Genomic DNA, 126672 nt, shown 5'->3' on the forward strand with positions numbered 1-126672 from the left:
ATCTCGTTTTGTTCACACCTAAAGCACTGGGTGGGGTTCCTGACCTCCCGCAGTGGGCAGGGAGGTACTTAATGTGTCTTCTATCCTCTTGCGTTCTGTCTTTGTCTTGGAATGAGATTATTTGGTTTTGTAATGGCCCTGGTCGGATACCCTGGCTGAGAGGGAAAAAGTCAAATGTATAGTTAGCTATGGAAGATGATATTTTTTTCCTTGTAAATCATCTCTCTGTTATGCACTGTATTATGTTTAAATATTATATATGATTTGTAAACATTTGAGTGTATTCCTCTCAATGGGGGACTGTGCTTGTCTGGATAAGACTTTTAGGTGATCTCAAACTAAGTACCTTGATAGTGTGCTCTTGGAAACTACATCTGTTTCCTATTTGAACCAATTCCCCTTTGTCTTACCTTTTCTTGGGTGCCTAATTGTACTTCTAGAACTGTTTACTATCCCATTTTCTTCCTTTTTACTGGCGCTGATATGACTTTAATGTGTTACAAGCCCGTAAAACCCTTATAAAACAAAACAAACACCTAAAATCAATCTTTAACATAACATAATCTTAAACGTGTTTGATTAACAGCACCAAAAATTGGCATATCCTTGAAAAAATAATGGTCAGTCAAAGATGCTCATACAGGCAGCACAATGAGGTCAATCCGGGGTCAGATAGTCGTCGAGGGTAGAGGTTAAATGAGTTTTGGGTTTTCAGCTAAATGTTCATTCGTTCGGTGCTGTGTGCCCAACCCTCATTCCTGAAAGGCCAGGATTGATCTAGGAAATTCACTCTTAGGCAAGTTACTCTACCAGTTAGTGAGTCCTGTCTACCCATGGTCTGGAAGCAAGAGTTCTCCTTCCATGGCTTATTAGCTTTATCAGTTGGGGAAGAGGAAATGGCGCTTCGATTCACCTTTTAGACACATCATTGAACATTAAGACATTTTCAAAAGACTGGCTTCCCACACCAGCCTCACTTTACCCTCTTTGTCTAGAGCCAGTTTGTCCACAACTGATTGCCAGCAAAGAGTTAAAATTTTAAAATGGTGAAGACTACAGCAATACAATTCTTGAAAGAAGGATATTGTCTAACTTATCTGTAATCTTTCTTAATAATGGATCTAAAGACTATAGACAGAAAAATTTAATTCTTCTATTTTAACATCTTACCAAAAGTAAGAAATGTTTTACACACAAAAGTGATCTAGAGCACAATAAACTGGAAGAGTAATACACTCCAAATTAGTTCCTTTTTCAAAATTCATTTCAGGGTTCGAAATAACAGGTAAGGTTGTTGAGATGGGCCCTGATGTCAAAGGTTTCCAAAAGGGAGATCGTGTGTTAACATTTTCAAAGACAAATCGTGGTGGTGCCACGGAAGTTTTTGTAACAGATAGCAAGGTATTTTTTAAATTGTTGATTTAGGACTTTTTTAATATAAAAAGATACACCTAATTTATATTGCTCTCACCAAACATCAAATTATACTAAAACTCATTTGTTTATTTTGTCATGGAATGCTTCGGGTGCGAGTGCCTAGCAGATATTAAATGTTATTAAAATTGGTAGCAAACCATCTGTTTAATTTATCAATTCATTCTTTTATATTTTTTTCTTTATTTTTAAAGATTTCTTTTGCTGGGGGAAAATTTCTTTGAACTAAATGTTTTTTTGTTTTTTTTAAATTGACAATGTAACTTATGTTTCCTTTATTTTATTCTCTCAAGATTTTCTATTATCTATTATTATTACTAATACTACTACTGCTACTACTACTACTACTACTACTACTACTACTACTACTACTACCACCACTACTGTCCCTCCAGGAAAATACCACCGCATCCGCATAATTTTACCTTGCGCATCTCTTTGCTGCATATTTTGTCTTTAAAAAAAATATATTTGGAAGAAAAAAAAAATTGAAGAAAAAAAGTCTTTGCCGCATATTGGAGCTTTGGTGATTATTTTTTAAACACCTGAGGTGAGGCATGGGCACAATGAATCATGTATGGTTGAAAACGATGGTGATGGACCGTCTCGAAAATGCAGCTGGCCTAATATTTTCCGGAGTGATGATCGGCGATTGGGGGCATGGTAATACAAATAAATGGACAATTTTTTCTCCTGATTTTTGCTGTTTTTACTTCAGATTCTTGATCAGCATCTAATTTACAACAGATTTGATACCAAGAGCTATGTGTCTACTCTCAAAATTTTTGAATTAGAAATCAATTTTTATTAATGTATTTTTAAAAAAAATTTGAGCCAGGGAGCGATTTCTTCATTGACATAGTCATATTATGTATATCTGTTGACTTGGCACATGACATGTGATTGGCAAATGCCAAAGCCTTGACAACTATTATTAACATAAAGTGGTCGAGTGATTAAGTATGACCCAGGAGGTCCCATATTTGTACCCCGTCTCAGGCAATTTCATTTTCTTTCCTTAGGCAAGATAATTAACCCCCAATTTGCTCAGTTTGGACAATGATTATTACTTTTGACGTCAGATGTTTGTTGATGGATTATATATATTCCTTCATAGAATGCCCCCATGTTGGTATCTAATGGAAGGGCGTAATTTTATTTTTATCATTATTATTATAAAATGATTTGTAAAAATGTAATAGTTGTTTTTTGGTCATAATTCCAATATAATATGTAGAATTTTAGCTTTGAACATACAATTGTATAATGTTCGACTACTTGTTATAGTTAAATTGAGATATTTCTTTTGCTCTGTTGCTTCTCCTATAGTATTAGTGAACGATAAAAGTCTGTTGATTTGAAAATCAACTTTTGTATTTATTGTTGTTGCTGTTGTTATGTTGTCATTTCTGAGTGTTGATACATGGCTATCAGATTAGGCTAGATTCTAACGTATTGAAGTTAACAATCATAAAATTAATTTTTAAAAAAACAAAACAACTAATAATTCTGCATAAACCAATATGAAAATCTCACAGGTGATTTCGCGCCAGTAGAAAAAAGGATAGTTGAAATCGGAATATTTAGTCGGAAAAAAAAAAACCACAAAGGAACCAGCACTCAGTACTGACCAATAGCCACTCCGCAATGGCGGGGCTATTGGTCAGTACTGTCCAACAGGCGCCAGCGATTGGGGGTCAGTTCTGACCAATACCCTTTTCGATCAGATTATAAGGGCTATTATGATAAGGATAAGATACAACAGAAATATCAAATAATCTAAGAAGAGTTTGTCAAGATAATTCATGAATTTGATCTAAGATTAGAAATGTGTTTGGAAATTACACAATGTTATGTTTTTCTCTTTTTTTTTTCAATTTTGTTACAAATAATAAGAAAATTATAACCGTGTCAACATTTTTTAATGGGTATAAAATTTCATTCCCCTTAATCAGTATTTACTGAAAAGTGTTTGGAAACAGTTTTTATTTTATTCTCTTTTTTTCTTTTGTCTTTATTAGTCCTTGATTCCATTGCCTGACAATATCAGCCTGGTAAATGCAGCAGCCACAATTGTATCTTATGGGACAGCTATGCTGGCACTCACTCGCAAGGCCAAACTAAAGAGAAAGTGAGTGCTTGAATAACAGTAAAACCATATTGTAATGATTTATCATGAATTTTATACAATTTGTGATCAACATTGAGTTGGCAATAGATGAGGTTGGTGACTTTGTGAGGTATAGGACAATAAGAAGTGGCTTAGCGGTTCAGTGTCTTGTCTTATCACAAAAGTTGAGCAATGTTGAGCTTGATCAGTTGCTGAATGTTTGACAGTGATCATGGATAATTTTGGTCCCAACGTTGTTTCCTAGGGTATGGCACTTAACACTCATTAGCCCACTTGACTCAAGTGTGAATGAGTACCTGGCAGTGACGGATATTGTAGGCGTGTTAGTACATGCCACTGGTACTGTATGAAATTGGAAACATGGACTGTTGGGAGAATAAATGAAACATTGTGAAGTGCATTGAACATTGCAAATTTTGGAAATGTTCTATATGAATGTTCATATTTATATAAGAGGAAATATTGCTTTAGACTCTATGTCATTAGAGTAAATGGCTTTTTTGGACATTCATTATGATTGTTGCCTACCTTTCTGAGGCCTACCTGTCTGAGATTCCTTATCTGGAACTTTTAGATTTTTAAAATAAGATCTGATTGTTGCTTTTGTAGGGATGATCAAAGAGCTTTTTGTTCGTTGTATACAAAGATAGCTTACAAAAAGAGTGGCTAATGGACTTGACAGCTTAAAAATGTAAGTATTTAATTTTATTTATAGGATTTGGATAAGAAACTAAAATTTATAGTAATACGCTGAAAAATTCCCTCGTGTGGTGTCTGGGGTCGCTCAACAGAGAGGGTAAGAGAATAACCCAATGTCAAGCCAGCATGTCGTAAAAGGCGACTAATGGTGTGTGAATCCCGCTTTATGAGTCCTGGTCTTCCAGGTTGGGGGTTGTCGAAGGGTTAACACCCCTTCCGTAAAACTCAAATTGTTACAGAAAGACAAATGGACAAATCAAATCATATTTTTAGTTTGGGCAACCGAAGAGTTTCAGCAATGACAATTTATGAAGGACAACAGACAAGTGCGAAAGGACTCTGTTTACCGGATGGCATCTTTGCCAAACAAGAAGCTTCGAATTGCGTCATGGAACATTTGCACCATGTATGAAGCAGGAAAAACCTCGCAAGTTGTGACAGAGATGAGAAAATAAAGGCTGCATATACTTGGAGTAAGCAAAACCGACTAGATACAATCCGGACAGAAACACCTCAAGTCTGGGGAGAAGATTTTATATGCATGGAGAGGGGACAGGATTCATACATAGGGAGTATGAATAATTCTAAGCAAGTTTGCCCAGAAGTTACTGAGAGGATGGAAACAACACAAAGAAAGGATTATCATGGTGTCCTTTACAACATGGACTAAGAATATCAAGCATGAACATTGTACATTGGGAGTATAATTGACAAAGATGGAGGCACAGAGCAGAGGTGAAAGCACGGATAGGAAAGGCACAAGCTGCATTCACATCTTTGAACAGAGTTTGGAGAACTAAAGATATCTCCCTTCGACTAAAGCTAAGAGTTTTCAAATCAAATGTGAAGTCAGTCATACTCTATGGATGTGAAACTTAGAATTCATCACAGGCATGTATAAGGAGGATACAGATTTTCGTAAACAGGTATGCGTAAGCTTCTCAGAATTAAATGTATGGACAGGATTAAGAATGAAGAAGTATGGAAAAGAACACAGCAGAAACCAGTGGGAGAGGTAATAGAAGATGTTAGAGGTGGATTGGACACACTCTTAGAAAGAATGACTCCACTATAACAAAGAAAGTATTGGACTGGAACCCTCCGGGCAGAAGATCAAGAGGAAGGCCAAAGTTAGATGAGTATATTAATCATATAATGATACACTTATTTTGATTTTTTTTAAATAACAGTTTGAGGATTAAATATTTTTCAGAGAAACTGTTTTGGTGACAGCTGCTGCTGGGGCAACAGGGCTTGCTACCACTGATATAGCCCGGAATATGTTTGACTGTGAGGTATTGTTTTTCTTTTTGTTGTTATTGTTTATGCTATCTTTGACTCGTTTGAAGTGTTGGAACATGTTTCACTCTGACCTGTTTAGACAGCAGAGATTAGATCCTGAGTGAGACCGATGATGAGTCTGAATACAGTCAGGTCTCTCCAGTCTGGAACTCCACAATCCGGATGTCTCCATTATCTTGATAGGTTGCATGGGGACGGACTTTTTTGTGTACACTGAAATCCGTAATTCATGTTTCTGGATCTGAACACTTATTTTGGTAACAACTGTAATAATATAGAGGATTTATGACTCTATAATTCAGACATGTACACTATCTGCCTACTCTAGTTCAATGCAATCAAAAACGATTCAAGTATAATCTGATTTAAAATGCTTTGTCACATCAAATTAAGATCAGTTAGGAAACTTACTGTCCATCCAGTACAAGCAAAGGCTGAATTCTTAATTTTTAAAATGGACTCAGTAATCAAGTTCCGTGGAAATTTAATGAAGAACAACAATCCAAACTAACATCACCTCCCTTTTCAAAAACAGTAAATACATGGGAATATTTCTTTTACATGAAACAAAAAAAAAAAAGAAATTAACAAAATCAATCAGGTTTTCAGATTATGGAGATATAACTGTACATTCCAACCAAGTCCTGGGGAAAATATTTACTAGGATTTTACTCAATGCACAATCCTTGTACTTTCAGAATTCACTTTCTTATTGTCTATTAATATATGTCATTTTCACATCCGATTGCTTGCACTTAGCAATCCATAAAAAAATTCTTCATTTTTTCCCTGTTTCAGTGTGTTATGGCCATGGCATCGGGCAGTCACTGTCATAACACTCACTTAGCACAGACAGTCTTTCAAATAGAAAAAAAAACTTTTGTCACCACTCATTAAGTGTGAGCAGTGAACAATTTGTGATGATTCTTTTTTTTTTTCAAGGCTGTTTTCAAATTCCTTTCAATGGTGATTTTATAAAATCTCTCCCGAATTATGTTAATAAAAACAATTTTCATGTTTTCATTGGAGGAGAGTTTCTACTTGATGTTTATTTGGTAAATCATAAGTTTAGATTAGTTTTTAGAGGACTTTATGTTATTATTGGGGGTCCTGATAGCTCAGTTGGTAGAGCACTATCGCTTCAAGCGCAAAGGGACTGAAATTGATCCTTCGTACACTCGATATATTTTCCGCCCCCCCCCCCCCCCCTATCCACCCAGCAAGGATTAGGTAGCTGGGTTTGTTAGATCTGATGGACAGTACTTGGTTCTAAAGGACCACTTTATATTAATATTATCATCCATTACAATTCATCATTTAAGAGTTATATAGTGTTAATATTTTATCAGCCCAATTACTGCAAAGAACTCCCATAAATTGATACACTCGAAATTTTCTTTGATGGGTCTTTACCAATTTTATCTTGGATCAGTTAATGAATGCAATATCACTATACACGATGGTTATTTTTATATAATGTTCCAGAATTCTATATTATGATGCGGCCCTATTTCATAACAAAATATAATCTGACTATAAGTAAAGGCATTAAAAAAAAATATTCAAAGAATTTATTTAGAAGAAACTTTATCACCATCATCTTCATATTGTTTTTTTTTATTTCAAACAAAACAAATAGATCATTGCAGTTTGTGGAGGACAGGAAAAATGCAACTTCATGAAAGAAAGAGGGGCAACCCACACCATTGACTACACACAACAGAATATCAAGGAAAGAGTCAAAGAGTTGACTGGTGGGAAAGGGGTTAATGTCGTCATGGACCAAGTTGGTGGGGATAATTTTCTGGATTGCATTAAAAGGTGAGAGGCATTTCTTTTACATTAGATAGAAATAGATTGATAAAAGGTAACCATATTGTGCACATGGGGTAAGTTCCTGAAATGGGAAGATGATTCATTTAGTTTTGAAATTTCCAGCTTTTGAAACAACTCTGTACTAAAAATCATTGTATTTGTTTTCATAAAGAATCATGCAAAGCAGCAATGCTACATTTTTAAAATGCCATTGAATGTCCCTTAAAATACATTTACAGTATATCACACATTTTGCTGATAGTCATGTATCATCACCAGCCTATAACTAAGTTATGACTAATTAACTAAATGTCGAAAAGACAAATCATGTAACTGTTCTTTGTGTGTAATCAGAATCAGTGTTGATTGTTTCATTGCATAATTGGTGTTTCAATCAAGCATTGAAATGGCTTAAATTGCAGTTCTTCAGAGAGGAAAAGTTTATAGAGAAAATAATGGTTTCAATACCATGCCCTAAGGTGTGTATCATAGTGTCAGGTAGAGCGGCTTGAGGTGGAGAATCTGAATCTGAATCTTCCTTTTATGTCCTTCACTCATGAAGATTTTGACATGAACATTAAGGTGAAAAATTCAGCAGTGATCTAGAGGCTTTGTAAATAAATCTAAAGTGGGTGCAGATGTAACTTCCCACGGTAATTTTTTCCAATCTGTGATGGTTCTGGGGTAAAATGAGAATTTTTTGAAGTCTTTGGTGGAAGTCAGGGGAATTACTGTCCATGTGGGAAATTCTGAATGTTCGTGGCGGTGTTTAGAGATCAGGATTTAAAATCTTATACATTATTAGACCTGCATGTGTGCCGACAATTGTCGGTTTTCCGACAATCACAGTCGTTGCGATCTCCCGGATCACTTATTTTTTTATTGCTAAAGTAATCTGATTGCGAGTGACGTCAATTGTCGGAGTTCCCCAACTCGACCGCAGCGGCATCAAGTGTCGACGAATGGCTCGATTGCCGACAATATTGTCGGCACTCTCAAGCGCTCGTTCGGCAATTATCGGGAAACTTCGCTAGTCTCCGATTTGACCGCAACTCTTCACTGTCTGAAAAACGAGAAGTGTGTTGATATAATCAAGCTTGCGCAGTTCGTTAACTTTCGTTTTCATACTTTCGGTATTCCATTCAAGTAACTTTTGTTTTTCAATTGAACGTTGCTACATTTCAATGTTATTCGCTCTATCAATCAACTTTCTGGATTTGTCGTATATTTTACATTATTTTTTTGTTATCATGCCTGAACAATTCTTTGACCGTTCGTCGGATCTGAAGTCAGTTGAGAATGGTGTTCGAAATCTATTCAAATGGGATCTGGAAGAGAAAGACTGCACCGATGATTTTCTCTCGGAGTATCTACGTGAGAAAGCCAGCACAGCCGGGTGCTGCATTTTATTTTTTTTAAATTTTTGCCAGTGGATTAAAGTCTAATGATTGGGATGGTTATTGCTCTTTAGAGATAAGATCAATTATTCCAGGTTAAAAACTACTGTGGGGGGTCCGACTACGGTGGCAAAGGAAAATCATTCATAAAGAGGCATTCTCAAAGTCAAAGTGAGTAACACAAGTACAAGAGAAAAAAACAGAAAAAAAAACAACTCAGTTGTTGCAGCTGTTTTCACTGCTGAGACAGAGACTCGTCCTCTCTCCAAGTTTCACAAGGAACTCACTCAACCCTAGCCCTAACTCTAACTGAAACTGATTCCAGTCTGTAGGTAGACAGGTGCCGATTAGCCATTGGACAAGTGAAGCTCAACTTTGGGTTAAAATTTGAATAACACAATTTCACATAATCACTGTTGCATTATTTTTCACAGTATATGAACGGCTCTGGTATCATTTTAAAGGGCAGAGATCAAGATTTCTTTTGATGTGATAGAAATCAATGTTGACATATTGTATCCAAAATTATAATTTGATAAAAATAACGTCATTTTAAAACTTTTAAAATCTTTTTCAAAATTGAGATAGCAAAAATATAAAAGTGAAGGCATCTAGATAATTCATTTGTCTATGTCTATATCAAATTTCATAAAGATTGAAGACAGTGCAGTATGTTTAATGTTGACCATAAGTGACCAACCCTCTTTTTTTCTATGCTAAAATCCCGTTTTAATCAGTAGTCACCTTATCGAGAGTCTGTCCAGTGGGGGAATTCTCAATCAATTTTGAGCTTTTTGTAAGAGTAAATTTAGAGTAGTAAAATCATCATAACTTTGGAACCGTTTATCCTAGATCCAAAAGTAAGGTATCTTATTAAATGGTTTTTAAAGGCCTATCTGTCTCTATGTAAAAAAATAATTATAAATTTTTATTTTTGAAAAAATATCAAACTACCACTCTACCTCCATGCTGTCCCTTCTCCCTATAAATTTTTGTTACTTTTTAACATTTTAAAATAAATATATTCTGTAGGACAATCCAAAAGAAAATGTATATGACTAAGTACTGAGTTACAAAATAAAAGATCCGGTAATGCGATATGTGTGAAAAAGTTCAGACAATTTGGTCAGGACTCACATGCAGGTCTACATTATGATCAGGTGTGCTACTTTCCTCCTAGTTTGGAGTGACTTCAATTCAAAAAGATCAATCATGCTGCTCACACTTGGATGTTTTCTCATAATTTCCAATAACAAAATGAGCGACTCATCTCTGTACTGTCTCCAGTTTATCAACAAGGTGTTTTGTGTGTGGCTCCCAAACAGTGCATGCTTATTCAAATTGTGGGTCGAACTAATGACTTGTAAGCTAATGATTTTAGGCTTGTTGCACAATATGTCATGGTCAACTTTATCAAAGGCCTTGGAGAAGTCCATAATAAGTACATCAGTTTGTTGGCCCTTCTCAAGAGACTTTATAGATAAAGCTGATCAATTGTGTTTCACATGAGCGCCTGGACCTAAAACCATGTTGGAGTTCATATAGGATATCTGTGTATTTCATTATCTGGCTGACAATGATGTGCTCAATAAGCTTGCTTGAGATACAAGTGAGAGACACTGGGCGGTAATCTGAAGAAATCGTTCCTTTAAAAAAATAATTCTTTCTATTTAAAATTTCCTTTTAATGTTTTAGTTTTCCACTCACAATCTGGGAAGTTAAAATCTCCTCCTATTATGAAGATGCCATTGGTGATGGTGTTTGTTTTCATCATGAAATTTTTTACCTTTGTAAAGCGCTTTGAGCACATTTAGTGGGTATTGCGTTTTATATAAGCTCTATTAAACTTTTTTTTTTAATAAATGGGAGCTACATTAGCTGTTCTCCAATCTTCTGGGACTTCACCAGTGTCGAGTGATCTCTGAAAAATCAGAGTCAGGGTGCTATGCAGTCTGCTAGCGCTTTCAAAACTCTTGCTTGGATGTTGTCTGGTTCACTATCCCTTGTAGGATCCAAGTTTTGAAGAAGTTTTGCAATGCCCTCTTCCGTAACATTTATGATATCTATCACAGCGCTGTTTTTCATTGACATAACTGCTTCTGTCTGCTATGTTGTTTTCTGCAATTTGTTTGAGGGTTAAATGTTGCTTTTTAGAATGGACAGACTGAAATTGGGCATCTAGGGCTGTTGCTTTGTCAAAGTGGCGTAGCAGTAAATTTGTTTCCATTATCATCAGGGCTAAACATGTCATCCAAGTAGTCCCAATATTTTTTATGTAACTTCTTTTGTACAAGATGTGTCAGAACAATGTATTTCTCTTTGTAACTGTGATCGTTCGTCTTTTTATACATTTTATAACTGGTCACACTGATTTATCATCTTTCTTATTGACTTAGTGATCCATGGTTGGCTGTTTTTGTTTTTACACGTTTTATGTGGTATATGTTTACTGATTGATTTCTCTAGAAAATGTTTGAATGTTTTGCCCAAGTTCCTCTGTGCTAAGTGTTGGCATGTTTAAAAGTTCCTTAGCTGTTTCAGTTATTTCATTTCTCAGACTTTCCCAGTCTGCTTTTCTGTAGCGAGGGATTTTTCTCTGTTTCTGTACATTAATTTTCGAGTTCATGTCATCTCAATTATAACTGCATCATGGTGTGACATGCCTGGGATGACACATTGATGGTTTATAAGACTGGGATTATTGGTGATCATTAAAGCTAAAGTGTTGCCCATGCGAGTTACCTCCTCTATGAGCTAAGCGAGCACATTGTCCTCTAAGATATTCAAAAAATCATTGTGTAGCTGTGCAAAAGGGGACTTTCCTTTTAATGTTTTAGTATTCCAGTCACGCAGAGGCAGAGATGGTGACATAATCGGACAACATGGACTCGGAGACAGAAATGAACGAGGAAACATCTGGGCACATTGGTGTAGAACAAATAAATTAATGATTTCAAACACCTGGTTTCAACAACACCCAAGAAGAACCTGGACATGGCAATCACCAGGGGACAGAGCAAGGAACCAGATAGACTTTATAGCAGTATCATCAAGATTCAGAAATGGCATATTAAATTGCAAAACCTACCCAGGCGCCGATGTAGACAGTGACCATGTCCCAGTTGTTTGTACAGTAAGGATAAAGTTTAAAGCTATTCAGAGAACAGCTGGTAGAATAAAGAGGGATTAGAGGTTATGCAAAGACAATGGCATACAAACAAAAATGAGAGAAGAATTTTAAAGTGCACTCATGATACAAAGCCAAAGTGAACCTGATAACGAAAAATGTGAAAAACAATTTGATATATTCCAAAAGTGTGTCAAAGCAACTGCAGAAAAGCATTTACCAATAGCTCAAATAAACAGCAAAAAGGAATGGATGACAAATGAAATTCTAAACCTATTTGAAGAAAGACGAAAATGCAACAGAGGGTCTGCAGAATACCAAACATTGAACAACCACATTAAATCCAAATGCATCGAGGCACACGAGAACTATCTAGACTGGAAATGCTGCGAAATCGAAAGAGAATACAAACCCAACCCCCAACAAGCTCACCAAAGAATAAAAGAACTATCAGGGAAAAGGAAAAGCAAAGCAGCAGGAAGTTGTATCCAGAACAAACAAGGGGAACTGCTATTTGAAGAACAACATATAGAAAGCCGATGGGTAGAATACATAGGCGAACTGTACAATGATCCAAATAGAAATGAACCACCACTGAAATTCAAAGAACCATTAAGCGGACCAAAAATCACCAAAAGTGAAATTGAACATGCCATGGAACGAATGAAGGATGGTAAAGCAACAGGCCCTGATGAAATATCTGTAGATGTATTAAAAAGCCTAGGAGATCTAGCAATTGATGAACTTCACATATTATTCAACAATACATACAACACTGGGAAAATTCCAGAAGATCTCTGTAACTCTATTTTCATAGCAATACCAAAGAAAGCAGGTGCAGTCAGATGCGAAAATTTTAGAACTATAAGTTTAATAAGCCACATCAACAAAATACTGTTGCGTATAATTATCAACAGGCTAAGGAATAAGATAAACCCCGAAATCGCAGAAGAACAATATGGATTCCAACCTGACAGAGGGACGAGGAACGCAATATACCTCCTCCGTGTTTTAAGTGAAAGAGCTATACAGGTTCAGACCCCACTATACCTCTGTTTTGTCGACTACAAAAAAGCTTTTGATAGAGTACGCCACGAAGAAATACTAAAACAACTGCACTCTATTGGCGCTGATGAGAAAGACCTCAGACTCATGCAAACATTATACTACACCCAGCAGGCATCTATCAAAATCGGAAACTCTACAGGAAATTCCATTCCTATTAAGAAAGGAGTCCGTCAAGGGTGTGTTGCCTCACCAGATCTGTTTAATCTATACCAAGAAACAATCATGAGGGGCATAACTAATATGGAGGGAATAAAAGTAGGAGGTCACAACATAAATAATATAAGATACGCAGACGATACGGTACTCGTTGCAACGTCAGAAATCCAACTTCAAAAGATTGTTGACAAAGTGGTAGTAGATAGTGAAGCCAAGGGAATGGAAGTGAATATCACCAAAACGGAATGCATGGTAATACAGAAAACCCCCGAAAACAACAACACCTGCAATATAACGATTCACGGCGAGCAACTTACCAATGTACAAAGTTTTAAATACCTGGGTTTAATAGTGACAACAGATGGAAGATGTAACCGAGACATACGAGCAAGAATAACTCAAGCCAAACAGGTCTTTATGGACCTCGGAAACATTTTGAAAAACAAACAGATGTCGTTCGGGATTAGATTCCGAGTCTTGAAGTGCTACGTGTGGCCAATTTTGTTATACGGATGCGAAAGCTGGACTACAAATGCAGAAACACAAAAGAACATTGAAGCTTTTGAAATGTGGTGTTTGAGAAGGATGCAGAGAATATCGTATACTGCACACAAAACGAACGAAGAAGTGCTAAAACAAACATACCAACAAAGGAAACTAATGCCCTTAATAGCGGATCGACAACTATCCTTTTTCGGACACATAGTAAGGAAAGATAAGAATGAATACCTGGCAAGTTGTGGAAAAATACCTGGTAAAAGCGCCCGGGGAGACAAAGAAAAACACTCATAGACCAACTGAAGGGCTTCACCAACCTAACAATCCAAGAGCTGTTGGAAAAAGCAAGAGACAGGGAGGAATGGAGAGAGATAATTCATGCAGTATCCGAAGCCTGGACCAGGCATGGAACCTAGAAGAAGAAGAATTCCAGTCACAACATGGGAAGTTAAAATCTCCTTCTATTATGAAGATGCCATTGGTGATGATGTTTATTTTTATCATGCAATTTTTGAATAGCTCCAAGCTTTCTTCATCACCCACATTTGGTCAATAGTAGGAGCATATGTAAAGTGTCCTAGAACCTTTAATTTCGATTTTGACCCATATCATCTCACACTTTTCCTCCAGTTATGGAACTAACGAACTTATGTAGACAATTGTATAACCAATAGTTATTTTATATGATGTGATTTATGTTTTCTTCCCAATCAGCTTGGCTTTTGAAGGAAGAGCTCTAACAATTGGATATGCTTCAGGTAAAATCCCTTCCATCCCAGTCAATCTGCTGCTTCTGAAATCAGCGTCCCTAATTGGTGTGTTCTGGGGCAATTATTCATTAAGACATCCTGTTGCATTCTTTGAATCCATCACCCAAGTGTTGGAAGGTGTGACTGAAGGAAAGCTTACACCATACTGTGGGACAACATTTCCTCTTGAGCAGGTAAGCCAATTTTTTTTCCCCAGATGCATCTTATTTTTTTACACTCTTCCTTTTCCATTTTCAAAATATTTTTGTCTTTTTTTTCATAATTTAAAGAAGGAAAAAAATCCAATTTGTAGTTTTTTTAGTTTTTTATTTTTACAATTCAAAATTTGTAGTTTAAACCGTGTATAATGTTTTTTTTTTATGGGGTTCCGATAGCTCAGTTGATAAAGCTCTCACTTCACACATGAGGGAACCAATATTACTATTGTTATTGTCCTATTAATGCAAAGTAAGACCAACCTCATCTTCATGGGCCTTATGGCTCTGACTGAATTGGAATAACAGGCAACTTGCTTAAAGTCAATTCTCACTTGAAGTCCTATATTTTCTCTCTTTATTAGTGTCGCTAAAATTCTGAAGTCATCAGATACAGCAGGAATTCTGATTTAAATCAACTCAAGGTAGCTTACTGACCACTGACATAGTGAAAGAGCAGGAAATAAGTCATAGCGTGAGAGAGTAGGAGAGGGGTTGTGGTGGGATTGTGCAACCACTATGCTTTAGGGTGTAAATTACCTACCACTACCACACTACCCACTCACACGAAGACGACAACTCGCCTGTGATTGTATCATTGACAATGTTGATTGAGACTTTACAAGGGGTAAATTGTTATCTTTTGACTAGCATATCCAATCCTGAATAAATGAATTTCCTATCTCATACAAACATCCAAATGTTTTGAAATCAAACTGTTTCTTATTTTGATTTCAAATCTATTCACCTAAAAAAATAAAACCAGTATATTCCTAGTGGAGTGATTAATCAGAGTGATATTTTACACTTTTAGATGACAATATTATAGTCTAGTTTGAAATAAGTCGATATGTGTAATTCATTTGTTTCCTTCATGATTTAAAAAATTGTTTGAGACACGTTTAAGTTATATAAGTTGAAATTATAAAATAATGATTTAATCTGTGAGAAAATAATTGAAACCCATTGACGGCACAGCCCATACAATTTGTTGACACCAACAATCTTTCCTCACTTGATATGTTTTTGATTTGTGTTTTCTTTTCTGACAGATCAATGAAGCATATCAACATATTTTGGACAAGAAAAACATTGGAAAAGTTGTGATCAAAATGAAGGAGGAGGATGCTCCAGCATCTGTTTAAAATCTGTGTCGTAAATTTTAGTCCCTCATGTATTCAGTGTAGTGTAGCAATTGGAAGTGGACCAGCTAAAGATAAAAATTGTAACAAAAATTGTTTCTTGTTGTTGTAAGACTGCTATGAGGCAGTCTGTGGATGGTTGCTGTTTATTGTGAAGGACTGTAAAAATATGACTATATCTACTTAATGCTGATTGCACCCCAATCTTCAGACTGAGATACCTAGGCAGCTTCACTTATTTGGTGAGTGAATTCTTACCAGTTATAACAACAGGGTTGCAAACTCAGGAGGCAAAAATTTATTGAACTTTTATGCAAACACATTGACCGACCTCTTTCTGAGCGCTGAACTTAAATGAAAAAACATACTGTACTTACTGTTTTCCATTTAGCAGGTGATTGGAAAAAGTACTGAGGGAGTACTGAGGGTTTATTACATACTGAATTCCGTATATAAACAGAAAATTGGCAACCTTGTAAGTCTTCCACTAGAGATCTTAGGGTGGAAAAGGCTCGTTCAATCCTCAATTCATGTAGACCTCCAAGGCACTTTAGTTCAGCACTGTGCATGTGGTTGTTAACTGTCTGACTGTGCTTGTTATGACTGCTAGACATAAAATATAGCAATATCACCTTTTTGCTGATATATCTTGATGTAAAATGTGCCCAAAAGTCTCCAGTTTGTTTCTAATAGCAGTACGCGCCTCTCTGAGCTGATGAAGAGTGTTCACAGCTAAAAACCAAGCACTTAAATGACATAATATAATAGTGTTGAAACACCTAAAAACAAAAAAAAACAAAGACTTGTTCCACTATAAACCCTTTCCTGTACTTTTAGAAACAAATATGGAGCTCTTAAATTTAAGATATATGGACAAAGGCAGAGAATGCGCTCCATTTGAAGAAGAAAAAAAAATTCATTAAAAAAAAATATATATGCAACATGGAGCATACTTATCTTGAAATGTTCAATGTTTGTTTGTTATAGTGTGATATAGAGTTTGTGCAGCAGGACATGCATGTTCTTTGTAAAAAGTGCAAGCAATAAGTTATCCCAAGTATTGATGCGATGGTACTAGTATTACATCTGATGTTTCTCATATGATATCTACTCTCACAAGGAGTTTTAGTTTTGATTTCCAGTCAAGGAAAGGTATGTAAAAGGTGTGAATGACTGAGACAATGTCAGAAAAAACCAGAATGAAACTGGGAATTAAACCTCAAACTTCCTGATGACCAGTGCGGTCAGACACGCTACCAATTCACCACATAGGCTGCCCAATAGTTGGGACGATTTAATGGTTACACTCTTCTGTAAACTTTATTTTTCTACAATTACTTGAACATTGAGAAGGCACGGATGCAATATAAAAAGCTGAAAAGAAAATTGTGTTAAACTGATTTTTTTTTTGGGGGGGGGGGGGGGGTGATATTTTTATGTATTTTGTTTCTGCTGCTGATTTTTGATGACTTGATAATGATAATGCATTATATCATTTAAATATTTTTTAGAAGTCTAATAGGAATAAAATATAATCAAGAACTTTATGGGTTATGTTGATTTCCATCATTAAAACTATTTGTAAAATATTTGAATAAAGATGAATATTTAAAGTAACTTTTAATTTCCTGTGTTTTTAATTGCCGGATATTCATTGACTGTATAAAAAATATGTAAACTGTGCATTTACCATGCTCTAAAAGTTTTGTCATGCCTAAAATTTTCTGTTTATTTTCGTTGAAATTTGGTATGGACCTAGCGAGATAACTTTATTCCTGGTGGAATTCCACGTCTCTCAAGTTTGATCAATGCGTGTGAACCCTCAAAAACTTAAATTACAGTTGCACATTGGCAGTTAATTGACCTAATACTAATATGGTACAGGATTGTTTTCTGGGGAATTTCTCTCCACTTTTGCTTGCAAGGCAACTCCCAAGTTCCTGTCATGTTCATAGTGGTTGTGGCATATTCCTTATATTGTATATCCCCCAATCAAGCTCAACCTAAAGATGCTCGATTGGGTTATGGTCTAGAGATCTTGAAGGCGATCTTACAGAGAATAGTATTCCTATTCCCCTGTTACCATATGTGATGTATCATTGTCTACATAGGCTAAAATCCTTCTGTTTAGCAAGTCTGTAGACAACAGACCAATTGGGCCTGCTAGATTTTTTCAGTGCAAAGTACCACCTTCTGTAAACAAAGTCTATTTTTTTTCTTTCCCTAACCAAGAGTTATTTTTCTTAACAAATCATCAATAAATGAAACTTAAAAAACCTATAACTTTTTAATTTATTTTCCGATGTTGATAAAGTGTTATTTTCCATGGTTTGGAAAGTCACTTGTGGCTTTGTAATTTAATTTTTGCTATTTATATAACGAAAATTTCAGTTTGGGATACCCATTACAGTAGACTCCGGATAAGACGATGCCCAGGGGAACAGGGGAAAAATCGACTTAACTGAAAATCAACTTAACCGGAGTGTAACCAAATGAGCAAAAATGTATGTGAACTAAGCAAGCCAATCTAGACTAAGTTTGACCGTTCATGTCGCACTTTTCGCTGACGTTGCTTGGTCGCGTTGATTGACCAGAGAAGTAGAGGCACCTGTAGTGGTCATCAGAGGCTCCTACCCCCAATTATTCCAAAGAGAAATCAGAATACATAAAAAGCGGAATTTGAGATAAAAAAAGAGGAATCAACGTACTTTGCAACAGAAAATGTAATAGACGAAAACACTCACTGGAGGATTTACCCCAAAATGACGACTGTGAGGGTCCAAACTGGGAAAATGCTCACGGTTACAGGAGATCAGCAAGAGATGGACGGAGCACTTTCAGGATATACTGAACAGACCCAATCCAGAGGATGAGGCAAGAGTAGAAGACGGGATTTTCCATTGAAATGAAACATAGTCGCATCACCTGCCAAGAAATAGAGACAGCCATCAAACAGACAAAAGGGCACAGGGCACCTGGCGAAGACAGAATTACTGTAGATATGTTGAAGGCATATCCAAGAAAGAGGGCCAAGGTCTTTGAAAAATCGTTCAATAAAGTAAGGGAAGAAGAGAGAGTTCCTGATGCATGGAAAAGGGGTGTCATTGTGAAACTACCCAAGAAAGGTGACCTTTCCGAATGCGTAAATTGGAGAGGGATCAACATATTCTCTGTCCCTGTAAAAATGTTTTGCAGAGTCCTTTTACAACGTCTGAAACACGACATTGACAGAATTCTCAAGGAGGAGCAAGCAGGTTTCAGAAGTGGCAGAGGATGCACTGACCAAATCTTTGACTTGAGAACAATTGTCGAACAATCAATAGAGTGGAATTCTTTCAAGTATGTGAATTACATAGAATTTCAGAAGTCTTTTGACAGCATTCATCATCCATCACTTTGGAAAATACTAACAGTGTATGGATTCCCAAAGAAAGTCAGCATACTGAAGAATATGTATGAAGACAATCAGTGCTCTGTACGCCATGGCGGACAACAAAGTGAATGGTTTCATATACAGACAGTGACAGGAGTCAGGCAAGAATGTGTAATCTCTCCCATAATCTTTCTTGTTGTTATGGATTGGGTGATGAAGACAGTGATCAACAGCCATGCAAGAGGAGTTGTTTGGGGATTGACGATGAGACTTGAAAATTGAGACTTCGCAGATGACATCACATTTCTTTTGCATACCCAGGACATCCAAGAAAAAACATTGGATGAGATATCAAAAAGTGTATGTCTTAAAATCCATCCATGCAAAACAAAAGTCATGAAAGTAAAACAAATAGCGAATAAATGGTCAAAATCCAAGGCACAGATCTGGAAGAGGTGGAACACTTCAAATATCTGGGCAGTTATATCTCGGCTGATAGAAACGTCAAAAAAGAAGTTATTACTAGAATCAGACTTGCAGCTTGCACTTTTAATGAGCTCAGGAATATTTGGAAATCAACATCCTAGCAATACCAACACCAAAATAATGATCTACCAATCCAACATCCACTGTTTTCCTAATATGCACCAGATACTTGGAGAATGAACAAGAAGAGTTGCCTCAGAGGGTTTGAATGAAGATGCCTCTGCAGAATTCTGAAACTTGGTTGGCAACAGCATATTACCAACAAAGAAATTTACAGGTACACAAGAATGAAAAACATTGTGGATGAAGTCTACCACAGACGATGGAAATGGCTGGGTAACATTCTTCGAATGAAAAAGTCCAGACTGTCTCACACAGTACTAAAATGGTTCCCTCTGGGAAAGAGAAAGAGGCAGACGATTGAGAATCTGGAGGAGGACAGTTGAAGGGGAGATGAAAGAGGCAGGAAAGACATGGATTGAGCTGAGCTGGCTGGCTTGGAGGAACTTTGTTGGTGCCTTAATGTTCCACCAAGGAACCAAGAGGATAAGTAAGAGGACACAAGTTTTATGTTTTTTGTTTTTAAGGGTTTTACGGCGCTTGCAACACATTAAGGTCATATCAGCGCCAGTAAAAAGGAAGAAAATGGGATAGTAAAAAGTTCTAGAATTACAATTAAAGCACAAAAGAAAAGGTGAGACAAAGGGGAATTGGTTCAAATAGGAAACGGATGTAGATTCCAAGAGCACACCATCAAAGTACTTAGTTTGAGATCACCTAAAAGTCTCATCCAGACACAAGCACAGGTCCCAACCAAGAGGAATACACTCAAATGTTTACAAATCAAATAATTTAATATGTTAACTAAACATAATACAATGCATAACAGAGAGATGATTTACAAGGAAAAAAATATCATCTCCCAAAACTCTAACTATACATTCGACTGTTTCCCTCCTAGCCAAGGAACTCCGGCCAGGGTCCGGACAAAACTAAGTGATCTCATTCCAAGACAATGACAGGAAACAATTGGAAAACGGGTAGAGGGGGATAGAAGACACAGCATGTACGTCCCCGCCCACTATGGGAGGTCAGGATCCCCACCCAGAGGACACAAGTGACTTCCTGCCCACCATGAGAGATCAAAAGACACCACCTAGAAGTAAGGATGGTGAATGTTCCCACAATCTGGTGGGAATTCAACGTACATTATTTTAAAAATTAAGACCAAAAAAAAAACAGTACTAAAAGAAACAATGTTTTTATTAAATCAACATACAAAATTTCTTCAATCACACATAACTCACTCAAGTCTAATCCTATATATGTATGGAATAGAGATTATCTGGTTTACCTTTCCATCCTTAGAGGATTGAAATTCAAATTTATACCTTTCCACAATTGTCATATTCATACATCAAGTAGCCAGTTTATTTTCCAGTTACGCAATATCCTACAAAATCATCCTTTCAGTTCAACAGTAAGAAGTAAATTAAAAGAAATGTTTAGACTTTTTAAAATTTGTTTTAAAAAACAGCAATTCAAATGATCATAAAAATAATCTATGAATTACTCTGGTATAGATCCTTGGGATCATTAGGTGGAAATAACTGACAGTACACCTAATTTCGAGGGGCAGAGGCAGAAGACGCTTGGCATTTGAATGAATTAGAAAATTTTGAATATAAAAAAAAAAATATATCTGTATGATAGCCTAAGCCAGACCTACCAACTTTTCAAAATCAAAAAGAGGGAAAATCTTCTGAGATCAAAGAGTAACAAAAATAAAGACAAATCGTCATGCACAAATTTCAACATTAAACAGGCAAACAGTTTTTAAAAGACAAAAAAAAAACAAAAAAAAACAAAAAGCAGTGTGAAACATTAAGGCCCACAATGACAAAGACAAATACAGAGGCAATGACAACACAAGTTTTATTATATACCAGAAAATGTGAATTTGCCATGAAACTACTATTTCAGTCAAAAAATAATTAGCAAATTCCGTGATTGAGAATCCAGGATAATTTGATCAAAACCGGGACGGCGAGAACGGGAGAGTGATTCCAGGAATTTCATGGGCAATCCGGAAGGTTGGCAGGTCTGCCTAAACCCTAACTTAACAGTTTTTATCATCTAAAAATTTCAACAAAACTAAATATCGACTTAAACAAAACAAGTGCGGTAATTTTTTAAAAGATGACATTAAAGACCAACACCTCAAGAGACTAACTACAATCCTGTTATTTGGTGGGAATAGTCATCTAATCATTTTCAAGTGTTATGCCAAATAAGCCACACTTAATTTTTTTTTTCTCAATATCATCTCTCTCGCACTAACAGGGTTAGAGTAAGATTCCCCAAATTTACATTTTTGTGACACTTTTCTCTGGTTTCATCATATCCATATAAGCTACTATTAAAAACTCCAGACAGCTTTAACTTTAAGGCAAACAATTGTATGCCTTGATTAAACTGCTGTACTTTGACAATTTGTGTTTCATTTAGATGATTTACTTCAAATTTGATTGATTACGATAAATATTTTGACAAGTTTGGTGGTCATCTTAATCAATCGCTTTTTGAAGCAAAAGTTTTCTGACCAAAATGAGAAATGGCTCAGGCCAGAGTACAGCTGAAATAATGCAGGCAACAACAAAAAAATTCTGTATAATTTCTCCAAAAATCCGAATTTCAAGTTTTAAAAATCTGTATCTACAAAAACATACACGTTTCTCACCCTTATATTATGAAAAGCCATGTTTAAATGTTTAAGATAAGGTTCAATTTCGTTACATATTCATTTCTGTGTAAAACAGCCATATGCTCACCAATTTCCCTCTCAAATTTTGATTTGAAAAAGATGAATCGGAATGAAAAAATCAGATTTTGCCCAATTTAGACCTTCCAATAATCAATATACTGAATAAATCTGTACAAGCGTAAATAGCAGATCTGATAATGTATAGTATTAGACTGTCAATTAAACTAAGATTACAAACATGAAGGTATTACATGATGCTAACATAACTGGTTTTCAAAACCTTTCATGGCTTATATGAAATTCATTATTGTTGTTCAAATACTTTTACGGATTACTGGATTGATTCAAAACATCTCAGACTGATAAAGTCGTGCTCAAGCATAAAATGTAAAACCTAAACAGGTCAGGCTCAAGTGAATTAAAAGCATCTATCAACCTCATATTGACCCTCTTTTGAACAATTGCGTTCTGCATGTTTTAATGAAAATGATCTCTATAATTACAATGACAATAATGGGGGGCTTGCAATTATAAAACAAGACAAACAAACAATTCTTAATCTAGTACAGTGGATTCTTGATAAAGCCAACACTGCAAGACCAGAAAGATTTGTTAACTTTAAGCTTTTGAAGAGAAAATTTTGGACCAACAAGAAAAGTTGACTTCAATGGTGTTGACTTTATGCATATTCCACTATTTTTATCGATGTAAAATCGAATACAATCAAACCTGCAGTCATGGCATCTAATTTCACAACAATTGTTCTTTTACTTTCTTTTCTCACAACAATTGTTCTTTCAAAGTCTTTTCTCCAAAAAGAGTTGGCCCTACTTTACAATAGCTGATGTCAAACCAAGATAAATGATTGATAATTAATATAAATAATAAAGTTGCCATATATAGGACATCTTATACTGGTTTGCAAAAAAACTTACTGACATGGTAAAACTGTAGTATGATACAACAAAGTAATCCATTTATATACAGTGGGTGTCAGATTGAACGAGATTGCATTCGACAAAAATCCCTATTTTTGGTCCTATATTTTCTTTATAAATAAAAATGTACTCAATGTGCATTTCAGCTCTTAACATTCAACCCCACCCTCCCTTTCCAAATTAAAAAAATAAAACAACGCACCCCCCCCCCCCCCCCCCCCCTAAAAAAACAAAAAAACAAACAGAAGATTTGCAGTGTTGTCAAGTGTGTCTGAAGGGAGGTAACTGGGTAATTAAATCAGAAACTAAACAATTTTCATAACGATTCTTTAGTTATCCTTGTTGCCAGACCAATAGCCTTCAACAGTCGTGACGTCACTTCCCTCGTAATGACGCATAGTAACTTAGCAACTGGTTCTAAACTATTGGAACAATTGCAGATGCCCTTATGAAATACTACTCCAATGAGCATAAAAGTGTGTCCAGAGGAGAAAAACATTATAAATCTGATCATGTTTTGACTTTTTTACATTCTGATCACATGACACGTAAAAATGGTCTAGCCAGCATGGAGAATAAAAAGTATTGATTTTCTTTGTTTAGAACCAAGCTGCTCATTGCTGGGCAACGTGACATCAGACTATTGAATCCAATTAGAGGTCGCATTCAAAAACGTTAGAGGCTCAGTCCCATATACGAGTACCTGATTGAATCCGACTTCCACTGTATATACTTTCATGAAAAATGCTTGTTAAAAATTCCCTATAAATTACAATCTATTTACTCATTTTTACCAGGCTCAACCTTAGCAGTTTGCTCACACACTGGTTCCTGCTGCCCATTTGTCGACTCCTGCTGCTCACTACTGGGTTTCTGCTGCTCAATAGTTGGTTTCTCTCCTCCTCCAATTTGGACAGGATCTGTAAGTGGTGTATCACCACCTCCCTTTTCCAATTTCTGATTCGATTCAACACGATCCAATTTCTGAACCACATTCTGCAATAATAACATGCTCTGACGCTGAAGTTGTAGCATCTCCTCCTGGATTTTAAGCCGCCTCTCTTCAAGGTCCAACTGCCTATTGGCTATGCTGTCATTATCTGCCTTTGAATTTGTCTTTTTAAAACTTTCTGTTGATGTCTCTTTTTCTTTCTTAGGCTGCTCTATGTCAGATCCTTCATCAGAAGTTCCTTCGCCTTTATCTTGTGTTACTAATTTGGCTTTTTTGGTGGACCCTTTGGGTCTGCCTCTTCGCGCAGTTTGAGGTTCTTTTTTAACAGCTGTATCTGGTGCAGAATCTGAGTCTTCCCATGAATTTTCACTTTCTGATGCCCGTCGTTTTAATACAGAGGATGATACTTTTAAAGAGGGATCCCTAAATCTAGTCGGTTCTCTTATTTCTCTCCTAGGTCTACCACTGGATCGAGTTTGTGTATTTGGAGCTGAGGTTTTTCCTTTTTTCTTTGGAGAGTTTGTTACTTTTTGGCTTTTGTCTTTTTTGTCAGGAGAGGAGCCCTAAAGAAAAATGGAAAGAAATATACTTTAGATAGATGTGTAGTAATTCATTTTATAAACAGATCACAACAGTAAATTATCAAAGCAAAGATATTTTCACCCTTTCCTCTGATTGCCTTTTAAACAAATTCTGAAATAAGCTTGTAAAAATTTCGAAAGCAAATGGTAAGACTTGGAAACAATTTCAACAAACTAGAACAGTTGTATTTCAAAGTTTTTGATCATAATTCAATTCTCTCTTGAAAAAAAAGAAAAAGAAAGAAGTTCCAACACTAATAAACACTAATCAAACACTGACAAATGGACATTAGAAAGATAGTCAACAGCACTGACGAACAAACGCTAAGGTCAAGGTGTGTGTGCCCTGACTAAGGTGCATTGTCAGTACTGACCAATAGGCACTAGTGCCCATTTGTCAGTACTGACCGATAGCCCTAGCCAAAAATCAATTTCCTTATATCACTCTTACCTCATCAGCATTTTCATTCTCCAGAGATTCATTCTCTTCCTTAACATCTTCATCTCTTTCCTGATCAGATAGCATACTGGCATCACTGTCCTCATCTTCTGTCCTGCCATTCCTAGTAAAGAGAGAAAAAAGGGGACATCTTGAATCCTGGTCAAAATTTATTAAACCCTACTTTTTATGGAACTGCCCCAAAGCAAGACAGTAGAACCTTTAGATAAAAAATCAAGGTACTATTTTGATTAGTTTTGAGAGTAGGTACTGGTATAAGAATATCAAGATAAATAGACTCAGGATTGTTTGTTTTTAAGGGCTTTACAGCGCTTGCAACACATTTAGGTTATATCAGCGCCAGTAAAAAGGAAGAAATTGGGATAGTAAAAAGTTATAGAATTATAATTAAAGCACCCAAGACCAGAGAAAGTAAGACAAAGGGGAATTGGGAACAAATAGGGATCGGAAGTAAATTCCAAGAGCATACCACCAATGTACTTAGTTTGAGATCACCTACAAGTCGGACACAAGCAAAAAATCCAACAACGAGGAATACACTCAAATGCTTACATTATACATTCAAAATAACAAATATAATAATACATAACAGAGAGATGATTTACAAGGAAAAAAATAGCTCCCAAAACAACAACTATGCATTATATTACTGCAATTTCCCTCCCAGCCAGGACTCCGGCCAGGGCCAGGACAAAACCAAGTAATGTCATTCCAAGACAAAGACAGAAAGCATGTTGGAAAACAGATATAGGTGGATAGAAGACAAAGTATGTACCTCCCTGTCCACTATGGGAGGTCAGGAACCCCACCCAGAGACTCAGGATTATTCAGGCAATATTATAATCAGCAATGATAACAGCAAAAGACGTCTGATCAGTAACATCACCTAGTTTTGCTTGACTGTTGAAAGGTCAAAGGTTCTAAGTCATACAAACAATTGTGTAGCTAGCAAAAGAATCCAAGTAGACAATACAACAAACAGAAAGAAATCAAAATTAATAAGACATACGAACGAACGAACGAATGAGGGAGGGAGGGAGGGAGGGAGAAAGATAGATAGATAGATAGATAGAGAGAGAGAGAGAGAGAGAGAGAGAGAGAGAGAGAGAGAGAGAGAAACAGAGAGAGAGAGAGAGAGAAAAATATAACCAAAAAATTATTTTTTTAAACTCAATATGCACCTATAACTCAGTACTATAATGAAGAGAAAAAAAAAGATCATCTGGACTCATCTGCCCCATCCCCTTCTCTTATGACCCTCTACCCACCTAAGACTATCACTGGTCTTGTGTCACTTTTGAAATTTGACGACAGTCTGTCTAAGCTGGCCTCATAAAAATGTGAGTGTCACCAAAATGCATACAACTACAACTGATCACAGGTGTCAAAATATGACACAAGACATAGGACTAAGTCTCAAGTTTGTAAAGACTGTCTTAAATAAAATGAGATAATTGCATAGCACTGGTTAGTTTTTTGTTTTTTTTTAATATGAAAAACCCTTCATTTTTCTATGAAGACTGAAAATTTATTTGGTTCTGCAATCTGAAAATTCAAACTGAATCTCGCTCAAAACAGATTGCTTTTTGCCATTGCTAAGATTTTAATTCTACTTCATTCAACACTTACCATTAGTCCATCATATAAATAACCAAAAAAAATTGAAATATTTACCTATCACCGTGTCCCCTCTTTTTACTCATCCTTTTCTCAATATTCTGAATGTCTTTATATGTAATATCTCGACCAGTTTCCTCTATCAACTTTTCTTTCACCAGCTTTCTGGCCAACTTCTTGTTTTCATGAGATTCAATTAAGATGTATATTTCTTGCTCTGTTTCCTCATCAAGAAGTCTTCCTCTTGGCAAAGCTTTGAAAGATTCCTGAAATGACAACATCAGCATCTAGTGACCACATTACAATTCTATCTCTAAATAAATATATAGAAATTTAAACAAAACAGTTCCACTGATTCATTATACTCAACACACTTCACAATGATTTATTCATTTGAAAATAACACTTACACAAACACACCTTATACTTGTAGTAATTATAAAATGACAACACTTTGAAAAAAGTTTTATTAGAACGCGATGCACAGTCTTACTCTTATAATGACTGATGGATAGTTACTTTGAGTGGTCAAGGAATGGGAAAAAATTTGTAAAAATACTGAAAGATTGTATTTTATTTATATTATTAGCTGCTTCCCTTTGTAATATAAAGACAAAAAGTCTTCTTAGATAAAATAATGGAGTTAACTTGAAAGATGTGTATCACATCATTCAATAGGGGGCAATTTATTTTCCTAGCCTAATCCAGGGTTTATATTATATTCATAGAATATGAATTTTTTGTTGATGTGTGTTGATGCTGTTAATCGTGTTGTAAGTGGTGACGGTACTGTGGTGGTAGTAATTGTGTTGGTGAGGTGGAGTTATGATGTTGTGGTAGTGATGGTAGAAGAAATGACGAGGATGATGATGATGATGATGGTGGTGGTGGTAGTTGAGGTAGTTGTAGTGAAGGGTTGAATTGATATACGAGTTATAAGTGTATTGATACAAGGGCAAATACAAGGTACATGCTGGCTTTTCATACAATACATTGCAGGCTTTATACTTTTTTCTCTCCTAAATATCTGACGACTACTTTATTTCTCCTATGGAAATCCAAATCTAATAAAAAACCTAACCAATATATGACTTCCTGTGAACACTAAAGATTTTGTGGTTGTAGTTGTTGCAGTAGTGGTGGCAATGCTGATGATGTAGTGGTTGTAATGTTGATGGTGTGGATGTGGTGATTGTAGGAGTGATGATAGAAAAGGTGATGAAGTGGTGGGTGTAGTTGTCATCGTTGTGATGATGAAGTCGTGGTGGTGATTGAAGTTGTAGTGTCCATGATGGTGATAATGATGATGAGGTAGTAGTAGTAGTAGTAGTAGTAGTAGTAGTAGTAGTAGTAGTAGTAGTAGTAGTAGTAGTAGTAGTAGTAGTAGTAGTAGTAGTAGTAGTAGTAGTGATGCTGATGCACAAGTTGGAGTGTACATAAAACATTTCCAGCTGTTAAAAGAAACCTAACCTCTGATGTGTCGTGATTATGACAATCCAGGGAACTCTGACGCACAACTAACTTCTGGCCGTCTGTTGAAGCGAAGCACTTTAACACAACAGGGCAATTACACTTGATGCGAGGTCTGATGAAAAAAGAAAAAGTTACATGTCAAATCCACCTAGCCAACTGGGCAAAAACAATTTTTTGTCTGTTTGTTTTGTTTGTTTGTTGCTTTAGGTCTCTTCCAACACAATTGAGGTTATATGAGAGACCGCTGAAACAAAAAAACAAGCAATCTAACAAAAATAGTACAAATGTAAATCAAAATCATAACCTAAAGATATCATAAGCTAAATTATAAATAACCAAGAACAAACAGGCAGAAGATTTACAGAAAAAAAATATCCCCTGTCAAAAATACAATCACAAACCAAAGAAGCAGGATAGGCTAGTAAAGAGAAGAAGAAACGACATCACTATCGGATCGTACACCCATGCGAAACATCATAGGTATATGATTCAAGGGTGATGTTCCCATCCAACCACCCGCTTTGTCTGTTTAATCGTGCTCAAAATTGAAAGTTGTTAATCTTAAAACATTCTGTAAAGTTATAAATTATAATACAAAATTTGCCACTATCTTTTTTAATGATATATAAAGAGCCTAGTTTTCTTGCACACTTATAAAGTTTTTCTGCATTTATTGAATTACAGTACAACCCCTGGATAATGACAATGCCTGGAACCAGAAAATTATGGCGTTATCCAGAGGTGTAGTTTTTCCATGGTTTTCAAGCTGGGGAGCGTTCACATATTACGTCATCAAAAATTTGCCCTTTTTAGACCCCCCCCCCCCCTCCCCAAGTCATCACTTGTCATCATTGACCTGACCCCCCCCCCTCCCCCAACAGATGATGACGTCATCTAATTTAATAAAAACTAAAAGATAACTTTAATTTCACAATATTTATTATTCATTTTTCAAACCATAAACATTGATTATCAACGTTTGATAAAACACATTCAGACATTTTATTAATTTCAGAAACTGTTGATAATTTATGTTTTACGATACAATGGGGACATAAAATTTAAATTTGCAAAGATAAAATCTAACAAACATTATTTAAATTAGGCTACTTGGTGCAGGTGCTATTAAAAAAATTTCAGAAAGTGTAATTTAAAATAGTATAGGAGGCAAATTATTATAGCATATTAGTCTTTTAGTGGAATGAATTTCTGTTTCAATTTCCAAACATAAAATTAATTGATTCAAAAATGTTTCTGCCTTGGAGCTCTGGCAATGTACTATAAATAGTATCATCAATTTCATCTTCATCGTCATCACTTTCTCCCATTTGCTGTTCTTCTTGTATGCCGCATTTTCGTGAATGGTCTTTCATTGCTGTGATCGAGGAGTGATACAATGAACATTTAGGGCAAGTTCGCCTTTTGAGAAGTGATACCCCTTTCCCATCTTGTTTCTTGAGAGATGGGCAATACTCATCATAGCAATTTATCTTTAGCTGTTTTGAAAGGAACAAACTTTGAAATAGGCTTCCAAATCTTCCATTATTGCCTATCTCCAAACCATCATCACATGAAGCAAGTGGCACAGGTGGTGGCATAGAGATGTGTATTACTAATACTATTACTCATTCTTCAGATGAAAACTCCAAAATATATTTAATAAACTAGACACAACCAAATCAAATGATTGATGAAGAAAACTTTTCAGAATCAAAACTGAATGGTAGCAAGCAGTTTGAGCAGTTCAATCGGTTTTGATGATTCCATCATTTAATTAATTTTTCACCTTTTTGCTAATTTATTTGGAATGCTTGCATTTAATAAAATAGGCCTAATTTGCCTGTTTTGATGACATCATCTTGGGTCTGACCCCCCCCCCCCTCCCCCATGTCAACACATGTCAACATTTGGTAGACCCCCCCTCCCCCCCTAGCTGATGACGTAATATGTGAACGCTCCCCTGGTGGAAACGGGGGTGTGGTGAGACCCATGAATTTAATGATGCAATATGTGGACGTCCCAACCACGTTAGAATGTGTATTTTTTCACTACTTTAAAGACAATACCATGCGGCTGTTTAAATCTATCATGCCAACCATTGCTCGCTTGGAAATCTGCCACTCCAAGCTTGCCCACAATGATTTTCGGCTGCTCACAGATGATGGGGCCAGAAGTCGGTACATTTATAGCTCTATTCTAATAAATTAAACCATGTCAGCAGTTTTGTTGATGACCGCAATCGTCGCAAGTTGAGGTTTCTTCCTTTAGGGTTCATGGCTGTTTGTCTCGATCTTATCCCAGTTCTTGACTATTGTTGACAAGCTGTTGTGAGGAAACCCATTCTTCGCAGCAATTTCCTTCTTTGTCATCATCCTTTTGTTGATGTCTTTTCTTGATCCTGATTGACATCTTCATTCTTGATCCGATCAGAAACAATATTGTCTGTTTGGCTAGATTTTTAAAATCAAATGTCGATGTCAAACTGCCAATTATTGCCATATAGATATCTCTAAACAGGTTTTTAAAACTAAATGTTTGTCTCTATGTTGGGTTTTTTATTACTAATAATATTAGCAAAAAAATCGGGACCAGAGGCCAATGTTGTATCTCAGGGTTGTCGATATTTAGGGATATCATGTCATTACCCAGAGGTTGCACTGTATAAAAATGGTCAAAATTCACCTTTTCTTTATTCTGACAGTGCCTAGTGATAAAAATAACCAAAGAAAGGACACACATTGTTATGTCCTGGCACTGGTTGCTTTTGATTTTGTAATGTTTAAGTAATGGTAAGAAAAATGAACATGGATGTGGAAGTCCTTTTAGTGAGCATGCTTAAAGGGGTAAATTTATAAAGTAAAAATTCTGTTTCACTTGTAGCCAGAGTGCTTCATGTCTTTATTTATTTAATCTGTACCTTTCTGTTGTCTTTGATTATTTGTTCTGTTTTCTTTCTGTTTTGTTGATTTTTTTTTGTTTGTTTTGTATTTGCCATGATTATATACTTGTTTTGTTGCTCAGTGAGATTTATCTATAAAAATTATTTGACAATTAAAAAGAGCAGAATGGTAGGGGTGTAAATAGAAGGCAAATAAAATTTTTTCAAAAGATTAAAATAAAATAAAAAGGGGTGGGACATTTAAATTGGCAACATCCTAAGAAAGAAAAATGGTGCAGGCAGGAATCGATCGCACATTGTTAACCTTCTCAGTGCAAGGTATTCTTTTTACCATTTGGCCACGCTATCCACATGAATGACGACACATATAATTTATACATAATCAATCCGTTAACGATTCTTATAACTTATATGTGCATTGCGAAGATGTATTCTCGAAAATTTTATAAATGTTATTAAAAAGAGTGAAATTTCAAAAGGCAGACCCGTCTGTCAATTATCAGGGGGTTATAATTATTTAGGTACTTAAATGAAAATTCAGTTTTCAAATGACAGTGTAAAACCTGGTTTACAATGATGCAGTATATCATCCAATTGATGAAACTGTTTGAATTTTGTCTCTAGTTTATAAAAAAAGCAAAGTTCTTCAATTTTTTATACCTTAAAAACACCCCAAATATTACTCTAGGAATCAGCCAGAAATTGGGCTCCAGCTGACTGAAAAAAACAAAAGGGGATTCCCCAGAAACAGTGACGTCACAAGGCCAGCAGCCAATAAACGACTCTGACTAAGGCAGTCCAAGCTGAAATGGCGTTACTTTGGTAGATTTTGAATGAGTGTGATTTTATGGAATGCTCAAAGGATATACTGGAAGCAGTTTTGATAGATGAAAATGAAACGGTATCATCGTGTAAAGGAAAATGGTTGAATTTTATGTGTCTATGTTTCAAGGGCGGTTTAAATTTTTTTTAAAATGAATAACAAAATACGGCTTAATTTTCTTGCCCACTAAAATTTAGCTATCTTCCCATTACAATATCTTCTACTTCTAGATTCTATGAATTTTACAGATGAAAATGGGAATTATACCAAATGATAGTAGTAGTACCATAGAGTTAGAGCGTTCATCAATGCCCTTTATTATGGTGTTTAATTTATCAAATTCTGTAATAAACGCCAGAGATGCCTAAAATCAACCAAGCCACGCTTTAAGCCTCCAGCTCACAAACTATAAGTAACTTCTATCCGATAGGAGTGAATAGAGGATATCTTGCTGAGGGATCTGTTACTGTATTAGTATAAGAGTCCACTCCGGATAATGGCAACACCTTGGGCTCAGCGAAAATGTGATTAACCGAGGTTGAGTTTCCTATCCACTATTGCAACATTTTACACAAATATGCACTCCAACCAGTTGTTGTAAACAAAGATTTTAGTCCACCACAGACTGAGGAATTTGATTAAAATAAAACCTATATGGTAGCCCTGTATAGATTTTGTCCAGTAAAAGCAGCTTTGATTGTATTAACTTCACTCTTTTGTTCTCAACATTTGTCCAAGAGATTAGCCGTGATGTGAGACAGTACGCTCTCACCATACTTGTTGGTCACAATGCACATTTGTCAATCCCAAAACAAAGGATATCGCCCAGTCTCTCTTTACAACTGTCATTGTCTGCCTGTTGTCAAGACTATGCCCAGTAGTGCGGAGCAGTCCCAAGCATGTTTAGGACCGCCGGTTCTATGGTCCCTGGGAAATGAGAACCGCAAGGACTGGTTCGAACCAGTTCTTTTTCGACATTGGCCAATCACAAGGCGTCCTTGGGACCGTCAAACGATAGGAACCGGTCCTGCAGTAGATGGCTGTTGAACCGCTAAGTGTAAGTGAGAGCGGAGAAGGCGCGTTGCATCAAAACATGAAAATAGTGCTATAACACTATCCATTAAGCATGTGTTTGTGTGTGTGTGTCTGCGAAGATTGATGGAGCGGGTCGGGTCAATGTTAGGGAGTGAAAGGAAAAGGGATTGTTAATATTTTGTGTCTGTGACATGCTGGACCAAAAGTGGGAAGAGTTTGTTTTGATTTTTTAATGCCCAGCCCCCTCGCCTCCTATTTCATGGTGACAGATGACATCACAAACCCATACTGCAAAGTCTCGCCCTCGTTTGTCTGTAATAGAGTGGTGACACACTACTGCAGCATTAAATCTGGCTAATTCTCGATTCTTCAACCTGTCATGATTTCATCCACGATAAAATTAAATCATATTTTATTGTTGGCTGTCATTATTCACAGACATCTGTCTGGGAATAACCAATTTTCGTTATTCCCAGACAGGTGTTGGCAGAAAGGTTTTATGAAAAATGCCAAACTAGGTGTGAAAAATACCAAATATTCTGAAAAAAATGCCAGTGGTTATTTGTGTCCCAAAACAGTCAATATCAAGTGATATTTAACACAAGATAAAAGTAAATAGTGATAAATGTCAAATCCAGCTTTAAAAAATAAAAAAAATAAATAAAAACCAGCAAGAAAGTTGTTAATCATCAAATCTGTTCATAGTCCACCAACCATTAAAATTTTCACTGTTAACTTTAGTGATCATCTTTTGTTTCTATAATTTGTTCATTCTGACCACAATTTTGGGGATATTGATGATGGCCGGGAATTTGTTTATTTTGCGGACGAATTCCTAGGCCAAGGTGTTGTTCGCCCCAAAGCCCAAAACCGAGAACACCTGTTTTTTCCCCTGTCTTCTTCATACAAGACAATACAATTTATTATCACACGTCCACAAAACTAGATTCAACAACATATTCTAATAAGAGATGTGAATTTTAAGATACATCGATACCGGTGTGGATAGACAGCTCAGTGGGTTAGACCACCTTTCAGCTGCACAGGTTCGAATCTGATCGCTTCCCCCCCCCCCCCCCCCCGCTTTTTTTTTTTTTGAGCAAGTCTATTCTTTTATCCTTTTTTGTTTGGCCGTCTTCTGTTTCTGAGCATGAATTTCTTTAAATTGTTTTTATTTTAAAATTTAAAAAATTATTGTTTTTCTCCTCTATCTGACCATTTGGTCGTTCTCTGAAAATTTCTGTTTGTTTGCTTTTTAATTATTTATTCTTTTTAGAATATACTTTTTGAGATCGGAGTGGGGACGAAAATGACAATTTGCTAGAAAGGAACTAAAGAGAGAGAAAAAGAGGTGGGGGTCGGGTGGATGGGACATTTATCATTTGCAATGCTCTGTATAAAAGAAGGAATAAAAAAATAAAATAAAAAAGTGGCGGAACCAGGATTCGAACCCACATCGTCGAATCTGACATGCCATGACACCCACATGAAGGTCGACGCATATTGTATATGTAGTAACAACTGATTTATTAATTGTTGGTTAATTTTATGTTTTTATTGATGTTTTATCAACTTTACGTATTTCTATTTGCATTTCGAAACATTCCATATTCTGGAATGTGGATAATTGTTTGAAAGAGCGGAGTTTCAAAAAAAGTGTCTGGGAATAACGAAATTTGGTTATTCCCAGACATCTGTCTGGGGATAACAAATTTTCGTTATTGGCAGAGCCTGTCTGGGAATAATCACAATCACAGGGTCGCTGTACTGTGATTATCCCCAGACACCTGTCTGGAATATTCTGGAATGTGGAGTGGATAATTGTTTAAAAGTAAAAGAGCGGAGTTTCAAATATGTGTCTGGGAATAACGAATTTTCGTTTTCTGGGAACAATGAATAATGACAGCTTTAGTAGACTTAGTCTAGATTACTATTACTGTCAGTGGTCAGTGGTCAGTATACTGTACTGTTGCTAGGCACTTAAATGAAAATTCAGTTTTCAAATGACAGTATAAAATCTGGTTTACTATGATGCAGTATACCATCCCGATGATAAAACCGTTTGAATTTTGTCTCTAGGTTATATAGAAGCAGAGTTATTCAATTTTTTATGCCTTAAAAACACCCAAAAATTACTATAGGAATCAGCCTGAAATTGGGCACCAGCTGAGTGAAAAAAACGAAAGGGGATTCCCCTGAAACACTGTGACGTCACAAGGCTAGGAGCCAATGACCGTCGCTGACCACGGCAGTCCAAGCTGAAATGGCGTTACTTTGGTAGATTTTGAAATGAGTGTGATTTTATGGAATGCTCAAAGGGTATCCTGGAAGCAGTTTTGAAAGTTGAAAATGGTATCATTGGAAAGGAAAATGAATGAATTTTATGATTATTTATGTTTTAAGGGGATTTTTTCATGAATGATGATAAACGGCTTGATTTTCTTGCCCACTACAATTAAGCTATCTTTCCATTACAATATCTTCTAAATTAATTTAAGGAGGGAAATGGTAATTGTACCAAATGATAGAGCGTTCAATGCCCTTTATTTTGGTATTTAATTTATCCAATTTTGTAAATAAATACCAGAGATATCTCAATTTAACCAAGCCATGGTTTTAGCCTGCAGCTCACAAACGATAACTAGCGGTCACACAGGTGAATGGGAGAACTGTGACACAGATTTAGCCATTCATTTAAGTGCCTACTGTTGCCTTTCCTTCATCAACTTCTCTCGTCTCTTTCTTGATGGAACACTTATTTCAATTTCAAGATTGTTTCAAACACAACACCTCTGTCTCTTCATTCGGTTTCCCTTTCTGATCAAAACAAAACAACTTAAGATAAGATTATTGATTGTTGACCATAGGAGTAGGAGAGAAAAAAAGACGCACCAATTTTTGATCCAAAATCAAAACAAGACGGTGTGCTCAACCATTTCAATACACAGAAATCATCTGCTAAATATGGACTCACATTTCTTATTGAACCCATCACTAACTGCACTATACCACTTACTTAGAATTTCGTATGCCAGTCGAACGGGAAATGTATGGTTTTCCTCCAAATGCACATGTAAAAGTAACGAAAGAGTATTTTATATCTGGGTTGAAAAGCTTAGAGCTTCTCCTTGACTCTTCGTTTTCAATCGTTCGCGAGTCAGTTCGTGATAACTGGGCGAAGCACGTTTGCTCGTACTGGTACACAGCATCCTGCAAGGCTTCAAATGATTTGAATTCTTTCCCAACAGCGAGAAGCTCGGCCATTTCTTAACAGATACACAATGATTTCGGAATTTTTCTATTTTGACAAATACTTCAAAACAAAAATAAATGAACGGCGGTTGATTGATTAGTTATTCATTCCACTAGCTATTTAATTGAAGCTGCTTCGCACCATGAGAATCGTTACGTACGTTAGATTTGTTATTCTATCCCGATACCGCTTCGAAACTTGTTTAGCTATTCCATTAACTAGCATTTTTTTGTTTATGACCTCCGCTAAACCATAACTCACTTGTAAATATGATCATGAAATATTTATGGCTTTTGAATGATCGCCATGGATTGAGCAAAATTGAACAAACAGAAAAGTCGTTATTCGATATTGTTTTAGATGAGTTCGATAACCGCGGGTTCAACTCGACTAGCTGTGAGAAAAATATCGGATAATCAAAATTTCGTTTAATTTACAAGTGAAAGCAGCCCAGTCCTGGTTTAATTACTGGTTTAAACCAGTAGATTTTTGACCAATCAAAACAATGAAATTTGTGACACACCTTTACACGTGCTCGAACAAACATAGATGTTTGATTATAAACTATAACGTGAATGAAATTGACCTCTCTCTGATCATTGTTATTGTTTTTATATCGCCAGGTTGACTAGTTATCGCACGATTTTCTCGATCATATTATAAACGTCCAAGTTTACACTTAATTATCTGTGTTGGTTCTATTGATCAGGTGGTAGAACAGTGGGTATTTTAATTAGACTCATATACCAATAGTAAAACATTTGTAGTTCGCTATGTTTACCAATCCCTGCCATTTTTTATAATTATAAGTAATATTGTGACGACTGTCCGAAAGGCGTGGTTATCTGAGAGTCTATTATAGTACATAACAAGCCATCTGAATGAATGCTGCTTAAAATCGCTATGCTATTAAATGCATGCATCAATCACACATCTGGCGGGATTTTTCATCTACAAAAATCATGTATAAATGCACGCTCATATTTTGGAGAAATGACAAAACGTACTTATCCGAAATTCAAGGATACAGGGGAAGAAGAAAGAAAGAAAGAAAAATAAATGGTAATAATACACAATGACAAGAAAAAGAAGAAGTGAAATTAAGTAGGTATTATTTTTGATGACAGAACGCTTTGTTATAATATAGGTCTGCCATTAAATTGCTATGAAACACACACACACACACACACACACACACACACAGAGAGAGAGAGAGAGAGAGAGAGAGAGAGAGAGAGAGAGAGAGAGAGAGAGAGAGAGAGATGTTTTGTTTTTGTTTTTAAGTGTTTCATGGCGCTTGCAACACTTTTAGGTTATATCAGCGCCAGTAAAAAGGGAGAATATAGAATAGTAAAAAGTTCTAGAATTACATTTAAAGCACCCAAGAAAAAGTAAGACATAGGGGAACTGGGAACAAATAGGGATCAGATGTAGATTCCAAGAGCATGCCACCAATGTATTTAGTTTGAGATCACTATAAGTCTCATCCGGACACAAACACAAAATCCAACAAAGAGGAATACACTCAAATGCCTATATTATACATTAAAAATAACAATAATACATTACAGAGAGATGATTTACAAGGAAAAAAATATCATCTCCCAAAACAATAACTATGTATTTGACTGTTTCCCTCCCAGCTAGGACTCCGGCCAGGGCCAGGGCAAAACCAAGTAATCTCATTCCAAGACAAAGACAGAAAACATGTTGGAAAACAGATATAAGGGGATAGAAGACACAGTATGTACCCCCTGCCCACTATGGGAGGTCAGGAACCCCACCCACCCACACACACACACAGAGAGAGAGAGAGAGAGAGAGAGAGAGAGAGAGAGAGAGAGAGAGAGAGAGAGAGAGAGAGAGAGAGAGGTGGGCAGCACCTCTGCGAGCGACACGCACAGCATCAATAAAATTATAAGAAGGACATTCGAAGTCGCCATTGACTGACTCCTTGTTCACGGGAAGTTGCCGTTTTAACAACGCAAAGGTAGGTGAGGATTCTTCTCACTTCTTACCCGTTATCTACACATATTAAGATCTGAGAGAAGCTGTTGAATGATGTCGGCGGTCTTTTCTCCACATTGGCAGCAGACTTTTAAAATTTTGAATTGTGATCTGTTGTCCTTCAACGCCAGCAATTTTCTTGTTAAAATGTATTTTATCGTCTTTCACTATTAAAAAATATGACATATTACAAAAACTTCATAATTTATTTCATTCCAATAAATGCCATTCCAGAGACTAGGATATAATATACACTTTTTACGCGTTTTCATAATATACTTGCATGGCGGTTTTTTGCATCACTGGCGGTCGTGTTTCGGCTTTTAAAAAAACGCACAAAAAAAATCCTTGGTTTTCATTGCGGCCGCAAAATCTGCCGGTTTTTTTTTGTTGCTATTTTTTGCAAATTTTCGAGATTTTAGAAGTGCATGGGAGTAGCTTCCGTAAGCTATGCAGGCTATTTGATTTTGGAAGGGATTTTTTTTTTTTGGGGGGGGGGGGGGGGGGGGGGGGGGAGAACTGTTTTATAATATGGGAGAAGCTGGTCCCCAACGAGGATGTTTAGTTTTTGTGTGTGCCAGCCACTGCATAGATGGAATGCTGTAGCCACGGTTTTTGAAGTATTCATCTTCAGGTACCGCTTGTCAAAATAGGATTTGAGTTTGGTAACATCCTTGCTTAGTACGCTCTCAAGACGGGTAACACCATACTTTGTGAGTTTTGCGAGAGGCAAGGCTTTTATTCACCACGAAATCACTGTTTGATGACGACAAGTTCCATTTATTCGTTTGTGTTGCGGCCGCAGATATTTGAAACCTCCGCGACCGTCCGTACTTCGGCAAACAATACTAAGACTCTGATATCCTTGTAAAAATCATCGGTGTTGATAATCACAAACATTCTAACGGACTAGGAAAAAATAAAAATAGATATAAATGTTAATTTTAAATTAATTATAGAAACATTATATCATTATTAAGCCGTCAAATTGCCATAAATTTATGCCTGTCCATTTCTGATGATGCCTAACCTACAATAGGCTCAGTATCAATGTCGTCGTATTTCCGGTGGACTGAAGAAAACACAGTTCCTTACTTTATTGCTATAATTAAGATTATTCGATGAGTATCCGTTTATCCGCAGATAATTTTGTCAGTAAATGTATGGATAAGATCAAGGTCGGTTCGTTTCTGGTGCCGTGAACACACGGGACAAAAAGACTATGGTTATGGGTCGTTTCCGTGCGTATGGAGTTGTTCGACAGCGCTGTATCTTTTTACCCTTCATCAGGCCCCTGAAGGAACTTGATATTATTGGTCGGTCAATCAAGCTTATTATTGGCTTATGATTACGGATCTCATCATATAATTGCCGATTTGGTTACCGCCCTATCCGCCCCCGTGACCACCGTATGATTTTCAGTCCAAAGAACATTCCTCTTATGCCTCGTAGTGTATCTGCATACACCGCAATTCCTGGTTTTTGTCATCTTCCTCAGCATGAGTTGTTTAGATATATAGAGAAACTGGGGCCCAGTGCTGTGAGAGAGTCCGATACTGGAATAATTGATCTGACTCTTTTCTGGAAGTCTGTGGCAGATCATGTTCCAGCTCTCGCTGCCTTGGAAAACTAGGCCTTTGACGAGTCTGAGAGAAAGTGTACGTTTGAGATAGTCTGTAGGTGTGAAAGTTTGATAAAACTGATACTGTTAATGAGAGGGAGTAGGCCCTATGTGTGACTGAGTTGAATGTTCGCTAGTGTTAGTGTTCTATTCCACAGTATGTGTCTGTGTGTATTTTATGTGTGTGAGTGTGATTGTCTGAAAGTTTGGGCGCATAAATCTCCTTTCAGTGCGGAAAAAAATAAATGCAGCCTCCCCTAAGTGTAATAAAATGTCTTTTATATTTTTATATTTATTTTTCCATAAAGCGTGTTAATTTTTACCGGGGGGGGGGGGGGGGGGGGGGGGGGCTTAGTTCTGCTCGGCAAATTTTTTGGCAAACTTTGGTCTTTTTAGCAAATTTCTTGGCAAATTTTGGCAATTTTTAGGCCCCAACTTGGCAAAAAATGCAGATGACAGACTAAATAGTTATTTCTGGCGGTAAAACGATTTGTAGGATTTATTGAGCATTGGAATTCTGTCATTTATTGCATAGTTGGGTAATTTAATCATATTTAGTTCTCTTTCATTTTCTGCCGCCTGATTTAACTCTGTTTTTTGTCCTTTTCAGATCTGTTTGCGAGATGACACGACAACACAAAAGAAAGCCAGGAAGTAGGCGTTATAAATTTTACAATAGGAAGTGCTCCTCAAAGCACTTAATAAATGATAAATGCAAATACGACAATGTGAATGTGAGAATGTTGCAAAACGACACTATATACAATTTAGAACATTGTACAACAAAGGGAAACACAAAAAAAGCCTTGTGGTCGACCCACCATAAGTTTTTCTTTTGATGAGTCAATGGCAAGGCTTGATGGAAGAGTATAAACACAAATGGTAACATCACTCAACAAGAGCATATTTCCAACTGCCGTCCAAGTTGATGGAGAAAGTCAACACAAAAGGTCTGACAAGTTGACTACAGGATTTGGTGTATTTGAATTTGAGATTCATCCTTAAGATCGAAATGTTGTTCTGAAAAAGTTCCAGATTTCACCTCTTCCCTTGAATCTGAAACTGACACACCAAGAAGCATTTCTCCTGCTCCATTGGAGTATTTACAGACCTTCAAATACAATCCAGGTAAAAAACAAACAACATGAAATGGGTTCCACATATTGTAGAAAGTGACTCAACGTTGAGACTGGCACTGGCAAGTCTATTTCTGCTAAAGAACTTTTGTCTGATTCTGCCGGCGCGTTCACCCCTTCCACTATCTAATAAGCTTCTAAAAACCATCAGATTCATAACCCTATTGAGCGTGAATAATAATAATAATAATAATAATAATAATAATAATAATAATAATAATAATAATAATAATAATAATAATAATAATAATAATAATAATAATAATAATAATAATAATAATAAATAAAAATTAAAGCCATAAGTTAAATTCTTCACTGGCAATCAATCAGTTATTTTATAATGTAGAAAATCAGCGTTTTAGTCACTCAGGAATGCAGCATTCGAACCAAGGTTGGTTTTTTTAAAAAGGATTTTACGGCATTTGCAACACATTTGGGTCATATCAGCGCCAGTAAAAAGAAAAAAATGGAATAGTCAAAATATTCTAGATTTACAATCAAGGCACCCAAGAAAGAGTAATAAAAAGGGGAATTGGTTCAACTTAGGAACAGATGTAGATTCCACGAGCATCCCATCAATGTACTTAGTTTGAGATCATCTTAAACTTAAACTTAAAGTCTCCTCCAGACACCGGCACAGGATCCAACTAAGAGGAACACACTCAAATGTTTACAGAATATATAACTAACAATACATAACAGAGAGATGAATGACATACTTTTAACCATTACCTTCCCAGTCAAGGACTCCAGTCTGGGCTGGGACACAACTAAGTAATCCCATTCTACGACAAAAACAGAAAGCAACTCGGAAAACAGATATAAGGGGATAGAAGGCATAGCGTGACCTCCTGCCCCCATGTGAGATCAAAGGACCCCACCCAGGACCAAGATTGCTATAGTAGGTCATACTAGTTTAAGTTTATCGCTAAGACAATAGAAATGGCCACTAACTTGTTAATTCTTTATTTTATTTGACTAAAAATTTAAACTCAACTTTGTATGTATTGGTTAATTTAAATGAATTAAAAAGCAACGAGAGAATAATATTATTATAATCAACAACCATAAAACAAAATAATATCACATTAATCATAAAGTTACCTACTTTTGAAAATTCGTATCAGTATTTGGACACTTCTTCATTTATTAATAGTTCAAATTTGAAGCAATAAGTATAAGATTATAGTAGAAACAGGACAAACGACAAACTTAAACTTGGTATGTATACCAATACCAACATGTTTAGGAACTTGCCATAACTCTGGCAAGATGAATTTGACACGTTTTGTCGAGGTCTTTATTTTTAAGGGTTTTACGACGCTTACAATACATTTAGATCATATCACGCCAGTAAAAAGGATGAAAATTGGATAGTAAAAACATTCTTGATGTACAAATAAAAGGACGAGGAAAGAGTAAGACAAAGGGGAATGGTTCAAATAGGGAACAGATGTAGATTCCAAGAGCACACTATCAGTGTATTTTTATTCTCTATTGTCTTCTGGCACTTTTCTATTCACTTCATATCTTGTTGTTACCAACATAAGTGCCTGCTCCACTCACTTTTCTGAATTAAAAAATTCACCCCATACACCGGAGCATACTCAATGTCTCAATCGTTTCTATGTTATATGTTTGTGTTGAGAATATTGGCTATTAAGCTTAACTGCTGGTCAAAATTATTCGCGATGGTGGTGTACGAACGAATCGGCGGTCTCAAGAAGTGGGTGAGAGAGGGATCTAGTAATGACTTTGAGTTTGAAACGAATATTGTTCGTGGATAGCTCACACGGTAGAGCCACGCTCTCACCTGCCAGGCGGAGTTGTCGTACCAATAAGGTCGCAGGTTCAAACCCCACCACCGCCGCAAAAAATTTTTATTCTCTATTGTCTTCTGGCACTTTTCTATTCACTTCATATCTTGTTGTTACTATCAGTGTACGTAGTTTGAGATTACCTACCTAAATGTTGAAAACGGTAAGGGCTGCCTGAAGCCGGTGATCGTAAAATACTAACGAAAGAGGGAAATGGAAAGGCTTCGTATGGGAACAAAACAGACAATGGACGTTTCGGGTACAAACCCTTTGTCAGCACAACAATACAAAAATAAACGTGAAAAACTAATAAAAAATAATGAAAATAACTTGTATCGTCTGTACTCAATGGTGGTTGCAGTATGAATGAAATGTTAGCTTGCCGTGGGTAGAGTATAGGGTGCCCCAGGGGGAAGATCCAATTGATAAGAAAAGGTCAGCGTCAGGGAACAGAACCTTCCAGAAAATAATGGAAGATAAAAGACGTATTAGTAGTAGTAGTAGTAGTAGTAGTAGTAGTAGTAGTAGTAGTAGTAGTAGTGGGGGGCGGTGGAAGGGGAGAGGTGAAAAAGTCACGGCGGAGGTGGGGTGGGGGGGGGGGGGGATGGGGGTTGTTGAACGAGCGAAGGTCGAATCTTCGCAAAGGAAATACGAACGGTCGGATGGCGATGTGATAGTAAAGTGGAATATACAGATAGATAGATAGATAGATAGATAGATAGAGAAGATTTTAAAAAAAAAAGGGGGGGGGGGGGGGTGAGGCGGACCGGTAGAGAGGGGGAATTGAGAGAGAGAGAGAGAGAGAGAGAGAGAGAGAGGGGGGGGGGGCGAGTAAACAGCCGGGTAATAGCTGGGTCTATGTATATACACATGGATAAATAAGTGGATGAGTGGATACAATGAGAGATAGCAAGGAAGGTAGATGACTACGAATTGGTAGATAATCAGTAGATAGATATAGATAGATAGATAGTGATAGGTAGAGTTGTAGTTGTAGTAGTATGAACAGTAGTAGTAGTAGCAGTGGTGGTAGAAGCAGTAGAAGTAGAAGAAGTATTAGTAGTAGTTGTTGCAGCAGTGGTTATGAATATGGGTGACGTTGACATCTTAAAGGCTCAAATATAGTATTGACTAAGAGGTTGTTGCATAGCGGGATACCAAGTGGAGGTTAGTGGTGGTCAATCCTGGTGTATGCGACCCCGATGCAAGACTTGTGGGCACCTGTGGGAGTACGACAGAGTCAGATTTCCAGACAAGATTTGGGACATCAGGCAGCCGTTTACTTACAATGACTGTAACCTGGTCTTTGCCATTACGTGCTCCCTGTGTGGGATTGCTAACGTTGGTGAGACCGGAAAGAGGCTGGGTGACAGATTCGTGCAGCACTTGCGTGACATATCGAACTGTACAGACACTTCAATCTGCCGGACCACTGCGATGTACAGTGTGTGCGTGTGTGTGTGCTTAGTTTTTGCCATTCGAACACTTGCCGACGACGTAGGGAAACTCACCTGATCAAGTCGTTGGGAACGCTGACTCCACATCAGGATTGACCACCACTAACCTCCACTTCGTATCCCGCTGTGCAACAACCTCTTTGTCAATACTATATTTGAGCCTTTAAGATGTCAACGTCACCCAAATTCATAACCACTGTTGCTCTTACTGCTGCCACTACAGCTACTGCTGCTTCTACTACAACTGTTCATACTACTACAACTACAACTCTACCTACCTATCTATCTACTGATTATCTAACAATTAATAGTCATCTACCTTCCTAACTATCTCACTGTCTCTCATTGTGTCCACTCATCCACTTATTTATCCATTTATATACATATAGACCCAGCTATCAACCGGCTGTTTACTCGCCCTCTCTCAACCCCCCTCCCCCCTTTCTCTCTCTCAATTCCCCCTCTACCGGTCCCCCACCCCCTCCCCTTTTTTATTTTCAGCTCTCCCCTCTTTACTATCTATCTATCTATAGGTCCGTCTAACTATCTATCTATTTAATTAATCTGTACAGTGCATATTCCACTTTACTATCACATCGCCATCCGACCGTTCGTATTTCCTTCGCGAAGATTCGACCATCGCTCATCCAACAACCCCCCCCCCCCCCCACCTCCGCCAAGGCTTTTTCACCTCTCCCACTCCACCGCCCCCTACTATTTCACTACAGCTTTCTACTACTACTACCACTACAACTACTACTATTACTACCACTTATATGTCTTTTATCTTCCATTATTTTCTGGAAGGTTCTGTTCCCTGACGCTGGCCTTTTCTTATCAATTGGATCACCCCCCTGGGGCACCCTATCCTCTACCCGCGGCACGCTAACATTTCATTCATACTGCAACCACTATTGTGTACAGACGAAACAAGTTATTTTTCATTATATTTTATTTGTTTTCCACTGTTATTTGTGTATTGTTGTGCTGACGAAGGGTTTGTACCCGAAACGTCCATTGTCTGTTTTGTTCCCATTCGAAGTCTTTCCATTTTCACTCTTTCGTTAGTATTAGTATTCTACCTAAATGTTTCACCCAGACACCAGCACAAAAATCATATGTTAAAAAGAACAGTACGTAACAGAGAGATGATTTACAAGGAAAAAAAAAAATAATCTCCCAAGACAATCACTACATTTGACTGTTTCCCTCCCAGGCAAGGACTCCGGCCAGGGTCAGGTCAAAACCAAGTAATCTCATTCCAAGACAAAGACAGAAAACAAATTGGAAAACAGCTATAATGGAATAGAAGACACAGTAAGTACCACCCTGCCCACCAAGGGAGGTCGGAACCCCACCCAGAAGAAGGTCTTCAATTCAGCTCAACACAAATATTAAGACAATATCGTTTGTTTGTTTTTATGGGATTTTAAGTGCTTTTGACACTTTTTGGTCGTTTCAGCGCCAGTAAAAATGAAGAAAATGGGATAGTAAAAAAAAAAATAAATTTAATTCTAGATTTACATTTGAAAGCATATGTACGAGAAAAAGTAAGACAAAGGGTAATGTTCATGTTTGTTGTTTTTAAGGGTTTCACGGCGCTTGCAACACATTAAGGTCATATCAGCGCCAGTAAAGAGGAAGAAAATGGGATAGTAAAGGGTTCTAGAATTACAATTAAAGCACAAAAGAAAAGGTGAGACAAATGGGAATTGGTCCAAATAGGGAACAGATGTAGATTCCAAGAGCACACCGTCAAAGTTCTTAGTTTGAGATCACCTAAAAGTCTCATCCAGACACAAGCACAGGTCCCAACTAAGAGGAATACACTCAAATGTTTACAAATCATATAATATAATATGTAAACTAAACATAATACAATGCATAACAGAGAGATGATTTACAAGGAAAAAAATATCATCTCCCAAAACTATAACTATACATTCGACTGTTTCCCTCCGACCAGGGTCAGGACAAAACTAAATAATCTCATTCCAAGACAACGACAGGAAACAATTGGAAAACGGGTATGGAGGGATAGAAGACACAGCATGTACCTCCCTGCCCACTATGGGAGGTCAGGAACTCCACCCAGAGTAATGGTTCAAATAGGATAGATTCCAAGAGCAAACTATAAGTGTTCTTAGTTTTAGATCACCTAAAAGTCTCATCCAGACACAAGTACAGGATCCCACTAAGAGGAATTCACTCGAATGTTTACAAATTATAGTATATTCAAAACAAAAAATGTAACAGTACTTAATAGAAAGATGATTTACAATGAAAAAATATAATATCCCAAAAAACATACATGTGACTGTTTCCCTCTCAGCCAAGGACTCTAAGAAGAGCCAGGACAAAACTAAGTAATCCCATCCCAAGACAAAGATAGAGTAACTCAGAAAACAGACAGGGGGATAGAGGACACTGCAAGAGACCCCACCTAGAGACAATGCCGTAATGGCAATAAAATCTACAGGAACAATAGAGGAGGGAAATCAATGACAGTGACAGTCTGTGAAATTACAAGGCAACTTCAATTAGGATTAGACAGGCCTCTCAATATAGCTAATGTTGACAAAGACGAGGGCAATCCTGGATTATAGTCATTGGACATATTGATTTTTTCACGGATCCACCATTTGACCTGAGCTTTTATCACAGGAAAATGTTTGAACGGCAAAATCATTGGAAAATTTCAAAGAAAATCACAAAATCACAGAATTCCGCAGAAGATTATCATCACTGAATAATAAGAATTAAACAAAACTGTTGTCAAGTGAGAAATTCAACAGCAATTTTATCAAAAGCCAACAATCAAATGGTGATCAGTGAGATAATGAGGCAAGCAGGACGCAAGAGCAAGGATAACAATCAATTTAATGATATGACAGATAGTTATCATCAAGATGTAATTTGACTTCGCAAGACATGCTAATTGCCTTTCCATCAACAAGGTAAGCGACAAGGAGTGGCAGCTTAGCAAATGTTCACTTGGTACATAATAAACAAAGAGAAAGAAAAAAAAAAATTACAGTCAGACTGCCAACTGTCCTCGAAACCCAGTTGTCCTCCATCCAAAGGTGCCTGTAAAAACAGACTTGAATGAATGTTAAATTATGAAAGAAGATTTTAACCTGATTTGCATACCAATGTTGGAAAAAAAAAATCCATGTAAAAGATAACACAAAGGCACATGCTTCAAGCAATGTACCTTTATAGAAATATTTGAATTTTATACTTAGAATGCCTAAGAAATTGTATAGAGTCACTCTGCCCCTTACCATCACCTTGGTCATACCGACACCTATGCGAGTTGCATCAAAAAATAAACAATTTCTCGAGTCACGTGTTAATTCTGACTATGACTGTCATCTGCATTTTTTGCGGCCGCAAATATCAGGGCGATCCGCAAATTTTGGCAAAATTCCCAAAATTGGCAAATCGTGGGAAAATTGGCAAATCGCGTGGCAAATTTTGGTGAAAAAAAGAAGCAAAAACAAAATAACGAAAAAAAGGTGCGAAACTTGAGAAATGTTGCAGGTTTGCCTGGGCCCAAACCAAGGGAAGCTACTCTCTACGGATAATGATCCTTTTTAAATCTTTGTAACAACGCTATTCACTTAATAAATGTAGCCTCCTTAAATGTCATAAATTGTCTTTTATATATATATTTTTTCTGTATCGCGTGTTAATTTTTACTGAAACGCTTAGTTCTCGTCGGCAAATTTTTTGGCAAATTTTGGTCTTTTTGGCAAATTTCTTTGCAAATTTTGGGGTATGTTTTGGCAAATTTTGGCAAATTTTAGGTCCCAATTTGGCAAAAAATGCAGATGACAGCTATGAGGCTTAGTCCATGCCAGTCCCCTTTGTTTTGTCTCCATCTCGATCAGTGCACAGCCAAGAAAAGCTTTTATTTTCTAAGATCTGACAACTTTTTTCACAAAAGTAAGTGAAATATACTTTCCTTATCGCGAATCGGATTATCACCTAATAAAAAAAGCCAGAAGGTGAGCTCTTTTCAGCGAAACAGTCATGACTAGTTTAGAGCCATAAGGTCTGACAAGTGTGTAGTAGTGGTTGTTTACACATTGGAACACACGAGGAGGTTTGATAGGGGATGTCATTAAGGGGCATACAGATCAGTCGCTTTTGCCACATACCTACCCCTTCATGAGTCTTTCAAAGCCATTTGGCCCATTGAGCTGGAGTTTATCCCAGTTTCTGTAGCGTGAAACGAACAATAGCAATTGCTTGCTATCGTTTGGATAGGACACTAGTCTATCGCAAAGAATTTTCTGCCAATTCTAACAGACTCTGCTACCCATTTACTGCTGGGTGGACAGGGGGATCGGAAAAAAATCTTGACTGCATCCGGGATCGATCTTGGTCCCTTTGCTGATGCAAGTGCTCTACCAACTGAGTAATCGGGACCCGCCCCCCCTTCACCAGACAGAAGCGTATAAAAATTAAAAGATTGAAAGGATGCTTGTATAAGCTACAAGTACTTTGACTGGTCGGTAGCACCAAAAACATTTATTAACAGTCACTCAAAAGGTGTTGGCATACCTGGTAGAGAGAAATTGATGTCAATTCAATATAAGAAACTTTTAGATTTTAGAAGCTGGCAAACTGGTCTCTTGTGAGCTTCATCTAGTTCAAATGATGTCATTATATTGCAACATTGGTTTTATTTTCTGCATAGGAGAGCATTTTTTGTGTTGACATCCATCATAAGCCTTAGGATGACGGCAAGGGGCAGAGTGACTCTAGTATTGTATATATCACATAATTCTCTGATTTCCAAAGTTAATTTGGCATTGTACAGAATGCTGAAACTTCATACATTACCAATAATAGCTATATTAACCTCATGTCCACATGGATCAGTGTTCAGGTAGCTTCAATAGAAATATCACATGGTCAAAGTGACGGCATGGGCATAAACAAAGAAAGGATAAAAAACCTTCAATGACAACAAATATTCTTGACTGCACATTTCAGGTTTGCTAGAGATAAGCAATAAACAAAGTGAAGTGAACAAAAATTTATATCCTTGTCACATAACGACGAAATAATTTCTTAAAATAACATTTGGAACATTCAGACATATGACATGTAATCAAACTGGTATTGTTGATTTTGGTGATGTGATCTAATCACAAAGCTGTAAGCTGAAGTTGAGTTTACACAGGTCTGTAAAGAGCGCATGACTTGCTTGGAAAATTGAGTGAAAGGATGCCCTTATGCTTGTCATTCTCTCCCATCTCAATCTAAAATTGGAATTCCAACATGAGTACCAAATAATGCCATGTCTTCCTTGATATCAATCACAATTTTCTTAAATGTTTTGAGTAAGCGAATTACATCATTTCATCTTGTGGACATTGTACATTTGATATAAAATTGCCAAACGTACCATTTTAAGGCACTTGTAATTTCTTACCAAAATCACAACAGATTTGCACCTGGGAGGCCGTAAAAAATACTATTTGTGCCCAACAGGATGTGACAACAGTGTGTATCCAAAGGGCTTACTATGGGAGTGATAAGACGCGTGGTTTGATTTGTGGTCAGAGTCTGATTGTTACCCATTCTACCACATTGACACAATGGTTCCACAAAATCAGAGTGATACTAGATTGCCTAAAACATGGAACAGGAATGGATCAGCCATATCAACATTAACATGGCATTAGGAGGTTGTGGGAGGAAAAGGAGTAAGAGATGAACTTCATAGTCATAGAGATAACAGTACATATGATGCAATATGCTTAAGATTTCTTGACTTTATCATAATTCAGTTATCAAGAGACCAATATATTGGACATCAAGAGAAATATACGGTGATATCCGGTTAAACCGAAAAGGGCTAGGGCAAAAATATCAGGAAAATAAAGAGAATTTGAGATAATATCAATATTTTCCTCTTTGAAATTTTAACAAACTACAGATTATCCACAAACATTAATCATCATAATGCTGCTTAACACAGAGCCATTGCATTTTACTGTTGACACATATTTTTCAATATTTTCCAAAGGTGATTCATATATCCTTGATTTAATACAATCTGCTGAGACTGGACTTTTTAATTACCTAATACTGTGATCATTATTGTTTGTCCTCGTTCTAGAGCAAAGTGTAATCTTTTCACTCTGCTATACGAGAATCAATGTGTGGCTTTGTGGTCTAATGTTATGATAGGCTGCAAGTCTCGTACCTAATAATAAATGTTGCTGTTGGAGATATTATTAATCTTTTCCTCCTTGCTATTGTTAACAAACTATAGATTATCTAAAAACATTAATAAACATAATAATGAACTGAATGTAAAATATTTATTGGATATTGCGCTAAAATAAAGCAACCAAATTTTTCTATCATATTTCAACTAAAATCGTAATTGTTTTCACTTTGGTAATGCCAGTCAGTTGTGCACTGTTAACTTTAGACTCAACTCTCACTACAACCTTTGACATGTTCAAAAATATATTTAAAAAAATAATGTCCAGAAAACAAAAGGAGACTGAGGTCAAATCTTTACCTCAAGCTAGAATTGACATATTGTGTATTGAATCTGCACTGTACTGTTTATATATATTTTTAAAAACCCCCCCAAAAAAACCAACAAAAAAAACCCAAAGAAAAACAAAACAAACAAAAAAGAAAACAAGCCCCCCCCCAAAAAAAAAAAGAAATTTATACGTTGAATGAGATGTCAATTTTGTATTCTTGCTCTGAACAACAATCCATGACTGGCTTAAAAATCAGGACCAACAACTGATTATGATCATGAGCTGAGGAGTGACAAGAATAGAAGCTAGAAATCTGATATAAAAATAAACAAATCCTCTGACCTTCCAAGCCTCCTCTATTCCTTATTTATTCTTTTTCTTCTTTTCCTTATCTTTTTTCTTTTTCTTCTTTTCCTTATCTTTTGTCACTAATTCATCAGCTGCAAGATTTAAACTATGATCTACATCTGAGTGAATTGTTCCATCGTGTATTGAATGTTTACTTCTCTTTTTATCGGATTTCATCACCCCAGGGTCATGAGTACCAGCGTCCTCAGAAAATGAACTAAATTCAGTCTTGATGTGTGTCACGTTTATCTCAGATGTATTTATATCTCCATTTATTTGACCTTCACTTTCAACATGATCATCATTGGCTTTATGTTTTTTTTTCTTGTGTTTTTTCACTTTGTTGATGGAAGGTGTGGAAGCTAATACACTTCCTGCATCACCAGAATTGCTAACTAAATAATTATGAGGCTCATTGCCATCTTCACAGTAAAGTCTTTGTCGCTTCACTACAAGAGATGGACCATTATCAGATGGTTGGTTTCTTTTTCTATCTTTGCGAGAGCTATGTTTTCTTTCTTGAGGTGTCCGACCATCTGAAAACAGAAAAGAAAATGGAAATCAAAAAGCCATTTAATTTATCATTTGGAAAGACACTATTTTAGCCACAGATTGCTTCATAATGCACCTGTCCTGATTTCTACCTTTGACTGAAATATGCTAGTCTAAGGAAAGGAAATGACAGTCCACCTTGGTTACAATAAAGTTGACAGGACTGGAGGTCAATGTTTGTTATAACCGAGTTTTGTTGAATCTGAGTTGATAGTTTGACAAGATAATTTATTATACAAGGGATATAACCTTGTAAGTACTTAAAGTTGGTAAAAATAAATGGAATAAATGCCGCATTGTCCCTAAAGCACCATGAATCTTGAGGGATAGGATTGACACTCAACCTCTCGTTTCCTTGAAAAATACCTTTAACAAAAACACTCAAAATCCTGTCTTGGCCTTCATCAAGCCGAAGTTAGTTTCATTGGTGTTTCTAATTAAATAACCTTTGAAAATATGACAATTTTTATGGCAATAGGAGTGTCCTGTTCAAACAGATATTGTAGATGGTAGGTAAAATTATGGAAGATTGAGATGTGCATATAAAGGAGAATGTTTTAATTAGGAATGAATCACCTTTATTCTACCTTACTGCTGTGCCTTATAGGTACAAGGTACCAATATTTTAGAATAATACAGGTCTATCTGTTTGTATGGCACCACTCAAAATATCCAGTGTTTATGCATCTTCAAATGACACAACATTAATGGAATGAAATAACGCTGTACTTAGGACTATCTCTTTTGCTTCATAAATGTCTTTGGTATCAAAAAAAAAAAAAAAAGAAACAAGAAAAGAGAAAAATTTATTAAAAAAAAAAAAATTAAATCGTTATTTGAATATAAGAGCACATGTTTTGCTGACTGGAGAGAGACACCCAAATAAATGCACAACTACACATCACAGAAGCATCTATAATGTTTTGACTTGCAATCCTTTACAAAGGATTGTTATATATTTTTCCATAACAAAGCCACGAGAAATTAATAAAGATAATTTGTCAGTGCATCTTATTGCACACTTTTATGTACAGATACAAAACTTTTACATTACATCAATACAACATGAGAGCCCATTCAGCTTATCACACAAGACATACATTCAGGCACACAAAACTTTATATCTTGCCTTTTCTGTCATCACAACTGGAGGGTCAAATCCATTATCATAATAAGAGAATAATAAACAAAACTTAGAGACACAAGAGCAGGATTATTTATAGAAGCAGAGCTTGTCATTAAGATATGGAACATATATTCAAGATGTTTCATTCATCCTAATTTCTGTCTCTCCAACATCATCAGGTTGTGCCATTGTTATAAAGATATTAGGGTGTGCCACAAAGGGTGTTTGAAGACATTGCCTTTAAAGTGATATATACTTTTTTATGACTGCTACTTAATAATAACAATAAAAATAAAGAAATAAAAGCAAACTCAATGAATTTATGATGTTGCATTTCTTTTGCCAATACAGTGCAGGCCACTTAATTGGAATAGCACCATTACACAGAAATCATTCCAATTAACCGATTCGTTTGTGGTCTCCATTGAAACAGCTATCAAGACTACATATATATCTTTGCAGTTGCTATATATTTATTTATAATAATACATAACATCCTTTTATGGATATGTCTAAAGTTTTATTTTCCTTTCTCCATTACAGTTAACATTTCATGTGTAGTCACAATCGTGGACTTATTATACAATCCCGTTTGTAAAGTTATTTAATATCATTGTTAATTAATAGAATTTTTGTTCATTTGAAGACACACGATGACTCCATTTTTGTTCCATTCAATAAGAATATTGTCTTTGGAAAGAAACATTTCTTTAACTGTTTGCTGAAGATCTGAAACCAGTATAAATTATATAGCAAAAATTTTGTCACAGACAAATCGTTCCAATTAAGTGGTGTTCCAAATACCACTTAGCCTGAAAATAAACAAAACGTAAAATATTTCTTACCCGATCCAAATGGAGTGAATCTTTCTCTCAGACCCACAGGAAGACTCACACTGCCACTGGGAGTACTCTGTAAATCCTTGACAGCAAAATGTGTTTCATTTGAATCAAGCCGGACAGTCTTTGTCACTGAAAGACTGTTTTTTATAGAAGGGCCTGGAATTAGGTAAAAGAATCATGAGAGTTTGCAATTGAAGCACGTCAGTTTTGGCAAGATCAAATATATATAAGAGAGAGAGAGAGAGAGAGAGAGAGAGAGGGGAGGAGAGGGAGAGAGAGAGAGAGAGAGAGAGAGAGAGAGAGAGAGAGAGAGAGAGAGAGACAGAAGAGAAGAGAAGAGAGAGAGAGAGAGAGAGAGACAGAAGAGAAGAGAAGAGAGAGAGAGAGTAAAAACACTCACCAACTTTAATCTTGTCATCGGATTTGACCAACACATTAAAGCCCATGTTCTGAAGAAAAAAATAAATGAACATCCCCTTGAAACACAGATAATATGGTACATTGTGTTTGATAAATTTTACTTTTCAATGCGATCTATTACCAAAACATAAAATATAAAGACTGCTGCAGATGGAGAATTCAAAATAATATAGCACCAATTCACCAGCAATGATGTCTCTCCAATCCTCTCTATCATCAGCCCTCTTCAAGTTCAAGAATTTATCATCTATATCATCGCTAAGATATCATTCATTTATTGAAGCCTCTTACCTATGCCATTGCTTGTCTTCCTTTACCTCTTCTTACTTCTATTCTTTAAGTTAACACCGCTTTTCCATATCATTCTTTAAGAAAATGTGAGCAAGACTTATTTCTGATCACTTTGATATAAGAAAAATCTTCAGGCAAGTTCAAATCTGGACATATTTGGGAAACCTGAAAATCTTTAGAATTTCTGTAATTAAGGAAATTATAGGAAAAGCGGCATTTCTATTCTGGTGCCTTTGAGTTTCTGCTCAGAACCATGAATTCTGTCCATTTTGTGTTAAACAAAACTCTTCACCTCTCTTAGTCACATGTCACTTTCATATTATTTATTTATTTATTTAAAATATAAATTAAAGTTGAAAAAGAATGGATAAGCAATGTTCATGATATACCACAGGTTTATTTACATTGTTTTTGTAGTTTCACCTCATATTTACCCTAATTTACATTTTTTAAAAATAATTCTGCATTCTCAACTTTTAAAGATGATAATATGATAGAGTAATTTTTGTTTTGTTTGTTTTTTAAAATAATACGTATTGCATTCCGTGTATATTGTACGCCTGTAACTATATTGTATGGAAGGCGCTATATAAATAAATTACTTTATCATTATTATTATCATCATTCAGCAATAGGGGTTTATAAATAGTGGCCTACTTTTCAAACAGCTAAAACACTCTAATAAGGGCTACCGTCATGACCTAAAGACCCAAAATGGCAGTACCTTTGGACTTCTACAAAAGATAATCTAGATTGAGATTGCTAGACATTAAAATAAAATAAATATGAACAATTTCATAGTGCATTTTCGTGGATATACCATGCTCCAGCAATGGCAAGCTACTGTAATAACAGATTTATGATATTTGCTGTAAAAATCACAAATGGGCTTGAAATATTGAAAACGTGTGGCAATGGTTGCCAGTTGTTAATGGGCCCTCGTTTTATCCATATTGATGTTGCCAAGTAGCTTCACACATATCATTTATTTCCCTTCATCAACACGACAAACTGTTATACTCTTCTGTTTTGCTAAATCAATAGGCATATAAGTACAAATCACATCTTTTTGCTTTTCTACACCAGATATGAAAACAGAATTGCTGACCTGTGAGCAGCTTAGCAGCTTATCACAGATCAGATTTTTTTCTTATTATACTTATAAGCATTCTTAGAAGCAGCTTTCTCAGGAGACTATGAGGCCTATCCTAACAAAGCTTCTAAGGATGGTCTGTATCACTGCAAAAGTTTTCAATGTAGTCTTGATTGGTTGTTCCATTTATGGACATTGCAAGAAGAATAAGGTAACTGGCATGCCACTTAATAGGATCAATTTCTATTTAACGATGCTGTTCCGATTATGTGTTTTGCACTAATTTCAGTATTGTTAGTGCCAACAATAAAATCTTAACACACAGAAAAGAGAGTCCTCAATCTACATTCATCCATATATACCAAGATGTACCGAAAATACTAACTATGGTGAAATATTTCCTCTTAACGACAGGGATTCACTCACCTAGTATATTACAATTAATCAGAAAATATAACTTGACCACAAACCTGACAAGAAATTGTTTCCATTTCATACACAGTGACCAAGCCACTTTTGCCTTTTTTCTCCTTGAGTGTTGAAAATATTAAAAAAAAAATCAATCAAAGTCTAAGACAATCCAATATGAATCAATAGAATGCATCAGATGTCTTCAGTCTACATATTTAATTTAATTAATGTCATCAATATTTTTTTTTATTTCAAAGGAAAGAAAAAGAGGAAAATACTTTTAACTCAATGACTTCTGAGGGAATTCGTTCATTTTATTAAGAATCTGTTTCATGATAATTTATTATAGATCATTATTACATTAGAAACAATCAGATGGCAATAAAAGACATCCGTTTGTAAAATAAATAAATAAATAAATAACAACAAAATAAAACAAGAGAAAATCTATTTTTACTATCGAAAACATCCTTCTTGTATCTCTGCTTATTTGACTCATCACAGCTATCAAATTTTTAAAAAAAGATTTAATTGTATTGTCTTGTAAAAGAAGCAATCTAAACCAAGGTTTGGCTCATTTGCATGAGTCTTAATGTTTACAAAAATATCCCATACCTTGCAAGATTACTTACAAAATTATAAAGACTACTCTATAGGAGACCTTTTCATACTGTCCACTGAGAGTGGCTTTCATTTGTTAGATTAATTGTCATTGAGTGGCAAATTTTGTGACTGCACTGTGTTGATTATTCCAGCTTACAAGAGAAAATTATTGAAAGCCCTTCTGTAGCATTTGCATGCAACCCAATGGATAGGGAGTCTATCACAAAGTATTTTCCACCAGATCTAGCAGACCCAGCTACCCAATCACTGCTGGTTGGACAAGAGGTCAGAAAAAATCTTGACTTCACCCGGGATAATTTGTCCGTTTGGGTATGAAGTGAGTGACCTATCAACTAAGCTATTGGGACCCCCCATATTAATGTAATGTCTTTGCAAGTTTCATAATTACAGGGTTATTTACTATGACATCAAATTGACATATATGGTCTTTTAGTTGGGAAAGTTCCCACTAGACAAGACAATGTTTTAATACAGGAGATGAGGCTAGATAGATCAGACTAGACTGCCTCGAAATCTTATTCAGAAATTAATGGGCAAAATGCATTACAACTTTCCTTCCCTTTCAATTTTTCTTTACCTAATAACATTCTTTGGCTGATAATTCGGTACTGTTGTAACCCTAAGGCAAGATTTAGGTAGTGACCACTGTATGTACTATTTAATAACAGAATAAAGCAAAATGTATACAAAACTAGACAATTTACCTCAATTTGAAGAATTTCATCAGGTTCATATGTGATGCCATTTAGATGTCTGATGTCAAACTAAGGAGTAAAAAGGCACGCACAACAGTTAAACTTAAATTACACAGTGGTGATAATGGCAATTTGTAAAAAAAGGAGGAAAATGTATCGGTCTTTTGGTCAAACTCAACCAAAATCATAACATAAAATATCAGTTTTGTATATCAAATTACTAATTCTCGTGTACATTTATTCTTGATGTAAATTTCTAACGAATTGTCCTTTCCTTAAAACGATTTTTATAAAAATACCTTCTTTTCAAGACATTTAAAATGAACTTTTGGTCAAATGGCCTGAAAGTATTTGATTTCACTTGTTTTACCTCTGTAATCGTAGGCCAGTGGTTACGGATCTTACAAATAAGACTCAAATATCTTTAATAAATTAAAATGGTAAAACATTGTAATAACAAAGGTAAAAAGAATAAACTAAGTTGAGCACCTTTTACAATACTAACAGATCATCTCTCTATAACCAGATGACCTTTACAAAATTAATAGAGAGAGAGAGAGAGAGAGAGAGAGAGAGAGAGAGAGAGAGAGAGAGAGAGAGAGAGAGAGAGAGAGAGAAAAAGAGAGAGTAGTTTAAAATAATTGATGGGGCTCTTTTATTTTAATTAGGGGGAATAATTATCTCTTTAAACGGACCAATAACTGTACTATCACTCTTGACCTACTTACAAATAAAATCTAGACTCACTTACCCCCTCCCCCACCCCCTTCCTTTTCGACAACCAATTGCCTTGTCTCACTTTTAACATCTAGCATCAGTTTGTTTAGACTGATGCCATAAAAATGGGAGTCTCATCTAAATTCATGCAACTGAGCACAGGTGTTAAAGTATGACACAAGACATGACTGATTTTTTCACGAATAGGTAAATGTTTGACACAGCAAAATCAATGGAAAATTTCAGAGAAAATCCCAAAATCCTGAAGAAGATTATAATCACAGATTACAGTGTGTAAGAAGCTACGAAGATGAAAGTTGGGGGTGCCATTTGAAATGGGTTGCGCGCATTTGCTATGCTAAAATATTACTACTGCACACAAATTTTCAGGCATTGGGCGCATCAAGAGACAATAAAAGTAATTCTTTGTTCAAACAACCTATTCCCCTTTTTGCTCAATTGTTCAGAAAATTAAATATGATTTGTTCATATCTATAGAAAAAATGTCAACAATGTAAATCTCTCTTGATTTTTTCACTCCATAATGTTTGTATGATGGCACAAAACAAGGCCCCTCATCACTTTCAAGTTTTAAGTTGCATCTGTTACTTTCACGTAAAAATTAAATGCAGTAGATTACTCTCATATCTAATTATGTAGCAAAGTCTGACTACTGTTACTAGCTACAGAAATCTGCATAAACTCCTAGTCCATCTGCAAAGGGATTAAATAAAAAAATAAAAATTGATATTTACATGACTGATCTTTTTGTGATAACTGTCAACAGCTTATCCTCTTTTCAAATGTAACCACAAGAAAATAGCCATCCAGTCTCCACTAGCTCATGTAAAAAGGGAAAATGGTAGACCAAACAAAACAAACAAACAAAAAAAAGCGATGTCAAGAATCTCCTCTTATATGTTGAGTTAGAAGATCAATATCTGTGTATATGACATGTGCATTGTCAGCAGTACAAACTCCACTGGATAGTCAGTGATGATAATAACAATTTGTCAAAAAGGAGGAAAATCTATCAGCCCATCCGTCAAGCCCAAATCAAGAGCAAAAATAACAGCTATTCAATGTTACTTAATATTGTGTAATATATTACTACTTCTAAAACACATCTATTCCGATCATTAGATACAAACTGAATTTTTGTAAATATAATTCAACGAATTGTCATTTCCAATTAAACATTTTAGAGCCCCTTAATGCCGCCCACCATATCAAGAGATTATGATAAACTTTTAGCCAAAAGGAGGTATTTGATTTTATATTACAAATCCCAAACCCGGCTAGTGTGTGCATTACTGCAACCTTGTGGTTATGCGGTTTATAAATAAGAATTTTTAATCAACTGCAAAACATACTCCATCAAAAGAGTGAATTTAAATTAAGCCTTTAAAAAAATTTAGATATAAGTTGTAATGAATTCAATTGAAATCAGAACAAACAAACAAACAGACAAAAAAAAAAAGAGTACACAGCTAAAGGGTACAAAAATATGAACAACCATTTCCTCCATCCCCTTCCCATTCAATCATCTTTCATATAAGGCCAACAGGGGTATTGTGCCACTTTTCACACTTGACGCCAATGTGTCTAGACTCAAGACTAATGTCATGGGCACGGGAGTGTCACCAGAAACCATGCAGCTGAGCAGAGGTGTCAAATAAATTACACAAGACATAACTGTCCCCGCGGAAAATTGCAAATGAAAACCCCAAAAATTGCACCCAAAATTGAAAAAAATTGAATGCAAAAATTGCAAATTTAAGACATTGTTTTCAATAAACAGCGCACAATAATTTATTCTTGCTTTAATTCTATGATAAGCACAGTCCACCAATTTTAGTTGGTATGTATTATACAGTATTGTGTCCATAAATTACATTAAATTACATTGATATTGACATTGCATACACAGAAAAGAAATAATATGCCAGGTATATACAGGGGATGCCACCAGGAGATTTTGAAAAAAAAACAAAACAACACTTTTACACAAATGCATGAATTCCTAACAATTATGTGGTAGAAAAGCTCATAAATTTTTAAAAATATTATTATTATTATTATTATTATTATTATTATTATATTTCCAAGTACATCTATACGTCATAATAATACAATGGAACTCGGGAGTAACGAGATCGAGGGGACGGCATAAAAACTTTCTATTTCAGAGTTACATGAATCTATGTTTATGATAGTATATTAAACACCCAAAATAAAAATAAAAAATATATATAATATTGATGTTAGCAATAAAACTATTATTAAATAGCATAATGTCATATGGAGGGTAACAAATGACATAAATTTTGTCCCTGCTTACAACTAACATGATTCCTTTCATTTTTTTGAAAATATATATATCTAAATCGTGACTTATTTTACAGATTCAAAAGACTGGAAACAATTAGAAGTTCTCGCTATTTCTGAGTTAGCCTGCTTTTATTGTCAAGTCAAATAAGGAGAATAAACAGGGATTTATGTTTTACTCGTTATGTCCAAGCTCGTTACTTTCGAAATCTTTAATAGTTTTGTGTGACGGTGGCAGTAGTATTTTCCTATGTTTAGAATTATATGATTATATGTGACTCCAGAACATGGAAAATTGCAAAAAATTGCGGTAATGGCGAAAAATCGCGGCCGCGATTTCCTGGAAGGACAGATTTACAGCTGAACTACCACTTAGTGGAAAATGTTTGACATGGCAAAAACAGCAGAAAATTTCTGAAAAAATCCTAAAATCCCAGAATTCCGAAGAAGATTATCATCAACAATAGTGAATACTTGTGTGGACTCAAAATCCTGTGACTCTTCTTACATGGTTTTTATGTCTTTTAATTAGTTAGCAGTGAATTGCTGTCAGGAATTCGGTGATTTCAAAGAATAGTCCACTCTGGATAATCGCAACATTCGGTTAAATGCAACAAATACTATATAAAAGTAACTAGTTAATTGCAACAAACTGTGGTTAATCGCAACAAATTTTCGACCTCAAAAAGAGGACAATTCATGAAATCAATCAAACAAAATCTCATGACTAAATTTAATCATGGGTGAAATCATGACAGGTTAAAGAATCGAGAGTGGGCAGGGTTTTAAAGCTACAGTAGTGTGTCACCACTCTTTTAGAGACAAAAGAGGGCAGGGCTTTGCAATACGGGATTGTAAGGTCATCTATGACTATAAGATACGAGGCAATTGGGGTGGGCATAGTCTACACAACAGGTAGAAAATGACTCTTGTAAGGAGAGACTGAGAAATGATATTCTTTGATTTGGGATTGACAACTGTGCATTCTGACCAACAAGTTTGGTGAGAGCTTATCGTCTCTCATCACGGCTAATCTCTTTGACTCTTACAATTGTTAAGAACAAAAGAATGACAGTGAATCCACTCTGAATAAGATGTAGGGTTGCATCAAAGCTGCTTTTGCTTGTCAAAATCTATACAAGGCTGCCATATGGTTTTTGTTTCAATCAAATTGCTCAGTTTGTGGTGGACTAAGAACAATGTTTACAACTACAGATTTAAGTTTACCATACATGTCTAAAATGCTGCAATAGTGGATAGGAAACTCAAATTCAGTTAATCGCAACATTATCGCTGATCCCAGGGTGTTGCGATTATCCAGAGTGGACTGTAATTTGAATAATGTAAGCTTAAACTCAATATTTTAAAACTTGTTTCCAAATCAATGTATGAAATAGATACTGCAGATTATTGAGAATATATGTGACTCACCGTCTCAAAACAGTATTATGTTGGGATGAATGGGACACACAAAAATTATTTTTGAGATAAAAAGATAAGAAATAGCAACTTTTAGATGGTTGTTATGTAAGAAATCATCTTTTTTCTCCATCAAAGCGAATAGAAATTATCCCTAAGTTTGATATTTATCGCTATACTATAAATTCAATTTCCAGTACCCGTCTCACCCCAACATAATACCACTTTGAGACGGAGGATCACAAATTAAAAATTTAAAAAAAAATTTTATGCTCTTCCACTCAGCATCAGTCAGCTGCTAGTATTCAATCCATAAGATGAAGAAGCAACTCCACCCCGCGCATGTGTACTGTCTTACACCAAACCCAAATCAAAATAAATGATCTTCATCATTTAAACACTCATTTGCAGCAATCTCAAGTGATTACAGAATTATCTGGTTTATGGAGACACCACGATAATTTATCACTTTAAATTACAATACCTAGGGTTATTGCAGTTCGAAACACCCCAAGAAGTGATCAAGAGACCCCAAGCATAGTACTTGTTTTGATGCTAGTGTTGGTGGTTGTAGCAGTGGTGACAACTACTACTACTATAACTTCTACTACTACTACTTCTACTACCACTACTACTACTACCACTACTACTACAACCACTACTACTACTATTTTTGATCAAAATATATGGGAAATACCCACCCATGTAACATACAAGTTGAATATACCCAATAAAATGATCTAATTGCATTTATTTAGAACCTAATTCCTCCCTTGTAAACATTTCATAGATTTCTAAGTTAAACATATTGAGGCATATGCCAGTCAACTTTCACCCATGGATATGACGATTGTAAGGTGACACTCGTATTACAATTTCTCCTGACAGACAATGCTGTTGACGACCAGGTACTCATTTTACACCTGAGTATGGTGAGAGAATGTGAGTAAAAAGCCTTCACCAGGGATCTCAACTATGCACCAAGCGAAGCTCGAACCTAGGACCTTCTGATCTGAAAGCGAGTGTCATATCACAAGACCACACATAAAGTGGGACTAGAACTCATTCCTCTTAGGTTACAGTGTAATGACTTATCCACAGGCCTAGAAGTGATTCGGGAAAATATTTTTCCCTGCTTTTTCCCGGTTTTTTCCAGGCTCTAGGGAAAATTTTAAGGTAGTAATTTTCAAGCATATTCATCAATTCTAGACCAGTTACCACTACCTATATATATATATATATATATATATATATATATATATATATATATATATATATATATATATATATATATACATATAGAGAGAGAGAGAGAGAGAGAGAGAGAGAGAGAATCAGAAAAGAGGGGGAAATTATTGACTCGTAGTACATATTACTATAACAAGCCATCCAGTATCTAAGCCTACACCATCCGTGGGGAAAAAAAAAGGAAAAAGAGAAGAGAGAGAGAGAGAGAGAGAGAGAGAGAGAGAGAGAGAGAGGAGAGAGAGAGAGAGAGAGAGAGAGAGAGAGAGAGAGAGAGAGAGAGAGAGAGAGAGAGAGAGGAGAGGAAGAAGAGATGTGAGTGAAAAAGGAGTGGCTGAGATGAGAGAAAGAATATATTGACTCTGGCTATTAACACTTGGACGTATTCCTGTAAAGTCTAGGCCTCCTACAACATGCAAAAAAAATATTAAAAAAAAGAGAGAGACAGATAGAGAGAGAGAGAGAGAGAGAGAGAGAGAGAGAGAGAGAGAGAGAGAGAGAGAGAGAGGAGAGAGAGAGAGAGAGAGAAATGGGGAGAAAAGAGACAAAGAGAAGAGAAATCAATAGAGAGAAAAAGACATTTGAATATTACTATGAGAGAGAAAGTAGCGTCCAAAGACTTGTGGCCTACTTATTGAATTGCACATGAATGAAATAAAGCTAGTTAATCTAGAGACAGACAAAACAAACTTAGTACAAATTACAATGAGCAAACGACCTTAATCTGCCATCTCCAAATAATTGAATAACAAGTCACGAAAATTAATTAAAGTAGCCCAAGGACGTCGACCGTCTTTCTTAGCTTAGCTAACAATCGCATTCATGACCAAGTCAAAAACACACAAAAAAAAAACAAAAAACACACACTCACACACACACACTACTAAGATGAGGGGAGGGATGTGTGTTTCTATCACTCTTGTCTTGTCGACAATGATGAGTCAACTGAGTGAATCAAGCGTCTTTAAGTCTTTGACCAATCACAGGCTATCTAAACCGAACCGGCTGGTCGAAACAAAGACGCTTCTCGCCGTCGATGTATTACGCTATTGTTGTGCAAGTGGCAAGGAATATAACACCTTTTTGAGTAGGCCTAAAAGCTAAAATCTAAAAGTAAAAAATATAATTCTGAGGAATTTGAAAGTCACATTGTTGAAATCGGCTTGAAAAAAGAACAACATTGGTCCTTGTTTCAGAAAAATCGGTTGAAAACCAACTGTTTTACGAATAAATTCGATTTTAAAAATTGCTTTTGTTTATTTTCGATTTTTTTAGCAACTTTTTTATTTATCGGCCGATTTTCTTGATTTTTATATCATTCTTTATATCTCAATGAGACGAGATCAGTGATATACTTTGTTTGTTTCAAATGTAACTACAACATAATTTGGTTTTTTTACTTATCAACCGTGCCTGGATAATTTATTCAACAACTGACGCAACTATCCCATTGCCGTCTTCCAGTGTTTCAGCGATGACTCTAAACCACTTTAATTACGTCATGCACAGGAAACATGGTAATAGTCTGTGTACTCTACGAATGCGGACCGGACTTTGCTGATTGGGTCGATCGTCATAACATAGGGCCTAGTACTAGTAGTGTGAGGAAACCATAAGAGGCTGCTGCCATGCTCTAAGCCGATCGTTCGCAGGAAGAATACATGTTGGGTTGTTGTTCACCTAAATTTTTCTTACGGCTTTTTCCCGGCCCCAGACAATTTTCACCGATTTTCCCGGCTTTTCCCGGTCGGGAAATTTCAAAATAAAGTTCCCGGCTTTTCCCGGTTTTCCCGGCCCACTTCGAGGCCTGACTTATCCAGTTACACACACACACGCACACAAATGTTATATGAAACTCACCCCCTTTGGTACACGAAGTAAATGAAATTTGTCTTTTCTGCTATGACGCTCAAGAGTGATATTGTCTGCCTCCATGTTCTGTTTTATAATAAAAATATAGTAGCAAGCATAACTAAATTCATCCAGTACAAAAAATATTTTTAAAAAAGAAAGAAAAGAAAATACAAAGTACAATTGATAACGCTGGATATTGAAACTTGAACATGAAGTATGAATATATGATTTTTTCCCCCTTTTCTAACAAAAAAACCCCCAGGTGCCCATATAAAAAGTTTGTAGAAAAGGGCAAGATCCAAGAGCCATCAATCTGTTTCTGGTTTGAGACTCCTTAAAATTCCCATTCTGAATTTATAATGTGAGCTTCAATTTAATAAACGTAAACAAATAATGTGGACCTGTCACCCACCACTTCAATGGGTCCAGTCATCGAGGATTTCATGACATCCAGATTGCCGTCCTTCAGTTCTGCCACACCACTAAACAACATAGGAAATACAGGGAGGCAGAACAGATACTTAAACTGAACACCCTGTCACCTCATGGCATGAACTGGAGACTGGAACTCATTCAAATATAAAACTACCTTTATCTCTTGCCCCTCTGACTCCCCCGGCCATCCATCATCTTTTCTTCAATTACATACTAGTATCATTATTACTGTGACTACTACTTCTACTTCTACGACTACAACTATTACTGCTACTAATACTACTAAAAGTACTGCTGTTGCTTCTGCTGCTGCTACTGCCACTTATGATTATACTTTTGTATTTATTTCCAATTCCATTGTATTTATTTTCTAACAACAGTCTACACTTTATTTTATTTCACTTTGTATACTGCACTACACAGCTCCTCCCCACCTCCCTTTCTTTGACTTAATTAATTGCGCACCCTTTATTAATATCTGTTGTTCTATTATAATTCGTGCTTCCTTACAAAGGAGCATACTATTTCCTGCCCCATCAATGTTCTTGTTAATTTACCTTAACACCACCACAACCACATTATCTCATTTGTCTGTAGTGTTTCATTCATCCCGTTTTGTTCATAAAGGGGAAACCTGTAACGTCCACATTATCTGTTTTCATCTATTAAATTGAAAGTTACATTCAATTTCACATTGTTATTTAGTTCTTTGAGCTTCGAGCAGCAACATCTACATAATGCAGCATAGAGTATTTATAATAATTTAGTGTTCATTAGCCAATTCCTGTACTATACGACACAAAAGTACTTTGTGTGGAATGGGATGTGCATCCTGTTTATATCAGATCATGTTTAATGTCCACTTCCCACGATTGCATACATAGGTAATACTTTAGTTGAGAAGTTCATACATTGATATGAGTGGAGGTCACAGGGTCAAGCTTGGCGCATGGTGAACGAGAAGCCTGATAGAGCAGGTAGATGCACCAAAGAGGCTGTCATAATAATTCATAATAAATTGGAATCATGATAAATGTTTTTGATGATTACATAGTTTGTTGATAAATATATTCCCATTATGGACATATAATTTGTATGTTGCTAAGATATCATTATAATACATGAGCATTATAATCATATGCTCTATATTTTTATTTTTTTTACAAATATATATACCCCCTTTAAACATATAAGTACAAGCAATCCTAACCTACAATCTCTATGAGATTTTGGCACATAACAGACACAACTATCAACATCTCATCCTGAGAATTTCATAATTCTGACCTTCCAAATAAGCTTAGTAACATCTGTATTTCATTAGCTCTTGGTCAGTTGAGTTGCTATCCGTCACTACCCCCTGTTGTGAGAATGATTTATCTAGACGATGATAGTAGTAGTACAATAATAACTTCCCAATGACCACTAGCACTGAGTCTTATATAAATAATCTAGTTTTATACTTGTAATGTTGAAAAGGTACCAATGATGAATAGTAAACTTGCACTAGGGGCTTTGCAGAGACGCCAACTTTAAATTTGGCTCACATGAGTTTCAGACACCACTCGTAGTAATTTCAATGCCGAAAGAGGAATTTACGCATATAAGAAGAAGGAATTGGAATGGTATTTGGCATTGTGTTTACACATTGTATAGTTCTAAATAGATAACTGATTAGAATTATATTATGAAACACATTGCCAAATACAATCCCAAAGTTTCCTTATTTCAAATGAAGTAAAGCGCCAAAACATAATGGTAGAGATTGTAGTACTGGTGGTAGTGAGGATGATGTGGTGTTGGTGGTTGTAGTAATGGTGGTAGTGATGATGAAGATGTGATAGTGGTTGTTGTTGTAGTAGTAGTGGTAGTGATGATGATGTGGTGGTGGTGGTTGTAGTAGTTGGTAGTGGTGATGATATGGTGGTGGTGGTGGTTGAAGTAGTGGCTGTAGTGATGATGATGTGGTGGTGATATAGTGGTTGTAGTAGTTGTGGTCGTGATGATAATGATGTGGTGGTGGTTGTTGTAGTGGTGGTAGTGATGTTGATGTGGTGGTGATGGTAGTAGTAGTACAAATGGTAGTGATGATGATGTGGTAGTGGTGGTTGTAGTAGTAGTAGTGGTAGTGATGATGATGTGGTGGTGGTGGTTGTAGTAGTGGTAGTGATGATGTGGTGGTGGTGGTTGTAGTAGTAGTGGTCGTGATGATGATGTGGTGATGGTGGTTGTAGTAGTAGTGTAGTGATGATGATGTTGTAGTGGTGGTTGTTGTTGTTGTAGTAGTAGTAATAGTAGTAATAGCAGTGGTAGTGATGATGAGGTGGCGGTAGTGGTTGTAGTAGTAGTGGTGGTGGTAGTGATGAAGATGTGTAGGTGGTGCTTGTAGTAGTAGTTGTGGTGATGATGATGTGGTGGTGATGGTGGTTGTAGTACAAATGGTAGTGATGATGATGTGGTGGTGGTGGTTGTAGTTGTATTGTTAATGATGATGTGGTGGTGGTGGTTGTAGTGGTATTGGTAGTGATGATGTGATGCTGGTGGTTGTAGTAGTAGTGGTAGTGATGACAATGTGGTAGTGGTGGTTGTAGTAGTAATGGTAGATGCAGTGATGATGATGTGGTGGTTGGAGGGGGGGGGGGGGGAAGTATCCTTGGAACAAATTGACCTCAAAGGAATTTGACGGAAGTTGCCCGGAGCCCGGAATGTAACATACTAAATCATGTTAATACGGGCAAGGAGGGGCGATGGCTAGGCTAACCCTACCTGTTGGTTAATAATAATAATAATAATAAATATAGCTGCGCAGTCTCTATGGACGCTTGCATGAATGTGTGTGTCACTTCAAGTTTGTCAGTCTGTTTCTACTATCCAGTTAGTAATCTGCCTCCATAAATCTCTGTCTAGTGCAAGTGTTCTCTTAGCTTTAGAATGTCATCATGTGTGTTAAGGTGCTCAGGCAGTTGGATGTTTCCTTATGTTGTTGAAATCAGTTCTTCGGTTGTTGTTTCTAAATGTATTTGATATTTTTTGAGATCTTGATTCAATGTTGTTGGAAGTGAAGTTGGTGTTCGCCCTCTGTATTTGGCTCCTTGTTTGAAGTAATCATCCATTGAGGTTTGTGCTGGAATGTTTTCATCTCGTCGGAGCACGTGTCCGAACTGTTTCCATCTTTGTTTCTTTATACGCCTACTGACTGGTTGTACTCTGCATCTGCCATATACATCCTCATTACTGATTTTGTCAGGCCAATATGCCCCAATAACTCATCTCAATTGTTTGAGGTGAAGGGAGTCCAGGGTGTCTAAATTCTTTTTTGTAAGACCCCAAGTACCACAGTTGTACATAAGGATTGGCAGCACTAGCGCTTCGTAAAGGCGTATTCTTTTATTTTCATTAATGATGTTCAACCTGTTCCAAATGTTGTGTAGTTCTCTGAATGCAGTTTGAGCTAGCATTTTTCTCTGTTTGATGCCCTCATTCTCATTTTAATCAAGTTTCCGAGTTTTCTAACACTTTTCCATTCCGCTTGTTTCATTGGTATATGAACTGTTGGTTAATACAGGGGTATAGCGAATAGCGAGAAGGTGCCGTTACCTCTATTCTCACCCAGGATGAAAATAGCCATGACCACTCCCTTCTCTTTTCTCTCTCTCTCAAAAAAAGGAAAGAGTAAATAAGAGAGACGGAGACACACACACACACAGAGAGAGAGAGAGAGAGAGAGAGAGAGAGAGAGAGAGAAGAGAGAGAAGAGAGAGAGAGACATAGGCACTTTGATAAAATTTTCAAACTCAAAATATCTTGATTTGACTCAGTCAGGGGGGTGGGACTTGAAAAAACATAAAATTTGAGACCTTATTTGTTTCTCTACGACCTACGGTTCCAGAGTTATTTATATTTTTCTATTGAATTTTTTTGTCAATTTTACAGAGAGAATCTGTGATCTCACTGCTGCCTCAAAACCAGCATCTCGCGGCGATCGGGAAATTTTGAGTTTTACAGTCAACATGGCCCACTTATTGTTTTCAGTAATTTTGTTTCAATTAAAAAATAATTGACAAGTGTTGGGTATCATTTTAATGGTCAGAAAATAAGCTTTATTTTCATAATAATCATTTTTATGGATGGAAAGTATGGAAAAAATTAAGGATAAATGAAAAGGGGGAAAAATATGAGGTTTTTGTCCTAAAAAGTGGGGTTGATGGCGGAAAAAATAAAATAATGAGCGAGTGTATCAATTTTGATGAAATTTGGCAGAGATATTCTTCAATTAATTGTCTATCGATGTATGAAGTATAATTAAAATGTATCCATAATTTAAAAAGTTCTTATAATTAAAAAAATTATAAATTTTTATTACATAAGCTTTCTGAGAAATACAATCAGGAATTAAGAATTAAATACACCGTTAGAAAGCTTGTTTTGTGCCCTTTATAATGATACCAAAGTTAGTCACATAGGTTCACAAATAACGCCACGGTGACCAAAACAGTAAAGGGTCAAAAATAAAGTTCCAAAAAACGAGTTTCACCATACAGTGAGCCTATCGGCGGCCACTGGACTGGAGTTATCAAAGTCAAAGTGCCTAAGAGAGAGAGAGAGAGAGAGAGAGAGAGAGAGGAGAGAGAGGAGAGAGAGAGAGAGAGAGAGAGAGAGAGAGAGAGAGAGAGAGAGAGAGAGAGAGAGAGAGAGAGAGAGAGAGAAGAGAGAGAAGAGAGAGAAAAATGAAAGTATCTGGTAGACTATTCATTAATATTAATTATCAATAACGGAGTCTCCTCCCTGGCATTTACTATACTATCACTATCTACTTAATAAAAATTTGTAAACTGTCAGAGTCCATGCCCCCCTCCCCCACGGTAAATGACGCTATTTATATTAATAAATTTATATTTAATTAAAAAGTGAAAGTGTTTACGGAGTTCATCAAAATCATAGTGAACAAAAAAAGTCAAAGTGATTCAAATTCAAAGTGGAGTGGGATTGGAAAATTATGTTAAATGTTAGCTACCTCGCCGCGGGGAACAACAGAACACCAGAAGTAAGTAGAGGTATTGTATTAGTTTGAAGTTTGATATTCTCCCGAGAAAAAAATTGGGGTTTCACATTATTATTTGCTGCTTGTGTAAGAGTAAGTAAAGTCGTAGCTATGTATTTTAAACGTTAGGATCTACTGCTGATTGTACCATCAGATAACAATGATGATTATATACTCCACATTGTAGTGATTGATTACTTTCGTTTTCGTTTTCCTTCAGGCCTACCTTTCAGGTTTCCAACCGTAAAGAGTAAAATAAAAAAACAAACAATTCCCCAAAAAAAGTCCAAAGTTATCTCCCTGAACACAAAAATGACTTCTTTCTAGTTAGCAACAAAATGGCGGTGTACTAGAATGTAAACAAGTTTATATTGTTAGACATAAACGGAAGTTTTTAGCACAGTGTATATATTTTTAAAACCCACAGAAATGATCCTTTCCGTGGCTCTATGACGACAATTATTGGAATAAATGAATTGAATTTTATATGGTAAAGATAGAGACTTGGAAATTCAAAGATACCGCGAAACATTTGGTGTATTTTGAGTTTGAGGAACGAAGTGGCAATTTGGACTCGAGTATGAATTGTCCCCTGTGGCTATTCGGACTCCAATGTGCGTGCACATACAGAGGGGAGGACGACACAATGTTGGCAGTAGGCAGATTTTTAAAAAATAGAAAAAGAGTTCAGAAGAAATTCTGTTTTGCTCATATATAACAAACACTGACTCAGTTCATACTACTTTGGACTGTAGAAGGATTGTTGCCTGTCTCACACTATCACAATGTTTTTTCTTTGTCCTGATTTTATTTGGACATCGTGTTATGTTGTTAGAAAAGCTTTTTGATTTATACCACAGTTACTTTAACTGACTTTTGTTACTTTTGAAGAGTTTTAACTCTTTCCTTTTTAATATCTATCTGGACCCAATTAATCTAAGATTTTGTTTTTATACCTGGATACCTGGATACCTCTGTATAGAGCTTTTAGACTTGGTGTAGTCTCCTTCGCTCCTCCTCATCTATTAATGATTGGACCAATTTTTATAATTGAACTTGTTTCCTAGGGTGTTGCTTATCTCCAACTCTGCTTTGAATTTATTCAAATTTTTTGCTGATACTGTGGTTTCTTGTAGTTTATTCCAGTTATTTACAATTCTAGATGAAAAAAAGTTCCTTCTTTCATTTGTTTTAAAACGTTCTTTTTTCAGTTTCTTGCTGTTTCCTCGTGTCTGAATGTTCTTGTTTGGTTTAAGGAATCCTGCCTCTACCCTGTCTATTCCCTTTACTATTTTATATGTTTGGATCATATCTCCCTTCTTCTCCTGTAATCTAAGGTCGGGAGATTTAATTCTTTCAATCTCTCACAGTATGTTTTGTCTTTCAGGTGTGTGATAAGTTTTGTTGCTCTCCTTTGCACTCTTTCCAAACAGTCTTTGTCTCCCTCAAACTTCGGATACCATATGTAGTTAGCATATTCCAGCTTTGATCTAACCATAGTCTTGTAGATGGTAGTCATGTGTTTTGTTTTCAGATTCTTGAAATTTCTTTTCACTATTCCGAGTGTTTTACTAGCCTTAGATTGAACATCTTTAATTTGCTTCTTGAAGTTTAGCTTCCTATCAATAAATACTCCTAGGTCTTTTTCCCCATTGGATTTCTGCAGGGGTTTTTCTTTCATTATATAGTTTGCTTCTCTGTTGTTTTTTCCTAGGTGAAGAACTGCACATTTATCTACATTGAACTCCATCTGCCATATTTCGGACCATTCTTCAAGCTTTTTCAAATCTTGTTGTAAGGTGTTTCTTTCTTCTTCTGTATTAGCTACTCCATAGAGCTTAGTATCATCGGCAAAGATTTTACATTTAGATGATAGATTGTCTGGCAAGTCATTGATATAAATCAGGAAGAGAACTGGTCCCAGTACACTTCCTTGTGGAACTCCACTTGTTACCAGTCTCTCTGTTGATGCTGTTCCATTCACTATCACTTTTTGTCTTCTATCTTTGAGGAAATCTCGGACCCATTTGACTGTCTGATCATTAATTTGATACTGTTCCAATTTCCTGATTAGGCGCCAGTGTGGAACTTTGTCAAATGCCTTTCTGAAGTCGAGGTATATGACATCTAAATTGTTGCCTAATTCCAGGTCTCTCGTCCAGTCATCCATTGTTTCAAGTAGGTTTGTTACTGTAGACCTTCCTGCCATGAAACCATGTTGATCTTTGCTGAATAGTTTGTTCTTGGTCATATGATCAACCATTTCTTCTCTAATCAGCTGTTCCATGAGCTTGCAGACGACAGATGTCAGGCTCACTGGTCTGTAGTTTTCTGGATTTTTTCTGTCTCCCTTCTTGAATATGGCTGTGACGTTAGCTTCTTTCCATTCCCTTGGTAGTCTTCCTTCTTTCATCGACTGGTTAAATATCTTGGTTAGGGGTTCTACTAGCTGCTCTGCTAAGTTTTTTAGGATGTAAGGATGAAGTTTGTCAGGTCCAGGTGATTTACTCTCCTTTAGGTTTTGTAGTCTCTTCATTACTCTCTCTTCAGTAATCGGCCATTGTGTAGTATCTATATTACTTCTTTTAGCAATATCTGGCAAGTTTTTCTGGTTCTCCACTGTAAAGACACTTGCAAAGAAGAGATTTAGCACCTCTGCCTTGTCTTCATCTTCAGATGCCCAAGTGCCATCTTCTTTTTTTATGTCACAGGTTCCCTGTCTTGTCTTCATTTTACTGTTTACATAACTCCAGAATACTTTAGGATTTTCTTTCGTTTCCTCTGCTATCTTGTTCTCATACTTTTGATGCGCTTGTCGGACTATTTTAGTAGTTGCGTTTCTCACTCTTTTGTATTTGTCCCAATCCTCTTCCTTTTTGCTTCTAGAGTATCTTCTATTTACTGCCTTCTTCTTCCGTAATGCCTCTCTCACTTCCTGCGTCATCCAAGGTTGATTTCTTCTCCCAACCCGGTTCCCTCTGCTTTTCGGGATGTTTTTCTCGAAGCATTGGTTAAGTACTCTGGTAAATCTACTCCAGTTGTTTCCTACGGTGTCCTCGATTAGTATTTCCTCCCATTTGATATGCCCCAGTTCCTCTTTCATACTCTCTAGATCAGCCTTCCTATATCTGAGTGTCAGTTTTTCATCTACAGTCTCTGATGTCGCCCTCAGTTTTAGGAATATGGTCGCATGGTCGCTTTTTCCCAGTGGGTGGCTCAGTCTTAGGTCGATTATGTCATTTTCTTCCTCCATCAATATCAAGTCCAATACGTTGGGCTTTTGGTTTTTTCTCTGTCTCGTGGGTTCTTTTATTATCTGTTGTAGGTAGCAATCTTCAATGGTTTCTATGAAACTTTCCTCCAGGCTTCCCTCTTTTGGTTCGTCCATCCCTTTCCACTCCAGTTCCGGCATTTTTCTCGTCAAATATAGCGGATTAGACTACCTGTTGACATTTACTAAAATTTTAATTTTGATTTGCATTAATTTTATGTAACTATCAATAATTAAAATATTAAGGTAGAGGCTAGGGAGACCAAGATTTTGGTCTCCAGGCTTAAGCGTAAAACTGTATTTTCGTTTATTTATAGAACTGTTTCTTTATGTTGAAAAGGCGAGTTTTTTCTTCTTTTATTTATTGCTTGCCTGTTTGTTTGTTTTTTGTTGCAGTTCTTGCTTTTTTTTTTTTTTTTTTTTTGGCTCTTTATAATCACGCCTCCTCCTAGTTAAGAGACCAAGATTTTGGTCTCCCTAGCCAAATTGGCCAATTTTGGCTGTGTTCTTATATTTCTTGGGTCAATTTTTAGCATAACACCAATCATTAGCACTATAACAGTGTTTTTGTAAAATTTCTTTGGATGTAGAGCCTAAGAACGATGGTGAATAGGTGCAAACCAGTTCTCAAATCTTTTAAGGTCCTTTTATTTCTTTTTTGGTCGTATTTTGTCACCTTGTTTACATTGAAGATCCATCATTTTGTTTTAACTTGCAGGGTGATTTTTCCCCTTAGCCTAAATCATATTTTTGTTCTTTTTACCTGATCTCCCCCCCCCCTCTTCCCCCCCCCCCTTTACGACTTCGACACTTTAAAATAGAATTTTAAAATATGTGTTCTTGAACAGCTATTTGGGAAAATACCTATCAATCTATTGTGGAAGGATATTATTCTGCGAGGGCAAGCAAAGAAGTTTGGCCAGAACTAAACAATTAAACACAAAAGTTTAGAAATCTCCCCAAAACTAATGACAAATTTGAAAGAACCCCTATTCCAACATGTCAGTTGCATAAATCACTAACAATGGTTAAAGTTTGTTTATGGTGATTCATGTGTTGACATTCGAACAGTTTAAAGTTGGAGAAGTGTTTTACTGGAACTGAATCTGTCTCTACCAACATAAATGACTATGGTTCGTAGTATTCCTCCAAAAAAATTGATGAACTTAATCGAGCCAATCGCAGATAATACAATCAGACGTTTTGCAAAGGTTTTTAATTTCAAATTAGGAAGAGTTGGCATGTATCTTTTGAGAAATCCTGGGTTACAGAACGGTATGAGCCCGTTAGATACCATGAATGCTCCCACAAGCTCGTGATCAAATTGAAAAAGGAAGTTTTCTTGAAGGTGACACCTCAAGGGGGCAAATTTTGGTAGTGATGGCGAGATGCAGCAGAGGTGACTCAAAGTTTGCTTTGTGAATTCCTCTTCAATGCGATTCAATAAGTGGCTTTGTGCGGATGGGAACAGTGACTATGCTGAAATTATTATGATAAACAAAGAGGACATAGACTAAGCTTTGATTTGATACCTTTGTCAATTTTGTTTCTATATTATAGTTTTGAAAGCACAAGTGTGGCATCAAGACTTTTCAATCTAATCTTGTATAATCATTAAAATAGATGCATTTAATTTTTGTGATTTGCCCACTTTATGTTTTCAATATTTTCAAGTTAAATCTACAGTTGCCAGATTCATTTGCACGGACCTACAGACTTTATTGGTGGACCGATTTTGATTGTTTATGCATGAATGGATTCGTCTCAATCTGTCTTGATTTCCATGATAATCATTAAAGTATATAAGTGCTTTTGCAGAATATGCCTTTATTTACCTGCAAATTGTGCAGGTTCTCCACTCGTATGAATAAAAAAGTTTGCTTTGGGTAAGCATTAATGGGTAAATCTAGTCCAAGGCTGATGCCTGAAATTGTTGATGAATCCAGACTCATGAGTAACCCAGATCTAAGACTCATGGGATAAAATAAATTCGTCTGATTATTTTGGGTCTTGTTGCTTATCTGTAATTACCAACATCCAGTATATAATATTCAGAAAAGTGAGTGGAGCAGGCACTTATGTTGGTAACAACAAGATATGAAGTGAATAGAAAAGTGCCAGAAGACAATAGAGAATAAAAAATTTTTTCGCGGCGGTGGTGGGGTTCGAACCTGCGACCTTATTGGTACGACAACTCCGCCTGGCAGGTGAGAGCGTGGCTCTACCGTGTGAGCTATCAACGAACACAAAAAATATTCGTTTCAAACTCAAAGTCATTACTAGATCCCTCTCTCACCCACTTCTTGAGACCGCCGATTCGTTCGTACACCACCATCGCGAATAATTTTGACCAGCAGTTAAGCTTAATAGCCAATATTCTCAACACAAACATATAACATAGAAACGATTGAGACATTGAGTATGCTCCGGTGTATGGGGTGAATTTTTAATTCAGAAAAGTGAGTGGAGCAGGCACTTATGTTGGTAACAACAAGATATGAAGTGAATAGAAAAGTGCCAGAAGACAATAGAGAATAAAAAATTTTTTATTCTCTATTGTCTTCTGGCACTTTTCTATTCACTTCATATCTTGTTGTTACCAACATAAGTGCCTGCTCCACTCACTTTTCTGAATTAAAAATTCACCCCATACACCGGAGCATACTCAATGTCTCAATCGTTTCTATGTTATATGTTTGTGTTGAGAATATTGGCTATTAAGCTTAACTGCTGGTCAAAATTATTCGCGATGGTGGTGTACGAACGAATCGGCGGTCTCAAGAAGTGGGTGAGAGAGGGATCTAGTAATGACTTTGAGTTTGAAACGAATATTTTTTGTGTTCGTTGATAGCTCACACGGTAGAGCCACGCTCTCACCTGCCAGGCGGAGTTGTCGTACCAATAAGGTCGCAGGTTCGAACCCCACCACCGCCGCGAAAAAATTTTTTATTCTCTATTGTCTTCTGGCACTTTTCTATTCACTTCATATCTTCCAGTATATAATATTGCAAGTATTCTGTGAATTTCTTAATTAATGTTACTTTCTTAACTTAGGATATTAACGATATCCCTATTCTGCACTGCACTATTTTACTTTTAGAGATGAAGTGAGTAGAAAAGTGCCAGAAGACAATAGAGAATAAAAAATTTACTCTACCGTATGAGCTATCCACGAACCCAAAAAAAATTGTATCAAACTCAGGTCATTCATTACTAGAGTATTCTCTCACCGACTACTGGAGGCAGCGGGTACACACACACACAACCAACGTGAAGTTAGTTGGCCAGCAGTTAAGCTTAATAGCCAATATTCTCAACACAAACATATAACATAGAAACAATTGAGACATTGAGTATGCTCTGGTATATGGGGTGAATTTTTAATTCAGAAAAGTAAGTGGAGCAGGCCCTTATGTTGGTAACAACAAGAGATGAAGTGAGTAGAAAAGTGCCAGAAGACAATAGAGAATAAAATTTTTTTTTGTTTTGGTTCGTGGATAGCTCATACGGTAGAGTCATGCTCTCACCGGCCAGGCGGAGTTGTCGTACCAATAAGGTCGTGGGTTCAAACCCCATCACCGCCGCGAAAAATTTTTTATTCTCTATTGTCTTCTGGCACTTTTCTACTCACGTCATCTCTTGTTGTTACCAACATAAGTGCCTGCTCCACTCACTTTTCTGAACTATTTTACTTTTGTACTGTTTCAGATCTAAATGCAGGTTTCTGGTCAAATGGAATACTCGTTGAAGACAATAGAATTCAAGTCTAAAACTAAAAACTGTTAATAAACCAAAAGGAGGAAATTCTTGTGCATCTGAAAGCATAATGTTTCAAAGTGGTTATCAGGTTAGTCACAAAATGTTTTTTTTTTGTTTATTTATATTTATTTATCTAATAATTAGAGTTGTATCACATTTTAAATTGAATTTGGATATGAGATTTGAGAAAGCCTAGGACATAATTTGCCTTCTTACTTTAAAATTTGTTTGGTTTTGTCATTACAGCTTGCTATAAATGATAACTTCCAAGTATTTTCATGGTTAGTTTCTTTTAGAACTTTGTAATCTGTAATGATGTAGATTTCATTGGCTTAATTTTATTTGGTGTTTTATAATAATAATAATAATAATAATAATAATAATAATAATAATAATAATAATATAATCATGATGATGATAATAATGATTAACGAAAAAAAAAAAATAAGTAGTGTATATCTCAAGCATTATGAGCTCCAGGCTCTCTACAAAAACATCATTAAACAATGCCAACAATGTGACACATCAAAACTTGCTCAAGGATACACAGAGTAGAGATGGATGATCGAACTCGGTACCTTTCGGGTATGAAGAACATACTGCACTGCTGAGCCATGCTGCCCCTAGTTATAGGGGTTTAATGTACTATACTCCTACTCACCCACTAAGATCAAGCAATCTTTACCTTCTAACCGTGTGTCCTAAGAAAGATCAATCAAAACTATTGCAGCGTTCCTTCTACCATACTGCCCTAGCACTTGGAATTCACTTCCAGTGGCCGTGAGATTCAGTTATAAGATGTCAATAGACATCTTCAAAAAATGCTTAAAAACATATTTGCAATGCCTTCATGACAATCTGTTGCTGGTCTCATTGGGTAGTCTTACATTAGACTCAGAAATAAATGAATAAACCATCTGGGGCAGCTCTATGTCATTTTAAGTTGAATCAACAGCATTTTTCTACGAAATTTATTGGATGAAATTGTATTTTTAACAATGAGCAGTATTTTATCCACCACTTAGAGCTGCCACTGAGTGGGAATGGGCACTATAGAAATAATTTACATTATTATAATTAAAGAAAAATGCTTTTGTTAAATGAATACCAGACGACGGTTGTTTAATTTGGGAATCACACACATAAACCAAATGAGCAATATTGAAACCTGTAGTGATGCACTACCAACCATCTGGGTGTACCATTAAAAAAATATGATTATAGACAGTAATATTTAGTCTGAGTCAATTGGTTTATATGAAGAAGAAGAAGAAGAAGAAGAAGAAGAAGAAGAAGAAGAAGAAGAAGAAGAAGAAGAAGAAGAAGAAGAAGAAGAAGAAGAAGAAGAAGAAGAAGAAGAAGAAGAAGAAGAAGGAGGAGAAGGAGGAAAATCCATAAATGATTGGTGTATTACAAGGACGGGTGCTTATGAGAACCCCTTTCAGATTCTTTTCTTTTTTCTATTTAATTTGTTTTTTTTTTTTACTCTTTCTGTTGCATTTGTTAATATAAATACAACTCTCTCCATACATTCCTTCAATTTTAATTCATTCTCTTTCTTATTTATGAACTTTTCTCTTTCACAGGGCGGACCTTCCTTTGAGATTTTTAGCACACAAGGAAGAGACTCAACATCAAAATGGAAACTTTCTTCTGGAATAAAAAAGGTAAGTAGAATTGTGATGTTATAGTTATAGGTTGTTTTTTGGGGGGTTTAATTTAGTTTTTGTTGTTGTTAGAATTTCTGTGAGCTTTATTTTTATCACTCACGTGATGTTATGTTGTTGTTTTTTTGTTGTTGATTATATCAAAATAATAAAGGTACTAATGATAATGATGACTTGTGTCACACTGTATAACCTTGTTGTGCACACGCATCTGGCACAATTAGCCGTTTAATGAACTTGACAAATTTTCTGAGGGATGCAACTGTTTAAGGTTTTCTTTAAATGCCTGTCTGGGGCCCAAATTCTTTAAAACTGATGCAACTCGGGTTACTTGGAAACCAATCAAATAACAATTATACGCCTTTGACTCTTTTTTAGCACGACGATGATAAGTATTTGTTTATGTCACTAATTTACTTTGCATCCAATTACTCAACACTCTTGTTTGATTACAATCCTTTAACATCATAAATTGGCCTGAAATAAGAAAAACAGTTCATCTTTGTAATCTGACTTTGTCAAAACATAACTTTAATGGCAACAACAATATCAGAACTTTAAAAAAAATAGAAAACTTAGCACACATACTGGTATATCCAGTTGTGATGGTTAAGTTAAGCATAAAAGTTGTATTTAATTTGGTAAAATGTTGCAATGCTTGATATTAGTTTTAGAGATGGTATTAATGGAGAGGATATTATTCAATAATCATGAATATAAAGTTTTCCACAATGAAACTTTACAAAGTGGCGTATCACAAACTGTGTGTAATGCTAATAATAACATGGAATGAAGTGAATAGATAAGTTCCAGATGATAATAGAGGATAAAAACTTCTTGCAGTGCCAATGGGATGCTTGTCAATTAATCCCAGAAAAAAAATTGTTTCAAACAAGAGCTTGTCCTCACTAACAACTAATGGGGGTCAAAATGTGACCAGTTACCAATCTGCTAAAGTTAAGCCCAGCAATAAAGCTATTATCTCTCTTTTCCATATTATAATATAGAGACGAAATGAATAAGCTCTGATGTATTGAGTGAATATAAGTGCAGAGGAAGACTTTAGAAGCTGGGTTGACGAAATAAATTTGGAGGTGTAGCCATACGCTACTACTACTACTAGTGCAGAAAATTGAATGGAGCAGGCACCTATGTTAATGATAACTTGAAATGAAGTGAGTAGAGAAATTCCAGAAGACACTAGAGGATAAAAACTTTTTGCAATGATGATAATCGAACCTGATGCATCTGGCCAGATTGTGACATATCAGTTTGGACTGGAGTTCGATTCTCATCCATGGGTGAAAGTTTGCTGAAACATGCCAGCAGTATTTTGGTTATGATAAAAATTGACTGCTGGCATTTTGACTCTTATCGTTAGGTCTTTTAAAGTTTAAGATGGTGGGTACTTGTTTTAAATTAGCATGTCTTTCAGGTAAACTGGCTTTGTTGGTCTGTCTTTCAGGCAAATTGATCCCTGAAAAATTCTCACCCATGTTTCCATCACGGCAAAAAGTTTTTATCCTCCATTGTCTTTTGGCACTTCATTTCATGTTATTATTAAGTGTAATGTTACTGATCTATAATAGTTATGAGCTTCTTGTTCACTATTTATTCCAGTATGATCTTTCCAAAACGGTTTGATTTATTTTCAGAGTGTTTCACTGTAATGAAAATATGCAATAGTGGTGTACATAACTCTTAAGAGATCAGATAATAAGAGAGGTGTAGTGTTGTGTTGTTCTTATTGTCACTTTGTGTGTGTTTCAGTTGTCGGGCTCTTATCGATGCCCGGGGCTTTGAATCATGTCCAGTCCTCTAATCCATGTCCAATTTTTAAAGAAAATCATTTCATGTCTCATTTTAGGTTGTGTTACATTTTCATTCATTCCAACTCTCCAATTCGTGACTATTGAGACTTATTTATTCATTAAAACATTTCTGTTTTTTGTTGCATTATCAGAATGCAAGCAGTTCTAAATGGAGACTTTGTTCATTATGGAGACTATTCATGTAATTGAGAAAGAAAATAAATGGTCAAGGACCCAAACCCCAAATTATTTTGGACATCATCTGATAAGAAAAAGAATAGATACAAAAAAAACAAAACAAAACAAAACAAAACAAAACAAACAAGAACTAAGTACTACGAAGCAGGCCTGCAAGAACGTTTACCATCTTTTTAATACAATAGGATAGATAAAGCAATGAAATCAATAATCAACAAGTTCATATGGTCATCTTTTATATTTACCCTGTGGACACGTTTTGAAATATACATGCATAGATTTGTTTGCAAGTATTTTCCCTTGTCTTTTCTTAGAACATGGCTGAGTCATTATCTGGCCTGTAAAATGTGAAGACAAAGAGGTTTTTCATAGCACTTTTTGTAGAGTGCTCTATTGCTAATAATTGTTGGGTATTGGATGTAAAGGACTTTTTACAGTCTTTTCCGGTGAAACCTAAAATAATGATAAATCTTTTTATCCTTTTCAAGCAATTAACATAATGTTACAAATAATCATGTCTCATTACACACAAACTAAATACATTACAGCAAATTCAAGTTTTTGCTCTTCGCTTTGTGTTAAAGGCCAGGTACCACAGTTGTAAATAAGTATGGACTTCACAAGTGCTTTATTTAATTTGATTGTTATATTGATTTTTACTTTTGCATCTCTGATCCAAACATTGATCAATTTATTGAGGGTGACTGTTTAGATATTTTTTTCTTCTTTCGACATCCTCTTTGTCTTTGATCATCAGTGATCCTACTTTTTTTTTGGTAGTAATGTGACAGTATACTGTTATACGAGTTCCATTTTTCAATTCACTGCACAGATATATGAAAAAGATGTCAAAGGATATGTTCTCACGTTGGAAGGGACTCCTGCTACAACTAAACTACAAGCACCAAAAGATCCCAAACAAAGTTGTAAGTTACTATTCCAGATTGACGATTCATGAGAATCCTGAAAGAATTAATGATTATTATATTGATAAATGAATTTCTATTATGAAATAGTTTGTTATAAATAGTTAAGTGGGTGTAAATGTGTGATATAACTACAAACTGTTTAGTGGTTGTAAATGTGATATAACTTATATGATTGTGAAATTTGTATCAGGCTGTCATTAAAGTATCTAGTTTAATAACACTTAAATTTTGTGTGCTCTTGCGATTTGACACTCACCATTGACAAAATGAAATGAAAACAATGTGAATGATAACACCTATTTAACTTTACAGAATCTTAATCTCATTCAACCCTTCTACACCTTGTCGAGGTTAACATTAAAAGAACTGAAACAATAAAGTTTTTCTACATAAAATAGAGAAAGATATTGACAGAAAAACCTCTCGTGAGGTTATGTGTGTCACTGTGATGTAAATGTAAAGCCTTAGACTCACAACTGAGGATTCAATCCAGCAATTAGGCACCTTGACACTATGCCCTGATGAAAGGCATTTTGCTCACGTTTTCTTTGTTCTATCAGAAATGGACATTAATTTCAGATGTCCCACTGATGCTAAGTAATGTTGACTTGGAAAATTGCACCAATAACAGCTGCATATCTTGTTAAATTTACTCTGATCCATCATCAACAGATTCAAAAAGATATGAGTATGGTATTTAGCGTGGGTAAGAGATATATAGATACAATCTTCTTTTTTTCTTTGCGAGCACAGGGCGAGACAGTGAGTCGAGTCAAAGGTAAAATTAACATTTTATTTACTTATTATTTTAAAAACAGTGACCTTGGTTCAGCGTTATCTTGTTGTCCAGTTGTATGTTCCGAGGGGAGCTGACTTCTCTATGGAAATTGGGTAAATTAAATTTTGTTGTCATTATTATCTTTTTTTTTAATATGAAAAATGAAGCAAAAATTTAAGGAGTCCAAATGACAACCTTTTGAATCTATTCTTTAATACATTTGATCTCAGTAGGAGAGAATTTGGTTCTATGTAGAATCGTCTATTCCTACTGAAAGTATCCAAGTGCTAATCAATCAGATCTAATGATAAACGCATATTGACTGATTTCCTTGTAACATCCTAATTCTGTGATATTGAATCAAATGTCTAATGTATATAAGCCATAGTTCATAAATCCAGTTGTAAATCTTAAACTTTTAGATTTTTGGTGCAAAAGACTTTACGGTGGTTCATCAGTAAGCCATCAAAGATAGTGAACAAAAATTAATTTAACAGCTTGATATTTGTTTATTAAAGTTTTGGTCCATAACTCTAGACATCATGGTATTTAAGAGCAGTATTGCTTGTATTAATCACATTGTACTTTGAAAAAGCATTTCCTACAAAATTTATGTGATTGCTATGTGTGAGATTTTGCTTATTTTGACTCCTTATTCTGTCTTAGCCATTTCTTTCTTTCTTTTTTTTTTATTTGACAGTATAAAGAAGCAATTGTTAGAGTCAATAGTTAATATACAGTATTTACTTTGACATCAAAGATGGCATGTGTTACTGTGTGTTTGTTTTATCAGTCATGGCATTACTATTTTAATCCTCCAGGGTGACAGATTTGGCCAACAACAAGAGACGTCTCTTGTTATCAAGTGCTCAGAAAGAGACACAAGTGACTCCACTTCACGCCAAAATACCATTGACTGTTTTAAGGAGGGCGGTGGTAAGTTACACATTTTATTTAATTTTGTGGTTGAATATCGTGGTTAAATATGTTATTGGGTGCTGGTTTTGAAATAGAGGATAAGGATGGATTAACTTTAGAACAAGAAATCAATGGGGATTTTTAAAAATGCAGTCTGAATTTAGTTTTCAAAGATTAAGTCATGCCATGATCAGGTCCAGTTTAAGATCTGGACATTGCATGCCACTTTTTTAAGGCGTAAAGCAAGGAATTATGAATGATGAATAATTCCACTCCATGGACATGCACAATCAACAGATCAAACACAACATTTTGGCAACAGGTATTTTTTCCAAGAACCACAAAGGTTGGGCAAAATTTCAGACGAAATAGTGACACCACCAAGTCATGAACAATTTCTGGTTGTCCTGAGCGCATACAACATGGCGCAGTACTTGTCAAAAGCTTGATGGCATTTGATGCTTCAAGAAGAAGAAGAAGATTTCTGATCAGGCAGATGTTTGGTTGTAGAATATTTAGGCACCTCGAGAAGAGTTTGAGTACAAATTGTGTATTTTTATGTATTTTGTTGTTTATTAAAACAAATAAATTCGTGTTTTGTTCAATTCATGATACAATCTTCACCACTCTTCTTGTGTTTTGCTTTGTTTTTCATCAGTTATTTTCTTTTTATTGCGGTCTATTTCTATATTAGCATCATTACCAACAATATATAGACAATTAAATAACCTCCTTCAATCTGCACCAACTGAACATATAAACTAAAATTCCACCTAAATTAAAAGGAAATACAATCGTATTGTCCTAAAGAAATTAGCACCTGATAGAAATATTTGGGCAAAATCACCTCATGGATACAGCAGGCTGTCAAGTTGCTAAATGATATACAATTTGTGGCAAGTCTCTTCAAGACTATGTAACCTTATTTAATTCATTCATTTTTAAGATACAAGAAATTTTAGATTTGCTTTTTGGATGGAATGAAAATTAAGTTTTACTAAATTTTTTTAAAGATTAAAAATCATTGACCTTATCTCTCCACAGTGGATGAATCTGGCCTTAGATATGGTGTCACTGGTTGGAGAAACTTGGACAAGTCAAACATTTCGGTCCATTGACCAACTGACCATATCAGCAAACTGTAAAGTCAGGCGCATATTTACCATGAAGTCACAACCGCCTGACACAACTGATGATGATGGTGAGGGCCTCTTATTTAAAGGATTTCATTCTCTTTTTTTTTTTTTTTTGATGTTTGAATATGTTTTAATACTAGTAAATTTGAAAGCTTATGGACAAGTTGTGGAGCATAAAATATTGCCCTCAATATTGTGCTCAAATGATAAAAAGCTGATCTGTTGTTGAAAATATGCAAGAAAACTGAAAATATATACATGTATATATAGAGTATTATATTTTATGTTAAGCTGTGATTTGAAACAATGGAACATTTTTTCCCCAGAATTTTGTGTTAATGACTTACCTTGCTTTTTTAAAGAAGCTCAATTGATTTTATCCTAGATAATTCTATAATGTGCCAAGAGATGAATGAAAGGGTTGCCATTTTATGGTCTTGCGGTGTGTCCTTTGCTGGTGACCTGAAGGTCCCTGTTTGAATCTAGCTGTGTACAGTGCATAGTTGAGTCCTTGGGAATGGCTCTTTACTCACATTCACCACAGTCAAGTTAAAAATAAATACCAGGCTGGCAACAGCATTTTTCTTTTCGAGAAAAATTAATAACACCTGTTATTGGTTGTTTTGTCCAAAATGTCCAATGTTGCATTTAGCTTTGGACCTCTTATACAGCTTTTTGAGCACACTTGGTGGATATGGGCCAAATTAAAGCTCACTTTTGATTTGAAATAAAATCGATCGTCGTGTTTCAAATCCCAAACACTTATGGTCTGAGGAACTTATTATCAATTTAGAATTATCAATATTATGAAATCAACAACAATATTTTCAAACAAACAAATTATGTAAATATTTGAATAAGTAATCTGTCCCTGAAGTTACACTCATGCTTTTAATTATGACAAGGGATAAAAAAAATTGATTTATCAAAGCAACAACAGCAAATTCCTGAGCCAAATTAACCATTGATCTTAGTTCACAAAACATTTCATGCAAATATCATTCAGGTCTGTAAATCTTCCGACAATTGTCAGATTTCTGACAGTATGATTTTGCTCGATATATTCTGTTAAGTGCTGATACCAAAAAAAAAAAGTAAAAAGAAACTTCGTAACGTCAAAGAACAGAACCAACAAAAAAAGAAAATAAAAGAGTTTTATTTCGTTCCTTGAAAAAATAAGTTTTTATTCTATTTCGAACACCGACTTAAGAAAGAAAAATAAACTTTTTATTTGTCGTGTCAAAGACAAAACAAAACTAGACTGTCCAGTCAGCTAGGTATATTATCATTCCACCAACTCACTGCGCTAGACATGGATGTATTCACTGCCTGCCTACTGTGCCACACAGACGAAAAAGAGGGTCGCGAGTCGTCTAACACACGCCTAGTCAGTAAATAACTAGCATGCACAGCGTGTGTCGGACCGGCCTTTTCTCTCTATTTTGCTACCGACACACACGCATTTCTCTGACTCGCTTTTTTCTTCCCATGGTTTCTTTGTTTCAGTCTAGAAGACAATCGGAAAAAAATAATGCGAAATAAATATTTTTCTTCAATGATGATTGACTGCTCTCTAACCTCCTTCTCCTCCTCCTCCTCTTCTTCTTTTTCTTTTTCTTCTTCTTCTTCTTCTTCTTCTTCTTCTTCTTCTTCTTCTTCTTCTTCTTCTTCTTCTTCTTCTTCTTCTTTCTTCTTCTTCTTTTTCTTCTTCTTTTTTCTTTCTTCTTTTTTCTTCTTCTTCTTCTTCTTCTTCTTTCTTCTTCTTCTTCTCTTCTTCTTCTTCTTCTTCTTCTTCTTCTTCTTCTTCTTCTTCTTCTTCTTCTTCTTCTTCTTCTTCTTCTTCTTCTTCTTCTTCTTCTTCTTCTTTTCTTCTTCTTCTTCCTCTTCTTCTTCTTCTTCTTCTTCTTTTTCTTCTTCTTCTTCTAAGAATTAATCCAAATAAACGAAAGAATAAGCTTAAAAATTTAACACAAACAAATAGGAGTGAAGATAAAGCAGCTTCTCGTGTCCAGCACAAGTTACACATCCTTCAACTTCAAAAAGGTAGGAATTGGGTTTTCTTTTTTTGAACCATTAAATAAGGACCTACTTATTTTGTATTATAGATGAGTTGGGGAAAGTGACAGGATTTGACTAGTCAATTGACGTGTCATATATGTGTTGTGTTGATTAATTAATCCATATTTTTGTCCTGTTGGTCTATTTTTGCGTGTTCAAAAAGTTCAGACAATTTTTTCACCAACCAATTACAGGCCTGATCATCGCTTTCTAAAGATAATATAATATAAACATTAGGCAATCCGTAAATGCATTGGGTGGAATCCACTCCCAACCTGGTCTAGTGTGACTAACTGATGTGAATTAAATCCCTGTCAAGATGAAAGCTTTAAACTGGTCACTTCATTATCATTATCCCTTATTGATTTATTACTTTATAGAACTATATGGATGTTCCTCTACAAATAACGGAGATATCGACAACATCCCAAAGCAATGTCAGATGGCACAGGATGTCCATCACATCACACAGGTAGAGTGCTCTCCAACGTGTGAACTATAAAATATGCATTATGTATTAATTTGCCTGTTGGCCATTAAAAAAAAATTTGTTTTTCAAATTTAGCAACTTTCACCAAGAGCAATTTTTATTTTTAGCAGAAGATATTTCATAAAATATTAATTATTGAAATTGCAACTTTATTGTTATTTGTCTTTCAGATCAATGAATATCTTAAACACAAATTAATAAATGGAAAAGTCATGGTGTATTTTAACATAACATTCCAGATGATTGTTTTTGCCATGCCTTGTCAATCACATATTGCTTTAAAATTGTTTTATTAGTTAGTAAACCTTTCAATTCCCTCAGAATAAATATAATTGAGTGCCTGCAAGGGTTAACTGTTAGCCAATTAAAAATGAATAGCTTGTTCATAGCCCAGAATTTGTGCAAAGTTGACAATTTATATTTTAAAAATCATTTTGACTCTGCCTGAGAACAGTATCCTTATTTTTATTTCCACCAAAGCTTAAAAAGAAAGTCTTTAAAATTAAAATCTGAAACTCTCGACCGACTCTATAACCAGCAAATATCAGCCAATAGTTCCTTACATTTAGACCCAAGCAATGAAATTAAATGATCAGACCAATATTTTAATAAATTAAAGGATATAAACATCATCATCCACCGTGGCTTGTACTTTTGAGCACGTTGCCGGGCAGCTCTGTCCACCTATCATGATCCTCTGTCATGCGCATGAAGTTTGCTTTACTTTTAAAATCACTTTTGGTCATTCTTATGTTATTTAAATATGTCATTCTCTGTCTTCCTCTAGTTATAGTTATAAACATAACATCTATTTAATAGTTCAGATCAGAAAATGATATGTGTGATATTGTTCACCAAATTTTTAGGTGATAACTTTGAATAAAATCAAATGTGCTGAGAGACTGAAGACATGGAAAGGGTCTGGCCTAGCGGATCAGGTACGTCCAGGCTCCATGCTAGAGCTTGACCTCAATTCTAGTGGTCGTAAGATGCAGACTTCAGATGGCAAGATTGCATTTGGCTCAAAGGCACCAAAGGCACCCCCAGATACAGGGAGAAAAACATCAAGACAGGTGGGACGTGTTTTAAAGATGCTTTTCATTTTCTTTTTTTTTTTCAACATTCTTTTTATATTCATACTGACAATAATAAAAATGGATTATTTGGTTATTTTACTTTTGGAAAGACAGAGAGGGTACGAGTTGTTCCTGTTGTATTTTGATTTTAACTTTTCTTTTCTACTGATAATTTATGTATTTTGGTGTAAAAGACTGAAAATGTGTGATTACACATCCGTAGGAAAATGAGAACATTTCAAGTAGGGAAGAAAACAATGTTACAAGTTTATAAGTCACTGATTAGAAGTGTAGTTGCGTTTGGCTGAACTATATGATTTGGCAGATGCAGACTTAGAGATAAATCGAAAATTTCGAAATCTATCAAAGAGGCAGCAAAAATAATAAACCATCCTCTTGATGGCGTAGAAAGAATTAATGAAAAAGCAATTATCAACAATAAAAAAAAACACATCTTATACCATGAATTCAGTCTTTTACCATTTGGAAGAAAGGTTTTGTCAGAATAAATATAGAACTAATAAGTACAAATCAACATAAAAATGTTGAATATTTCATATAATACAGATAAACCAAAAATGACTGGTTGATTGATTGACTGATTGGTTTATTTATTGGTAGATTGATTTGCCATTTGATTATGATGATTCTATTTAATGTCAGACTACCACAAATTTAACAAATTGAAAACGAATTGCATCTGTTTATGTTGTGTTTGTATGTGCACGCGTGCGTTAGAGGAAGAGAGATTGAGAAAGAGAGTAGGAAGAAGTGAAATATCTGTTTAATATTGTAGTTTTCATATAAGTTTATAACAAGCATAAATTAATGACCAATTGCCATATATATGGACAATAAAGATAGATTATTATTATTATTATTATTATTATTATTATTATTATTATTAATAATAATAATAATATTGGTGTCATTACTATTTTTTGACAAATAGGATTGGGTCAGTTTTGAATGACCTTGCTTTTTAAGAAAAGATGCTATCCTTTCTTTGTTCAAGGAACACTGTTATGTGTTTTAGCTTTTTCCTATTTGTATTCAGTATTTTTTTATTTTTTGTTTTATTTGTTTTATTCTTCTTTGAGTATGATGAGAGTGAAAATCATGTTAGTTACGGAATGTTTTTTTAAAGTAATGTTTTTCATATTTATATCCAAACAGGGGAGCCTGACAAATCGCAGTCTGAGATCTCAAACATCGAGGATAGGGATAGATGGTGAGCAACTTTAAAACAATTCTATGTGCAAGAAGTTACACAATAGGAAATTGGCTAGAAGGAGGGGTAATCATGAAACAAAGCCAACCGTATGTAATGCAGAATATGAATCATTGGCATAATTTTTGTTATGTATTATCTCTATTATTATTATTATTATTATTATTATTATTATTATTATTATTATTATTATTATATTATTATTATTATATTATTATTATTATTATTATTATTATTATTATTATATATTGTTATTATTATTATTATTATTATTTTTATTTTTATTATTATTATTATTTTATTATTATTACTATTATTTATTATTATTATTATTGTTATTATTATTATTATTATTATTATTATTATTATTATTATTAATGCTCATGCTTCGTTGCAGAATAACTTAAAAGTTAATGAAAGAAATGTTGAAAGAAATATATGTTTTGGAGACTTGCTTCCAACATTAACAAATTTTTGCTCAAACTGGAATGAATTGAGCATACGTATCTTACTACATACATTTCGATCATGTAAATTGGAAATTAGTGATGGCAGTGTTACATAACCATTTGAACAGCAATTTCCATAAATATGCACCGCGATGTGGACAAACAATCTGTATTCAGGTATTTGCTCAACTGTCATTAATCCCAAGATTTATTGATGTCCAATGATTGGATATTTCTTAGTAAGTAAACACGCTGCTTTGTTTATTAAAGTTGTAAATATACCCACAGTCCAAGCTAAATAATAAATTAAACGACCTATTATGAGATTGGATATTTCGAAAACTGAACACTTTTTATTATGAAGATCATTCATTGTGAGCACATTTTGCAATTGACCAATGACTCAAGCACATGGAAAATAATATAGCTTGTTCCCATTGACATTGGTCTCAGGTTGTGTACTGTTGTCACAGTAACAGCAGGCATGATTGTGTTACATACCTTACATATAGTCTGTGTTCTAGACGGCATGATTTAGAGCACATTCTAATTATGGTTATCTTGGAAAAAATGTATACTTAACTAATGACTACAATAAGAGTGCTGACCATAGCTAGGTTAAGTACTTGTCTGTCACCAGATATGATCAACCTGACAGATTCTGATCATCATTCACAATTTTGATATGGGCAATTGAAAAAAAAACATGAGGTTGTGATGTGTTCCAATGCAATTCCATTATTATTGTGCACTTCACAGTTACAAGAATGGCGATCTAGAATATCGCTAACATGGGGACAAACACACAAACACAATCAGACACACTCTCAGTTTAAAAAAACACAAAAACATTTATATTAAATAAATGTGAAACATCGACAGAGACTTAGAAATATGTTTTTGTAAAAAATGTAATGTTTAAGCTTTGATTTTAAAATATCGACACTTGATGCTTCACAAATAGCCCTGGGAAGATCATTCGATATTTGAGCACAAAGTGGTGAGAATGATCTCCCACCATAAAATAATTTGATTTGTTGTTTACTTGAAGTTTTGTGTGGTCAGATGAAGAACGTTGCATTCTAGATGGAGAATAGACATTTATGAATTCATACGATACCTAGGTGCTAAACCATTAAGGCATTTAAAGGGCGATCTTGTTTTCAACCCTTTCATTCACTGGGCAGTGAATGTTTGTATATCTTTTGTTTTGTAATCAATTTTGCAGCACTATTTTGAAAGAAATAAAACAAAAGCAGTGCCTGTTAAATTAGTATAATGTTCAATATTTAAAGGATCATAGTATGCAATGAAACTTATTTCTATGCAAAATTTGATGTCAATCTGATACTGTTATTATTATATTCTTATTAATAATACTAGTAATAATAATAATAATAATAATAATAATAATAATAATAATAATAATAATAATAATAATTCTTCTTCTTCTTCTTCTTCTTCTTCTTCTTCTTCTTCTTCTTCTTCTTCTTCTTCTTCTTCTTCTTCTTCTTCCTTCTTCTCTCTTCTTCTTCTTCTTCTTTTCCTCTTCATCTTCTTTATTTATTATTATTATTATTATTATTATTATTATTATTTATTATTATTATTATTATTATATTATTATTATTATTATTATTATTATTATTATTATATTATTATTATTATTATTATTATTATTATTATTATATTATTATTATTATTATTATTATTATTATTATTATTATTATTATTATTATTATTATTATCATCAGGTCAGAGTACCAACAGTCTCGCTGGTAGCACCCAAAACATTAGCAATGTGTCAGACAGCATCACCATCAGCACAGATAACATCTTACACCAAGGGATGGGAGGACATGGTGACAGCAATCTAGATGTCCCAGGCATCAAACCTCAGGCCCCTAGTAGCGCTGGATCGGTCCATACAGCCCACTCAGGAAGTAGCTCTGGAGTTCTATCATATTCAAGACAACAGTCAGAACCTGTCACGATGGAAGATTATAGCAGTGTCAATTTAAATGGTAGCTATGTAAAGAAACAGATGCTTTGTTATATAGTTTTAACAGGGAATATTAGACTCACATTACACTGACCCTGCCTAATTTTGAATTTGTTTATTTATCTGACCTTATACCAGGGTACATGAATATTTTTGCTGAAATATTTAAAATCAGCTTTTAGATAAAGCAGTTTGAGATGGGCCGACTTTGGTTGATATGAAATTGTTTCTTTAATCAATTTCACATTTATATAATGTCCGTTTTTTCACCAATACCATCCATACTGTTTTAAGGATTTGCATAAAGTTGTTCATTTAAGCATGAGATAAACTTTGAATGTTCTCAAATTTTATTCATTCTTTCAATATTTAATAAAGAGATTGTTTTTAGTGAAAACAAAATTGAATCAACATCTTTGATAAGGAGGCATTCAATCAGAAAATTAAATGCTTTTGAAGATAAACTGTACTGGTTACTTCCCTGTATTGCATATTGGTAGGAAAAAACCCTTGTTATGATAACTACAAAAACACAGTTTGTACTGGTTTACTATCTGTTGCGAATGCAGAAAAAGATAAAGATGCTGTGAGATTTTTGGTTGAGAATACAACTTTGATGTTCTTATCCATGACTGTATTAAGAGGGCAAACATGATGAATGGTATTATTCGAAGGAGTTTTATTAGATGAATGTTACCATGTTTCTTCAATTACGAGGATAGATTGAAATTTTTAGCCCTTCCATCTTTAAAATACAGAAGAAAGAGGGATGACCTTATACAGTCATACAAAATTGTTCATAGTTTTGACCAAATTGACCATAAAACACTCCTATGTAAAATTTACATGTGAAGACAAATGCACCATTTTTATCACACATTCTTATTGTAAAGACTTTTATTACATAAAACAGTTGAATTCATTTTTTTTTAATGTTAAAAGTATAAACCACTTCAAAAATGCCATTGACAGGGAACTCCATAACTTAAAATATATATTGATGAATCAATATTAATTATTATATTTTTGATTGCTCACGATGCAAATGATGATAATCTGTTATGATCATATCAGAATATGTTTGACCTCAACCTTTTTTTTTTCCATCACAAGGTATTAAAAGACCCTTTGACTTAAGCAACCCTAACTACGATATGTTATAAGTTATCATTATTATTTTTATTGTTTTTATTATTATTATTATTATTAGTAGTAGTATTAGTATTAGTTTTATTATATAGGTATTGGACAAACACATAGTAATCATCAAGGTTATGTTTGTCACTTTTGCTTGGTTATAAATTTTTTTCGATTTTATATTGAATCCATGACATTATCTGTTAAAAGGAATGAAAGACAGTCCAATAGTGGCCCCACATCCACCCAGACAGCCATCCAATGACAGAGTCAGACGAAGACCAAGAGTCAAAACTATTGGACAAAGAGGTAAGTTTTACCAGAATTAAAAAAAAAAAAATAAATAATATAAAACCCCAACAAAACAACACAAGTTAGTACCAGCCTGATGCTGTGACCCGTAAAATGTTTACTAGAAATAGCAAGATGTGGAGCTGTAGCAGAAAGTCTTCAAAGAGAAACCCACCTGGAGCAAGTGTGTCAGTCCTTACCTTCTTTCACTCTAAGGGGGTTGAATCACACCCAGGTCAGGACCCCTACTTACCTCTCTACTTTTTTATTTCAAGTGCTACCAGATAAGAAATATCAATCTCTTGAGTGCTACATGACACAGTTTTTGGTCCTCTCTTGTTTCTGTGTCATATATACAGGGTGTCCATTTATTATTCCTTGATAAAGATTGGAATGATTTGGTAGGGATAAAAACCTGGTTTGTTGCAAAGTTTTAGAGAATCAATAAACTAGATTTTAAAAAGTGTATTGATTTGTTAGGTTTTTTTTTAGTTTGTGCATCCAAAGTTAGGTTAGGTAATAACAGAAAGGATACATTTTAATGCAAGAATTGAAATTTGTAAAAAAAAATTTTAAAAGAACGCTTTTCATTTTTCTCACAAAACTTCATTCATAAACCACTGACAAAATAACATAAAGCAATCACGTCAGATTTGTATGGTGTGCACCTTCTCTTTTTAGTTCTAATCATTGTTTTGATTTTCTTCATGTGTTTTGCAACATTTGAGGAGGAACTCATGCCAAAACTTGCTGTATCTTAACTGAAAAGTTGGCAATGTCCGTCAAAGAGGTCGCATAAACCCTGTTTTTCACATATCCTCAAAGAAGTTAAGACGTGTCGTGTCAGGCTGTACATCTTTAACAGTGTGACATTATTTATAGATATAAATCCTGAAATTTAAGATCCTTTTGAAATGCCACCAATGGCAGATGTTAAATCTTCTAGGTAGTGTCGTCTTATGGTGTCTTGTAAATTAGCTACATCTGCATTCACTTCTAAAATGTTGTAATGATCAGTACTTTTCAAAATTACAGTAGGCAAGTACTGTTGCTTCTTTTCAAATAATATATTTTGATATTTTTTTCATCTTTAATGGTCAAAATCTTTTTTTTTTTTCATTTCTAACAAGGGGACTCCAGTTATCTATCTCCACCGACATCAGCTATTGTTGGTCAACACCAGCAAATTCAAGATACAAACCAAGGGGCAGAGGTTACAGTACAGTCATCAGTGACATCAATATCATCCTCACGTATGAAAGATTCGGGAGTGGGGCCTGATGTGCCAGAAATACAGTCTCCACGGAAAGGTATTTGTGAAATTGATTAAGAATTTGAAATAAAAAATCACCCTGTGAAGTTATTCAAAAGAAGGTATTATGTGATGAGGTATTTTGGTAATCTATATTTAAAATCCAGACCTAAAAGGCTTTAGCAGACAAATTTTGAAAGGTAGATGTTATTGATGTTTACCTTTTTTTTTGGTTATATCATTAGAAAAGTCTTATGTTTCAAACCTTAAAGTAACTCAAAAAGAAATGAATTTAATTTGATTTGCGTGACAATTACTGTTCCATTCTTTATAAACATTGTTCCATAAGTTAAACATTAAAACTATTTAGGCTTAAATACCTTGTTAAAAAGATAAATAAAATAACTCTATCGTTCAAAATTCAATAGTTTAATTTTAAAGGGAAACTACTCAAACTTGTTTCGAAAAGGAAGGGGAAGAGTGTTTTTTTTCTGTTCAAAGCAATGTATTTTCACAATGTTTGTTGACGAAATCATCACAGCAAAGGGAATCTGTGTCACCTGTTTTTCTCTCGCTGATCATCAATAATTGTTTAATTAGTTTTCTTATTTTTCAAGCGATGAGAGGGTATAGGGTTAAAATATGAGTCAATTTTTTTTGGTGTTCAATAATTCCATCTCTCAACCCAGCTGCTGCTACTACTAGATGTTCATAGAGAATTGTTCAGTTTTTACCTCCAATCTCTTTAATCACTTAGGTCAGTCAGACAACCAAGAAGAAAATGATGCAATCTGTATAAACGATTCAGTATCTGATGTGATATCATTGCTGCGAGGTCAGGAACAAATTGAAATGGTTAGGAACAATACCAGCAACGCATGGAGGCGTTCATTGGGAAGTGAGAAGAGAATCACAGAGGAAGTGGTTGACCACGTGAAGGGTAAAGGTCACAACAATGATGATGATGGCGATGGATCCTCTTCAGCCAGTGAAGGGAGTTCACATCCTGGAGAGTACGAGGAGAGTGATGAGTAAGTATCTATTTCTGTTATTCTAATATGAATAGGATAGAATTTTCATTGAATCAAAAGCCCAATTGAAATGAATTCTATCTAGATTTCTAGGGGCCAAGGGAATATGATTGAAAAAAACAAGCTCATATACAGACTCTAACTCATGAAAGCAGAATGAGATTGTGAAACAATTAATTTAGACATTGAGATTTTAATGCAGAGAGAAAGTGAGACACTGAATATAGATGTTAGAAAGGTAGAGGGAGAGAGAGGGAGACCCTGAATATAGACAGTGACTTATTAAAGTAGTTGGAGAGAGAGGGAGACCCTGAATATAGACAGTGACTTATTAAAGTAGTTGGAGAGAGAGGGAGACCCTGAATATAGACAGTGACTTCTTAAAGTAGTTGGAGAGAGAGGGAGACCCTAAATATATAAATACATTGGCATATAAAAGTAGAGGGAAAGAGCGGGAGACTCTAAATGTAGACTTTGACTTCTGAAAGCAGAGGGAGAGAGATAGCCTGTGAACAGTCAAAAACTCCCATTAAAAAAAATAAACTATTGGACAGATTAGATTTCCATATCCTTTACTCATTATCCTTCATTGAGCGATGCGCCGTCCCATGTGGGTTTAGGATAGAATCCCAATTACAAAGATCTTTCTGACTGGCACTGATTCTTGTAACTCATCATCTCTTCATAACTCTACACATCAATTAAATCCTGCTCTGTTTCAATGATGGTGATACTAAGCTGCTAGAAGCAGTGGACTGTTAAAAGTAAGAAACAAAAATAAATGTAATAGCTTCAAAAGAGTACAAAATACCAAACACAGAATGTTTCTGGCTCAAACCCGTCATCAGCCAACAACAAAAAACAATAAAAATATAAATACATTACTAAAAAAGCAGATTGACGACGGTATATAGCCAATAGATTTATCTATTTGAATGTTTCTTTGTAATAACTTGTCAGTCGTATGTTCACAATGACTCTCATTTTATTTGTGTTAGGAGTGAATCATGGTAAAATTTCAAGTTGATTAACTGTCAAATAAAAAAAAAATTATCTTTATAAAAATTTTAAAAATGTTAGATCCTAACTGAATTGGTATCATTTGAACCAATTGAATGAGTGCATGTTATTCCCTTTGTTAACAGAGAGGCATCAACAGAAACCAACAAGCTCCACTTTTTTATATCTCCGCCCAAGTCAGCACCGAGACGAAATATTTCACCAGCAACTGCCGAAGCAGAAAATAATCAAGTATTCAGTTTTTGCTTGCATATTTGTTATCAATTCTTAATTATTTTTTTTTGGATTATCTGAATTCATTTTTAGTAATTTTAAAAATAAATAAATAAATTTTAAGGTGAAAATAAAGATTGACATTTTCTGGGGTCCTTTTACATTGTTTAAATTGTAAATTTTTACATTTATTAAAGGTCATGAACAAAATCTTTTGTACAATTTTCTACAATTTTGCACATTCCAATTATTCATTTATTTTTCAAGCCAATTATTTATGTAAAATCTAAAATGCATCATAAGATATGTGCACATTCAGTTCATTGTTTGAGGTCCCATTTCTTTGTATTCCCTTCCATTGCATATCAGATGATCAGTAGTTGGACAACTTTTTAATCCATTTGAAATATTTGACCTTTAAGTATTCTATGGATTGAATTGATCTACTTTATTTGCTTTTGTGCATCTATATACGGGGATGGGCTAGGAAGTTTTGCAATTTTCCTTATAATTTTAAAGGTATTTGACTTAGAACCTTAATATGTGGTATAAATACCCTTTAACCAATTGGCTTTAATATGTTAACATTTCTAAGGTCTATGACATCACTACATGATGTAATAATTTTTGTTCTACTACGTGATCAACAATCTTGGTCAAAACAAAAAATGAAAATGACTGCACCAAATGATATTCGATTCAAGCAGTGTGCTGTTATTGAATTTCTGAATTCTGAAGGCTGTTCACCTATTAATGATGATGCTTGTGTTGATTATATCATCGTTTTGCTATGGGTAAGGATCATGGAAGGAGGAGACCCAATCGAAATAAAACTTCAAGATCAAACTCGTTGCGGGAGGCCCTGAGGTGCCTCAAGCATCAGTAATCAAGCTGAAGTCGAAAACATCATTCTGGTAAATCATCTTGTTAGATATACTGACATTACGAAAGAAGGAAAGGGTACACCACATCATAACATAGACCTGTAAATTCTCAGTCAATTAACTGAAATCAGTCAATTCGTCAAATTCAAATATTTTTAAAAAGGGAAGAAAGAAATGAATAAAGAAAGAATTCATGAATCGTAGTTGATAGACTGTAAAGTTAACTAGGAATGTTCCACAGCCCCACGCATAGCTCATGGGCCATTTATATTAATGATGGATATATATTGCCAAGGCTAAGCGACGCTTTTTAGAATTGCCGTGTCTGAACACACCCCAGTGTATTTTCACACAGCCTTCGTGAAATTATTTTTTCACTTTCGAAACCTGTCGTAGCCAATTTTAACTGAGCCGCCGAGCGATAAATTTCACTGTTTCGTCTAAGCCAAAATTTACCACATTTACTTGAAGGACAGGAAAAGTATGAGAAAGAAAAATTCGAAACACCGGAAGTTCCTTATGTAGACACCTTCAAATCGAAAGTTAAATGATTGCTACAAGCACATCTCGATTACCTCATGTTGTAAACAAACTGGTTGACCGTTTCTAAGTTTCTTCACTGATTGGGTACCTAATTACAAGGAACAATGGTAAGTAGCCTAATTAATTCCCTTGCAATTTAGTTTTCTGCCATTGCTTTGCTCAAGTGAGCTTGCTGTTTACCTTTCATTTTGATTCTTTGGATTTTACCGCTACGACGAATTACGAAGAGTTTCAGTTTCAGTCAATTTTTATAGAGCTCATTTACAGGTCTAATAACAGGGATCCTTGGATGCAGTAAAGTGTCTGCCAGGTGGGTCCCATGAATGTTGACAAGTGACATGAAAGAGCAATGAAAAAGAATTTGCTCCAAATATTGAAAAGGTACATAAAGATGAAGGCAATGCCTTTTTTCAGTAAATAGTCATTGGAGACGAGTCATGGAACCACCACTATGACCCAGAGAACAAATGCCAGTCAATGGAATACCGACACAAGAACTCTCCTTGTCCAAAAAAAAAGTTCAAAGTTGTGGTGTCGGCTAGAAAAATGCTGCTCACGATTTTCTAAGTCATTGAAGGTGTTGTTCATATCGAATTTTGAAACAGGGCAAAACAGTGAATTCTGATCAATATGTTGTTACTCTGGAAAAACGGAGAACCCGATTATGACCCCCAGAAAATTGTGATTTTGCAACACGATAACTCTCAAACCCACACGACTCAACAGACTCAAACAGCACTGAGGAAAATGGATTTCTCCATCTTGCCACAATCACCCTACAGTTCTGACCAAGCACCTTCAGAATTCTTCTTATTCCCTAAATTTATGGGGTATCTCAAAGGAAACCAATATGAAAGCGACGAAGACATGAAGGCTGCTGTCTGATCTTGGGGTAGAGAAAAAGGACATGTTTTTTCCCAACGGAATATGTCAAATGTACAGCATTGGCAACTATGTGTTGGTTTTGACAGTGACTGTCGAAAAATAAAATAAGCAATTTGTAGCTCAGATTCCAAGATTACTTTTGATGTATGTTTAAAAAAATTATTCCTAAAAGTGAGAGAGTTATTACAGAAATGGCAAAACTTTCCAGCCTACCCTCGTACATGATATTGTCATAAATATATTTCTGCCTTGATTTTTAAAAATGTTTTAAGATAAAGTGCTTTTAAAGTGACATTTATTATTATTATTATTATTATTATTATTATTATTATTATTATTATTATTATTATTATTATTATTATTATTATTATTATTACTATTATTATTATTATTATTAATATCCGCAAAACACTGTATGAAAGTGTAATAAAAGATCATTATTCAAATTCAGGAGGCAAGATGGCGACTTTTTGAGCATATCACAGAAGAGATGAAAATATACCAGATAATAAAGCCATGAATACTTTTTTTACCCCATCTTTTCCTTCTGTAATTATCCACATTTTTGTTTAATCATCTTTGAATAAAGAAAATAGCAAATGTAGAAGAAGGCTTATTTATTTGTTTTTTTATTTACAGACCAAGAAAAGTTTTGTCAAAGGTTTTAGATCAAATGTAAGAAGAACATCTGAATCATCATCACAGCGAGGGGCTAGACTGGAGGATGATTTTGTCAGCCATAGCAGTAGTGATGACGAGGGACAAGGAGATGTATTACACCACCATGGTTATAATCATCACCACCACCATCATCATCACCACCATCATCCTCACTCCCGCTTCAGACGGCCACAGGGCAATTCTGCTACATTGTCTGTCCGTAGTAGCAACAGCAATCATCACAATGGAGGTGGTAGTGGCACAACCAGCGGTTACAACAGCATCAACTACACAACAGCATCTCCTTCAGCCTCACATAATCGACATCCGACATCAGCAGCAATTAATGGCAAAATGGGGATGAGTAGAGTTGGGGGAATATCTCACTCTCAAGCTAGACCATCATCCTTTGTACCAGAAACATCTGCTAGTCCTGACCAAAGATCAACCTTCAATCCAAGTGTATACTCTGATTCCAGTAGAAAGTCTGTGTCAAGAATGAGTCGGAGGTCGCTTAGAGAGATAAACAATCCACATGGGGAAAGCAAAGTGTCAGTGACTGAAGGAAGTAATGTGAGTCTTTGTAGCTAACCAATTATCATCTCCATTTTTTATCTGTCCAAATCTGCTATTTTTCCAATTTTAAATTCCAAAAATTCTAAGACAAAATCAAAAGTACCATCACCACACTCATCATCGTCACTTTATCATCACTTTCACCACTGCCAACATAACACCACCACCACCACCATCCATCATCATCATCATCATTATCACCCCAACTACCATATCATCATCATCATCACCACCACCACAGCCATTACTACCACCTCAACCACTACCCCAAAATCATCTTCATCATCATCATTATCATCACCACCACCATCACTACTGCACCACTACCACCACTATCATCATCATCATTACTACCACTACTACAACATTATCACTTCCTCAGCTACTACAACATCATCATTATTGTCACAATCATCACTACCCAGCAACACCACCTCCACTACCACATTATTATCATCATCATCATCGCAGTCATCACGATCACCTCTAGCAAAAACTCCACTAACACAACAGCATCATCATGACTAACACCAGTATTACCACCAATGCGTAATGAATGGTTTCTACCACGACTATCACCATCACTTTTTGGGGACATACTAAATATTGCAATAATGATAACAGTGAAAACAGTGGTTTTTGTTGTGAATCATAAGTGTCACATGCTATAGAGGAAAAATATTGACTGTTAAATATGCTTTTAATGAGCCCAAATTATGCATAGAATACCTCATATTGAATGGTATTTCAATAACTTTCTTAGTTCGGGAGAGGGGAAGGGCATGTCCCCAGATTCTTTGGAAACTATGGTTTTCAATTCCCACCTCTTTATTTAGAAGTCTCAATTTTAAATAAAAATTAAAAAATTAAGCTCTTTATGTCAGTTATCCCCAACCCCTGGGTTATGGATCATTTGGCAATGAGAACATTTTTTAATTTTAATTGCTGTGTTTAACAATTAAAAAACTTTCCTTTATTTTGTTTTATATCCCCCTTTCACAAGAAAACTTTTTAATGATGCCTGTTTCGTAGTCATTAATTATATAATGAATATATACAAATTATTAAATCTGGACCCATTGGTGGTAATAAAATGTTTGGGGACAACTACTTTTTATTACACATTTTATAATAATGACAAAGGGGTGATGATTATCTACTTCTCTAGGTCATTTATCTTACTTGTCTCTTTGAACTTAGATGTGAATGGGTATTAATGTTTCTTGAATTTTTTTCATGATTTTAAAATTAGATTTCATATACATGGAAATCTATATCACTCTGGGACTAAAAGAGGACTCAACCTGAGCAGACTGATGGAAACATTTCAATATAAATGTCATGCTGAAGAGCTCATGATGAGTTTTGGCTCCAGCTATATTACTTTATGACTATTTTGGTATCATAGATTCGTCAATTGTATAATTTAAGAGATGTTGCGAGGGAAATAATAGCCTTATCTCATAAAGACCATGTTTCATTTACCGTTATTATTGTAAAGAATTACAAAATGTTATGACATTCCATAATAAATTAAGCCTATACATGGTTTGGAATCTATAGTAGTTCATCTCTTTTCCATGACGACTCATTATCCAAATAACTTTGTATAAGATTTATGATCAATGAAAGCTTTAAAGATTTTCAATATTTCAATGTATCTTTTTTTTTTTCTTTTATTTGTGATTGTAGAAACCATATGACCACTTGAAATACCAGGTGGATGATTTGACAGAATCGTTTGAGCAGAGAATGTTTGCCAGTATGAGGAGGCAAGGGGAAGAAGCATTGGAGGACATTTCTCCACCACCTGGTGCTAAGAACTACAATATGAATGCCTCACAGACTTTACGGAGCTCATCCCAATTCCTCAATCCTCAAGACTCCAAAATGATACATTTGTATAGCGAGTCTCCTGCTACTACCAGTGATGATGATACCAGCTTTAGCATGTGGAAGGCACCGGTGAGGAAAGAAGAAATAATTGAAGAATTTGTAGGACTTATTTTTACTGTGGAAAATTAATTGTCAGTGAGAGATATTAATATAATAAAATAATGTGATTGAATGTGAATTTCAGTCAAATCAACACAGAAATGACTTGGTCATTTTGGATTTCCCTTGTCTAAAAAGTGTAGACAATGGATGAATTCGACATTAAAAATCTGTTGAAGAATATTAAAAAGTAGTCCTTCAGAGACATTAGGCCCAAGGAGTCTATCCTGGTTTGTATGGCAAGGAAATGGACAATAGCAATTGCTTGCTACCCTTTGGATAGGACGCTAGTTTATTGCAAAGTACTCTCCACCAGATCTAACATACCCAATCACTGCTAGGTGGACATGGAGTCAGAAAAAAATCTCATCTTCACAGGCCTTGGTCCCTTTGAGTGCGAAGCAAATGCTCTACCAACTGAGCTATTGGGATCCACATTAAAGAATGTAAGATGATAGAAATGTCTGTCAGGACAAATAAACAAAACAACGAGGAGACATTAGATTAAAAACTTCGCTGTAAGGAAGCATAAATAGAAATATATGTTTTGAAAAGGAGGAAACCCTAAACATTTACATTCATTTTAATTTTTAAACCTTATGATTTTTTCATACTCGATTTGCTTAGTGCCTGGGTGGGACTTTTATGAATATGGTGACATGTTAAATTTTAATCATTCATATTACTCCATTAAAAAAAAAAAATATATATATATAATAATGTAAAAAATAAAAATATAATAAAGTTACAAATAAATAAGCTGTGAATTATATTTATAAAATAAATACAAAATTTCAGGAAAATCAAGTCCCTCACAATTACCAAGATGAAATGAAATCAAGAAGGAGCAGTGACACTCTCACCTCCTCCAATCCCAGGTAAAGCATCATCATCATCATCATAATCGTCGTCATCATCATCATCATTATCATTCGTTTTGAAGTCGACATAGTCTTATAAAGCAAATGTTAATGAAAAATAACTTAGAGAATAAAGATTTTTTTTAAACCTAAAAGTTCAAATCCTCACATGAAAAATGCCTTTGTTTTTTGTTTTTTTTTCAAGACAAACATCATGAGAGAATTGAAGGAATCGACTTGGCCATCGCAGAATTTTTTTGTCCCTTTATAAGGGAAAAATCGTGAGAATATCATACTGATAAAAAAGGAAAATTTATCGATAATATGAAGAAAAGTGGGCAAGAAAATAGTGTTAAAACACGACCTAACACAATATTTTTGGGGGGAAGAAGTAAAAAATGAATTGAGATAGCTCTGTCTGGCCTTTGTAAAATAGATTTGTTGATTAAGAAAAGGGAAACTGGTATGGAAGATGTTATTTTTTATTATTTTTTTGGTGGGGGGGGGGGGGGAGAGAGTTTGTTGATTTCAGCAACAGCAACAATGGGCACATATTTTAGCTTCTGTGAAAAGAAATAAGTACAGTCAAGTGGTGCACAAACATTAACAAAGAAAAGCCTTCTGCAATGCTATTCACCCTTTCGGCACAAAAAACAGGGGACCTGAAAATAGGAAATTAAAAACTTTCCTTAGTCGAGGAACAAACTTATCTTGGCATCACATATGACAAACGCTTGACATGGAAGAAACAAATAGAGAGAGCAGAGCCCAATGCCAGAAAGAAACTGAGCATGATGAGAAAGCTTGCTGGACCAAAGTGGGGACCTTCAGGAAGTATACTAAGACATGTTTATTGTGGAACAGTACGTCCGCATCTGGTTCTTCAGTGGATTCCAGCTCATTGCAGATATAAGGAAATGAGGAAGCTGATAGACTCTCAAAAAAATGCTGCCAAAAAGTAACAACAAAACATACCGCATAATTTCAGCGAGACAAAACGCATAATTAAGAACCTTCATACAACACCAATGTGTTCAGATGATTACCATATGCTGCCCTGACATGAACAATTAATCCTGTTTCACCTGAGGTCAGGCCACAATAGACTTAGATATGCAAATGCACAGACGCACAAAATTGACACAGTCACCGGTCTGCTCATGTGGTGAGGGGGGGGGGGGGGGGGGGGGGAATGCAGAGCATATACTGCAGCGACGCAGAAAATACACAATCCATAGGGAAGAGATATGGCCCTCTGCAACTTCTCTACTTAAAAACTTTTCAGCCCGCTAGAAGAACTCAAATAGACGAGTACCTTCATCTTTGAAACAAGACTCCAGATATAAAGGCATACGAGAAAAAAGAGACCTATTTAGCAGATTAGTATTATCAGACTTGTTTTTTAAAAACTTGTTTCATTGAGTGGTTGTGAATTAGTGATGATGGGAAAAGATTTGAAGATCTGACATGTAAGTTGATATTTTTCTGAGAATGTCAATTAATGACAATGAAACAAGAATTAAATTTATTGTAACGTTGGCCAATAATGAGACATACTATGTACTGATATCTATATCAATATAATAAGGCACGATAAGAATACATTTGTTATATCTATACATTTGGCTAGGAGGCTTGTCATGGGACTGTTAAGGACGTGCACATGTCAAAATGGTATAATTTTTTAAGGGGTATTACGGTATATCATATATACTGTCTTCAAAATAATCAACACATGTTAACAAGTTAACTAGAGTAAGGCCCTCATTACTCTTATCAAGAATATTGACTTTGGGTGCCAAAGAGTTTTATTGTTATCGGCTTATCTGAACATGTTAATGGATATTTAAAAGTTGTCACCATGTAAATTTGTTTGTTATTTTATAAATATTTCATTGAAATTCAGAGAAAGTGTGGAGCGGGCACTTTTATCTATAATGATCCTAATTATCTCAATTGTTTTATTTCTATCATTATTGTTTATCATTCCACACCAGAGACTGGAGTAGTGCCCTAAGCCCTCCTATAGACCCTCTGTCACATGTCCAGGATCTTCAAGGCACCATGGAAGGAATCTCGGATGAATTGTCTGATGAGTCACCCACCACAAATGGTATGCTTGAGTGAGACATCAGAGACTCCTTTAATCTTTATAACAATCAAATGAGAGTTGAATAAGAAATTCACAAGGGACAGAATCACAAACATCTACACTGATAAGATAATTTTCGCTCCAATGGTTGCACTGTAGTCATGGTAATACGAAAAAGGCGACGTTTTATTTACATTTGGATTATTTGTAATCAAATTCCAAGACTTTAGCATACAGTCTCAAATGGACAATATGGCATGGAAAAATTAACGATTCAATGCTAATGTTCTCACATAAGTCCCTTAACATTGACTGACATTTTTCAGATTGTTTATTATTAGAGATCTGCACCAATTTAAGACATGTGAAAGAATTTTTTACAGGTTTTGTACATGATGAAAAGATATCCTTTTAAAAAATTGTCACAGTGCAATGTTCAAAGCAGGCGCAAGCATAAGGTTGACCAGAGAGAATCTGGTTTTTTATCAAGATGGAAAGTCTCTACATGTTAAGTAAAATGCTAAAAAAACACTGTGGTTTTGGAGTTACTGCAGTGGTTATTGCAGTTATCGCCTTTAAAATGTTTTAAAATTCATGTTGTGACTGTGAAGCATTTAGTTTAGAATGGCAAGAGAACAATTGTTCATGTTCAGTTTTTGTCTTGTACTACAATAATAATTTCACGTCATTGTGTACTGAATTGTGAGTTGTGTCTTACTACAGCAAAGAGCTCTTTCAAGAACAATTCAAAACCTAGTTTGCTGTGTTTATTAGTTTTTGTATTGTTTTGTTTCGTTTTTGTTATTTTGTGTTACGATTAAAATTATTGTTCGGTTTGATTGTTTACAGAAAAAGCAAGAAAAGCCCTAAAAGATCAGTCAGAAGAGGAAAAACTTGACCTGTACTTTGACCCCAAGCTCAACTGTTATTATGATCCACAGACTAAGAAGTGGTATGAACTGCTCACATGATCAGTGTTTGTTGACAGTATTAGTAGTTATTTGTTTATATTTCTGTACCATTATTACAATTACATTGCCTATGTAATTTGCTTTTGTTATTTATACCATTCCTCTTTCAGCTTTTCAGTGCTGATCAGCTCAACAAATAAAATGGTTATTTTATTAAATGTAGATATACGCAGTGCATCTCATTCTTACCTCACAGTGACTAGAAGAAATGTCCCACAGTAAAACACTCTACCAAAATTGTCAATGAAATTGAAAAGTATGGTAAAGTTCCTTGTTACAAAAGTATCAAGACTTGTCTACATATTTATAATTGTTTAGAAATATTCCTTCCTACTTGGTGGAAAATAAATGAAGTTTTAGATTGAGCAGTGTGACTGTGACAGGGGTCCTGATAGCTCAGTTGGTAGAGCACTTGCTTCACATGCAAAGGGACCAAAATCGATCCCAGGTGCAGTCGAGATTTTTTTCTGACCCACCTGTCCACCTGGCAGGGAATGGGTGGCTGAGTCTGTTAGATTTGGTAGAAAGTACTTTGCAATAGACCAGTGTCCTATCCAAAGGATGGCAAGCAATTGCTATTGTCCGTTTCACGCTATAGGAAACCGGGATAAACTCCAGCTCTATGGGCCAATGGCTCTGAAGCACTACTTTTTTTTTAGATGGTGAGTGTGGTGGAAAACTTGGAATTAAACTTAATTGATTTGCTTATTTTTTTGTCTCATGTAAGAAGGTATCACAAGAAAAAATTTATATATGCTTAAAATGTGCCCCTCTCTTTGTATTCGGAAACCATTCTGATAACTATGAAAAAAACTTGTATGTTGAACGTTGATGAGAAAATTTATCTGAAATCATAACCTGTTGCTTTCTGCCATCTAAATAAGATTCAAACCACTGCAAGACAGTCCCAGACAAGCCAAAAGTTATATTAAGTCATTTAATGAGAATGCCGTGATCAAGAGTATCAAAAGTCGCTGAAAGGTCAAACAATGTCAGAAGAGAAACAGAACCTTTATCTTAAACAAATCACTTGCAACACAGCACAGAGCAGTTTCTGTGCTGTGGTGAGAACGATAAGCTGACTGAAATTTTTCCCATAGATTGTTTTCTTGGAGATGTTGTGAAAGGCGTCTGAGTAGAACTTTTTAAAGGATTTTAAAAAGTAATGGCAGATTTGAGATGGGACGGTAGTTACTAAGGTCATTTACATCAAGGTTTTGCTTTTTTATGAGAGGCTTTACAATTGCATGTTTATAGTTTACAAAATAAATCTGTCATTCCGATGTCCTGAACAAATTTTATTGAAATAAAGAAACAATGCCCTATTCCGCCCTGTGCTAGGCAGGCAGGTACAATGATGTGGTAAGGATAAGAAACAGTTGTGCTGCAAAGTGAAATGGGGACAGATTCACACGTCACGTCGCTGACTGGCTATAGTATGGTTGTCGAGGGAAGTGTGTAGGGCGTTGAAAGGATGCAAATCCTCGACTGTTTCCATGAAATAGATGGGGGTTATTGAAACAGGGCCTGTTGTAACATCGATTGTGTCTATTTGAAACTGAAGCAAGCTCTGCCGCGATGCGAATATTTTGAAGGGATGACTCTGTGAACGCTGCTGTATTATTTTCCAAGTTGGTAAAAAGCCTCGAAGTTTCGTCGACGAATGAACTTTTGACAACAATATTTGCATATTCGCTTTGAAGGAACGATAACAAAGCAGAGAGAGTGGTAAACAAAGCGTTCATACAATCCTCTGAAACAATGTACAAAGCGTCGGGATTTTTAGGCACCGTGGACAGTAGCTTTAATGCTGTCTCTGTATATCTGGCTGATTTTGACAGAGCAGGTTTATTTTCTTGTTTCACTCCCGCGGGAGAATTGTTTACTTTTAACCAGGGAGGCAGGATAACTTTCGACACAGAGTGACGAATTTCCTCGAACTCCTTTTGAACTAGTAGTGTTGGTGGCGCTACTACTGCTAACGGGACTGTTGTCAATGTCTTGATTAGATAGAGTTTTTCTATTAAGGACAGCCTTTTGTCAAAACTTTTGAGGAGGTTAATTATTGTCTCCAAATTGTGCTCTTCTTTCACATCTGGACGAGTTTCAACTTCTACCTTTTCTGCCATAACAGCAACGAAAATCAAATTTAATAATCAAGTCAAGTGTGTCACAACAGGATTTTAACTAGAGATGGGCATTTACATTTTGTCGAAATTAGGTCACAGGGATGTAAATTTAAGTATGACTCTGCCTAATGTAGTTGTATGTACAAATTCGAAACTACAGAAGTTAATATTATAAACACATTTCAATTTTATAACCTTAGAATACAACAATGAGGTTTGAAATCACTTTAAAGTTCAATTATCCGTCTCGTGCATGGAAATGCGACCTGCCTGCGAAATTGCACAAGGCAAGAACGATAACTCTACACACTCAACGTGTGTAGTTCAAATTAGTAATCGGACATCAGATGACTACAATTATCTGTGACTTGTCTTGAGATAAATGACTGATTTATAATATGAGTTATGCAAGGTAACAATTCAGGAAGACATAATTTCAAAATATTAGCTGGTAAAGGATCTAAATCACATGACTTCGAGGGAGATGAACAAATTATTTTAGAAATCTCTTCTTCAATTGTTTCTTTAAAACAAGAGAGTCCCTGTGAACCCGAAAAAGGGTGGAAATTTATATCTTCATTTTGCAAGAGGTCCAAATTCTTCTGAATTTTCGATATTTTTCCCGAAAAGAAATTTGAAAATTCATTCAGCTGTTTTTTCTACCGGGATATTAGTGGGTAAACACATGCCCTTTTCTTCCCCTAAAAGTTCCATTGAAGCAGAGAAAAATTCCTGAGTGTCCCTCACTGATGATAGTTTCGTGTTATAGTATTTTCATTTTGCTATTTTGCAGGTGCTTTTATATTTATTCTTTTTTTCTATATATATCAGTCGGTCAATCTCAAGGCCCGATTTTCTCCACAATGCCTCCGCATTCCTCTTTTCCCTTTTGGCAATTTTTTCACTCTGGTTAAACCACGGGGACGGTTTCCTGGAATTGATTACTGTCGTTGTCTTCGGCGCATGCCTGTCGATGACGTTGTGCAGTACGTCGTCTGTTTTCTGTGCTGTTGGTATATCCATTCTTCCTAGTTCCTCTGACAGATTATTTTTTAAGAAACTAATGTCTATTCTTTTAGTATGCCTTGACACTATTTTGACTTTCTTTGCATTCTCTTTGATGCATTTGAGAGTTGCCAGAATGTTTTTAATGTTTTTAATTGATTCAACAAGCGAGGGTGTATCAGTGATGAACCAGTCCAAGATGTGTCCTTATCTTTGAGTTGGAGAAGTCACTGAGTCAGACCATGTTCATTCATTATATTTTTTATAATTTTAACGATATGTTCTTTAATTATTGCTTCCATCACTTTGCACAGAACTGCCATCAGACTCACAGGTCGATAATTGCCAGGAGTGTTTCTATCACCTTTTTTAAATATCGGAGTAACCTGTCCAAGTTTCCATTGCTGTGGCAAGTTCCCATTACATAACGACGTTGAGAATATGGTTTGGAGCAGTGTGGCAATTTCATTCACAATTTCCCTTAGCACTCGAGGGTGGAGTCCATCAGGTCCTGCTGATTTGCTTGGGTTAAGCTTCATAATATGTTTTACTATGTCTTCTTTCTTTATATCTATACCGACAAGCGCTTCGCCACGATGTTTTGTCTCCAATGCTGGTACATGATTAGTATCCTCATTGGTAAATACGCTACAGAAGAAATTGTTCAATATATCTGCCTTTATACTGTCCTCATTTTGCAGGTCTCCATTACTGTCCGGCAGATCACCCACCCCGCTTCTCACTGTTGTTCTTGATTGTGTATATTTCCAAAAGGCTTTTGGGTTGTCTTTGATCTCATTCGAAATACTCTCTTCAAAATCGCTCTTAAGATTCCTTGTGTATCTTCTCAATGTATTTCTAGCATCACAATATAACTTCTAATCAAATATATCTCCGGTCTGAAGGTATCTTTGCCATAATCTGTCTTTAGTCTTGATTAGCCTAAACCCTTCTTTGTTCATATACAGATTTCTTTTTCTCTTTCTTTTAGTGTCGTTAGCCTTGTGCACAGGTATGTATTGCTTCATTGCAGATTCTAATATATTTTGGAAAATGTCTCAATCCTCTTGTTCACTGCATTCATTAAGTGTATGGGCCCAGTCTATGCCACCAATATATTGTCTCATTCCTCTGTAGTCCCCTTTGTCATATTTGTACTTCACGGTTTTACTTTCAATTGGCTGTGTCTGACATGCATAATCGAATATAATGGTACAATGGTCACTGCTGCCTTCTGGGGCCAGATACTGAGTGTTGTTCACAACATTCTCCTCGGTGTTAACACTAATCTAGATTGATGGTTGTTGCTCCCCTCTATATCGTGTTGGTCTTTCAATATGTTGTGTCAAGAAACAGTCCATGAGGCATTCTGTTTATAAATCACTGTCCCATCCTTCAACTGAAGATGCACATTCCTCCCAGTTTATATGGGGATAAGTAAAGTCCCCAACAATTACTAGGCACTCTGGGTTCATATCTACTATGGCACATAACATATTTTCCATTTTTCTATTGTTTTCATAGGTGCTTGACGGACTACGATATATACATCCAAACAGAAGTTTATGATTGTTTCCAAGAGAAATGTTAGCCCAAACACATTCAGCAAAGTCTTGTGTACTTGTACATTTGAATTCCACCATTCTAAGTTTAGTGGAAAAATATATACAGATTCCTCTCCCATCTTTCTCTAAATTATGAATTGGGGTGTGATAACCCTCAATAAATATCTCTGCCTCTGTGAGGGTGGTTTTACTATACTTCGGCTTTCCTTCTGTCAAGGCAACAATGTCAGGTTCATGATCTTCAATAAGTTGCAGCAAATCGGGCATCTTTGTGGTTATTACGTCAACATTTGCTGATTAAATCCTTAGCCCACTTCGATCAAAACTTTGGTTAATACTAACACTATTTACAGGTGAATTACAATTTAAGTTAGGTTTATGTACAATTTGCCTGCTCTCCAGTGGTTTCCGAGCTATAGATGATCCCGAGGCTTCCCTTGGACAACTCTGTTGTTGCGGATGACCCAGTTTTCCTCTTTGTCTTCTGCTCTTTATTCTTGGTTTTGCTCTTTCCGCTCTACTTGTAGTTTCTTCCATTCCTCTTGTTCTAAATGGGTCCTGTCCTTGTTCACGTAGATTGTATTGAGAGAAAAATCTTAAATTATTCACATCAGCAGCCGAGTCAGACCAATTCCTCGATCTGAACGTTTCAATAAGGAATTCCAATGACCCAAAATGATGAATAAGGCACGAATTTGTTGTAAAAAGTTCGAAAAACAATGAAATAGATGAAGAGACAAAACAGAAGCAACTCCCCCCCCCCCCCCCTCCCCCTTCCCCACGCATGCATACCGATTGAAAAATATTGTGCTCATTCTTCGTGGTTTTCAATATGCTTAAAAGTCTCATATAAAACTCTAAGAGACCCAGTGGTGCAAATTGGCTCTCCAAATATAACTTTTCTCGCTCTGATTTGGTATTTTATATTCCTTAATTTCTGTTTTCCTTTCATTAACTCATCCAATTCAGCCTTGCTTTTGCACACACTACCAGTTGAAATAACCCAATTAATAATGACTCTCTTGTTCTCTGCCATTTAAATGTCCTTTCCAACCTTCCATTTGCTTTCATTCTCCTCTTGTTGATTTCCATCACTTCTCGAATTTTTTCTTTGGACTTCATTCTCCATTCTGGTCCCATCTTAATGACGCTAGCAATGGTCTTCTGTCTTCTCTTATTATTCTGCTTCATTAGCCACCAATAACTCTTGCTTCTTTTCCACATTATCTTGGAAGAATTTGAAAATAAAGAGGCATTTCGACGTGAAATTATTCTCTTTTCTTTCAAGCTCATCAATACTTTTTAATTAAAGATTATTATTCGATGAATAGCCATCTAAAAATGTCGTAATGTGTTGTTGGAGTAGCGTTATGAAAAACATTATTAAAGCGGTTGCTGCTGAACTTCGACTGAATACCCAGTTTAGAGCAAAAAGCCAGCCCTCAAGATGGCTTCCACTTTTTTCATCACCCCGGGGTCCAAACATACTTGAAGCCATTTGAATCATTTGAAGAGCAGCAGTTTCAGAATCATCTGGGCTGTATATATATATATATATATATAGCAAAATACACCAACATCACAGAAGAGGAAAAACACATCATCAAACACACCAAGCACAGCACACTATACTACGACAACACACCGTGGACAAAGCGACACAATGATTTCGACGTAACAATGGGTTCGTTCGACGGTGCTGAAACATGCGAACTGGTCGGACTCTACATCCTGTCACAACTACAACATACACACACATACATCGGCCTCTATAGAGATGACGGACTCGCTATAACCAACAGACGACCAAGAGCGAACGAAAACATCAAAAAACAAATCTGTAAAATATTCCAAAACAACAATTTAAAAATCACGATAGAAGCAAACAAAAAAACAGTTGACTTCCTCGACATCACATTCGACATAAAATCCAATTCATTCCAACCGTTCAGAAAACCAAACAACACCATTAGCTACATTAATAAAAACAGCAACCACCCCCGTCCCGTCATTGAAAACATACCAAAAAACATTGCACTGAGGGTGAGCAAACTTTCAGAAAACAGAGAGATATTCAACGTCGCAGCCACCCCTACAAAGAAGCACTCACAAAAAGTGGATACAACACACCATTTGTATACACAGACGCCTCCCTCTCATGCAAACCCCAACACACAAGTGAAGAACATAAAACAAGAAAACGACACATAACTTGGTTCAACCCACCTTTCGACATAAACGTCAGCACAAACATAGGACAGCAGTTCCTGAAACTAATTGATACACACTTTCCAAAAAACCACAAGCTACATAAAATTATCAACAGGAATACCATAAAAATAAGTTACTCGTGTATGCGCAACATAGAACAAATAATTTCAAGCCACAACAAAAAAATATTAATAAACCACCGACAAGAGCAAAACCCACCCACTAGAAAATGCAACTGCAGAAATAAAGAACATTGCCCGCTAAACAAACAATGCTTAGAATCAAGTTTAATTTACCAAGCCACAGTCACAGAAACTAAAACAAACAAGCAAGAAAAATATGTAGGACTAACAGAAAATAATTTCAAAACAAGATACAACCTCCACACCTCAACATTTAGAAACACTAACAAAAAAACATCCACAAAACTCAGCGAACATATTTGGAAATTAAAAGACAACAAAATAGACCACAACATTTCATGGAAAATTTTATCTAAAGCAACAGGATACACACCAACATCAAAACAATGTAGCTTATGCCTGGAAGAAAAATATACCATAATCAAACAACCTCATGAAGCCACACTCAACATAAAAATGAGATCTACGGAAAGTGTCCCCATCGGCGCAAATTCCTCTTAATTAACTTCAAACCGGAACCACTTCAAGAAACAACAACAGTCAACAAAACAACTCAGTCCTGAAGATGGCAAATTAAGCCTGAAACATCGATGTAGACTGCCCCAAACATTGTGGTAAATATTTTAAATAATAATTCGCTCCATTACTACATGTCGAGCACTTTTCGTACCATATTTGTATCAAACACGATTCAATATATATATATATATATATATATATATATATATATATATACATTGTTGCCATAAATTCTTAACTTTATATGTATACATTTTTATGCATGCCACGTCTGTAAACGAATTTCCATATATTATTATTAAAATCGGGAGCCTCTCCAATCAGGAAGCTCGGCAAATCAAGCCTAAATTCAAGGGAAAGGAATTTTTACGATATAATTTCCCATCGATTTGGAAAATGTCCCTATCTGATCGGCATGTATTTGTTTGAGCCTGAAATTTCATTTTAACGATATTTTTCAATTTTATTTCCCAATATTTCACCTCAAAATATTTTCATATGAACATTGAAAATGAGCAGGGACACCCAAATCGAAAGTTGTCACTACACAGACAGCCACACTAACAAAAAGTGCACTCAACATGTGTACTAAGGGTCTGTTATTCGTGATCAGTCTGACATTGGTCTCTTAAGTAAATGGTATGAGGCAAGGCAAATGTTTTTCTGTGAACAAATAATAAATATGACATCACTGTGGTTTTCATTGGCCAATTGGCTTGATTGGATAAATGGTGTATTAACTCCATTTGCTCTCGTCATAAAACGAAAACTGTAATTCAAAAACAGTCCATTACTATTGTATGTAATGCATGAAAAATACGGAAAGGGTGAGTTGTGTCTGCATTAAACATTATATCTATTTTTTTAAAGTCTCAGCTCTGCCCCGTAAGAAAAAAAATGATTTAAAAAAAAGATATTCTTAAGAAAAGACAAAGAATGAACCAGTCTATTGTTGGAATACCAGCTCTTTCGAAATCTACTCTTTGTAACCAGTCTGTTTCACAGCTATATATCTAGATACATTGCCTTGATGTGACAGCAAGTTAGTACTCCAAGGCTTTTGGGACAATTGAATTCTTCACTTACATGGTAAATAGGAAACTTGACTAATTGGGACGGTTTTGGTTCGGGGGGGGGGGGGGGGGGGGGGGGGGGGGGGAGGAGGAGGAAAAGGATCTCCCTTGTCAATGATTTCCTCAACCCATTCGGAGCATATTTTATTTATTATTCAAGTTACTGTGATCTTGTCAATGCTGATTTTTCATACAGAATGTAAGGAATGCCTTTGAATTATTGTAATTATATTTTATAAATAGACTTGGATCAAATAAAAGAATTAAATCAAGAATGTTCTCATTGTTATTTTGTATTTCAAAAGTCATAAGCTTGTTGTCATATTTTCTTTAACTTTAAATGTCCTTTTGAAAACCAATTTAGGCAGATTTTACAGTTTGCAAACCTTACGCATATTAGCATGTATTTGGATTCAAAGGCAAGCAGCATTGAGTGGTCATGAAATAGTGTCGGGCACCCCACTGAACTTGGAGTCGATTCCAACCGGTTCACGCTCTTGGTTGAACACTGAGTAGATTCCATTTAGAACAGCCAATCTGACCCAAAGTCTAACTGATCAAAATGATAGAATATTAGCCATGGAGTCGACACTAATACGATTCAATAGTCTGATGTCGCCTAGCAACGAGCAGCTTGGCTCTAAATAAAGAAAATCGGTACTTTTTATTCTTCATGCTGGCTTTTTCACATGTCATGTGATCAGAATGTATAAAATTCAAAACATGATCAGATTTATGTTTTTCTCCTCTGGATACACTTTTATGCTCGTCGGAGAAGGATTTTATAAGGGCATCCACCATTGTTCCGATAGTTCAGAGCCAGTTACTAAGTATCTCTGCGTCATTACGGGGGAAGTAACGTCATGACTGTTGAAGCGAATTATGTAGAATGACTAGCTATTGCATCATTGAGTAATTGATGTTCTGAAAATTCTGCAAGCTATTTTTAGAGGAGGTACTCTCCAATGCAAGATGTCTCAAACAACCGACATCCACCCCAACTCGATACAAATATAGTTTGTGGATGTATCCCACGCAGTTTTGTCTGTTTTTTTAAAATTTAGTTTTGTAACCAATCACTTGCTTTGTGGACAGAGGTAGGAGAGCAGGGGAGGAGTGTAGATGATAAAAATTCCAATTCTTTGCCTATTTGAACTAGCTCCAATCGCTAGGATATAGACTAAAATAAAAGATAAATATGTAGATAGATGAATAAATAAATGATAATGATGATGATTTGTGGCTAAGTGATCTTGTGGTATGACACTCGCCTTCTGACTGGTTGGTCCCTGGTTTGAGTCCTGCTCTGGGTGGTGCAAAGTTGAGTCCTTTGAGAAGGCTCTTTACTCACATTCTCTCACTGCACTCCGGTATAAAATAGGCACCTGGCCATTAACAGTGTTGTCTGTGTTGAAAAAAAAGTTGTTATATCGCCTTATGTCTCATCCTACATGTTAAGTTTTGCTGTTGGTTTGGGACTTTTGTAAAGCTAAAGTTTAAATAAGCTGACGTTTATGAATGTGATGATATGTATTTATTTATTTAATATCAACATTAGCATTGGAAGAGCATTGGCCATCGATAACTCCTCTCCAGAGCACTCTGTACTGGGCTGCATTTGTTGCCCCCGCCCTGCCAGCTTATTCCCATCTCTTCTAGCTCTGCCTCAGAGAGATTTTATATAGCACAATAAATAACATTCCCTTTATTCGTCCTCTGGTCAATTAAAAAAATAATTTTTGTTGACTATCTACAGAATGGGTAAACCATTATTTTATCTCTTATCTACAATACAGCCAGCAATAATCATGCATCATCTACAGTGCAGCATTGCAAAAGGGTGTTGTTTGTTACTTAAGGGGGGAAAATGATAATAAACAACAGGGTAGCTCAAAACCATGGTCTTCAGATATAAGTGCAATGCATTATCCAAACTGGAATTTCGCCCCTTAAAGTCTTATAGTTATAGTCAAGGTTTCAAACTTCAGACCCCTTTGTTAAAGCCTGAACAATAAAGCTTCCTGTCACTGACAATAAATTTAAACAATTACCGGTCAAGATCTTGTCAGTTTATTTCCCCGTCACTTTTTCTTGAAACAAAGGGCAAAGCAAACGAAGTGTTTGGAGTGGACTGGTGATGACGAGAGTGAAGAAGGATGGGAGATTTTTTAAAAATTCTTGTGTATGCTTGTGTGTTTAAGTTAACAAGTATGCATTCCATACATCCACATGCTCTAATTTCCATTGTCATGCAAGTCCGGAAGTCATTACCAGATATGCCCCACCTCCTCCCAAGATCTTCTATGACCAAGAAGGTATTTGGACATATGATTTAACCTGTCCAAGTGTTTATTTGTAATCTCACTGGTTGAATATTTGAGAAGTGGATGTCAACGACAGAAGCTTGTTATAAATTCTTTTGAGACAAGAGCTTTAAAATTGACTAACGTCAATTCTTTTCTACCCCCTTTACCTGTCTGTTTCTCTTTCTCTCACTGTCTGCCCGTCTGCTTCTCTCTCTCTCTCACACACACACACATGCCCATGTGTTCCAAATTCCTCTCCCTCTTCCGCACATAAACACAAACATAAATGCATTAAGGCAATCCATCTTCTCTATTTTCCTGCTCTGCACCTCCTCTCTTGCTCTCTTTCTTTTCCTGTCCCTCTAACAAAAACATATTCATTCTCCCCCTTTTTCCCTGTCATATCAACTTCACGCAGTTAAATGCACATTGAAAATCATTGGCTATCAATCCACTAATTCATATTAAAGGTAACTCCTTAGATAGCTTGGTCTATTACATGGGGGGAGTCCTGGCTTGAAATATGGAAAAATATGAATTTTCGAATTTGATTATAATTTTGGTATCATCTGAAAGGTTCATTTAGCTATCTCTCTGTGAAAACCATTTTGGCATAAAGCAAATAGTTTTTGAGAAAATGTGGTTATTCTGAGGTGTACTTTTGGCTGAAAATAGCAAAATTGCTCAACTTCACACAAGTTTATGATAGCTATTCGACTAACCAAGATATATTATGGATTCACTTCATTACAAAATATCAACAGTGATTTCCCTTTGTTTTCAAATTGTTGTTCTACTTCCCTTTTCATTGAAGATCAAAATTTGAGCCAAAACTGTGTTTATTTGATGTAAAATTGATAATTTATTGATTGAGAAGGTTGTACCAACATTCCAATCATGTCAGACAAGAAAGGCAAGCCAAAATATAAAAAAAAAGAAAATTCTGTGGAAATCGATACAGTAACAAGGTTAGAATTGTGTCAAGTGATTTAGAGAATGAGACAGTGAAAGAGAATGCATGTGTACCATCGGTTTTATCAGAGACGAGAGATGAAGAACATTTTAAACAAAGTGCCATGCCCACTTCAAGTAGATCAGAGAAAAAGATTTTAGGACAGTTTGTTGATTCTGGGGAAAATAGTTCAGGAAGTGATAGTGAAATAGATGATGAAGTTACTGATAATCTAGATGAAATATCAGGAAATAGAATAATTGACATGGCTATTTTGAATGAAAATATATCATCGATGTTGAAATGTACATTTTGCTCGGGGAAAATCACGCTGAAAGAAAGCAAGCGACTTGGTCTTGGGAGTATGCTACTTTTTTCTTGTAAAAATAATTGCGCTAAACAAAATCCATTTCCAACTTGCCCCACTATAGCTAAACTACAAAATTATTCTGTCAACCGTCGAGCTGCATTAGCAATGAGGTGTGTCGGAGGCAGTAGGGCCGAGCTTCAAACTTTTTGTGGCCTAATGAATATACCACCCCCTGTTTCAAAAAGCACCTATCAATTTTTAAATCAAACTTTGCAAAAATCAACAGAGAAGAGTCAAGCAGAAAGTATGACCAAAGCTGCTAAGGAAGAGTATAACATGAATGATAATAGTGACATGGCGGATGAAGGTGGGGTGAGGGACTGTGATGTGTCGGTGGATGGCTAGTGGATGACCCGTCGGCATTCATCAAATATTGGTACAACTAGTGCTATTGGGTGTGTTACTGGCAAAATTCTAGACACAGAGACACACAGCAAAGCATGTAAGTCCTGTGACTATTGGGAACAAAAAGATAAGACGTCTGATGGCTACAAAAAATGGCGCGACAGTCACATCGCTACTTGCTCGGTGACACATCAAGGATCATCAGGAGCGATGGAAGCGGATTCGGCTGTCACAATGTTCAATCGTTCAGTCGACTAAGGTATAAAAGATACATTGGAGATGGTGATACCAACAGCTTCAAAAAGGTCCATGACAGCAAGCCCTATGGTGCTGATTGTCCAGTTGAAAAGATTGAGTGTGTTGGACATGTTCAAAAACGCATGGGTACCCGTCTACGTAATCTCAAGAGAGATTTGAAAGGTAAACCCCTTTCTGATGGAAAGACAATAGGTGGCAAAGAGAGGTTAACAGATGCACAAATTGAAAAGATAACCACATATTATGGAAATGCCATTCGTAGCAATAAGAACAACCTAGAAGCCATGCGAAAAGCAATTTGGGCGGTGTATTTCCACAAGCGGTCGTCAGATACCTTTGCTATCCATAATCGTGTAACGATGAATGGTGCGGTTATAGAAAAGCAGAGGCAGCAGGAACTGTAAAGCAATATAAACATACTAATAATCTTCCTGTTGCAATCATGGATGTAATCAAACCAATTTTCAAAAGCTTGTCTGACAATTCTCTCTTGAAAAAATGTTTAGAAGGCTACACCCAGAATGCGAATGAGAGTTGGAATGCCACATTGTGGAAGTTATGCCCTAAAGCAAAATACCATGGCCTTACAGTAGCCAAAACTGCAGTATCAATAGCTGTGACATTATATAACGATGGGGCAACAGCATATCTGTCAATTCTTCAAAACCTAGAATTGGTACCAGGAATTTACACTAAAACATTCGTTCTCGCCAAGGATAATGTGCGGATAAAAGCATCAAGGAGAAAGGCATCAGAGGCATCTGTAGAAAGCAGAAGGGCTAAGAGAAGAGCCAGGAAAGAAAGAGATGAAGCCCAGGAGGATGGAGCATACTCCAAAGGAACCCATGATTAAATTTCCATGTAATTTACCAAATTTTTTAAGATTTATGATGAATTTACGTTAAATTTTATAGCCGTGAAAAGTTTGTCGAAAATTAGGGTAATACATGTGTTTTCCTGTGATATTTTCTTTGTTTGTAAAGATTTTCCTCTAATTTTTGGCATACATGTAGAACATAAACATAGTTATGGCATGAACTAGGATTATTGATGTTGTATTAAAACTTTTTCTTTGATAATTGTCGTTAAAAATTGCTGATTTTTGACAAAAGATGAAAAAATTTATTTTAAAAAAATATTACACATAGGCAAAAGATCCTAGTTCATGCCATATCTATGACAATGATTAGCAAGCACTGTAAGTATTAACACACTGAGAGTGATAGCAAAGAAAAAATCACAGGAAAACTTTGTACCTAATTTCAGTTGACAAATTACCTCCCTTTTTTTGAAAATAGCAACCATTCAAAAACTATTCTTGATAAATCAACAAATGATGTACCAAATGAAAATATATAATGTTTTATAGTTACTGTCCAAATTTCATTGAGATATATGCATATTTAGTGTACCAAATCCTTGTATTAGTGGTATAGGTGCGCCAAGCTAGGACTCCCCCCTTGGGGAAAGCACTTTGTGATAAACTAATGCCCTAAAAAAAAACCCCAAAATTTTTAGCCTTTATATAACGCAATATCCACTAAACGTGCTCAAAGAGCTTTAGAAGGGGTCAGAGCAACACAACGTGTAGGACGAGACATGATGCCAGTTAGACGATATTACAATTTTTCCAACAGAAACATCGCTGTTAACGGCCAGTTACTCATTTTACACCTCAGTACGGGGCAAGAATGTTAATAAAGAGCTTTCTCCAAGGACTCATCAACTATGTACCACTCAAGAGTGGAACTCGAACCCTGGACCTTCCGATCCGAAGGCAAATGTCATTCAACTAAAAATTGTAGGAGTACATAACTGAGAGATATTTCACGATACAAGGGGCAAAAAATCGTCTCTCAAAACAATCTCAATCTAGAACAAAGACAGAGAGCAACATGCAAGGGAAAAACAGATAAAGGGGGACAGAATTTAGAGCTCTGACTATAAAATAATTCTTGTATGTTCAATATAGCTTTAATTAATACCACCAAAAATGGTAACAACTTAAACAAATGATTTAGAATGTTGGGATAAGTATGTATTGAATTTGCTATTCTGAAAAAATTCTGGTGAAGTGCTTAAAAAATTACACCCGACAATTTTCTCTGCAGCTTTTATCAGTTGTTGGATTTTGTTTTCTCCTTCACCCCACATTTGCCATACAACTTGGATATGCAAAAAGCAATGACACTTCTTTTAAGTATACTTTAGGGATTATAGTATTTCTCCTTATTTCAAAAGATCTAAGTTTTCTCAGCATACCATCATTGTACTTAGTTTGAGATCACCTAAATGTATCATCCTGAAAAAAGCACAGGTACCCACTAAGAGGAACACACTCAAATGTTTACAAATCATAATATATGTAAAACAATAATAATACAGGGCGTAAAAGAGAGATGATTTACAAGACAAAAAAATGATCTCCCAAAACTATACATTTGACATTCAACATCAAGTAAAGAAATTCCTGAGCGAGGAGCTGTATGATTGGCTTTTTTCAGCAAATTGTGGCATTCATAATGATATTATTCACTTGATCACATTCAGTTTAAGGTAATCGGATTTACAGAAATTTTAAATAAGTTTCACCGATTAACAACATCAACTATGATTACTGCTAATATTACTGTCATTTTTATGCCATCGGTGTGATAATTATTGCCCTGGGAAATATCGTTATCGGCAAACTGTCAATTGTATCTGTCTAGTTTTGTTTGTTTTTAAGGGTTTTACAGCGCTTGCAACACATTAAGGTCATATCAGCGCCAGTAAAAAGGAAGAGAATAGGATAGTAAAAAGTTCTAGAATTACAATTAAAGCACAAAAGAAAAGGTAAGACAAAGGGGAACGGGTTCAAATAGGGAACAGATGTAGATTCCAAGAGCACACCGTTAAAGTACTTAGTTTGAGATCACCTAAAAGTCTCATCCAGACACAAGCACAGGTCCCAACTAAGAGGAATACACTCAAATGTTTACCAATCATATAATATAATATGTAAACTAAACATAATACAATGCATAACAGAGAGATGATTTACAAGGAAAAAAATATCATCTCCCAAAACTATAACTATACATTCGACTGTTTCCCTCCCAGTCAAGGAACTCCGGCAAGGATCAGGACAAAACTAAGTAATCTCATTCCAAGACAATGACAGGAAACAATTGGAAAACAGGTATGGGGGGATAGAAGACACAGCATGTACCTCCCTGCCCACTATGGGAGGTCAGGATCCCCACCCAGGTATCTGTCTAGCTTCTAGCCCAAACAAACCAAAAGTAGACATATTATCATGGAATACTTGATACTGTTCGCGTCTGCTTCAGATTTTCATTTGACCTCAATGGTCAAAAGACCCATTTTCTTTCATGTAAGTATAGATCAGTGTATATTACTTAGTTTTGAATTATGGGCAAACTCTCAATTTTACCAATCAACAATCAAAACATGATCACCAGAGTACTGTACTGTAAGTTCTCGATCCCAGGATCGTCTTTCAACTCTGCTCACGTCTGCTACTTCAGGTTTATTTTCGCAGTTGATTTTCTTACCACAACCTGTTTTCACACACGGACAACTGTATGTTGCTGTGTCAAGGGTCAGAGGCTATAGTGGCTTACAGTTCATGTTGGGCCACACAGAAAAATCAACAGAGGATGTACCAGTTACACAATGTTGTTTACCACCAATCTGACCTCATTAAATGATGGTGGGTACAATATCGAATGAAAATAGTTCTTTCCCCGGGAAATTGTGGGCTTTTTACTAGTATATTTAAAACAAACAAAAATGTAACAATACATAACATAGATGAAATGCAAGGGAAAAAATATCATATCAAAACTATAACTATATGTTTGACTGTTTCCCTCCCAGCCAAAGACTCTGGCAATGGTCAGGACAAAAACAAGTAGGCTAATCTCATTCCAGGACAAAGACAAAAGGCAAATTTGAAAACAGATATAGAGGTATGGAAGACCAACATACTGAAGTAAGTGACCTCCTGATGTCTATGGAAGGTCAGAAACCCTAACCAGGATGTCATTCTCTTAGACAATCAAAGAAAAAAGACAAAAAACTATCACATCTTAAATTTGTCAAAAAGTTCCAATGCCTTAGCATGATATTCAATGAGAAAGCTTAAAATTTAAAGAAAAAAACAAAAAACTAAATTTGGCTTTTTTAAAAAATTATTTTATCACAAATCATGGGTATTTCAACATGCAATATCCTTATTAACAAATTTGCCAAGACTTTAATATGCGCCTACAATAAAACAACACATTTCTAACAACATACTGAAGTAATGAGTTAAAAGTAATATCGAATGCATGGGGAGGTTCAAGCTGTATCTTTAGTTGTAACCACAAAAATTGATCATATCTGACTAGGATGTGTGCTGGTATACCTTGCCTTTTAAGGCACAGCTTAAAACAAAAACAAACAAAAAACAAACTCCCCTGAACATTGGGTAATTAACATTCCTTCCCTCCAAAGTTATGCTTTGTGTATCAGTTCCAAGCCTCCTTTCATATTTAATAACATTTCATCCCCAAAGAATTCTTCTTGAGCTTTTATATAGCGCAATATCCAAGCGCTTTACAAAGCGTCCGTGACCAACAGCAACACATAACATGTAGAACAAGACATGATGCCTGACAGAGACAACGCTGTTAACGGTCAGGTCCTCATTTTACACCTGAGTACAATGAGAGTATGTGAGTAAAGAGTCTTTTCCAAGGACTCAACTATCCACCGAGCAAAGCTCAAGCTAAGGACCTTCCGATCTGAAATTGAGTGTCGTACCACAAGACTGTATAGCCGCACTATGGTTCATTTTCTTGAATTTTAAAAGAGATAAATATCTTAAAGGATAAAATTTCAATCAAACTATGCTTTGTTTGGGTTTCAGCCATAGGAGCTTCATAAGAAGCCTTTCTCCCTCCCATCCGCTCATCCACATCTATTTTTTTGGAGCTGATTGACACATTTTAATAGCTAATCAGATAACATATTTCTTGATCTGACTTTTACTATCTTCTGCTTCTTAGATGATGCGAAGAACAACATTTCAAAGGAATGTCAAAATACGTCAACCATGTATAATTTGATTTTAAAAATTCAAGTCCATTTTCAACTATTTCCAATTCCAAATTTGGAAACAGTAAAACTCTTTGTTGACAGTATTTAGCCATCTTATTTGAACTGGCATTGCATGTAGTATCGTTTCTATGGGTCTGACCTTTCTCACACTCAGCCTCTTATGTTTGTTTGTTTTCCAGGATTTTGCAAGACTTGCGACACATTTAGGTTGTTTTAGCAAAAGGGAAGAAAACTTTAGATTTATAAGTAAAAGCAGCCGAGAAAAAAGAGAATTGCTTCCAATAGAAGTAGATTTCAAGAGCAAACTATCAATGTACTTAGTTTGAGATCACCTCAATGTCTCATCCAAACACAATACAGTAGAATTACTTTAAACCGAAATTTTGGGGACCTTCTAAACCATTTCGGTTTAAAGACATTTTGGTTTAAAGCAAGTTCCTGTTTTGCAATGTTTTTCAAGGGTAGTAACTATTTATGGAATTTGCTCATTTAATCGTATCATGGGTTTCCTGTTAAATGGAGTTGTTGAATAAATGCAGTCTTCGTTACCATTAATTTTTTTATTTTTTTTGTGTGTTTTAAAAATATTTTTGGGGGTTTTTGTTTTCAATTCAAAACTGTTGAAAGAGTTGAGTTTGGGATGCCGTGTATTCTACATATCTCCGTCTTGATCAACTTTTTTTTCATCGACTTACATAGTATTTTGATTTTAAACTGAAACGTGTAAGCACAGTGCTTTCTTTTAGACATCTTTTAGTAAAATGCAAAGCTAAAATAAGATCGAAAGTTCTTGTGCGATAATTGATAATGAATGATGCGCAGCTACTCAGAGATGAAGTGAAATGGAAATGAAAAGGTGTGTCAGTGCTAAGCTGTTACTACACGTCTCTCTTTTGTTGAATTGCCATTAGGTTCAAAGGCCTAATTACATAGAACCTCACCCCCCCTCCCCTCACACACACACACATTTAAACAAAGTGGAAATGAAATGGCATGTCAATGGTAAGTTGTCTACCACCCTCCTCCTTATTGTCGTGTTGAAAAGTTCCAAAGCATCAACACACGAGCTTTCGTGATTCTACACCCCAACTCCCCCTCCCGCTGTCTTCCTTTTCCAGTCTGTGCGATTTTATTGTGGTGTTGACCATGCCCAAGTGCAGTAATTGAAGTGTTTGCCTACCCCCCACCCCACCCATCACCCTCATCTTAAACTTACGCTCTTTGTTTAATATCGCCGGGCATTATTACGTGTGGCCACCTTCCCGACTTTTTGAAGAAAAATAGAGAGAGAAAAAAGGAAGGTGCTCTCAAGTTGTTTCGGTTTAAAGAAAGTCCTGCTTAGAAGTATTTCGGTTCATCGTAAGAATTAGTACAAAGATAATGAAGAAACTAGTACAATTTCTTAAATTCTTTGCGGTTTAAGGTATTTTTCGGTTTAGCTTCTTTCGGTTTAAAGTAATTTTACTGTATATCCAATTGTAATGGTACATACAGAGAGATGTTTTTCATGAGAAAAAGAATCATCTCCCAAAAAACCTTATATACATTATTGGACTGTTTTCCTCTCAACTAGGACCCTGGACAAGGTCAAAAACAAAACCAAGTAATCTCACTCCAAAACAAAGACAGAAAGAAACTTTGAAGAGGAAAAACTATGACAAATTTCGTGGCAAATTTTAGCAAATTTTTGGGTTTAAATTGGCAAATTTTTGCAGAAACAGCCCCACCCTCACGTTTTTCTTGGCTTTGCATGTATTGTGTATGTGTATAAGACTTGTTGCCAAATAAGAGAAATTAAGGCTATCCTTCACTTAACAATCACCTGAATGGACTATTTTTGTACTTAAGTAAATTTTAAAAAGGGATAAATCTGCCAATAAAAGTCCGAACAACAAATTCTGAATGTTTGAAAGAATAGTTACCAATAACGATGAAATAAAATGACTTAATATGTCAAAATCTGCTGGAATAGGACTTGGCCAGTAGAAAAATCTACAGATATAAATTTTATCAAAATAGGAGGGCCCATTAGCTCAGCTGGTAGAGCACTCCCTTCACACACAAAGGGATCGAGATCTATCCCGGGTGCAGACAAGATTTTTTCTGATCCCCCTGACTAC

At 35.6% G+C, this 126672-nt stretch overlaps 5 protein-coding genes across 12 annotated transcripts in view; 2 read left to right on the top strand and 3 right to left on the bottom strand.

Moving 5' to 3' along the window:
* The window catches only part of LOC144974965 (quinone oxidoreductase-like protein 2), a 50099-nt gene extending 32752 nt beyond the window's left edge, over window positions 1-17347 (top strand). The window contains exons 4-9 of the mRNA XM_078918531.1: window positions 1271-1401; window positions 3456-3565; window positions 5478-5559; window positions 7206-7387; window positions 14342-14570; window positions 15644-17347. Coding sequence (XP_078774657.1) covers window positions 1271-1401; window positions 3456-3565; window positions 5478-5559; window positions 7206-7387; window positions 14342-14570; window positions 15644-15736 — 827 coding nt within the window. The 3' untranslated portion in view covers window positions 15737-17347. The remainder of the gene's footprint in view (window positions 1-1270; window positions 1402-3455; window positions 3566-5477; window positions 5560-7205; window positions 7388-14341; window positions 14571-15643) is intronic.
* A 3490-nt stretch (window positions 17348-20837) lies between these two features.
* LOC144974967 (uncharacterized) lies at window positions 20838-36580 on the bottom strand. Of its 2 annotated transcripts, none has more exons than XM_078918532.1 (5): window positions 36151-36580; window positions 28375-28489; window positions 26962-27170; window positions 25279-25390; window positions 20838-24809 (listed from the first exon to the last, which is right to left on the bottom strand). In XM_078918532.1, exons 1-5 carry the CDS (start codon window positions 36396-36398, stop codon window positions 24075-24077), a joined length of 1419 nt encoding a protein of 472 aa, XP_078774658.1. In that variant the 5' UTR covers window positions 36399-36580; the 3' UTR covers window positions 20838-24074. The 2 variants fall into 2 exon arrangements, with proteins under 2 accessions (XP_078774658.1, XP_078774659.1); XM_078918533.1 differs by lacking the exon at window positions 36151-36580 and adding an exon at window positions 35841-35946.
* An 11518-nt stretch (window positions 36581-48098) lies between these two features.
* Window positions 48099-70567, bottom strand: LOC144974968 (uncharacterized). Of its 2 annotated transcripts, none has more exons than XM_078918534.1 (7): window positions 70358-70567; window positions 64915-64992; window positions 57355-57414; window positions 56086-56145; window positions 54212-54260; window positions 53815-53967; window positions 48099-51827 (listed from the first exon to the last, which is right to left on the bottom strand). In XM_078918534.1, the coding sequence occupies exons 2-7, from the start codon at window positions 64987-64989 to the stop codon at window positions 51307-51309; spliced, it is 918 nt and encodes a 305-aa protein (XP_078774660.1). In that variant the 5' UTR covers window positions 64990-64992; window positions 70358-70567; the 3' UTR covers window positions 48099-51306. The 2 variants fall into 2 exon arrangements, with proteins under 2 accessions (XP_078774660.1, XP_078774661.1); XM_078918535.1 differs by lacking the exon at window positions 70358-70567 and adding an exon at window positions 66631-68892 and having other exon boundaries at window positions 51189-51827.
* A 119-nt stretch (window positions 70568-70686) lies between these two features.
* LOC144974969 (protein CFAP20DC-like) lies at window positions 70687-106729 on the top strand. Of its 3 annotated transcripts, none has more exons than XM_078918536.1 (20): window positions 70687-70740; window positions 77364-77502; window positions 79001-79081; window positions 81923-82016; window positions 82838-82910; window positions 83619-83733; window positions 84760-84916; window positions 87290-87381; window positions 88266-88472; window positions 89652-89706; window positions 91910-92179; window positions 93505-93603; window positions 94716-94895; window positions 95595-95868; window positions 97014-97119; window positions 100053-100646; window positions 102342-102614; window positions 103443-103522; window positions 105502-105617; window positions 106446-106729. In XM_078918536.1, the coding sequence occupies exons 2-20, from the start codon at window positions 77482-77484 to the stop codon at window positions 106565-106567; spliced, it is 3009 nt and encodes a 1002-aa protein (XP_078774662.1). In that variant the 5' UTR covers window positions 70687-70740; window positions 77364-77481; the 3' UTR covers window positions 106568-106729. The 3 variants fall into 3 exon arrangements, with proteins under 3 accessions (XP_078774662.1, XP_078774663.1, XP_078774665.1); XM_078918537.1 differs by having other exon boundaries at window positions 70699-70874; XM_078918539.1 differs by having other exon boundaries at window positions 70717-71039.
* An 18298-nt stretch (window positions 106730-125027) lies between these two features.
* LOC144974970 (uncharacterized) overlaps window positions 125028-126672 on the bottom strand; it is a 48656-nt gene continuing 47011 nt past the window's right edge. For all 4 annotated transcript variants that reach the window (XM_078918540.1, XM_078918542.1, XM_078918543.1 and 1 more), the window contains one exon: window positions 125028-126672. This exon is cut by the window's right edge and continues 299 nt beyond it. The gene's annotated coding sequence lies outside the window, so the exon portion shown is untranslated.

Source organism: Berghia stephanieae, chromosome 6 (assembly GCF_034508935.2).
Source record: "Berghia stephanieae isolate SIO BIC M18660-M18661 chromosome 6, UCSD_Bste_1.3, whole genome shotgun sequence".
Lineage (NCBI taxonomy): Eukaryota > Metazoa > Mollusca > Gastropoda > Nudibranchia > Aeolidiidae > Berghia > Berghia stephanieae.

What these genes read in the sequence shown, in the direction of transcription:
- LOC144974968 (XM_078918534.1), bottom strand. Translation starts at nt 64,989, where the DNA reads ATGGAGGCAGACAATATCACTCTTGAGCGTCATAGCAGAAAAGACAAA. An exon ending in TACTTCGTGTACCAAAGGGG is followed by an intron (nt 57,415 to 64,914) that starts GTGAGTTTCATA and finishes TTTACTCCTTAG; the next exon opens with TTTGACATCAGACATCTAAA. An exon ending in CGATGACAAGATTAAAGTTG is followed by an intron (nt 53,968 to 54,211) that starts GTGAGTGTTTTT and finishes ACCTAATTCCAG; the next exon opens with GCCCTTCTATAAAAAACAGT.
- LOC144974967 (XM_078918532.1), bottom strand. Translation starts at nt 36,398, where the DNA reads ATGGCCGAGCTTCTCGCTGTTGGGAAAGAATTCAAATCATTTGAAGCC. An exon ending in ACTGGCATACGAAATTCTAA is followed by an intron (nt 28,490 to 36,150) that starts GTAAGTGGTATA and finishes TTTTTTCATCAG; the next exon opens with ACCTCGCATCAAGTGTAATT. An exon ending in ATAATCACGACACATCAGAG is followed by an intron (nt 27,171 to 28,374) that starts GTTAGGTTTCTT and finishes TTGTCATTTCAG; the next exon opens with GAATCTTTCAAAGCTTTGCC.
- LOC144974969 (XM_078918536.1), top strand. Translation starts at nt 77,482, where the DNA reads ATGTTTCAAAGTGGTTATCAG. An exon ending in AAAAGATCCCAAACAAAGTT is followed by an intron (nt 82,017 to 82,837) that starts GTAAGTTACTAT and finishes TTTTAAAAACAG; the next exon opens with TGACCTTGGTTCAGCGTTAT. An exon ending in GAGTACGAGGAGAGTGATGA is followed by an intron (nt 95,869 to 97,013) that starts GTAAGTATCTAT and finishes CTTTGTTAACAG; the next exon opens with AGAGGCATCAACAGAAACCA.